This window comes from Taudactylus pleione, unplaced genomic scaffold, assembly GCF_031769625.1.
Source record: "Taudactylus pleione unplaced genomic scaffold, aTauple2 ptg000140l, whole genome shotgun sequence".
NCBI lineage: Eukaryota > Metazoa > Chordata > Amphibia > Anura > Myobatrachidae > Taudactylus > Taudactylus pleione.
In genome coordinates this window covers 1,133,644-1,272,572 of record NW_028284542.1, presented here as the reverse complement: position 1 = coordinate 1,272,572, position 138,929 = coordinate 1,133,644, and the positions used below count along the sequence as shown (strand labels likewise).

The window sequence follows — 138,929 nt, the reverse complement described above, 5'->3', positions numbered from 1 at the left end:
CTCCCCACAGCACTCACCTCTCCTCACACCTCCCCTCCCCACAGCACTCACTTCTCTTCAATCCTCCCCTCCCCACAGCACTCACCTTTCCTCACACCTCCCCTCCCCATAGCACACACCTCTCCTCACACCTCCCCTCCCCACAGCACTCACTTCTCCGCACACCTCTCCTCCCCACAGCACTCATCTCTCTTCCCATCTCCCCTCCCCACAGCACTCACTTCTCTTCACAACTCCCCTCCAAATAGCACTCACCTCTCCTCACACCTCCCCTGCCCACAGCACTCACCTCTCCTCACACCTCCCCTCCCCGCAGCACTCACCTCTCCCCACACCTCCCCTCTCCGCAGCACTTACTTCTCCTCACACCTCTACTCACTGCAGCACTCACCTCTCCTCACACCTCCCCTCCCCACAGCACTCACTTCTCTTCACACCTCCCCTCCCCACAGCACTCACCTATCCTCATACCTCCCTTCCCCACAGCGCTCACCTCTCCTCACACCTCCCTTCCCCACAGCACTCACCTCTCCTCACAACTCCCCTCCCCACAGGACTCACCTTTCCTCACACCTCTGCTCTCCACAGCAATTACTTCTCCTCACACCTCCCCTCCCCACAGCACTCACCCCTCCTCACACCTCCCTTCCCCACAGCACTCACCTCTCCTCACACCTCCCCTCCCCACAGCACTCACCTCTCCTCACACCTTCCCTCCCCACAGCACTCACCTCTCCTCACACCTCCCCTCCCCACAGCATTCACCTCTCCTCACACCTCCCCCCCTCACAGCACTCACCTCTCCTCACACCTCCCCTCCCCACAGCCCTCACCTCTCCACACACCACCCCTCCCCACAGCACTCACATCTCCTCACACCTCCCCTCCCCACAGCACTCACCTCTCCTCACACCTCCCCTACACACAGCACTCACCTCTCCTCACACCTCCCCTCCCCACAGCACTCACCTCTCCTCACACCTCCCCTCCCCACAGCACTCACTTCTCCTCACACCTCCCCTTCCCACGGCACTCACCTGTCCTCACACCTCCCATCCCCACAGCACTCACCTCTCCTCACACCTTCCCTCCCCACTGCACTCACTTCCCTTCAATCCTCCCCTCCCCACAGCACACACCTCTCCTCACACCTCCCCTCCCCACAGCACTCACTTTTCCGCACACCTCTCCTCCCCACAGCACTCACCTCTCTTCACATCTCCCCTCCCCACAGCACTCACTTCTCTTCACAACTCCCCTCCACACAGCACTCACCTCTCCCCACACCTCTCCTCCCCGCAGCACCCACCTCTCTTCACACCTCCCCTCCCCACAGCACTCACCTCTCCTCACACCTCCCCTCCCCACAGCACTCACTTCTCTTCACAACTCCCCTCCACACAGCACTCACCTCTCCCCACACCTCTCCTCCCCACAGCACTCACCTCTCTTCACACCTCCCCTCCCCACAGCACTCACCTCTCCTCACATCTCCCCTCCCCGCAGCACTCACCTCTCCCCACACCTCCCCTCCCCACAGCACTCACCTCTCCTCACATCTCCCCTCCCCACAGCACTCACTTCTCCTCACACCTCCCCTCCCCACAGCACTCACTTCTCCTCACACCACCCCTCCCCACAGCACACACTTCTCTTCACACCTCCCCTCCCCACAGCACTCACCTCTCCTCACACCTCCCCTCCCCACAGCACTCACTTCTCCGCACACCTCTCCTCCCCACAGCACTCACCTCTCCTCACATCTCCCCTCCTCACAGCACTCACTTCTCTTCACACCTCCCCTCCCCACAGCACTCACCTCTCCTCACACCTCCCCTCCCCACAGCACTCACTTCTCCGCACACCTCTCCTCCCCACAGCACTCACCTCTCCTCACATCTCCGCTCCCCACAGCACTCACTTCTCCTCACACCTCCCCTCCCCACAGCACTCACCTCTCCTCACATCTCCCCTCCCCACAGCACTCACTTCTCCTCACACCTCACCTCCCCACAGCACTCACCTCTCCTCACATCTCCCCTCCCCACAGCACTCACTTCTCCTCACACCTCACCTCCCCACAGCACTCACCTCTCCTCACACCTCCCCTCACACAGCACTCACTTCTCCTCACACCTCCCCTCCCCACAGCACTCACTTCTCTTCACACCTCCCCTCCCCACAGCACTCACCTCTCCTCACTCCTCCCCTCCCCACAGCACTCACTTCTCCGCACACCTCTCCTCCCCACAGCACTCACCTCTCCTCACATCTCCCCTCCCCACAGCACTCACTTCTCTTCACACCTACCTTCCCTTCACAGCAACACACCTCTCCTCACACCACTCACCTCACTGCAGCACTCACTTCTCCCCTTACCTCACGCCACTCCTTCCCACAGCAATCGCCACAGCTCTCTTTTCCCCTTATCTATACACACACAGCCCATCATCTGTACACAGACCCTCACCATATGTACACACACAGCCCCTCACAATTTGTACATACAGCCCCTCACCATCTGCCTACACAGTGCACGCAGCCGCTCACTTTCTGATCTGCATACACACAGCACCTTACATCTGCTCTGTGTGTATGCAGATCTGATAATGAGGGGCTGTGTGTACTGTGTGTATGCGGATGATGAAGGAGCTGTGTGTACTGTGTGTGCAGATGATGAAGGGGCTGTGTGTACTGTGTGTATGCAGATGATGAAGGGGCTGTGTGTACTGTGTGTATGCAGATGATGAAGGGGCTGTGTGTATAGTGTGTATGCAGATGATGAAGGGGCTGTGTGTACTGTGTGTATGCAGATGATGAAGGGGCTGTGTGTACTGTGTGTATGCAGATGATGAAGGGGCTGTGTGTACTGTGTGTATGCAGATGATGAAGGAGCTGTGTGTACTGTGTGTATGCAGATGATGAAGGGGCTGTGTGTACTGTGTGTATGCAGATGATGAAGGAGCTGTGTGTATTGTGTATATGCAGATGATGAACGGGCTGTGTGTACTGTGTGTATGCAGATGATGAAGGGGCTGTGTGTACTGTGTATATGCAGATGATGAAGGGGCTGTGTGTACTGTGTATATGTGGATGTTGAAGGGGCTGTGTGTATGTGGATGATGAAGGGGCTGTGTGTACTGTGTATGCGGATGATGAAGGGGCTGTGTGTACTGTGTGTATGCAGATGATGAAGGGGCTGTGTGTACTGTGTGTATGCAGACGATGAAGGGGCTGTGTGTACTGTGTATGCAGACGATGAAGGGGCTGTGTGTACTGTGTGTATGCAGACGATGAAGGGGCTGTGTGTACTGTGTGTATGCGGATGATGAAGGGGCTGTGTGTACTGTGTATGCAGATGATGAAGGGGCTGTGTGTACTGTGTGTATGCGGATGATGAAGAGGCTGTGTGTACTGTGTGTATGCGGATGATGAAGAGGCTATGTGTACTGTGTGTATGCGGATGATGAAGGGGCTGTGTGTACTGTGTGTATGCAGAAGATGAAGGGGCTGTGTGTACTGTGTATGCAGATGATGAAGGGGCTGTGTGTACTGTGTATGCAGATGATGAAGGGGCTGTGTGTACTGTGTGTATGCAGATGATGAAGAGGCTGTGTGTACTGTGTGTATGCAGATGATGAAGGGGCTGTGTGTACAGTGTATGCACATGATGAAGGGGCTGTGTGTACTGTGTGTATGCAGATGATGAAGGGACTGTGTGTACCCAGTGTATGCAGATGATGAAGGGGCTGTGTGTACCCAGTGTATGCAGATGATGAAGGGGCTGTGTGTACAGTGTATGCAGATGATGAAGGGGCTGTGTGTACAGTGTATGCAGATGATGAAGGGGCTGTGTGTACTGTGTGTATGCAGATGATGAAGGGGCTGTGTGTACTGTGTGTATGCAGATGATGATGAAGGGGCTGTGTGTACTGTGTGTATGCAGATGATGATGAAGGGGCTGTGTGTACTGTGTGTATGCAGATGATGAGGAGGCTGTGTGTACTGTGTGTATGCAGATGATGAGGAGGCTGTGTGTACTGTGTGAATGCAGAGGATGAAGGGCTTGTGTGTACTGTGTGTATGCAGATGATGAAGGGGCTGTGTGTACTGTGTGTATGCAGATGATGAAGGGGCTGTGTGTACTGTGTGTATGCAGATGATGAAGGGGCTGTGTGTACTGTGTATACAGATGATGAGGAGGCTGTGTGTACTGTGTGTATGCAGATGATGAGGAGGCTGTGTGTACTGTGTGAATGCAGAGGATGAAGGGCTTGTGTGTACTGTGTGTATGCAGATGATGAAGGGGCTGTGTGTACTGTGTGTATGCAGATGATGAAGGGGCTGTGTGTACTGTGTGTATGCAGATGATGAAGGGGCTGTGTGTACTGTGTATACAGATGATAAAGGGGCTGTGTGTACTGTGTGTATGCAGATGATGAAGGGTCTGTGTGTACAGTGTATGCAGATGATGAAGGGGCTGTGTGTACTGTGTATATGCAGATGATGAAAGGGCTGTGTGTACTGTGTGTACAGTGTATGCAGATCAGATTTGGAGGGGCTGTGTAATACTTTGTATGCAGATGGTGAAGGGGCTGTGTAATACAGCCCCTACACCATCTTCTTACACAGTACACACAGCCCCTTCATCATCTGCATACAGAGAGTACACACAGCCTCTTCATCATATGCATACACTGTACACACAGTACACACAGCCCCTTCATCATCTGCATTCACTGGTTACACACAGCCCCTTCATCATCTGCATACACACAGGGCCTATTTCAGAGCCGGACGCTATTTGCGGACGCTCGTTCAGAAAAAGGGGCTGGCTATTTAAATTGATCGCTCGCTCTTTGCGGTCTGTTGACGCCTCTATGTCTGAGCGAGCGTCCGAAACATGCGCTCGCTATTTTGTAAAGACTCCCCTTGGCCGCTCTCATCATACGTCATCTCCACTATTCATTAGATTAATCGAGTACATCAAAAGGCGTATGAACTGCTCGCTATTCTTGTGGTAGAATTTTCCTACCGCAATCATTCGAGCAGTTCAGGCTAAAAGACAGCCAAGTGACGTGGTCGATGACGCTGCTTTGTTAATTATGCACACCCTTAAAACACCCGTTTTGACCGTTTGGCATGCCTGCGTTCGGATCTCCACTCCCCGTTTTCAAGCACCTTCCCCTGTTACCACCCACAAACGCCTCATTCTGTCACTCAAATTAGCAGGCATTCGCTATTTTGCGAAAACACGATTTCCGACCGCACTGACTGGTTCGTGTATGCGCATTTCAAACCATACGCATGCGCAGATGTGCGAGCATCGCTCGGAGCGAACGAGAGGCCACTTACGTGCGGCTCTAAATCAGGCCCACAGTACACACAGCCCCTTCATACACACAGTACACACAGCCCCTTCATCATCTGCATACACACAGTACACACAGCCCCTTCGTCATCTGCATACACACAGTACACACAGCCTCTTCATCATCTGCATACAGAGAGTACACACTGGCCCTCATTCAGAGCCGCTCGTAAGCGGCGGCTCGTTCGTAGTCAGCCGATGTTGTACAAACACGCATGCTTTGGTGTAACAGTGCGCATGTGCGTACGTCTGATTGCGGTCATTTTTCAGTCGAACGTAGAACAGCGAACAGGAAGTGACATGTCAAATGTGATTGACAGAACTGTCCGTTTTGGGGCGGTGATGGGGGTGGAGATGGGAAAACGCAGGCGTGTCGAGGCGTTTTTTGGGCGTACATAAATTATCTAATGCGAGCGCCAAATGTGAATGGACCAAGTGATACGTCACTGTCTGATCCAATTTCCCTTAAGACTGCTCGCTCAGCTCGTGGTCTGGTATAGTCTACCGCAATGACGATGGTCTCTTCGTCCTAACCTGGGCTCATCGATGGTGTTTCGATTTATCAATTGTGGCCACAAAAACAATCATCTTTTAATTGCTAAACTGCTTGTAAGCTGTTTCGCAAATAGACCTTGTTTAGTAGCTAAAAACCGTACGCAGGTGAAGTACTCAGCTGCTAATTTCTGGGTAATACAATCAATTAGCTAACATTTTTTGGTTTATTTTGTGGGCTTTCGAAATATTTGTAAATGTTTTTTTTTAGGGAAACAATATTGTACGCATGTTTGTATTTTTTGCTATTTTTTTTTGGCCGAAGAAACCAATCGTCCTTTTTTTTGTTTGATAAGTGTTAATTAAAACTCAGAAATTATTTTTAACCCTTGTTTTTAAAAAAAAAAAATTTATGTTTATATTTCCGTTTTTAATTTTGTTTGAGGGATTACCTTTTTTTTTGCATATTTGCAACATAATTTTATTAAATGTTTTTTTTTTGTTTTGTTTTCAGAAACAAATTTTTGGTAATGTAAATTAGGGGTGAGCGGGTTCGGATTTCTGAAATCCGAACCCCCCCGAACCCCCCCGATCCGAGTCTGATCCGAGTCAGGCTCGACTTTTCCCGCCTGACTCGGATCTGAAATCGAGGCAAAACGTCATCATCCCGCCTTCCGAGTCTCGCGGGTTTTGGATCCTATATAAGGTACCCGCGTCGGCGCCATTTTCTCACTCGGCTGTGGACAGTGAAGAGGGAGGGTGGGAGTTAGGGCTGTGTAGTGTAGTGTAGTGTAGTGCTGCTGTTGTCCACTACTTCAAAGTCCATAGGGGCTGGCTGTGTTGTGCTGTGCTGCTGTTGTTAATAGGGGCTGTGTCCACTACTTCAAAGTCCATAGGGGCTGGCTGGACTGTGTTGTGCAGTCAGTTCTCCATAGGGGCTGTGTCCACTCCAAAGTCCTGTGCAGTGTCCCAGTCCTAAAGGAGTGCTGTAGTGTTGTCCAGGGGGTGCTCTGTCCATCAGGGGTGCTCCCCCCAAGTGCTAAAAAAATAATATATTTTCTGTGTTTGTGAATTGTGTGCGCAGTAGCCGCACGTGCATCAACAAAGTAGTGCCAAGCGTGCGCCTGTGTCATAAGTAAAGGGCCGGCTGGCTTGACCGTTAAAGGGTGCTGTAACCCCCGAAAGTACACTCCAGTCCAAACCAAAAAGAAATTATTTTCTGTGTTTGTGAATTGTGTGCGCAGTAGCCGCACGTGCATCAACAAAGTAGTGCCCAGCGTGCGCCTGTGTCATAAGTAAAGGGCCGGCTGGCTTGACCGTTAAGGGTGCTGTAACCCCCGAAAGTACACTCCAGTCCAAACCAAAAAAAAAATTATTTTCTGTGTTTGGGAATTGTGTGCGCAGTAGCCGCACGTGCATCAACAAAGTAGTGCCAAGCGTGCGTCTGTGTCATAAGTAAAGGGCCGGCTGGCTTGACCGTTAAGGGTGCTGTAACCCCCGAAAGTACACTCCAGTCCAAACCAAAAAAAAAATTATTTTCTGTGTTTGTGAATTGTGTGCGCAGTAGCCGCACGTGCATCAACAAAGTAGTGCCAAGCGTGCGCCTGTGTCATAAGTAAAGGGCCGGCTGGCTTGACCGTTAAGGGTGCTGTAACCCCCGAAAGTACACTCCAGTCCAAACCAAAAAAAAAATTATTTTCTGTGTTTGTGAATTGTGTGCGCAGTAGCCGCACGTGCATCAACAAAGTAGTGCCAAGCGTGCGCCTGTGTCATAAGTAAAGGGCCGGCTGGCTTGACCGTTAAGGGTGCTGTAACCCCCGAAAGTACACTCCAGTCCAAACCAAAAAAAAAATTATTTTCTGTGTTTGTGAATTGTGTGCGCAGTAGCCGCACGTGCATCAACAAAGTAGTGCCAAGCGTGCGCCTGTGTCATAAGTAAAGGGCCGGCTGGCTTGACCGTTAAGGGTGCTGTAACCCCCGAAAGTACACTCCAGTCCAAACCAAAAAAAAAATTATTTTCTGTGTTTGTGAATTGTGTGCGCAGTAGCCGCACGTGCATCAACAAAGTAGTGCCAAGCGTGCGCCTGTGTCATAAGTAAAGGGCCGGCTGGCTTGACCGTTAAGGGTGCTGTAACCCCCGAAAGTACACTCCAGTCCAAACCAAAAAAAAAATTATTTTCTGTGTTTGTGAATTGTGTGCGCAGTAGCCGCACGTGCATCAACAAAGTAGTGCCAAGCGTGCGCCTGTGTCATAAGTAAAGGGCCGGCTGGCTTGACCGTTAAGGGTGCTGTAACCCCCGAAAGTACACTCCAGTCCAAACCAAAAAAAAAATTATTTTCTGTGTTTGTGAATTGTGTGCGCAGTAGCCGCACGTGCATCAACAAAGTAGTGCCAAGCGTGCGCCTGTGTCATAAGTAAAGGGCCGGCTGGCTTGACCGTTAAGGGTGCTGTAACCCCCGAAAGTACACTCCAGTCCAAACCAAAAAAAAAATTATTTTCTGTGTTTGTGAATTGTGTGCGCAGTAGCCGCACGTGCATCAACAAAGTAGTGCCAAGCGTGCGCCTGTGTCATAAGTAAAGGGCCGGCTGGCTTGACCGTTAAGGGTGCTGTAACCCCCGAAAGTACACTCCAGTCCAAACCAAAAAAAAAATTATTTTCTGTGTTTGTGAATTGTGTGCGCAGTAGCCGCACGTGCATCAACAAAGTAGTGCCAAGCGTGCGCCTGTGTCATAAGTAAAGGGCCGGCTGGCTTGACCGTTAAGGGTGCTGTAACCCCCGAAAGTACACTCCAGTCCAAACCAAAAAAAAAATTATTTTCTGTGTTTGTGAATTGTGTGCGCAGTAGCCGCACGTGCATCAACAAAGTAGTGCCAAGCGTGCGCCTGTGTCATAAGTAAAGGGCCGGCTGGCTTGACCGTTAAGGGTGCTGTAACCCCCGAAAGTACACTCCAGTCCAAACCAAAAAAAAAAATATTTTCTGTGTTTGTGAATTGTGTGCGCAGTAGCCGCACGTGCATCAACAAAGTAGTGCCAAGCGTGCGCCTGTGTCATAAGTAAAGGGCCGGCTGGCTTGACCGTTAAGGGTGCTGTAACCCCCGAAAGTACACTCCAGTCCAAACCAAAAAAAAAATTATTTTCTGTGTTTGTGAATTGTGTGCGCAGTAGCCGCACGTGCATCAACAAAGTAGTGCCAAGCGTGCGCCTGTGTCATAAGTAAAGGGCCGGCTGGCTTGACCGTTAAAGGGTGCTGTAACCCCCAAAGTACACTCCAGTCCAAACCAAAAAAAAAATTATTTTCTGTGTTTGTGAATTGTGTGCGCAGTAGCCGCACGTGCATCAACAAAGTAGTGCCAAGCGTGCGCCTGTGTCATAAGTAAAGGGCCGGCTGGCTTGACCGTTAAAGGGTGCTGTAACCCCCGAAAGTACACTCCAGTCCAAACCAAAAAAAAATTATTTTCTGTGTTTGTGAATTGTGTGCGCAGTAGCCGCACGTGCATCAACAAAGTAGTGCCAAGCGTGCGCCTGTGTCATAAGTAAAGGGCCGGCTGGCTTGACCGTTAAGGGTGCTGTAACCCCCGAAAGTACACTCCAGTCCAAACCAAAAAAAAAATTATTTTCTGTGTTTGTGAATTGTGTGCGCAGTAGCCGCACGTGCATCAACAAAGTAGTGCCAAGCGTGCGCCTGTGTCATAAGTAAAGGGCCGGCTGGCTTGACCGTTAAAGGGTGCTGTAACCCCCGAAAGTACACTCCAGTCCAAACCAAAAAAAAAATTATTTTCTGTGTTTGTGAATTGTGTGCGCAGTAGCCGCACGTGCATCAACAAAGTAGTGCCAAGCGTGCGCCTGTGTCATAAGTAAAGGGCCGGCTGGCTTGACCGTTAAGGGTGCTGTAACCCCCGAAAGTACACTCCAGTCCAAACCAAAAAAAAAATTATTTTCTGTGTTTGTGAATTGTGTGCGCAGTAGCCGCACGTGCATCAACAAAGTAGTGCCAAGCGTGCGCCTGTGTCATAAGTAAAGGGCCGGCTGGCTTGACCGTTAAGGGTGCTGTAACCCCCGAAAGTACACTCCAGTCCAAACCAAAAAAAAAATTATTTTCTGTGTTTGTGAATTGTGTGCGCAGTAGCCGCACGTGCATCAACAAAGTAGTGCCAAGCGTGCGCCTGTGTCATAAGTAAAGGGCCGGCTGGCTTGACCGTTAAGGGTGCTGTAACCCCCGAAAGTACACTCCAGTCCAAACCAAAAAAAAAATTATTTTCTGTGTTTGTGAATTGTGTGCGCAGTAGCCGCACGTGCATCAACAAAGTAGTGCCAAGCGTGCGCCTGTGTCATAAGTAAAGGGCCGGCTGGCTTGACCGTTAAAGGGTGCTGTAACCCCCAAACTACACTCCAGTCCAAACCAAAAAAAAAATTATTTTCTGTGTTTGTGAATTGTGTGCGCAGTAGCCGCACGTGCATCAACAAAGTAGTGCCAAGCGTGCGCCTGTGTCATAAGTAAAGGGCCGGCTGGCTTGACCGTTAAAGGGTGCTGTAACCCCCGAAAGTACACTCCAGTCCAAACCAAAAAAAAATTATTTTCTGTGTTTGTGAATTGTGTGCGCAGTAGCCGCACGTGCATCAACAAAGTAGTGCCAAGCGTGCGCCTGTGTCATAAGTAAAGGGCCGGCTGGCTTGACCGTTAAGGGTGCTGTAACCCCCGAAAGTACACTCCAGTCCAAACCAAAAAAAAAATTATTTTCTGTGTTTGTGAATTGTGTGCGCAGTAGCCGCACGTGCATCAACAAAGTAGTGCCAAGCGTGCGCCTGTGTCATAAGTAAAGGGCCGGCTGGCTTGACCGTTAAAGGGTGCTGTAACCCCCAAAGTACACTCCAGTCCAAACCAAAAAAAAAATTATTTTCTGTGTTTGTGAATTGTGTGCGCAGTAGCCGCACGTGCATCAACAAAGTAGTGCCAAGCGTGCGCCTGTGTCATAAGTAAAGGGCCGGCTGGCTTGACCGTTAAAGGGTGCTGTAACCCCCGAAAGTACACTCCAGTCCAAACCAAAAAAAAATTATTTTCTGTGTTTGTGAATTGTGTGCGCAGTAGCCGCACGTGCATCAACAAAGTAGTGCCAAGAGTGCGCCTGTGTCATAAGTAAAGGGCCGGCTGGCTTGACCGTTAAAGGGTGCTGTAACCCCCAAAGTACACTCCAGTCCAAACCAAAAAAAAAATTATTTTCTGTGTTTGTGAATTGTGTGCGCAGTAGCCGCACGTGCATCAACAAAGTAGTGCCAAGCTTGCGCCTGTGTCATAAGTAAAGGGCCGGCTGGCTTGACCGTTAAAGCGTGCTGTAACCCCCGAAAGTACACTCCAGTCCAAACCAAAAAAAAAATTATTTTCTGTGTTTGTGAATTGTGTGCGCAGTAGCCGCACGTGCATCAACAAAGTAGTGCCAAGCGTGCGCCTGTGTCATAAGTAAAGGGCCGGCTGGCTTGACCGTTAAGGGTGCTGTAACCCCCGAAAGTACACTCCAGTCCAAACCAAAAAAAAAATTATTTTCTGTGTTTGTGAATTGTGTGCGCAGTAGCCGCACGTGCATCAACAAAGTAGTGCCAAGCGTGCGCCTGTGTCATAAGTAAAGGGCCGGCTGGCTTGACCGTTAAAGCGTGCTGTAACCCCCGAAAGTACACTCCAGTCCAAACCAAAAAAAAAATTATTTTCTGTGTTTGTGAATTGTGTGCGCAGTAGCCGCACGTGCATCAACAAAGTAGTGCCAAGCGTGCGCCTGTGTCATAAGTAAAGGGCCGGCTGGCTTGACCGTTAAAGGGTGCTGTAACCCCTGAAAGTACACTCCAGTCCAAACCAAAAAAAAAATTATTTTCTGTGTTTAGCCGCACGTATATATCAAATCGATATAACATAAATGGAGGACCAAACTTTCTCCGATAAAAATAAAATAGAGAAAGATCAAGAACCACTTCCTCCTAGTGCTGAAGCTGCTGCCACTAGTCATGACATAGACGATAACATGCCATCAACGTCGTCTGCCAAGGCCGATGCCCAATGTCATAGTAGAGGGCACATACAATCCCAAATGGCAAAGTTCAGGAAAATGACCTTGAAAAAGACATTTAAATCAGCTGAAGAGAAACGTAAACTTGCCAATATGCCATTTACGACACGGAGTGGCAAGGAACGGTTAAGGTCGATCCCTAGTATGTTCATGACTAGTGGTTCAGCTTCACATGACGATGGAAGCCCTCCTCCCACTAAAAAAATCAAAAGAGTTAAGCTGGCAAAAGCACAGCGAAGAACTGTGCTTTCTAAGAAGATATCACAAATCCCCAAGGAGAGTCCGTGTGGTGGTGGTTGCGATGCCTGACCTTCCCAGCACTGGACGGGAAGAGGTGGCTCTTTCCACCATTTGCACGCCCCCTGCAAGTGCTGAAAGGAGCACCCACAGTCCACTTGCTGATATGCAAATTGAAGATGTCACTGTTGAAGTACAACAGGATGAGGATACTGGTGTAGCTGGCGCTGAGGAGGAAGTTGGCGAGGAGGATTCCGATGGTGATGTGGTTTGTTTAAATCAGGCTCCGGGGGAGACAGTTGTTGTCCGTGGGATGAAAAAGCCCATCACGGTCATGCCTGGGCAGAAGACCAAACATTCCACCTCTTTGGTCTGGCAATATTTCTATCCAAATCCGGACAACAACTGTCTTGCCATATGTACCATATGTAAAGGTGAAATAAGTAGGGGTAGGGACATCCTCCCTTATACGGCACCTGCAGCGCGTTCATAAAAAGTTACTGTCAAGTTCAGAAACTTTGGCTAAGACCGTAAGCAGTCCAGGGACACCTAAATCCCGTTGTCCTGTTGTATCCAAGCGCCTGCAAACCACACCGTCAACTCCCTCCTCGTCAATTTCCTCCTTAGTCAGGATCGGAAGTAGTCCTGCAGGCCATGTCACTGGCATGACTGACTCTCCTATCCGGGATTCCTCTGGAGGATCCTGCATTGCTACGCCTACTGCTGCCGCTGCTGCTGTTGCTGCTGCTGGGAGTCGTTCATCATCCCAGAGAGGAAGTAGGAACACCACTACTTTTACTAAACAATTGACCCTCCAACAGTCCTTAGCGAGGAGGATGAAGTACGACAGCAGTCATCCTGAAGCAAAACGTATAACTGAGGCCTTGACTGCTATGTTGGTGTTAGACGTGCGTCCGGTATCCGCCATTAGTGCAGTGGGATTTAGACAATTGATGGAGGTAGTGTGTCCCCGGTTCCAAATCCCGTCTAGATTCCACTTCACTAGGCAGGCGATACCGAGACTGTACAGAAACGTCAGAAAAAGTGTCCTCAGTGTCCTGAAAAATGCCGTTGTACACAATGTCCACTTAACCACGGACATGTGGACAAGTGGAACAGGGCAGACTAAGGACTATATGACTGTGACAGCCCACTGGATAGATGTATCACCTTACGCAGCAACAGCAGCAGCGTCACCAGTAGCAGCATCTCAGAAACGCCAGCTCGTTACAAGGCAGGCTACGCTGTGTATCACCGGTTTCAGTAAGAGGCACACCGCCGACAACCTCTTAGAGAAACTGAGGGAAATCATCGCCCAGTGGCTTACCCCACTTAGACTCTCCTGGGGATTTGTGATATCTGACAACGCCACCAATATTGTGCGGGCATTACATCTGGGCAAATTCCAGCACGTCCCATGTTTTGCTCACACAATAAACTTGGTGGTGCAGAATTTTCTGAAAAGCGACAGGGGCGTGCAGGAGACACTTTGGGTGGCCCGAAAAATTTCTGGCCACTTTCGCCATTCAGCGACTGCGTGCCGAAGACTGGAGCGCCAGCAAACACTCTTGAACCTACCCCGCCATCACCTGAAGCAAGAGGTTGTGACGCGGTGGAACTCAACCCTCTATATGCTTCAGAGGATGGAGGAGCAGCAAAAGGCCATACAAGCCTATACATCCACCTATGACATAGGCAAAGGAGGGGGTATGCACCTGACTCAAGCGCAGTGGAGAATGATTTCCGTGTTGTGCAAGGTTCTCCAGCCCTTCGAACTTGCCACACGTGAAGTCAGTTCAGACACAGCCAGCTTGAGTCAGGTCATTCCCCTCATCAGGCTTTTGCAGAAGCAGTTGGAGAAAGTGAAGGAGGAGCTAAGACGGAGCGATTCCGCTCGGCATGTGGGACTTGTGGATGAAGCCCTTCATTCGCTTTGCCAGGATTCCAGGGTGGTCAATCTGTTGAAATCAGACCACTACATTTTGGCCACCGTGCTTGATCCTAGGTTTAAAGCCTATGTGGTGTCTCTCTTTCCGGCCGACACAAGCCTGCAGAGGTGCAAAGACCTGCTGGTGAACACACTGTCAGCTGAAGCGGAACGTGACACGTCAACGGCTCCTTCTTCATTTTCTCCCGCAACTGGGGCTGCCAGGAAAAAACTTAGGTATCCTAAGCAACCCGCTGGCGGTGATGCAGGGCAGGCAGGACCAAGTTTGGACATCTGGTCCGGACTGAAGGACCTGGCAACAATTTCTGACATGTCTACTGTCACTGCATATGATACTGTCACCATTGACAGAATGGTGGAGGATTACATCGGTGACAGCATCCAAGTAGGCATGTCAGACAGTCCATACCTGTACTGGCAGGAAAAAGAGGCAATTTGGAGGCCCCTGTACAAGCTGGCTCTATTTTACCTGAGTTGCCCCCCCTCCAGTGTGTACTCCGAAAGAGTGTTTAGTGCAGCCGGGAACCTTGTCAGCGAAAGGCGTAGGAGGTTGCTTCCACAGAATGTGGAGAAGATGATGTTCATCAAAATGAATTATCAGCTCTTCCAGGGAGACCAGCCTCCAGAAGGTACAGAGGGACCTGTGGTGGTGGATTCAAGTGGGGACGAGTTAATACTTTGTGAGGATGAGGATGTACACACTGAAGAGGGTGAGGAATCGGTGGATGAGGAGGATGAGGATGACATCTTGCCTCCGTAGAGCCAGTTTGTGCAGGGACACATTAATTGCCAGCTTGTTTTGTGGGGGCCCAAACGAACCAATCATTTCAGCCACAGTTGTGTGGCAGACCCTGGCGCTGAAATGATTGATTTGTTAAAGTGTGCATGTCCAGTTTATACAACATAAGGGTGGGTGGGAGGGCCCAAGGACAATTCCATCTTGCACTTCTTTTTTTTCTTTGCATTATGTACAGTTTGGGGCCTAGTTTTTCTAACTGCCATCCTGTCTGCCACTGCAGTGTCACTCCTAGATGGGTCACGTGTTTGTGCCGCCCACTCGTGTCGCTTAGCATAGTCATCCAGCTACCTCGGTGCAACCTTTTGGACATGAAAACACTATTGTGAGGTGTGAGGTGTTCAGAATAGACTGGAAATGAGTGGAAATTAAGGTTATTGAGGTTAATAATAGCATAGGAGCAGAGAAACCAACAAATTCTGTGATTTTAGCTGTTTTTATGCTTTTTTTAAAAAAAATACAGATCCAAAACACAAAACCCAGAACCCAAAACACGGAAGGGTGGTTTTGGCAAAACCAATCCAGATCCAAAACACGAAGAAAGATCCAGATCCAAAACCAAAACACAAAACACGAAAAGTGGCCGGTGCACACCCCTAATGTAAATACAAATAAATGATTTGGGCCACAAAAACAAAATAAGTGGCACTTGCAATCAAAATAATATACAAAATTAAAAACAATTCACAAGAAAGGAGAGGGAGGTTTTGGGCATTAAGGAATATGGGGCAAACACAGAGATGGATTGTGGGGAAATTAGCCAGTGCTGTCATCGCCTTTTAGGCTGTTTGGCTGGGGGTTGGAGTGAGCCTGAACGGGTCCTGGAGGTCCTTCGGCTGGCCTGTCCAGTGGCAGATGTTGTGGCCTCTGGACTAGGCATAGGGCTATGCACATTTGGAGGGATGGCTGTTGTTGTGCCAGAGATGGAGGGTCCTGATGTTCCGGCAGGAAGGGAGGCCAGCTCCAACATGTGCTGGCGAATGAGCTGCTCCAGGGCATTTGCAATTCTTACGTTGGCCGCAGCATTTTCCTCCAGGGCATCCGCCACCCGTAACAAATTGGCGTCCATCCTCAGCAGAATCTCGGTGTGCTGATCCATTTTAACATTGAGATCAGTGAGGAGGGCCACTGCCTGCAAGGGGGAAGGCCTTGGACTGTCTTCCACAGGGTCCCCAGCCGGATCTACTGCTTCCTCCCCTGCAGAGCCAGAAGAAATTCTGCGGCCAAAGCTCACCTCTGGAGCAGACTCATCCGCCTGTGTCTCTGAGAGAAAAAAGAGAAAAGATTAAAATTAAAATATAGATATTTTCCAAAACACATTTCAGAGTTGTTAACATTACAATATTTACCTGGGTCATCATGAGGAGCCACAAAGTCTGGCATTTCGGTATCCATGTTCGACACGCCAAACACCTCCTCATCTTGCACATACCCCTGTGCCAGCTCCTCCAAATCCGTGAGCTCAAGTGACAGAGGGGTGGGACCCCCACTGTCTCCCTTGCATGCCTAGCCCTATCAGCAAGTTTTTGTTTCAGCCGATATTTGAAGTCGCTCCATCTGTTGGTTAAAAAGTTGGTATTATTACTGCAGTATTTTGACCTGTAAACACTTTTTAGTCAAATGTAGTTTTTACGTACCGGCGTTTGACCTCCCTGGTTGAATGTTCCAACTCACTCACCCCATTGACAGCACTGGCTATGTCGTCCCACATTTTCCATCTCTGGCTTGCACCCATATTCCTTGGTGCCTGTGGCAGGGTGTCATTGCACATTTGCACCAAAACCTCCATCTCCTTCCTTGTGAATTGTGGCTGCCTTTTTTTGTTGTTGCTTAGTTGGCCTACTAGGCCCAGCAGCCTCTTCCATGGCATCCTCAACACCTTTTTTTAAAATGAAAATAACATTTTTAATGTAAAATGTTTACAAAATTATTGTTAAACATAATCATTTTCCACAAAAAACACAAATACTTACCTGGCGCCTCTTGGCCAGTGTTTTGCTGCTCTGTAGTCATTTTGGACTTCTCAGTTCTCACTACAGTAGACCGATTTGGGATTTCAGTGACGTTTTTATACATGCGTAAGCATTATTCGGCCGCATCATTCATTGTGCGCTCCTATTGTCCATCTTTAATTTGAGTGGGAAAATAAAGACTATTTATGGCTTGGTGTGACTCCATTCGAGGTGGTATTTTTGGATTGTTGGAGGTATTTTGGTGTGGTTTGTTCTTTGGTTGGTGGATCGTGAAGGAGTTGTTTGTATTTTTTTGAAGGAGCGTTTTTTTATTACTTTCTTTGTTTAAGTTAGCATTTTTGTGTTTTTTTTATCATATTTTGATTTATATTTTTGAGTTAGTATTTCAATAATTCCCATAAACATTTATTATAAAATTTTTGTAAAATTTTTATAATTTTTTTTTAAACAGTTATTTTGGCTGGAACCCAAGTGACCTTTTCAAACTTTGGGATATTTGTCTGTTTTTGGTAAGTGTTTTTGGTTTTATTAACAAATTAGATGTGTTGGTCTTAGCATATGTTTCGCTAAGTAATATGTGCTTCTTCTGTGTAAAATCATGTGTTAACTCTAAATGTAGCGTACTATTTTGCGAACTAATATGTGCTTCTTCTGTGTAAAATCATGTGTTAACTCTAAATGTAGCGTACTATTTTGCGAACTAATATGTGCTTCTTCTGTGTAAAATCATGTGTTAACTCTAAATGTAGCATACTATTTTGCGAACTTCTCTAAATTTTAGACAACTATATTTGGTTTAATTCCTAGTTTATTAAATTAATCTTAAAAATATTTTCTATTTTTGCAATGTAGGTGGATTTTCACATGACACGACCCAGACCTGTAAGAATTTTTGGTTATCTTGGAAAAGATAAGTATATTTTTCTTAACACATTTGTCTAAAACAATAACTACCTGGCTTAACATTTCAGGTTGATGTTGGTCATATTATATTGGCCATGGTTCCAGAACCCGACCAACCTCAACTTCGTCCCAGGCGTAGGCCTCGTAGGCATGCAAGGCCCCAGATATATAGAACACGTGTCACCCTTTTGGAATGCTAGATGATGAGGTGTTAAGGCGCTACCGTCTTCCGCCACAAATCATCATAGACACTCTCTCATTAATATAGAGTGATCTTGAACGGCAAATTGACAGTCCTACAGCAATACCACCACTTACGCAATTAATGTCGGTGTTACATTTTTGTGCCTCAGGATCCTTTCAAACCACGGTGGGAATAGTGGCAGGAATATCCCAATCCTCCTTTTCAAGGATCCTGAGGGCAGTGATGGATGCACTTTTTAAACACCTCCATTATTTTATTAAAATGCCATTGGATATGGGTTCCCTTAATGTGTTGAAGGCTAATTTTTACCAAATTGCTGGCTTCCCACACATCATAGGGGTTGTGGATGGTGCTCACATACCACTTCAGCCTCCAGCAAGTCTGGAGGCAATATATCGGAACAGCAAGCATTTTCATTCGATGAATGTAATGGTGGAATGTGATGCCTCCCTCCAGATCCTGTCCCTGAATGCCAAATTCCCAGGCAGTGCACATGATTCCTTCGTCATCTGGCAATCAGGGATTTGGCACAAATTAACCAACCTACAAGCTGGTGATGCGTGGCTTCTGGGTAAGTTGACCTCTTCTGTTGAAACCAATGCAAAGCTTGGTACCCAATGGTCCTGATGTTGTTTTTTATATTTTCACAGGAGACAGTGATTACACTTGCATGCCCTGGCTGCTCACTCCTTATTTGGTTCCCACACCAGGGCCACAAAGTCAGCATAATTCTGTACTTACAGCCACCAGGCAGGTGGTGGAGTGCTGTATCGGCCTTTTAAAAGGCCGATTCAGATGCCTCCACCGCTCTGGTGGTGACCTCATGTATTTGCCGGCTATGGTTTAAAAAATTGTGGTCCTGTGTGGGATATTTCACAACATCACCATAAGGAGTGGTGTCCCAATGCAGCCAGAGAATGCCTTGCCTGAGGACGGCCCCCCCGAGGTTGGTCAGAGGTCAGTATGTGGGGGGGCCATACGCAATGACGTTGTTGCAAGATTTTTTAGGTAATTATTTCCACAAATGAATTTAATTGACACAATGTAGACATGTAATATTTTAATGTACACTTTTAACTTTTTTTTTTTGTTTTGTTCCCTAAAATGACCATAAAAAAACATGCATACTACCTGATCAACACAAATGACTTTATGTGGACACATTGGATATAACTTCGTGAACAATGATATCTTCTCCTCAATTGTGGATTGATGATGGCATGCTACATCTTCAAACAGTTCCTGATTTTTTTTTTTGGTGGGGAATTTGTTGTTGTTTGGACTTTTGTGTGTGATTACAATGTGTGAATTTATTGTGTCAATTCACTTGGTGTTTATTATTTGTGTGCATTAAATTTATTTGTTATGTTACACAACCATTTCCTTCATAAATTACAACCAAGTGTAACCTGTTCTAAAAAATGCAAAGTTGCTCAATGCCTAATACTGTAATTTCTTACTTTGTAAACTTTAGTACCCTGCTTTGTGGCTAAAAACAAATCCCAAAGGTATTATGGTGAATCAGTATGTTTTCAATTCGAGGCCTAAGCAGGTAGCTTTAATTTTTAGTTTACCCCATTAAAAAATTATTTAATTTTTAACGTTAATTGTACAAACCTATTGGTATTGTTATGTGTTTAATGTGCAAGCTTACATACTTACTTGAGTTTTCTACAATCAAATTTACATTACTTAAAAACTCTGGTAAAAATAGTAGACTTATGTAAGGTTCAACAATCTAAGATTTACAGACAAGGAATGAGACTTAAATAAATCAAAATAAATTTTGTTTTATTAATTTTTTTAAGAAAAAAGAAAAAACTTAGTGGCACAGGAGCGCCATAAGATGGTCCAATGCCACCAGCATGGCAAGGACATGGCCCCTTACAATCACCAATCCAGCAGCAATTGCCTCGTTACGCCTCTGGTCCTCTGTGGGTTCAAAAAATGTGCAGATTACTAAAATGACACCTTAATTTAGATTTTAAAAAACCAATAAAAAATCAGACTATACAAAAAAAAAAAAAACATGACCAAAACAAAAGTAATGCAAAATGAAAAGATTGTAAAAAAATAAGGGCCAAAAAATAAGAAACAAAAGAAAAAAAATAGATTTACAACTACGCAAAACTACAACATTTGTTGGTACCGTAAACAAGAAAGACACAAGTATGAGTGTTTGGACATGTGTCATACTGTATGTGTAAGGGGAAAACATCCTGGACATTGTTTCACAAAGATATATATAAAAAACATTTGAAATACTTTACTATTTTGAACTGCACAGGCAAAAGGACAACATCAACCAAAATTAAATTTTAGAAAAATCAACAATAGTTTAAACAATAGTTTAAAATGGAAACATACCGGTCAAAATGCTGACTGGGCCTGGAGCCCCAAATTCCTCCTCATCTGAGGTGGGCCAGTGGATCATGGAAGGAGGAGGGGTAATTTGGGATGAAGTTGAGGGTGAGGAAAAGAGAGGGGGGGTTGGAGGGGAGGGGGAAGTTGGAGGGATGTGAATGTGAGGAGAGGGAGGGGACTCACGGTCGGCCAGGTCTGGGGTGGAGGGGGATTTGGGGAAGAGTGGTCAGAGGATGTTTGGGTGGGAGTGGGGGATAGGGGACGAGACACACGTCTGCGCCGTCTTAGTCTCCGCTCTGCCCCTAAATGATGGTGAAAAACTTTTTTTATTACAATTTTCCTTTTTTTTTCAAATATTTTATCCAAATTTTTTTTTTAAATAAACAATCAGGGCTATACGGTAAACATGCACACGCAGGTATGTCCAAAATAAACAAACAGGGCTATACGGTAAACATGCACACGCAGGTATGTCCAAAATAAACAAACAGGGCTATACGGTAAACATGCACATGCAGGTATATCCAAAATAAACATACAGGGCTATACGGTAAACATGCACATGCAGGTATGTCCAAAATAAACAAACAGGGCTATACGGTAAACATGCACATGCAGGTATGTCCAAAATAAACAAACAGGGCTATACAGTAAACATGCACAAGCAGGTATGCTAAACTTTAAACAAAATTAAAACACAGAAACACTTACTTTGCTGTATCTGGAGACGCAAATTGGCCAACAGGCGAGGGGATCTGCGCCTCAGATCCGACCACCTGCGTTCCAGTTGGCCGATATTTTGGCGATAGCCGATGGAATGCAGGCAGCGACGCACCTCCGCGTAGGCCATACGCTTGCGGAGGTTGGTGATGGGGGGCAGATGGTCGGTTATTCTCTGGTCCATCGCCTCAGTGAGGAGCAGTAGCTCACGCCTACAAAAAGCTGAGGCTCTCATGATGGCAATGATTTTTTTTACACAAAACAGTTTTAATAAAGGTCCTAGAAAAAATTTGATTGGCTAATGTACTTTGTAAATTAACAGGAACCATTCTATTGGTTATTGTATGAGTCATGTAACCTACACCCTCACAAATATAGTGTGAGTTATGATAGGCTTGATGTAGTGACATGCGTAAGCTAATTTAAATATAAAAAATAAAGTAGTAAAATCTGCCTATAAAAAAAACGCAAAACAATAGTAGCATTCAAACAAACTTTCAATTTTGAACAAACATCCCCTTGGTCAAACCGTACGTATTCTGCGGAAGAAATGACACACACTAACAAGAATAAAGTTTATTGACATTGAAAAAAAAAAGGAATACAAACATGTGAATAACAATTAAGCTAATTAATATAGTGATTGCCATTAATCGATTCAAGTATGTTTGCAGAATGAAATAGCAGGCAATCGAAAACTGACAGGGCCACTTCCGAAATAGACTTGTGCGAGCGTTCACTGCAACCAAAGAGGAGACGGACGGTCGCTATTTTGAACGTTTGCTAGCTAGAGGAGGGGTTGGGAGAATATGGGGCCGAAGGTTAGCTACGAGCGAACATACGAGCGAACGCTTGAATTAAAATTTTTTCGCTCGTACGGCGCACGAGCGAACGGCCACTTGCGTCTGGGTCTGAATCAGGGCCACATCTCCTTCATCATCTGCATACACTGGGTACACACAGCCCCTTCATCATCTGCCTACACACAGTACACACAGCCCCTTCATCATCTGCATACACAGTACACACAGCCCCTTCATCATCTGCATACACACAGTACACACAGCCCCTTTATCATCTGCATATACACAGTACACACAGCCCCTTCATCATCTGCATACACACAGTACACACAGCCCCTTCATCATCTGCATAAACAGTACACACAGCCCCTTCATCATCTGGATACACACAACACAGTACACACAGCCCCTTCATCATCTGCATACACAGTACACACAGCCCCTTCATCATCTGCATACACACAGTACACACAGCCCCTTCATCATCTGCATACACACTGTACACACAGCCCCTTCATCATCTGCATACACACAGTACACACAGCCCCTTCATCATCTGCATACACACAGTACACACAGTCCCTTCATTATCTGCATACACACAGTACACACAGCCCCTTCATCATCTGCATACACACAGCACACACAGCCCCTTCATCATCTGCATACACACAGTACACACAGCCCCTTCATCATCTGCATACACACTGTACACACAGCCCCTTCATCATCTGCATACACACAGTACACACAGCTCCTTCATCATCTGCATACACACTGTACACACAGCCCCTTCATCATCTGCATACACAGTACACACAGCCCCTTCATCATCTGCATACACACAGTACACACAGCCCCTTCATCATCTGCATACACAGTACACACAGCCTCTTCATCATCTGCATACACAGTACACACAGCCCCTTCATCATCTGCATACACACAGTACACACAGCCCCTTCATCATCTGCATACACACAGTACACACAGCCCCTTCATCATCTGCATACACACAGTACACACAGCCCCTTCATCATCTGCATACACACAGTACACACAGCCCCTTCATCATCTGCATACACTGTACACACAGCCCCTTCATCATCTGCATACACACAGTACACACAGCCCCTTCATCATCTGCATACACACAGTACACACAGCTCCTTCATCATCTGCATACACAGTACACACAGCCCCTTCATCATCTGCATACACAGTACACACAGCCCCTTCATCATCTGCATACACACAGTACACACAGCCCCTTCATCATCTGCATACACACTGTACACACAGCCCTTTCATCATCTGCATACATACAGTACACACAGCCCCTTCATCATCTGCATATACACAGTACACACAGCCCCTTCATCATCTGCATACACACAGTACACACAGCCTCTTCATCATCTGCATACACTGTACACACAGCCCCTTCATCATTTGCATACACACAGTACACACAGCCAAACAATATCCAGGAGGCACTCGGAGACTGGTGAAAAAGTACCCTTAATGGAGGGAGTTTATTGGTGCTTTGTTCGCTCGTTCAGACATAGAGGCGTCAACAGACCGCAATGAGCGAGCGCTTAATTTAAATATCCGGCCCCTTTTTAAGAACGACCGTCCGCAAATAGCGTTCGGCTCTGAATCAGGCCCACAGCCCCTTCATCATCTGCATACACACAGTACACACAGCCCCTCCATCATCTGCATATACACAGTACACACAGCCCCTCCATCATCTGCATAGACACAGTACACACAGCCCCTCCATCATCTGCATACACACAGTACACACAGCTCCTTCATCATCTGCATACACACAGTACACACAGCCCCTTCATCATCTGCATACACACAGTACACACAGCCCCTTCATACACACAGTACACACAGCCCCTTCATCATCTGCATACACAGTACACACAGCCCCTTCATCATCTGCATACACACAGTACACACAGCCCCTTCATCATCTGCATATACACAGTACACACAGCCCCTTCATCATCTGCATACACACAGTACACACAGCCCCTTCATCATCTTCATACACAGTACACACAGCCCCTTCATCATCTGCATACACACAGTACACAAAGCCTCTTCATCATCTGCATACACACTGTACACACAGCCCCTTCATCATCTGCATACACAGTACACACAGCCCCTTCATCATCTGCATACACTGGGTACACGCAGCCCCTTCATCATCTGCATACAGACAGTACACGCAGCCCCTTCATCTTCTGCATACACACAGTACACGCAGCCCCTTCATCATCTGCATACACACAGTACACACAGCCCCTTCATCATCTGCATATACACACAGTACACACAGCCCCTTCATCATCTGCATACACACAGTACACACAGCCCCTTCATCATCTGCATACACACAGTACACACAGCCCCTTCATCATCTGCATACACACAGTACACACAGCCCCTTCATCATCTGCATACACACAGTACACACAGCCCCTTCATCATCTGTATACACTGTACACACAGCCCCTTCATCATCTGCATACACACTGTACACACAGCCCCTTCATCATCTGCATACACACAGTACACACAGCCCCTTCATCATCTGCATACACAGTACACACAGCCCCTTCATCATCTGCATACACACAGTACACACAGCCCCTTCTTCATCTGCATACACACTGTACACGCAGCCCCTTCATCATCGGCATACACAAAGTACACGCAGCCCCTTTATCATCGGCATACACACAGTACACGCAGCCCCTTCATCATCGGCATACACACAGTATACGCAGCCCCTTCATCATCTGCATACACTGTACACGCAGCCCCTTCATCATCTGCATACACAGTAGACGCAGCCCCTTCATCATCTGCATACACACAGTACACACAGCCCCTTCATCATCTGCATACACACAGCTGCTTCATCATCTGCATAGACACAGTACACACAGCTCCTTCATCATCTGCATACACAGTACACACAGCCCCTTTATCATCCGCATATACATAGTACACACAGCCCCTTCCTCATCTGCATACACACAATACACACAGCCCCTTCATCATCTCCATACACACTGTACACATAGCCCCTTCATCATCTGCATACAAACTGTACACACAGCCCCTTCATCATCTGCATACACACAGTATACACAGCCTCTTCATCATCTGCATACACACAGTATACACAGCCCCTTCATCATCTGCATACACTGGGTACACACAGCCCCTTCATCATCTGCATACACACAGCCCCTTCATCATCTGCATACACTGTACACACAGCCCCTTCATCATCTGCATACACAGTACACACAGCCCCTTCATCATCTGCATACACACAGTACACACAGCCCCTTCTTCATCTGCATACACACAGTACACACAGCCCCTCCATCATCTGCATACACACAGTACACACAGCCCCTTCATCATCTGCATACACAGTACACACAGCCCCTTCATCATCTGCATACACACAGTACACACAGCCCCTTCATCATCTGCATACACACTGTACACACAGTCCCTCATTATCTGTTCTGCATACACGGAGCCCCTTCATCATCTGCATACACTGTGCACACAACTCCTTCATCATCTGCATACACAGTACACACAGCCCCTTCATCATCTGCATACACACAGTACACACAGCCCCTTCATCATCTGCATACATACAGTACACACAGCCCCTTCCTCATCTGCATGCACAGTACACACAGCCCCTTCCTCATCCGCATATACACAGTACACACAGTCCCTTCATCATCTGCATACACAGTACACACAGCCCCTTCATCATCCGCATACACACAGTACACACAGCCCCTTCATCATCTGCATACACACAGTACACACAGCCCCTTCATCCTCTGCATACACACAGTACACACAGCCCCTCCATCCTCTGCATACACACAGTACACACAGCCCCTTCATCATCTGCATACACAGTACACACAGCCCCTTCATCATCTGCATACACAGTACACACAGCCCCTTCATCATCTGCATACACACAGTACACACTGCCCCTTCATCATCTGCATACACACAGTACACACAGCCCCTTCATCATCTGCATACACACTGTACACACAGCCCCTTCATCATCTGCATACGCAGTACACACAGCCCCTTCATCATCCGCATATACACAGTACACACAGCCGCTTCATCATCTGCATACACACAGTACACACAGCCCCTTCATCATCTGCATACACACTGTACACACAGTCCCTCATTATCTGATCTGCATACACGGAGCCCCTTCATCATCTGCATACACTGTGCACACAGCCCCTTCATCATCTGCATACATAGTACACACAGCCCCTTCATCATCTGCATACACACAGTACACACAGCCCCTTCATCATCTGCATACACACAGTACACACAGCCCCTTCATCATCTGCATACACAGTACACACAGCCCCTTCATCTTCCGCATATACACAGTACACACAGTCCCATCATCATCTGCATACACAGTACACACAGCCCCTTCATCATCCGCATATACACAGTACACACAGCCCCTTCATCATCTGCATACACTGTACACACAAGCTCTTCATCATCTGCATACACTGTACACACAGCCCCTTCATCATCTGCATACACAGCACACACAACTCCTTCATCATCTGCATACACACAGTACACACAGCCCCTTCATCATCTGCATACACACAGTACACACAGCCCCTTCATCATCTGCATACACAGTACACACAGCCCCTTCATCATCTGCATACACACAGTACACACAGCCCCTTCATCATCCGCATACACACAGTACACACAGCCCCTTCATCATCCGCATATACACAGTACACACAGCCCCTTCATCATCTGCATACACACAGTACACACAGCAACTTCATCATCTGCATACACAGTAGTATTATTATTATTATTATCCTTTATTTATATGGCGCCACAAGTGTTCTGCAGCACCTTACAAAGTTCATAAACAAATAATTTGACAACTGACTTACAGTACAAAATAGGACAAGGACATGGATAATATACATTGATACATAAGTGACCATAACACCTAGATATGCAACAGAGCATAAGCAAACAAGTGTTAGGTGCCCTGGAGGGGGGTAAGAAGTAGGCAAAAGTAAAGTTAGGAGAAGCACAAGAGGGTAGAGGCCCTGCTCGTAAGAGCTTATATTCTAAAGGGTAGGGGCAGACAAACAGGGGTGACACAGGTGGGTTAAACGGAGGAAGGAGCATGTTGCAGCAAGTTAGGATGGGAGCTGGAAGGCTTTGATGAAGTAGTGGATCTTGAGAGCCCGTTTGAAGGATTGTAAAGAGGAGGAGAGTCTGATAGGGAGATGGTGAGAGCTCCAAAGGTCGGGAGCAGCACTTGCAAAATCTTGGAGGCGGGAGTGGGAGGAAGTAATCAGTTGGCATGAGAGGCAGTGTGCATTGGTTGATCGAAGAGGGCGGCCAGGAGAGTGGAGGGAGATGAGGTCAGAGATGTAAATGGGAGAGGAATGGGTGAGGGCTTTGTAAGTGTGAGAACCTTGAATTGGGTTCTAAAAGGGAAGGGGAGCCAGTGGAGGACTTGTAGGAGAGGGCAGATCTAGAGCGTTTGGAGAGGAAGATGAGTCGAGCAGCAGCATTGAGGATAGACTGGAGAGGTGAGAGATGGGAGTTGGGGAGGCCAGATAGGAGAAGGTTACAGTAGTCCAATCTGGATATGACCAGTGAGTGTATGAGGGTTTTGGTGGCATCCTGGGTGAGAAAGGGTCTAATCTTGGAAATATTTTTGAGATGGAAGCGACAGGACTGTGAGAGTCTCTGGATATGAGGTTTGTAGGAGAGGGAGGAGTCCAGGATAACTCCAAGACAGCGCACTTTGGGGCTAGAAGAGATAGTTGTGCCATCAATTGTTAAAGAAATAGTGGGAAGTGAGGTTATGTTGGAGGGTGGAAAAATGATCAGCTCAGTCTTAGACATATTAAGTTTAAGAAATCGCTGGGACATCCAGGAAGAAATAGCAGAGAGACAGTTGGAGATACAAGTGAGGAGAGAGGGGGACAGGTCAGGGGAGGAAAGGTAGATCTGAGTATCATCAGCATAGAGATGATAATGGAGGTCAAATGAGCTGATGAGTTCACCTAGGAGGACATATAGAGGGAGAATAGTAGAGGTCCAAGAACGGAACCTTGGGAAACACCTACTGTAAGAGGCTGTGGTGGGGAAGAGACAGAGAAGGACCGGTCTGAGAGGTAGGACGACAGCCAGGAGAGAGCAGTGTCATGGAAACCAAGGGAGTAAAGGATTTGCAACAGGAGAGGGTGGTCAACAGTGTCGAAGGCAGCAGAGAGGTCAAGGAGAATAAGCAGAGAGTAGTGGCCCTTGGATTTGGCAGCAAGGAGGTCGTCGCTGACTTTTGTGAGGGCAGTTTCAGTGGAGTGGAGAGAATGGAAGCCAGACTGAAAAGGATCAAGGAGGGAGTGGGAGGAAAGAAAAGCGGTAAGGCCTTTGTAAACAACACGCTCAAGGATCTTGGAGGCAAAAGGGAGGAGAGAGATGGGACGGTAGTTGGAGAGAGTGTTGGGATCAAGGGTAGGTTTTTTAAGAATGGGGGAGACTATCACATGTTTGAATGCAGAAGAGACAGTGCCAGATGAGAGGGAGAGATTGAAGAGGTGGGCAAGATGGGAACAGGCACAAGGAGAGAGGTAGCGGAGGAGACGTGAAGGGATAGGGTCAAGGGGGAGGTAGAAAGGGGGGAGGACCAGATGAGAGCCATGATTTCCTCTCCAGATACAGGGGAGAAGGTTGTCAGAGTCGGTAAAATGGATGTTGATGGGTGATCAGGGAAAGAAGAAGGTGTAGAGCAGGGGGACTGGTGGGATGTGATGTCCTGATGTATGGAATCGATTTTGGATGTAAAGTAGGTAGCAAAGTCAATGGCAGTGAGTGAGGAGGGGAGGCGGGGAGGGGGTGGACAGAGGAGGGAGTTGAAGGTGGTGAAGAGACGCTGGGGATTTGAGGACTGGGAGGAAATGAGGTTTTTGAAATAGGACTGTTTAGATAGGGAAAGGGCAACACTGTAGGATGAGAGCATAAATTTGAAGTGGAGAAAAACTGCCTTAGAGCGTGATCTTCTCCACTGTCGCTCGGCAGTTCTTGAACACTTTTGCAGATATCTGGTGCATTTGGAATGCCAGGGTTGTAGTGTGGATCTGCGAGGATGAGTAGTGATTGTCGGTGCAACAGAGTCCAGAGCAGAAGTAAGGGAGGCATGGTATAGGGAAGCAGCTTGTTCAGGGCAGGAGAGAGAGAGGATAGATGAGAGAAGAGAGTCAAGCAGGGAAGATAGACAAACAGCATTGATAGCCTCAATGTTACGCTTAGTGATGGTGGCCTTCGGAGGTAGGGGAGAGGAGGGAGAGAGAGAGAGGTTAAAAGAGAGAAGGTGATGATCAGAGAGAGGGAATGGGGAGTTGGAAAAATTAGAAATATTACAGCAGTGAGTGAAGACTAAATCAAATGAGTGCCCACTCACATGTGAGGGTGAGGAGGTCCATTGTGAGAGACCAAATGAAGATGTGAGGGTAAGGAGTTTGGAGGCAGAGGATTCTGTGGGGATATCAATTGGAATATTGAAGTCACCAAGGATAATGGAGGGGAGGTCAGAGGAGAGAAAGTGAGGGAGCCAGGAAGCAAAGTTGTCAAGGAACTTAGAGGGAGGGCCAGGGGGATGGTAAATGACAGCTACTCACAGGTGAATAGCATGAACCTCAAATGTAGAGAATGTAAGAGATGGTTCAGTGGGTAGGAGTTGGTAGGAGTAACCTGGGGATAGAAGGACCCCCACACCACCACCATGGCGACCCCCGGGGCGATGGGTGTGAGAGAAGATGAGGCCCCCAGAAGAGAGAGCTGCAGGGGAAGTGGTGTCAGAGGGTGAAATCCAGGTTTTAGTAATAGCTAGGAGATGCAAGTTTTTGGAAATGAAATGGTCATGGGTGGGAACCAGTTTATTACAGACTAATCTGGCATTCCAGAGGGCACAAGATAGAGGGACAGTGTTTATGGGAGAGATGTGAATAAGATTATCAGGGTTGCTGTGACGAGAAGGTGAGATTAATTTGGGTGATCGAAATGAATGTAGTGGAGAGATTGTGTGTGTTGGGAAGAGAACCTGCAGGAGGTGGGCAGTGAGGGAGTTTAATGAGATGTGGGTGGAGGTGGGGTGGCATGGCATGGAGAGGAGGCTTGGAAGAGGGATTAGCGGTGGGGTAGTAGGACCCAGGTGGGGTAGAAGAGAACAAATGTGGAGTAATGGAAGAGGAGAGGGAGGAAGGCAGACAGAGGAGGGGAGATAAAGGAAGGAGGAGGTGGAGGATATAAGTGGGAAATTATAAAGGTGGAAGAAGGGGGCAAAGCAGTGGGTCGGGTATACACTGAGTGGAGGAGGAATTGGATGAAAACATGGTCATGGTGTGGCTGGGTAGAGTTTGGGGGGGCTATGTAGATGTAGGAATAGAGTATATATGTAAGAGAAAGTGCAGGAGATTTGCAGAGAATCAAGTAAAAGTACAGTGGAAGAAGGTGTATTTTTGTATTGAAAAAAGGATATAATTGAGGGAAGGAAAAATGGAGATTTAGCAGGGAAACAATGGATTATTAAAGTAAACTGTGTTAGAAGACAGATGACAGGCTTGGCAAATAATTAAGGTAGAGATAAGCTGAATTGGCACAGATACAGTACATTATGCTGTAAAATATTTGTGAAATCAGAGAGCCAGCCCAAATATTAGCAAGTAAAGTTCTTAGACTGAGCAAACAGAGTCCAGTGATTATTGTCCAGGTTGAGCAGACAGCAGTTGCTTGTAGAGAAGAGATTGTGAAGTTACATATCTTGTTTATACTTTGTCCAGATGGTCAGGTTTTTTGGTTGGGTTCAGGTTAGAGAAGTCTCCTTCTGTTTGACTTCGGTTTAACGCTGGTCTAGTAATCAGTAGATAACTGCAAACATCAGTATATACTTCCAGCAATGTTTGGTTTTAGATATACCTGCAGATGGAGGAGAAAGGCGGGGTCAGTTCACAATCGATAACAGCAGAAGATAAAATCTAATAAATTCCAGTCTAACGCCAAAATATGGATACAGTGCACTTGTAAAATTATGCACTTATTAATATTATGCACCAGCAGCCTGCGACCTGCAGCCTCTCAAACAGTACACACAGCCCCTTCATCATCCGCATACACACAGTACACACAGCCTCTTCATCATCCGCATACACACAGTACACACAGCCTCTTCATCATCTGCATACACACAGTACACACAGCCCCTTCATCATCTGCATACACACAGTACACACAGCCCCTTCATCATCCGCATACACAGTACACACAGCCCCTTCATCATCCGCATACACACAGTACACACAGCCCCTTCAACATCCGCATATACACAGTACACACAGCCCCTTCATCATCCGCATACACAGTACACACAGCCCCTTCATCATCCGCATACACAGTACACACAGCCCCTTCATCATCCGCATACACAGTACACACAGCCCCTTCATCATCCGCATACACACAGTACACACAGCCCCTTCATCATCCGCATACACACAGCACACACAGCCCCTTCATCATCGGCATACACACAGTACACACAGCCCCTTCATCATCCGCATATACACAGTACACACAGCCCCTTCATCATCCGCATACACAGTACACACAGCCCCTTCATCATCCGCATACACACAGTACACACAGCCCCTTCAACATCCGCATACACACAGTACACACAGGCCCTTCATCATCTGCATACACACAGTACACACAGCCTCTTCATCATCTGCATACACAGTACACACAGCTCCTTCATCATCTGCATACACAGTACACACAGCCCCTTCATCATCTGCATACACACAGTACACACAGCCTCTTCATCATCTGCATACACACTGTACACACAGCCCCTTCATCATCTGCATACACACAGTACGCACAGCCTCTTCATCATCTGCATACACAGTACGCACAGCCCCTTCATCATCTGCATACACACAGTACACACAGCCACTTCATCATCTGCATACACAGTACACACAGCTCCTTCATCATCTGCATACACACAGTAAACACAGCCTCTTCATCATCTGCATACACAGTACACACAGCCCCTTCATCATCTGCATACACACAGTACACACAGCCCCTTCATCATCTGCATACACAGTACACACAGCCCCTTCATCATCTGCATACACACAGTACACACAGCCTCTTCATCATCCGCATACACAGTACACACAGCTCCTTCATCATCCGCATACACAGTACACACAGCTCCTTCATCATCCGCATACACAGTACACACAGCCCCTTCATCATCCGCATACACACAGTACACACAGCCCCTTCAACATCCGCATACACACAGTACACACAGCCCCTTCATCATCCGCATACACAGTACACACAGCCCCTCCATCATCCGCATGCACACAGACCCTTCATCATACGCATACACACAGTACGCACAGCCCCTTCATCATCTGCATACACACAGTACGCACAGCCTCTTCATCATCTGCATACACAGTACACACAGCCCCTTCATCATCTGCATACACACAGTACACACAGCCTCTTCATCATCTGCATACACACTACACACAGCTCCTTCATCATCTGCATACACACAGTACACACAGCCTCTTCATCATCTGCATACACAGTACACACAGCTCCTTCATCATCTGCATACACAGTACACACAGCCCCTTCATCATCTGCATACACAGTACACACAGCCCCTTCATCATCTGCATACACACAGTACACACAGCATCTTCATCATCTGCATACACAGGGCCTGATTCAGAACCGGACGCAATTAGCGCTCGCTCGTCCAGAAAAAAGGGGTGGCTATTCAAATGAACCGTTCGCTGTTTGCGGTCTGTTCACGCCTCTAGGTCTGAATGAGCGTACAAAACTTGCGGTTGTTTTTTAGGAAACTACACCCCCTGGCCACTCGCATCCTACATCATGTCCGCTATTTATTAGATTAATCGAGTACATCGAACAGGGTATGAACTGCTCGCTATTCTTGTGGTTGGTTTTTGCTACCACAATTTTGCGAGCAGGTCTGGCTATAAAATAACCCAGTGACGTGGTCAATGACGCTGCTGTTTTAATTATGCACACCCATAAAACGCCCGTTTTGACCTTTAAGCACGCCTGCGATCGGATCTCCACTCCCCATTTTCAAGCACCTTCCCCTGTTACCACCCACATACGCCTCTTTCTATCACTCAAATTAGCAGGCATTCCCTATTTTGCAAGTACATGAATTTCGGCCACACTGACTGGTTCGCGCATGCGTATAACGATCCGTACGCATGCGCAGTTGGGCAAACATCGCTCAGAGCGAACGAGCTGCAGCTTACGAGTGGCTCTGAATCAGGCCCACAGTACACACAGCTCCTTCATCATCTGCATACACAGTACACACAGCCCCTTCATCATCTGCATACACAGTACACACAGCCCCTTTATCATCTGCATACACACAGTACACACAGCCCCTTCATCATCTGCATACACACAGTACACACAGCCCCTCCATCATCTGCATACACAGTACACACAGCTCTTTCATCATCTGCATACACACAGTACACACAGCCCCTTCATCATCTGCATACATATATATATATATATATATATATATATATATATATATATACAGTCAGGTGCATAAATATTGGGACATTGACAGAACTTTCATATTTTGGCCTCTATTCACCACCACAATGGCTTTGAAATGAAACAAACAAAATGTGCTTTAACTGCAGACTTTCAGATTTAATTTGAGGGTGATTACATCCAAATCAGGTGAACGGTGTAGGAATTACAACGGTTTCTATATGTGCCTCCCAATTTTTAAGGGGCCAAAAGTATTTCATGGACAGGTGTGGGCTATTCCCTCATTATTTCATTATCAATTAAGCAGGTAAAAGGTCTTGAGTTGATTCTAGGTGTGACATTTGCATTTGGAATCAGTTGCTGTCAACTCTTAATATGAGATCCAAAGAGCTGTCACTATTAGTGAAGCAAGCCATCATTAGGCTGAAAAGTCAAAACAAACCCATCAGAGAGATAGCAAAAACATTAGGTGTGGCCAAATCAAGTGTTTGGAACATTCTTAAAAAGAAAGAACGCACAGGAGAGCTCAGCAACACCAAAAGACCAGGAAGACCACAACTGTGGTGGATGACAGAAGAATTATTTCCCTGGTGAAGAAAAACCCCTTCACAACAGTTGGCCAAATCAAGAACACTCTCCAGGAGGTAGGTGTATATGTGTTAAAGTCAACAATCAAGAGAAGACTTCACAAGAGTGAATATAGAGGCTTCACCGCAAGATGTAAACCATTGGTGAGCCACAAAAACAGGAAGACCAGATTAGAGTTTGCCAAACAACATCTAAAAAAGCCATTACAGTTCTGGAACAACATCCTATGGACAGATGAGACAAAGATCAACTTGTACCAGAGTGATGGGAAGAGAAGAGTATGGAGAAGGAAAGGAACTGCTCATGATCCAAAACATACCACCTCATCAGTAAAAGCATGGTGGTGGTAGTGTCATGGCGTGGGCATGTATGGCTGCCAATGGAACTGGTTCCCTTGTATTTATTGATGATGTGACTGCTGACAAAAGCAGCAGAATGAATTCTGAAGTGTTTCGGGCAATATTATATGCTCATATTCAGTCATGCTTCAGAACTCATTGGACGGCGCTTCACAGTGCAGATTGACAATGACCCGAAGCATACTGCAAAATCAACCAAAGAGTTTTTTAAGGCTAAAAAGTGGAATGTTATGCAATGGCCAAGTCAATCCCCTGACCTGAATCTGATTGAGCATGCATTTAACTTGATGAAGACAAAACTGAAGGGAAAATGCCCCAAGAACAAGCAGGAACTGAAGGCATTTGCAGTAGAGGCCTGGCAGAGCATCACCAGGGATGAAACCCAGCGTCTGGTGATGTCTATGCATTCCAGACTTCAGGCTGTAATTGCCTGCCAACAATTTGCAACAAAGTATTAAAAAGTGAAAGTTAGATTTAGGATTGTTTAGTTTGTCCCATTACTTTTGGCCCCTTAAAAAGTGGGAGGCACATATAGAAACCATTGTAATTCCTACACCGTTCACCTGATTTGGATGTAATTACCCACAAATTAAATCTGAAAGTCTGCAGTTAAAGCACATTTTGTTTGTTTCATTTCAAAGCCATTGTGGTGGTGAATAGAGGCCAAAATATGAAAATTCTGTAATTGTCCCAATATTTATGCACCTGACTGTATATATTGTCTCCCTATTTTTACAGGCGTGTAAGTTGAATTACCCCCAGTGTAAGTACTAATAAGTTTATTTTTTTCTCAGTATGGGGAATTGACCATGATCTTTATAGGTTGTGGATACTCTGGTGTCAGGATTAAGACATGATCCCTATGGACTGTTTTTATCATTGTGTGTGAGATTGCAATGGACCCATGTGGGCTGCTTTACCAGTGAATAATTATATGGCAGAGTTAAAAAGCATAATGCAGTGTAGACAGTCCAATTTAAATATATGTAAATGATTTTACCCATAGTGCATGTTTGTTTTTGATGCTATGTTTTCAAGCTTTTCCTGTGTATTTTGGCATTAATAAATAGTGGTTTGCAAAAGAGTAAGTTCTGTAAAAGATATATATATACATATATATATATATATATATATATATATATTAAAAATAGAAATTAAAAAAAATATTCTCCCTATTTCTACAGGTGTCTGAATTAAACTACCCCCAGTGTATGGTATTTTATTTTTTCAAGTAGAAGCAGTCATTGGAGGGGGCGCCAGTCCCTTAGTTTGCCAGGGGCGCTCGGACCCCAAGATACACCCCTGAGTTAGGGTTAGGCTACGGGAGGGGAGGGTTAGGGTTGGGCTGCGGGAGGGGAGGTTAGGGTTGGGCTGCAGGAGGGGAGGGCTAGGGTTAGGCTGTGGGAGGAGAGGTTGGGGTTGGGCTGCGGGAGGGGAGGGTTAGGCTTCGAGAGGGGAGGTTAGGGTTTGGCACCAGTGGGAGGGTTCGGAGTTAGGCAAATTCACAGCTGCATGTCAATATCAGCTGATCGCCGGACCTGAAAGACATCGCTGCAGCCACCGGACCCACCGTACCAGCTAAGTCACAGCTAGACAATCAGGGACATTTTTTTGGCCTTCATCAGTATCGACATGGTGAATGTTGACATGGTCATGAACATTGCAAGCATATCGACATTATGACCAAGTCGACATTCTCATGTCGACATTATGAAGGTTGACAAAATAAACCACATCCACTAAACAGGGAGGAATAGAGAGAGCTGAATACTGTCAAGTATTGTTTTTTAATAACCGTATATCACAAAGAAGATTAGTCTTGACATAGGTAATAAAAGGAAGGTCTAAATTAAATTCTACCTAACCAATCATGTGTTGTCTCATTTCCATACTAAAAGTTTATCCATTGTTTTACTGTCTATTCTGTGCAGGATGATCCTTCGTATCAGCACTGATGATAAGGAATCAATTAGTTGTCTCAGCAAAAAGTTTGGTGCCCCCATAGAGATGTGTGAGCGCCTCCTGAAGGTCGCAAAGAGCCTAAATCTGCTGGTCACTGGAGTCAGGTAATATGTAACAGATTGCTTGTGCGCCATTGTTTTGATTGTTGCGAGGCGAGCAATGGGATTATCTGATGCCATGAGAAGAGCTACATGAATATTCTGAATGTCTTCATGTTGATAAGAGACTGATTTAGGGTAGAGCAAAATACATTATTCCTGCCATAGGGCCTGATTCAGCTTGGATCACAGTTGCAAATATACACGCAATTTCCCGATTGTTGTGTACTGTGCATACATATGCATTGTAGTGCGAGTGCGCAAACCGACCACTGCGATCGGGACTGAGATCGCAGTGACTACGCAGACCCATCGCAGAGTGATTGACAGGAAGTGCCATTTGGGGTGGTGAAGAAGGGATGGTCGGCGAAATGCATCAAGTCCTTTGTTCGCTTCCTCAGGATCCAAGGGTTGCCAATATCTTGAAATCGGATCACTACATTTTGGCGACTGTGCTTGATCCTATATTTAAGTCATACATTGTGTCTTTCTTTCCAACTGACCCGGATCTTAAGTGATGCAAAGAGCTCCAGGTGGGCAAGTTGGCAGCTCAAGTGGTACACGACACAACAACATCTCCTTCGTCAGTTTCAATAACAGCAGCCAGGAAAAAAATCAGCTTTCCCAAAAGACCCAGTGGTGATGCAGAGGAATCAACACACCATCGTGACAACTGGTTGGATCTAAAAGAATTGCCAAAAATGAGTGGCACCGCTACCACGACTCCATCTGATACGGTCACCATTCAAAGAATGGTGGAGGATTATTATAATGACACCGTACACATAGGCATGTCACAGAATCCCTTTGACTATTGGAAAGACAAAAAGGCAAATGCTTTGCATTACTTAAGCTGCCCACTCTCCAGTTTGTACTCAGAAAGAGTTTCTAGCACAACCGGGAACCTTATCGGTGATCGGCGTAGGAGGCTACTTCCTCAAAATGTGGAAAAGATGATGTTCATTAAAATGAACGGGAAATTCCATGAGGAAGAGCTTTACTGCTAATTACATAAACAAGATACAGAGGTACCTGTAATAGTGTATACAGCGGGGATGAATTAATATTATGTGAGGATAATATGCACACTGATGAGGGTGAGAAATCAGATGAGGAGAATGAACTGCCTTATGCCCATTGGTAGCTTGTTTTGTGGGGGTCCAAACTAACCAATCACTTCAGCCATAAGTGGCAGTCCCTGTCGATGAAGTGATTGGTTTGTTAAACTGTGCATGTCCTGTTTAATATATACAACAGAAGGGTTGGTGGAAGGGCCCAAGGACACCTCTTTTCTTTGCATTATGCACTGATTGGGGGATTGCTGTCTTTTTGCGTAGATGACAAACATTTTTATAGTTTATTAAACTGCCATCCTGTCTGCAGTGCCACTCATGTTTCCTAGATGTGCCATGTTGGAAGTTGAACTGCCACAGCCGATGAAATCTTTGACATGCGGTTGTAAATGCCAAAAGTGTCCAGAAATGTTTATTGCCACAGACAACATCACCTGCATGCCCCTTTCATTTTTAAAACAAATTCTGAACCACCAAGTTTATTGGGTGGGCAAAACATGGGACATCTTCACCCAGTTGTAATTATTTATTCATTTCTGCCCTGGTATTTTAGTGTGAGCTCTCCTTCTGGTGGTCCTGTGTGAAATTGTGCCCAAATCACTGCAAAAGAGACTTCATATCAAATATAAAACCCATGAAATTTAATGCAGGGTTGATGACATTTTGCCTCCATTTTGAATCCAAGCCTGGCGGGAAAACCCCAGTCGGGGCACGGGTCTCATCAGATACCCCTCGTCCCTCATAAATTTTCTTCAGAATCAAAATATTCAATTAAATTTACCAACGAATCAATCCCTTCTTTCCCTGCCTTCCACTACATATATACTATACCTCCCTCTGGCCACTGATCTAGTTCTTTATTAATGAAAATGTACTGCCACTCTGTTTCCTAGAGTACCATGTTGGCAGTTGAACTACCACAGCCACTGAAATCTTCTACATGTGGTTGATGAATGGCAAAAATGTTCAGAATATTTTATAAGCACAGACTGCATCTCCTGCATGCCTCTTTGATTTTTTTTTTTAAATTCTGAACCACCGAAGAGCTCCACTGGTGAAAGGACTGATGTGAATGGATACATTTTCTTTGTAAATGCCTCCCCGCCTCCCTCATAAATTTGCATTGGGATCCAAAACTTAAATTGACTACAAATCAACCCTTCCTTTTCCTGCCTTCAACTACATACACGCTCCAACTATCTCAGGCCTCTTGATTAATAAAAATATTTGTTTCCTGATGTGCCATGTTGTAAGTTGGACTGCCACAGCCACTGAAATCTTCAACTTGCAGTTGCTGAGTGCCGAATATGTCCAGAAATGTTTATGGCCACAGACATCATCTCCTGCATGCCCCTTTAATTTAAGAAAAAAATTCTGAACCACCCAGTTGATGGGACATATTGTTCACCCATGCTCTCCCCTCCTCTCACATAAAATGGCTTCGGAATCAAAATTTTTAATTAAATTTACAAACTAATCAATCCTTCCTTCCTTTCCCTGCCTTCAACTACATAAATTCCATCTCCCTCAGGCCTCTTGATTGATGAAAACATTTGTTTCCTGATGTGCCATATTGGAAGTTGAACTGCCACGAGTTTGTGCCACCCACTGCTGTCACTTAACTTAGTCAGCCAGCTAGCTCGGTGCAAACTTTTTTGGCTAAATTGGATTATAAAAATATTGTGAGGTGGTCAAAATTGACTGGAAATGAGTGGAAATTAATGTTATTGAAGATAATAATACTCTAGGAACAAAAAAAGGCTCAAATTATGTGATTCTATATTTTTTTTTGCCAATTTTGGGGAAAAAAATCCAAAACCAGTCACGACAGTTTGGCAAAACCAAAACTATCTGATGAATTAGAACCAAAAACAAAGCCAGCAAAAAATGGTCCGGCACACATCTCTAGTTTCCAGTGACCAAATCCGTGACCTTGCGTATAATACTCAACATGGCAACTAGTAGGCATTTATCAGACTACTGTACATCCATCTTCTTTCCTCAGCTTCCATATTGGTTCTGGCTCCAGTAACCCCCAGAGTTTTCACCAGGCTATTGCAGACGCCAGACATCTGTTTGAAATTGGAAATAAACTGGGACACCAGATGAGAGTCTTGGATATTGGAGGGGGGTTTCCTGGTTACCCTGATTTCCAGCCAAAATTTGAGGAGGTGAGATTAGAAGAGATTTTAATCACCGTAAACTGACGGAAAAGAGATGGGGGGCAAATAAAGCTTCTTCATTCGACACGTGCAGGATATTTTGTTTTTAATGGCGCCTTCTGTAACTAATTTGTGCCTTTACCGCAGTGATTTATGCTTTCCTATTCCAAAATGTTTCTCAGGCCTCAGATGGGCATTTTTGATAATAAAATGTAAAACTTTTCAAAATGTATCTTTTTAAAGTTATAACTTTTCAGGAAGTTTCCTTCGATTTTTCTATTTCAGAATTGCCCCCTGACCACCTATGCTTGAGCCCTAACACTATAAATATATATTTAATGGTATGTACTGTACATCAAAATAGGCATTGCCATGCTACAAATACATGTTACACATATGATTATACATTACATATACTATGCAGGAATAATGTATATGGCGGCTTAGTAGCACACTGTTACGGTCACACTACCTTTCTTGTTCCCAGTTTGCTGCTGTGATAGTTGAATCCCTGAATCAGTATTTTCCTAGTACGGAGGATGTAGAAGTCATCGCAGAGCCCGGGAGATATTATGTCTCCTCTGCTTTTGTCCTTGCTACCAATATTATAGCCAAGAAAAAGAATTACGTGAAAGGTGAGTAATTAGAATTACTGTATATATACATAGGAGTTTTCTCGGAAGCGATACCGTTATCCTTCACCTAAAATGCACTTTGGTATTTGTTTTTTCGTTTTTTTAATTGTCCTGATTTCTTGGAACAAGAGTAATTTCTGGCAAATAAATTAATTTCCAGCATAAAACGTACTTGATCATGGGCATAAATGGTTTCTGTACATTAAAATATTTACATTGCAATTTCAGAATACTTATTTTATTTAGTGTACCAACTTTAAAGTTTAAATGTATCAAGAACAGAGAAACTACATAAAGGGGCATATACAATTGGGCGCGTCCCTCGCACCCAATTTTGGATGACCGCGGGTATGCGCGCTCCCGATACCCGTGGTATCCAATAAAGAAAAAGTGGTCGTGGGGTTTTCAGCTCTGAAAAACCCGCGGCGCGAGAAAAAAAAAAATACTTCACTTACCTGGCCGGGGGTCTCCAGTGGTCTCCGCGGCTCCCGGTGGCCTCCTCTCCATTTTCTCACTGGAGAGGGGGCTGCTGGGAGCCCCGGGGGTTGCTGGTAGGCTCCAGGAGCTGGTGGGAGGAGCAAGGGCTGCTGGGAGATGTAGTTCTCCCAGCAACCATTCCCGGGGGGGGGGCACACAGACACTGGGGGGGGGGAAAAACACATAACAATAATATACATTTTTTTTTTAAAAAAAATGGACAGGCGATATATCGGAAAATAGATAATCGCGACATTGCGATTCTCTGCAGCTGCTGGGTATACACTGGGGCCCTGAGAACTGCTGGATTTACCATTTCCCGGTAGCCGCTTCTCTCTTCAGCCGCTGGGTGGTCCTGGCAGGCTGACCGATCAGCAGTAGTTGGCTGTACGGCAGACAATGGGGGGGGGGCAAGGAAGCGGTGACGTGCGGTGAGGTCAATTGGCTGGGGAGGCACACATGTACTGTATAAAACACAGTTTTTATATCAAAACTCTGAAGCATGACAGGGAGGATGATAGGGGAGGGAGGATGATAGGGGAGGGAGTATGATAGGGGAGGGAGGATGATAGGGGAGGGAGTATGATAAGGGAGGGAGTATGATAGGGGAGGGAGTATGACAGGGAGTATGATAGGGGAGGGAGTATGATAGGGGAGGATGAAAGGGGAGGGAGTATGATAAGGGAGGGAGTATGACAGGGGAGGGAGTATGATAGGGGAGGGAATATGACAGGGGAGGGAGTATGACAGGGGAGGGAGTATGAAAGGGGAGGGAGTATGACAGGGGAGGGAGTATGACAGGCAGTATGATAGGGGAGGGAGTATGACAGGGGAGGGAGTATGATAGGGGACGGAGTATGACAGGGGAGGGAGTATGATAGGGGAGAGAGTATGATAGGGGAGGGAGTATGACGGGACGGAGTATGATAGGGGAGGGAGTATGATAGGGGAGGGAGTATGACAGGGGAGGGAGTATGACAGGGGAGGGAGTATGATAGGGGAGGGAGTATGACAGGGGACGGAGTATGACAGGGGAGGGAGTATGACAGGGGAGGGAGTATGACGGGGAGTATGATAGGGGAGGGAGTATGACAGGGGAGGGAGTATGACGGGAGGGAGTATGATAGGGGAGGGAATATGACAGGGGAGGGAGTATGACAGGGGAGGGAGTATGATAGGGGAGGGAGTATGACAGGGGACGGAGTATGATAGGGAAGGGAATATGACAGGGGAGGGAGTATGACAGGGGAGGGAGTATGAAAGGGGAGGGAGTATGACAGGGGAGGGAGTATGATGGGGAGGGAGTATGATAGGGGAGGCTCTGCCTCACCTGACTGCACATCCCTGCAAGGAAGCAGAGAGGCCGGGAGGTCCCCCTGAGATTAGCGGCTGATGGAAGATTCTCTTCCAGCAGCCGCCCCATTGGGCATTTCTGACTGGTCACATTGTTTGTGACTATGTCAGGGAACTGGCAGCCTGCCTGGGTCGCAAATGATGCCAGGCAAGCGGTTAGGGCTGGACCTCAGCTGTTAATCTGCTAGGACATTCTAGAAGCCTGTGAGCCAGACTGGAAAGAAGGAACCCGCGACCAAGGCAGGAGATCCTCACGGACACCCAAGGGCCAAATGACATAAGAGCAGGTGCTGGCAGGGGAAGTCAGTCATGCCTGAGGTGGCTGTCAGCAGAGGGGCTTGCTGGCGAGAGCGGAGACCAGCATCAGAGGGGAGGAGCAGGAACTGCAGCAGCGCTTGGCAGGTGCAGCGTCGGAATGGAGCCAAGGCTGTAGGAAAAAGAGGCGGAGAGAAGACCAGCATCACAGCAGATGAGTGACAAAGGGTCTGATCTCATCACAGCGGGAGGAGTCGGGACAGTCATCCGCCCTCTTGCTGTAGCCTGCGCTGAGGAGTCGTCCTGAAGCCTGTCACACTTGTAGGTGCAGGGCTGAGGTGATCACTGCATGGATGAGAGGTTGGTGCTGACTTACTGTACTGTACTTACACAGCCCCACATCTTACCTCCAGGCTCCACTTTATTTGGGAAAATTATATAACTGATTTGTCTAAACCTGCAAGAATCACTTTTAAAGTGCCCCATTCACAAGGAGAATTACAGGTCAGTTGAGCTCAGCAAAACAAAACAAATAAAGGGGCAATAATACAACTAACTGATAGCTGTGGCAATTAACAGCCCAATTAGGGAGAGGTCTGTCTATACGGAGTGGATTACCTAATCTGGTTTTAGGTAGAGATGTGCGGGTCCGGTTCTCTGAGAATTTCGGGGATCCTTGTGATCCCGTTGTCAGATTGCGAGATTTTGCATTGAGCGTGCTTAACGCTTAGTGGCTGAGAGAGCCGTCTGTCACGGCTCTCAGCCAATCAGCATTAAGCCCACAGGTAGTTAGGTTTTAGCAAGATGCCGCCCTTGCCTGACACCGCTGGCACCCGCGCTGCCGACACAGCCAGCACCCCCGCTGCCCACCCCTTACTGGCAGCAACCCCCGCAGGCTGACACCCCCGCTGCTGACACTGCTGACACCCTGCATTGAGGACACCACTGACACCCATGCACTGCCAACACCATCAGGACCCACACACTGAGGACACCGTTGGCACCCCCACTGGAACCCCCGCTCTGCTGACGCAGCCGGCAATCTGCACTGAGGACACTGCCAGCACCCCTGCACTGCTGCCCCACATATTGAGGATGCCATCGGCGACCCCGCACTGCCGCTACTCCCACACCGAGGGCATCCCCGCACAGCCGACACTGTCAGCACTCCTGCACTGAGGACAAGGTTGGCACCCCTGCTCTGCCGACACTGCTGTTACAGTAAGTGCACTACCGGTGTATCCAGCCCACACTGTATAACTCACTGTATCAGTGTTGGAACTTGGAAGCTGAACTGTCACATGTTAGTGCCGCTCACTGTGTCACTTATCTTAGGGCCTGATTCAGAGCCGTTCGCAGTTTGCGGACGTTCGTTCAGGAAAAGGGGGTGACTATTCAAATGAACCGTTCGCTCTTTGCGGTCTGTTGACGCCTCTAGGTCTGAACGAGCGAACAAAACCTGCGGCCGCTATTTTGTAAAAAACACCCCCTGGCCGCTCACATCCTACGTCATGTCCGCTATTTAATAGATTAATCGAGTACATCGAACAGCATATGAACTGCTCGCTATTCTTGTGGCTGGTTTTTGCTACCACAATATTGCGAGCAGTTCTGGCTATAAAATAACCCAGTGACGTGGTCGATGACGCTGCTGTTTTAATTATGCACACCCATAAAACGCCCGTTTTTACCTTTAAGCACGCCTGCGTTCGGATCTCCACTCCCCGTTTTCAAGCACCTTCCCCTGTTACCACCCACATACGCCTCATCCTGTCACTCAAAATAGCAGGCATTCGCTATATAGCGAACAAATGATTTCTGGCCGCACTGACTGGTTCGCGCATGCATATTAAAACCCGTACGCATGCGCAGATGTGAAAACATCGCTCCGAATGAGCGAACGGCCGCTTACGAGCGGCTCTGAATCAGGCCTTTAGTCAGCCAGCTAGCTGGATGCAACCTTTTGGCCCTAGACTAGAGGAAAAAAAATCAATATTGCGAGGTGGTCAAAATTGATTGTAAATGACTGGAGAGAAATGTTATTGAGGTTAACAATACTGTAGGAACAAAAACAGGCCTAAAATTATGTGATTATGTGATTTTAGCTGTTTTTATAACTTTTTTTTTAGAAAAAATACAGATTTAAAAACAAATAAAGAAAACACTCAAGGGCTGTTTTGGCAAAACCAATCCAGATCCAAAACCAAAACCAAAACACGGGGGTCGGCGCACATCTCTAGTTTTAGGTAGGTGTGAGCGGGTTCGGATTTCTGAAATCCGAACCCCCCCGAGCCGAGGCCGATCCGAGTCAGGCTCGACTTTTTCCGCCTGACTCGGATCTGAAATCGAGGCAAAACGTCATCATCCCGCCTTCCGGGTCTCGCAGGTTTTGGATCCTATATAAGGTACCCGCGTCGGCGCTATTTTCTCACTCGGCTGTGGACAGTGAAGAGGGAGGGTGGGAGTTAGGGCTGGCTGGGCTGTGTAGTGTAGAGTTGTAGTGTACTGTAGTGCAGTGCAGTGTAGTGTTGTGCTGTGCTGCGCTGTGCTGCTGTTGTCCATAGGGGCTGTGTCCACTACTTCAAAGTCCATAGGGGCTGGCTGGACTGTGTTGTGCAGTCAGTTGTCCATAGGGGCTGTGTCCACTCCAAAGTCCTGTGCAGTGTCCCAGTCCTAAAGGGGTGCTGTAGTGTTGTCCAGGGGGTGCTCTGTCCGTCAGGGGTGCACCCCCCAAGTGCTAAAAAAAAAAAAATGTTTTCTGTGTTTGTGAGTTGTGTGCGCAGTAGCCGCACGTGCATCAACAAAGGAGCAGCGCCAAGCGTGCGCCTGTGTCCCATAAGTAAAAGGCCGGCTGGCTTGTCCATTAAAGGGTGCTGTAACCCCCAAAGGGCACTCCAAACAAAATAAAAAAATATATTTTTTTGTGTTTGTGAATTGTGTGCGCAGTAGCCGCACGTGCATCAACAAAGTAGTGCCAAGCGTGCGCCTGTGACCCATAAATAAAGGGCCAGCTGGATTGACCGCTAAAGGGTGCTGTAACCCCCAAAGGACACTCCAAACAAAATAAAAAAATATATATTTTTGTGTTTGTGAATTGTGTGCACAGTAGCCGCACGTGCATCAACAAAGTAGTGCCAAGCGTGCGCCTGTGTCCCATAAGTAAAAGGCCGGCTGGCTTGTCCATTAAAGGGTGCTGTAACCCCCAAAGGGCACTCCAAACAAAATAAAATAAAAAATTCTGTGTTTGTGAATTGTGTGCACTGTGGCTGCATGTGCATCAACGAAGGAGCAGCGCCAAGCGTGCGCCTGTGTCCCATAAGTAAAAGACCAGCTGGCTTGTCCATTACAGGGTGCTGTAACCCCCAAAGGGCACTCCAAACAAAATAAAAAAATATTTTTTTGTGTTTGTGAATTGTGTGCGCAGTAGCACGTGCATCAACAAAGTAGTGCCAAGCGTGCGCCTGTGTCCCATAAATAAAGGGCCGGCTGGATTGACCGCTAAAGGGTGCTGTAACCCCCAAAGGGCACTCCAAACAAAATAAAAAAAAAATTTCTGTGTTTGTGAATTGTGTGCACTGTGGCTGCACGTGCATCAACAAAGGAGCAGCGCCAAGCGTGCACCTGTGTCCCATAAGTAAAGGGCCGGCTGGCTCATTTCTTAAAGGGTGGTGTAACCCACAAAGTGCACTAGTCTCCAACAAAAATAAAAAATTATTTTCTGTGTTTGTGTGCGCCTTAGCCGCATGTATATATCAATATAACATAAATGGAGGACCAAACTTTCTCCGATAAAAATAAAATAGGGAAAGATCAAGAACCACTTCCTCCTAGTGCTGAAGCTGCTGCCACTAGTCATGACATAGACGATAACATGCCTTCAACGATGCCGATGCCCAATGTCATAGTAGAGGGCACATACAATCCCAAATGACAAAGTTCAGGAAAATTACCTTGAAAAAAACATTTAAATCATCTGAAGAGAAACGTAAACTTGCCAATATGCCATTTATGACACGGAGTGGCAAGGAATGGCTAAGGTCTTTCCCTATGTTCATGACTAGTGGTTCAGCTTCACATGACGATGGAAGCCCTCCTCCCACTAAAAAGATCAAACGAGTTAAGCTGGCAAAAGCACAGCGAAGAATTGTGCGTTCTAAGAAGATATCACAAATCCCCAAGGAGAGTCCAAGTGTGGTGGTGGTTGTGATGCCTGACCTTCCCAGCACTGGACGGGAAGAGGTGGCTCTTTCCACCATTTGCACGCCCCCTGCAAGTGCTGAAAGGAGCACCCACAGTCCACTTGCTGATATGCAAATTGAAGATGTCACTGTTGAAGTACAACAGGATGAGGATACTGGTGTAGCTGGCACTGAGGAGGAAGTTGGCGAGGAGGATTCTGATAGTGATGTGGTTTGTTTAAATCAGGCTCCGGGGGAGACAGTTGTTGTCCGTGGGATGAAAAAGCCCATCACGGTCATGCCTGGGCAGAAGACCAAACATTCCACCTCTTTGGTCTGGCAATATTTCTATCCAAATCCGGACAACACCTGTCTTGCCATATGTACCATATGTAAAGGTGAAATAAGTAGGGGTAGGTACGTTAACCACCTAGGAACATCCTCCCTTATACGGCACCTGCAGCGCATTCATAAAAAGTTACTGTCAAGTTCAGAAACTTTGGCTAAGACCGTAAGCAGTCCAGGGACACCTAAATCCCGTTGTCCACACCGTCAACTCCCTCCTCGTCAATTTCCTCCTTAGTCAGGATCGGAAGTAGTCCTGCAGGCCATGTCACTATCATGACTGACTCTCCTATCCGGGTTTCCTCCAGAGGATCCTGCATTGCTACGCCTCCTGCTGCCGCTACTGCTGTTGCTGCTGCTGGGAGTCATTCATCATCCCAGAGAGGAAGTAGGAATACCACTACTTTTACTAAACAATTGACCCTCCAACAGTCCTTAGCGAGGAGGATGAAGTACGACAGCAGTCATCCTGAAGCAAAACGTATAACTGAGGCCTTGACAGCTATGTTGGTGTTAGACGTGCGTCCGGTATCCGCCATTAGTGCAGTGGGATTTAGACAATTGATGGAGGTAGTGTGTCCCCGGTTCCAAATCCCGTCTAGATTCCACTTCACTAGGCAGTCGATACCGAGACTGTACAGAAACGTCAGAAAAAGTGTCCTCAGTGTCCTGAAAAATGCCGTTGTACCCAATGTCCACTTAACCACGGACATGTGGACAAGTGGGACAGGGCAGACTAAGGACTATATGACTGTGACAGCCCACTGGGTAGATGTATCACCTTACGCAGCAACAGCAGCAGTGTCACCAGTAGCAGCATCTCAGAAACGCCAGCTCGTTCCAAGGCAGGCTACACTGTGTATCACCGGTTTCAGTAAGAGGCACACCGCCGACAACCTCTTAGAGAAACTGAGGGAAATCATCGCCCAGTGGCTTACCCCACTTAGACTCTCCTGGGGATTTGTGATATCTGACAATGCCACCAATATTGTGTGGGCATTACATCTGGGCAAATTCCAGCACATCCCATGTTTTGCTCACACAATAAACTTGGTGGTGCAGAATTTTCTGAAAAGCGACAGGGGTGTGCAGGAGACGCTTTGGGTGGCCCGAAAAATTTCTGTCCACTTTCGCCATTCAGCGACTGCGTGCCGAAGACTGGAGCGCCAGCAAACACTCTTGAACCTGCCCCGCCATCACCTGAAGCAAGAGGTTGTGACGCGGTGGAACAACCCTCTATATGCTTCAGAGGATGGAGGAGCAGCAAAAGGCCATTCAAACCTATACATCCACCTATGACATAGGCACAGGTGGATGTAAGGTGGATGACTCAAGCGCAGTGGAGAATGATTTCCGTGTTGTGCAAGGTTCTCCAGCCCTTCGAACTTGCCACATGTGAAGTCAGTTCAGACACTGCCAGCTTGAGTCAGGTCATTCCCCTCATCAGGCTTTTGCAGAAGCAGCTGGAGAAAGTGAAGGAGGAGCTAAGATGGAGCGATTCCGCTCGGCATGTGGGACATGTGGATGAAGCCCTTCATTCGCTTTGCCAGGATTCCAGGGTGGTCAATCTGTTGAAATCAGACCACTACATTTTGGCCACCGTGCTCGATCCTAGGTTTAAAGCCTATGTGGTGTCTCTCTTTCCGGCCGACACAAGCCTGCAGAGGTGCAAAGACCTGCTGGTGAACACACTGTCAGCTGAAGCGGAACGTGACACGTCAACAGCTCCTTCTTCATTTTCTCCGGCAACTGGGGCTGCCAGGAAAAAACTTAGGTATCCTAAGCAACCCGCTGGCGGTGATACAGGGCAGGCAGGACCAAGTTTGGACATCTGGTCCGGACTGAAGGACCTGGCAACAATTTCTGACATGTCTACTGTCACTACATATGATACTGTCACCATTGACAGAATGATGGAGGATTACATCGGTGACAGCATCCAAGTAGGCATGTCAGACAGTCCATACCTATACTGGCAGGAAAAAGAGGCAATTTGGAGGCCCCTGTACAAACTGGCTCTATTTTACCTGAGTTGCCCCCCCTCCAGTGTGTACTCCGAAAGAGTGTTTAGTGCAGCCGGGAACCTTGTCAGCGAAAGGCGTAGGAGGTTGCTTCCACAAAATGTGGAGAAGATGATGTTCATAAAAATGAATTATCAACTCTTCCAGGGAGACCAGCCTCCAGAACGTACAGAGGGACCTGTGGTGGTGGATTCCAGTGGGGACGAGTTAATACTCTGTGAGGATGAGGATGTACACAACACTGAAGAGGGTGAGGAATCGGTGGATGAGGAGGATGAGGACGACATCTTGCCGCCGTAGAGCCAGTTTGTGCAGGGACAGATTAATTTCCAGCTTGTTTTGTGGGGGCCCAAACGAACCAATCATTTCAGCCACAGTTGTGTGGCAGACCCTGGCGCTGAAATGATTGCTTTGTTAAAGTGTGCATGTCCTGTTTATACAACATAAGGGTGGGTGGGAGGGCCCAAAGACAATTCCATCTTGCACCTCTTTTTTTTCTTTGCATTATGTACAGTTTGGGGCCTAGTTTTTCAAACTGCCATCCTGTCTGCCACTGCAGTATCACTCCTAGATGGGTCACGTGTTTGTGCCGCCCACTCGTGTCGCTTAGCATAGTCATCCAGCTACCTCGGTGCAACCTTTTGGACATAAAAACACTATTGTGAGGTGTGGGGTGTTCAGAATAGACTGGAAATTAGTGGAAATTAAGGTTATTGAGGTTAATAATAGCATAGGAGCAGAAAAACCAACACATTCTGTGATTTTAGCTGTTTTTATGCTTTTTTAAAAAAAAAATACAAATCCAAAACACAAAACCCAGAACCCAAAACACGGAAGTGTGGTTTTGGCAAAACCAATCCAGATCCAAAACACGAAGAAAGATCCAGATCCAAAACCAAAACACAAAACACAAAAAGTGGCCGGTGCACACCCCTAGTTTTAGGACAACCTAAAGACTTAGGGGCTGATTCAGAGCCGCTCGTAAGCGGCAGTACGCTCGTTCCGAGCGATGTTCGCACATCTGCGCATGTGTACGGTTTTTAGTACGCATGCGCGAACCAGTCAGTGTGGCCGAAAATCGTTTGTTCGCTATATAGCGAATTCCTGCAACTTTGACTGACAGAATGAGGCGTATGTGGGTGGTAACAGGGGAAGGTGCTTGAAAACAGGGAGTGGAGATCAGAACGCAGGCGTGCTTAAAGGTCAAAGCGGGCGTTTTATGGGTGTGCATAATTACAACAGCAGCGTCATTGACCACGTCACTTGGTTGATTTATAGTCAGAACTGCTCGTAAAACTGTGGTAGCAAAAACCAACCCCAAGAATAGCGAGCAGTTCATACGCTGTTCGATGAACTTGATTAATCTAATAAATAGCGGACATGACGTATGATGCGAACGGCCAGGGGACGTTTTTATCAAAATTTCGAGCGCAAGTTTTGCTCGCTCGTTCAGACTTAGAGGCGTGAACAGACCGCAAAGAGCGAACGGTTCATTTGAATAGCCACCCCTTTTTTTAAAACGAACGACCGCAAATAGCGAGCGCCTCTGAATGAGGTCCTTAATTTAATGTCCATGTGGAACTAAAGTAAAGCTAACCTATTGTTCTCCATACGTCTTGAGGGAGCATAGATTCAATAACAAATAAACTAAAAAAGTATATTACCAGGACCTGAACCGTGAAGCTATAATTCAGCCATTGCTAAACTTCCCAACATTATTGAAAAACAAAGGGCTCCATTTACCAACGATGCATAACCAGTTTAGCGCTCGCTAAAGGGGTTATGTCACCCTTTCTTTATTCAACAAAACAGTGGTAATCTAAGATTACCGCTGTTTTTCACAGCATCACTGTCGCCATCTTTAGATGATGAGAGCGATGTGGTCTCCATTGCCCATTATCATTCTATACCACAGTGCCTTATTGTACATGTTATACTGTATGTACAGAGCAGTAAGCCAAACTAATACTCTTCTCTTTACAGGAGCAGACGGGAAAGTCAGCAGACAACTGGCCTATTATCTCAATGAGGGGCTGTTTGGGTCATTCATGAATTTTAAATTATGCAAAGAAGATAAAAGCCTAAAACTAACATTGGAAAAGGTAAGTGCCCATAGGTGTTCCTGATCAATGTGGGAAGAAGAGGGGACAGCACACACATAAATGGAATAACATTATTATACAAGGAGCATCCTGTTCAAATATAATGTGTATTTTTACTAGGGGTGTGCACCGGCCACTTTTCGTGTTTTGGTTTTGGATCTGGATCTTTCTTCGTGTTTTGGATCTGGATTGGTTTTGCCAAAACCACCCTTCCGTGTTTTGGGTTCTGGGTTTTGTGTTTTGGATCTGTATTTTTTTTTAAAAAAGCATAAAAACAGCTAAAATCACAGAATTTGTAGGTTTTTCTGCTCCTATGCTATTATTAACCTCAATAACCTTAATTTCCACTCATTTCCAGTCTATTCTGAACACCTCACACCTCACAATAGTGTTTTTATGTCCAAAACGTTGCACCGAGGTAGCTGGATGACTATGCTAAGCGACACGAGTGGGCGGCACAAACACGTGACCCATCTAGGCGTGAAACTGCAGTGGCAGACAGGATGGCAGTTTGAAAAACTAGGCCCCAAACTGTACATAATGCAAAGAAAAAAAAGAGGTGCAAGATGGAATTGTCCTTGGGCCCTCCCACCCACCCTTATGTTGTATAAACAGGACATGCACACTTTAACAAACCAATCATTTCAGCGCCAGGGTCTGCCACACAACTGTGGCTGAAATGATTGGTTCGTTTGGGCCCCCACAAAACAAGCTGGCAATTAATGTGTCCCTGCACAAACTGGCTCTATGGAGGCAAGATGTCATCCTCATCCTCCTCATCCACCGATTCCTCACCCTCTTCAGTGTGTACATCCTCATCCTCACAAAGTATTAACTCGTCCCCACTTGAATCCACCACCACAGGTCCCTCTGTACCTTCTGGAGGCTGGTCTCCCTGGAAGAGCTGATAATTCATTTTGATGAACATCATCTTCTCCACATTCTGTGGAAGCAACCTCCTACGCCTTTCGCTGACAAGGTTCCCGGCTGCACTAAACACTCTTTCGGAGTACACACTGGAGGGGGGGCAACTCAGGTAAAATAGAGCCAGTTTGTACAGGGGCCTCCAAATTGCCTCTTTTTCCTGCCAGTACAGGTATGGACTGTCTGCCATGCCTACTTGGATGCTGTCACCGATGTAATCCTCCACCATTCTGTCAATGGTGACAGTATCATATGCAGTGACAGTAGACATGTCAGAAATTGTTGCCAGGTCCTTCAGTCCGGACCAGATGTCCAAACTTGGTCCTGCCTGCCCTGCATCACCGCCAGCGGGTTGCTTAGGATACCTAAGTTTTTTCCTGGCAGCCCCAGTTGCAGGAGAAAATGAAGAAGGAGCCGTTGACGTGTCACGTTCCGCTTCAGCTGATAGTGTGTTCACCAGCAGGTCTTTGCACCTCTGCAGGCTTGTGTCGGCCGGAAAGAGAGACACCACATAGGCTTTAAACCTAGGATCGAGCACGGTGGCCAAAACGTAGTGGTCTGATTTCAACAGATTGACCACCCTGGAATCCTGGCAAAGCGAATGAAGGGCTTCATCCACAAGTCCCACATGCCGAGCGGAATCGCTCCGTCTTAGCTCCTCCTTCACTTTCTCCAGCTGCTTCTGCAAAAGCCTGATGAGGGGAATGACCTGACTCAAGCTGGCAGTGTCTGAACTGACTTCACGTGTGGCAAGTTCGAAGGGCTGGAGAACCTTGCACAACACGGAAATCATTCTCCACTGCACTTGAGTCAGGTGCATACCCCCTCCTTTGCCTATGTCATAGGTGGATGTATAGGCTTGTATGGCCTTTTGCTGCTCCTCCATCCTCTGAAGCATATAGAGGGTTGAGTTCCACCGCGTCACAACCTCTTGCTTCAGGTGATGGCGGGGCAGGTTCAAGAGTGTTTGCTGGCGCTCCAGTCTTCGGCACGCAGTCGCTGAATGGCGAAAGTGGCCAGAAATTTTTCGGGCCACCCAAAGCGTCTCCTGCACGCCCCTGTCGCTTTTCAGAAAATTCTGCACCACCAAGTTTATTGTGTGAGCAAAACATGGGACGTGCTGGAATTTGCCCAGATGTAATGCCCGCACAATATTGGTGGCGTTGTCAGATATCACAAATCCCCAGGAGAGTCTAAGTGGGGTAAGCCACTGGGCGATGATTTCCCTCAGTTTCTCTAAGAGGTTGTCGGCGGTGTGCCTCTTACTGAAACCGGTGATACACAGCGTAGCCTGCCTTGTAACGAGCTGGCATTTCTGAGATGCTGCTACTGGTGACGCTGCTGCTGTTGCTGCGTAAGGTGATACATCTACCCAGTGGGCTGTCACAGTCATATAGTCCTTAGTCTGCCCTGTTCCACTTGTCCACATGTCCGTGGTTAAGTGGACATTGTGTACAACGGCATTTTTCAGGACACTGAGGACACTTTTTCTGACGTTTCTGTACAGTCTCGGTATCGCCTGCCTAGTGAAGTGGAATCTAGACGGGATTTGGAACCGGGGACACACTACCTCCATCAATTGTCTAAATCCCACTGCACTAATGGCGGATACCGGACGCACGTCTAACACCAACATAGCAGTCAAGGCCTCAGTTATACGTTTTGCTTCAGGATGACTGCTGTCGTACTTCATCCTCCTCGCTAAGGACTGTTGGAGGGTCAATTGTTTAGTAAAAGTAGTGGTGTTCCTACTTCCTCTCTGGGATGATGAACGACTCCCAGCAGCAGCAACAGCAGCAGCGGCAGCAGTAGGCGTAGCAATGCAGGATCCTCCAGAGGAATCCCGGATAGGAGAGTCAGTCATGCCAGTGACATGGCCTGCAGGACTACTTCCGATCCTGACTAAGGAGGAAATTGACGAGGAGGGAGTTGACGGTGTGGTTTGCAGGCGCTTGGATACAACAGGACAACGGGATTTAGGTGTCCCTGGACTGCTTACGGTCTTAGCCAAAGTTTCTGAACTTGACAGTAACTTTTTATGAACGCGCTGCAGGTGCCGTATAAGGGAGGATGTTCCTAGGTGGTTGACGTCCCTACCCCTACTTATTTCACCTTTACATATGGTACATATGGCAAGACAGTTGTTGTCCGGATTTGGATAGAAATATTGCCAGACCAAAGAGGTGGAATGTTTGGTCTTCTGCCCAGGCATGACCGTGATGGGCTTTTTCATCCCACGGACAACAACTGTCTCCCCCGGAGCCTGATTTAAACAAACCACATCACCATCAGAATCCTCCTCGCCAACTTCCTCCTCAGCGCCAGCTACACCAGTATCCTCATCCTGTTGTACTTCAACAGTGACATCTTCAATTTGCATATCAGCAAGTGGACTGTGGGTGCTCCTTTCAGCACTTGCAGGGGGCGTGCAAATGGTGGAAAGAGCCACCTCTTCCCGTCCAGTGCTGGGAAGGTCAGGCATCGCAACCACCACCACACTTGGACTCTCCTTGGGGATTTGTGATATCTTCTTAGAAAGCACAGTTCTTCGCTGTGCTTTTGCCAGCTTAACTCTTTTGATTTTTTTAGTGGGAGGAGGGCTTCCATCGTCATGTGAAGCTGAACCACTAGTCATGAACATACTAGGGATCGACCTTAGCCGTTCCTTGCCACTCCGTGTCGTAAATGGCATATTGGCAAGTTTACGTTTCTCTTCAGCTGATTTAAATGTCTTTTTCAAGGTCATTTTCCTGAACTTTGCCATTTGGGATTGTATGTGCCCTCTACTATGACATTGGGCATCGGCCTTGGCAGACGACGTTGATGGCATGTTATCGTCTATGTCATGACTAGTGGCAGCAGCTTCAGCACTAGGAGGAAGTGGTTCTTGATCTTTCTCTATTTTATTTTTATCGGAGAAAGTTTGGTCCTCCATTTATGTTATATCGATTTGATATATACGTGCGGCTAAACACAGAAAATAATTTTTTTTTTGGTTTGGACTGGAGTGTACTTTGTGGGTTACAGCACCCTTTAACGGTCAAGCCAGCCGGCCCTTTACTTATGACACAGGCGCACGCTTGGCACTACTTTGTTGATGCACGTGCGGCTACTGCGCACACAATTCACAAACACAGAAAATAATTTTTTTTTGGTTTGGACTGGAGTGTACTTTCGGGGGTTACAGCACCCTTTAACGGTCAAGCCAGCCGGCCCTTTACTTATGACACAGGCGCACGCTTGGCACTACTTTGTTGATGCACGTGCGGCTACTGCGCACACAATTCACAAACACAGAAAATAATTTTTTTTTGGTTTGGACTGGAGTGTACTTTCGGGGGTTACAGCACCCTTTAACGGTCAAGCCAGCCGGCCCTTTACTTATGACACAGGCGCACGCTTGGCACTACTTTGTTGATGCACGTGCGGCTACTGCGCACACAATTCACAAACACAGAAAATAATTTTTTTTTTGGTTTGGACTGGAGTGTACTTTCGGGGGTTACAGCACCCTTAACGGTCAAGCCAGCTGGCCCTTTACTTATGACACAGGTGCACGCTTGGCACTACTTTGTTGATGCACGTGCGGCTACTGCGCACACAATTCACAAACACAGAAAATAATTTTTTTTTTGGTTTGGACTGGAGTGTACTTTCGGGGGTTACAGCACCCTTAACGGTCAAGCCAGCCGGCCCTTTACTTATGACACAGGCGCACGCTTGGCACTACTTTGTTGATGCACGTGCGGCTACTGCGCACACAATTCACAAACACAGAAAATAATTTTTTTTTGGGTTTGGACTGGAGTGTACTTTCGGGGGTTACAGCACCCTTAACGGTCAAGCCAGCCGGCCCTTTACTTATGACACAGGCGCACGCTTGGCACTACTTTGTTGATGCACGTGCGGCTACTGCGCACACAATTCACAAACACAGAAAATAATTTTTTTTTTGGTTTGGACTGGAGTGTACTTTCGGGGGTTACAGCACCCTTAACGGTCAAGCCAGCCGGCTCTTTACTTATGACACAGGCGCACGCTTGGCACTACTTTGTTGATGCACGTGCGGCTACTGCGCACACAATTCACAAACACAGAAAATAATTTTTTTTTGGCTTGGACTGGAGTGTACTTTCGGGGGTTACAGCACCCTTTAACGGTCAAGCCAGCTGGCCCTTTACTTATGACACAGGCGCACGCTTGGCACTACTTTGTTGATGCACGTGCGGCTACTGCGCACACAATTCACAAACACAGAAAAAATTTTTTTTTTTGCTTTGGACTGGAGTGTACTTTCGGGGGTTACAGCACCCTTAACGGTCAAGCCAGCCGGCCCTTTACTTATGACACAGGCGCACGCTTGGCACTACTTTGTTGATGCACGTGCGGCTACTGCGCACACAATTCACAAACACAGAAAATAATTTTTTTTTGGTTTGGACTGGAGTGTACTTTCGGGGGTTACAGCACCCTTAACGGTCAAGCCAGCCGGCCCTTTACTTATGACACAGGCGCACGCTTGGCACTACTTTGTTGATGCACGTGCGGCTACTGCGCACACAATTCACAAACACAGAAAATATTTTTTTTTTTGGTTTGGACTGGAGTGTACTTTCGGGGGTTACAGCACCCTTAACGGTCAAGCCAGCCGGCCCTTTACTTATGACACAGGCGCACGCTTGGCACTACTTTGTTGATGCACGTGCCGCTACTGCGCACACAATTCACAAACACAGAAAATAATTTTTTTTTTGGTTTGGACTGGAGTGTACTTTCGGGGGTTACAGCACCCTTAACGGTCAAGCCAGCCGGCCCTTTACTTATGACACAGGCGCACGCTTGGCACTACTTTGTTGATGCACGTGCGGCTACTGCGCACACAATTCACAAACACAGAAAATAATTTTTTTTTTGGTTTGGACTGGAGTGTACTTTCGGGGGTTACAGCACCCTTAACGGTCAAGCCAGCCGGCCCTTTACTTATGACACAGGCGCACGCTTGGCACTACTTTGTTGATGCACGTGCGGCTACTGCGCACACAATTCACAAACACAGAAAATAATTTTTTTTTTGGTTTGGACTGGAGTGTACTTTCGGGGGTTACAGCACCCTTAACGGTCAAGCCAGCCGGCCCTTTACTTATGACACAGGCGCACGCTTGGCACTACTTTGTTGATGCACGTGCGGCTACTGCGCACACAATTCACAAACACAGAAAATAATTTTTTTTTTGGTTTGGACTGGAGTGTACTTTCGGGGGTTACAGCACCCTTAACGGTCAAGCCAGCCGGCCCTTTACTTATGACACAGGCGCACGCTTGGCACTACTTTGTTGATGCACGTGCGGCTACTGCGCACACAATTCACAAACACAGAAAATAATTTTTTTTTTGGTTTGGACTGGAGTGTACTTTCGGGGGTTACAGCACCCTTAACGGTCAAGCCAGCCGGCCATTTACTTATGACACAGGCGCACGCTTGGCACTACTTTGTTGATGCACGTGCGGCTACTGCGCACACAATTCACAAACACAGAAAATAATTTTTTTTTTGGTTTGGACTGGAGTGTACTTTCAGGGGTTACAGCACCCTTAACGGTCAAGCCAGCCGGCCCTTTACTTATGACACAGGCGCACGCTTGGCACTACTTTGTTGATGCACGTGCGGCTACTGCGCACACAATTCACAAACACAGAAAATAATTTTTTTTTGGTTTGGACTGGAGTGTACTTTCGGGGGTTACAGCACCCTTTAACGGTCAAGCCAGCCGGCCCTTTACTTATGACACAGGCGCACGCTTGGCACTACTTTGTTGATGCACGTGCGGCTACTGCGCACACAATTCACAAACACAGAAAATATATTATTTTTTTAGCACTTGGGGGGAGCACCCCTGATGGACAGAGCACCCCCTGGACAACACTACAGCACCCCTTTAGGTCTGGGACACTGCACAGGACTTTGGAGTGGACACAGCCCCTATGGAGAACTGACTGCACAACACAGTCCAGCCAGCCCCTATGGACTTTGAAGTAGTGGACACAGCCCCTATTAACAACAGCAGCACAGCACAACACAGCCAGCCCCTATGGACTTTGAAGTAGTGGACAACAGCAGCACTACACTACACTACACTACACTACACAGCCCTAACTCCCACCCTCCCTCTTCACTGTCCACAGCCGAGTGAGAAAATGGCGCCGACGCGGGTACCTTATATAGGATCCAAAACCCGCGAGACTCGGAAGGCGGGATGATGACGTTTTGCCTCGATTTCAGATCCGAGTCAGGCGGGAAAAGTCGAGCCTGACTCGGATCGGACTCGGATCGGGGGGGCTCGGGGGGGTTCGGATTTCAGAAATCCGAACCCGCTCACCCCTAATACACACAGTACACACAGCCCCTTCATCATCCTCATACACAGTACACACAGCCCCTTCATCATCTGTATATCCACAGTACACACAGCTCCTTCATCATCTGCATACACAGTACACACAGCCCCTCCATCATCTGCATACACACTATACACACAGCCCCTTCATCATCTGCATACACTATACACACAGCCCCTTCATCATCTGCATACACACAGTACACACAGCCCCTTCATCATCTGCATACACACAGTACACACAGCCCCTTCATCATCTGCATACACACAGTACACAGCTCCTTCATCATCTGCATACACACAGTACACACAGCCCCTTCATCATCTGCATACACACAGTACACACAGCTCCTTCATCATCTGCATACACACAGTACACACAGCCCCTTCATCATCTGCATACACAGTACACACAGCTCCTTCATCATCTGCATACACAGTACACACAGCCCCTTCATCATCCGCATACACAGTACACACAGCCCCTTCATCATCCGCATACACACAGTATACACAGCTCCTTCATCATCCGCATACACAGTACACACAGCCCCTTCATCATCCGCATACACACAGTACACACAGCCCCTTCATCATCTGCATACACACAGTACACACAGCCCCTTCATCATCTGCATACACACAGTACACAAAGCCCCTTCATCATCTGCATACACACTGTACACACAGCCCCTTCATCATCTGCATACACACAGCCCCTTCATCATCTGCATACACTGTACACACAGCCCCTTCATCTTCTGCATACACACAGTACACACAGCCCCTCCTTCATCTGCATACACACAGTACACACAGCCCCTTCATCATCTGCATACACAGTACACACAGCCCCTTCATCATCTGCATACACACAGTACACACAGCCCCTTCATCATCTGCATACACACAGTACACACAGCCCCTTCATCATCTGCATACACACAGTACACACAGACCCTTCATCATCTGCATACACACAGTACACACAGCCCCTTCATCATCTTCATACACACAGTACACACAGCCCCTTCACATAGCTCCGCCCTCTCAGCACTCGCTTCGCCGCAGTGGGTGGAGTGCACCTTTCCCTTCAGGATCCCCGGTGGCACTTCATAATAATGCGCCGGCAGTGCGGACCAACAGCCAATTAGGAGCAGCCTCATGGTCGCTCATGATTGGTTACTGGCTGCGCGGACCGACTGCCAATTAGGAGCGGGTACGTAGCCGCTCATGATTGGTTACCGGCCGCGCGGACCAACAGCCAATTAGGAGCGGCCACGTGGCTTCTCCTGATAGGATGCCGGTCCGCGAGCCATGATTGGCTCGAGTGACCGGCGTTAGTGGCCAATTTTGCTGCCAGGTGCCCTATTAATTAAGCTGCTGTCACGCCCTTGCCCACATGACACTGGAGGGGCTTGCCCAGCACTCAGGGAGTTGCTGGGATGACCCCTGCTTCCCTCAACACAGTGTGATTGACGCACGTATCATTCATCACCGGTGCGGCACTGCTTGGTGACACCATCCAAGGGGGTGACAACATAATAGCAGAGCAGCTATGCTATTTTGGTGTCATCCTCTTTAATGGTATCATCCGGTGCTGCCTGCACCCCCCTAGTGACGCCATTGGCTATATGATTTTAATGCACTTGTGTTAATAAATAGTCTAAGTGTGTCAATAAGAAACTTGAACAAATATTAGAAATCACACCTGACCAGATCGGAGATATTGCATGGTTTATAGCCTCCAGCATTATCCCTGCCTCCTTCTGTGATTGGCTGACTCTCTCCAGATATGAATTATTATTCTGTCTATTGCCTCCAGCATTATCGCCGCCTCCTCCTGTGATTGGCTGACACTGTCCAGAGATGACATATTATTCTATCTATTGCCTCCAGCATTTGCCCCGTCTCCTCCTTTGAGGCTGATTTATATTTAAACTTTATACGCCTCAAAAACTCAATTCCAGTCCTGATCACTTGCAAACAACGCACTTCGTATAAAGATGTTGATGACTGAGATGTGTAAGTACTGTATGCTAATATCTTTACATACTATATAGCATTATAGGATGATTACAGATAGCAATATTTACTTACTATGTGCTTGCAATTCTATCATTGATGTGGACTTTTCTTATTATTCTAATATTTATAGAGAAGCTGTACAGATCTGTGGGGTACATAGAGATTATGGGGGATATGTATCAACAGTATTTTGCATGAAAAAAAGTGATAAAAATGGTTTTCCAGTGTTTTTCGCTAGAGATAAGTTTCGAGGAAATGTATCAATGTTTTTTGCATATTTTTTAAAAGTTTTTTTCGCCAAAATATGCTTTTCATTTTTTTATGTTATCGTTATTTTTGTTGTAATTGAAATCAATGAGAGCCTTATGTATCATCATTTTATCGTTTTTTTTAAGTGAAAATTATCGTGTTTTATCCTGTGCTGTATCCTGTGTTGCTGCCATCTACCCAGACTGTGGGAAGGTATTGCTCAAATAGGGGGAGCAGATAATTTACCCCTATGTGCTTAAAACTGTGCCTTTCTGAAAAGGTTTTGGATGGTACGCGACCATTTTTATCAATTTTGTTGTTGAATAAATGTTTTATGGTTTTACACTATGTATTCTCCCCTCTTTTTGTCTTATATGGCCTTTTGATGCTGAGGGGTATTAGTGTGAAAAACCAAGTGGAGAAACCAGGTTGCTGACTCTAAAGAAAATAAGGATGTACAACAGTTGAACTATAAACGAGTGACTATTTGTGTCAATTGGACAACATTATAATTTTCACCGTACTTGCACCTTTACTTGAGCGCTTTTAACGTCCTTTATTTTTGACTATATATACATCTGTGATTGGTGAAAATCACATTGTAATTAGCTGCCAGGTGCAGCGTGGAGCGCGAACATCTATTTCTCTGTTTTGAGTGGACACAGCCCCTATGGACAACAGCAGCACAACACAGCCCAGCCAGCGCTAGCTCCCACCCTCCGTCGTCACTGTCCACAGCCGGAGTGAGAAATGGCTCCGACGCGGGGACCTATTATAGAATCCAAAACCTGCGAGATCCGGAAGGCGGGATGATGACGTTTTGCCTCGATTTCAGTTCCGAGTCAGGCGGGAAAACCCGAGCCGGACTCGGTTCCCGGCTCGGATCGGGGGGGGCTCGGGGGGGGGTTCGGATTTCAGAAATCAGAACCCGCTCATCCCTACTATCTATCTATCTATCTATCTATCTATCTATCTATCTATCTATCTATCTCATATCTATCTATCTGTCTATCTCATATCTATCTATCTCATATCTATCTATCTATCTATCTCATATCTATCTATCTATCTATCTATCTATCTATCTCATATCTATCTATCTGTCTATCTCATATCTATCTATCTCATATCTATCTATCTATCTCATATCTATCTATCTATCTAGCAATCAATCTATTCATCTGAAGTAAAAAATGTGATGGGTTGCAACAAGACTGCGAAACACAAAACAGCCACACAGGATCTCCTAGTCCTAGAAAGGATATCACCACATCCCTACGCATAAATCAAATCACACAAAAAATTGGAACAGGAGATGCACCAATAGGCGCTCTATCATGAGAGAATACTTATATATATGGTAAAGGCACGTTCCTTGAATCGGAAAAGAATCCTCATGTACTTCTTTCTTAGGGACTCCTTGGGTAAAAGTTCATAGTAGTCTCCCTCCATGTATATTGGAAATGAAAAAGACAAAGATAACATGTGTTGTATCACTGTTTTTCAATCATCCCTTGATTTATCATACATGGCAGGGAAATTTCGACTATAGGGTTTCAATGGAGCGTACCCTACTCGCAAAGAAAAACACAGTGGTAATCGCACAAAGGTATCTTTAACATAGACCATCCCACACCACACTTGTTCTGAACAATATGAGGTACAGCGTACCATTCACTCACTCTAGCACAGAATTTTGAAGTCACATCAAGGTATCTTTAATTCTGTGAATATATCAATACAGGTTGAGTCTCCCATATCCAAATATTCTGAAATACGGAATATTCCGAAATACAGAATTTTTTTAGCATGACTGAGATAATGAAACCTTTGTTTTTTGATGGTGCAATGTACACAAACTTTGTTTAAAGCACAAAATTATTAAAACTATTGTATAAAATTACCTTTAGGCTTTGTGTATAAGGTGTACTGTATATGAAACATAAATGAACATAAATGAATTTCATGTATGTACACAAACTGTGTTTGAGCCACAAAATTATTGAAAAAATTGTATAAAATTAACTGCAGGCTGTGTATATAAGGTGTATATAGAACATAAATGCATTCTGTGTTTAGATTTGGGTCCCATTCCCAAGATATCTCATTATGGTATGCAAATATTCCAAAATACGGAATATTCCGATATCCAAAATACCCCTGGTCCCAAGCATTTTGGATATGGGAGACTCAACCTGTATGCGTACCGAACTTACAGTTTCAATGTTGTAAATTCCACACATCAAGGTATCTTTTGAACTGTTTCTTCAATCATTATCATTCCAGTCCGAGAGATACACCAAAAAGTTGATTTATTGTTACAAAATACATCCAGCGGTTTTTTTTTAAATACAAAAAGTGTATTAAAATGTTTCAAATAATAAAAGAATCCAAATCCAAAAGGCAGTCCAAACAAACAATATAGGACATGTATTGCATATAAATTCAAAAACCATCCAATGTCATCAAATAGAAATAAAGTTCAAAATAATGCAGGGCATACCTCTGGAAATAATAAAAGCAGCACACTTCCATAGAATCGGATCAACGCGTTTCAGCTCTCTAGGGAGCCTCTATCAGCTATCTATCTATATCCTATCTAGCTATCTCATATCTATCAATCTATTTATCTATCTAGCAATCAATCTATTCATCTATCAGCTATCTATATATATATCAATCTATCTCCAATATATCTATCTATTTATTATTTTTATATTTATCTATCTCATGTATATCTATCTGTCACTTATCTATCTTTAAATAAATCAATCTATTTATCTATCAGTTATCTATCTATCTGTCTATCTATCGATCTATCTGCTTTCTATCTAATTATCTATCTATCATATCTATCTATCTATTTGCTTTCTATCTAATTATCTATCTATCTATCTATCTATCTATCTACCTGTATATCTATCTCATGTTTATCTATCTGTCATCTATCTATCTCATCTATCTGTCGTATCTATATATTAGCTATCCTTTTATTTCATATCTATCAATCATTCAATCAATATATATATTGTTCTATCTGTCAGCTATCTATCTATCTCATATCTATCTATCTATCTATCTATCTATCTATCTATCTATCTATCTATCTATCTATCTATCTATCTGCCTTCTATCTCATATCTATCTATCTATCTATCTCATATCTATCTATCTATCTCATATCTATCTATCTATCTATCTATCTATCTATCTATCTATCTATCTATCTATCTATCTATCTATCTCATATCTATCTATCTATCTCATATCTATCTATCTATCTATCTATCTATCTCATATCTATCTATCTATCTATCTATCTATCTATCTATCTATCTCATATCTATCTATCTATCTCATATCTATCTCATATCTATCTATCTATCTATCTATCTATCTCATATCTATCTATCTATCTATCTATCTATCTATCTATCTCATATCTATCTCTAATATATCTATCTATCTCATATCTAATATCTATCTATCTATCTCATATCTATCTATCTATCTATCTATCTATCTATCTCATATCTATCTATCTATCTATCTATCTCATATCTATCTATCTATCTATCTATCTATCTATCTAATATCTATCTATCTCTAATCTATCTATCTATCTCATATCTATCTATCTATCTATCTATCTATCTATCTAACTATCTATCTATCTCATATCTATCTATCTCATATCTATCTATCTATCTATCTATCCATCCATCCATCCATGCCCCCAGTAGTCATGCCCCCTGTGGTAGTGGCCCAGTAATAATGCCCCACCTCCAAGTAGTAGAGCCTCCAATAGTAATGCCCCCTGAGTAATGCTCCCAGAAGTGGTGCCCCAATAGTAATGCCCCCCGAGTAATGCCCCCCCCCCGAGTAATGCCCCCAGTAGTAATCCCCTCTGAGTAATGCCCCCAGTAGTAATCCCCCCTGAGTAATGCCCCCCCCGAGTAATGCCCCCAGTAGTAATCCCCTCTGAGTAATGCCCCCAGTAGTAATCCCCCCTGAGTAATGCCCCCAGTAGTAATCCCCTCTGAGTAATGCCCCCAGTAGTAATCCCCCCTGAGTAATGCCCCCAGTAGAAAAGCCGCTTGCACTAAAAAAGAAAAAGCTAATACTTACCTTAAGCCCCGTTCCCGCTCACGTCCATTCCGCCCGGCTGCTCCTCTGTACTATGTGCACTGTGTGAGCCAGAAGCTGAGGCTCACAAATGAGCTCCAGTCTCCGGCTGCCACTGCGGGGAGGGAGCCGGGTGCTCGCTGGTTACAATCTCAGCGGGCGCCTGGCAAATGGTGCCTCCCTGCGGCGCCGGGGTTAGGTTGGCCGGAGGAGGCGGAACTGGTTCCATCTCCTACGGTTCACGTTAACCCCGATGGATGTGGGGGCCCTTCAGGTGTGGGGGCCCAGGGATGATCACCCCTGTTGCCCCCCCCTATTAATACGGATCTGTATATACTTCTGTACTAACCGTACCATGTGTCACCTGGTGGAGAGAGGCCACTGATTACACCCTTCCACTAAATCGTATTTCCTACTTGTCTGTTATCCATCAGCATCTTTTTTGTTTCTTATCTTTTATTTTTACCAACCTACTTTTTTATTCATCAGCCACCTTCTTAATGTTCTTTATTTGTGCATATTCATATGAATATGCCTTCCATTTATTTCTTTTTTAATGGTTTGTAATTATATGTGTATTATGTAACAATATGGTTTGATTGTATCATTGATTGATACATTTTGTGAATGTGACCTTGAAACTTGTAACACTGATTGAGCAATTGCTCAAAGTGAAGATCACAGCTGTGCTGTGTTACCAATGGATTAAATCAGTAGATATCCTATTTAAACGGACTACTGAGAATACCAAGCCAGCCCTCTGACAAAGTCGAGACGCATAGGGCCGTGGCTTGACTTACGGACTACCCGATGTGTAGTAGCTGCCTGCCGGTGGTGATTGATTTCGTGCTTCACAAACTGGTGGTAGTCGGCCCTCAGACTTAGATCCCTAATACGGTTGCTGGTGTGCTCAGGATTGGAGCAGACGTAAAACGTAGTCGACAAGCCAGGTCAGAACCAAACGGACTATTCGGAACCAGGGAGCAGATGTATGCAGGTAAGCAGGTCACGGAGGATAGCCAAAGGTCAAAACCGGAATACCAAATGCAGTACCAGGGAGGAGATGGAATCAGGTCACAAAAAAAAACAATGTCAAGAACGAGCAGTCGATTACAGGTCAGAATGTTGGAGTAATGCTTGGGAGCCTATACTCCTTATATAGGAAGAGACTTGTATTTGGCGCTCATGTGACGTCACCTAGGGTTCGCCAGGTCCTTTAAAACTATTGCTGAGCAACCCTATCGGAGCCGCAGCCGCTGTCAGGAGGTGGAGAGACCAGCCTCTGGGACTGCACCATAGCATGCCCGAGCGACTGCAGAGAGGGAGAGTCAGCCGGACCCTGAAGCAGTGGCCGCCGGGGACCTTCTGCTCGCTGAGTCGCAGAACACCTGCATTGCCGGACCAGGTAAGTCAATGCCAGGATCTGGCATACTGTGACATTAACCATCCTCTAGGGGTGGGCACCCAACACCCCAGAAATGGTTTTTTAGGAAATTTCTGTCGATAGGAGGAGTTGTGATGCATGAATATCCGAGGCCTTAACCCAACAACGTTCCTAAGGACCATACCCCTTCCAATCTACCAGGAACTGAACTGTGCTTAGTGCTTTTCTGGAATCCAAATTTGTTTTACTTCGTATTCCTCTTGGTGGTTTACTGAAACAGCCAAAGATAATGTAACGGGTGTCGAAAACTGGTTGATTACCAGAGGTATAAGGAGGGAAGTGTGAAACACATTTGGTATCCTGAGTGTTCCAGGAAGTTTCAGTTGATATGCCACCGGATTCATTATTTGGATAATTTGGAAGGGACCAATTAATCTACTGTAGGTGCGAACTTCATTGTAGATACCTTCAAGCGTAGATGTCTGGTTGATAACCAGACTATTACCATGGTTCACGAAGGAACCCTTTTCCGCTTTTTATCGGCAAACAGCTTATAGTGTGGTGAAGCTTTACAAAAGTTATTTTTTTACCTCCTTCGGGATCTTTAGAAAATCATCCACAGTACCACGGAGGGCTGGAAGTGATACTGACCAGTAGACTGGAAATTCAGTAGACTGGAAATTCTGGCCATACAGAATGGAGACCGTATTGAATGAACAATAGAGAGTGACCAGATGCCTCATGAAACGGGTTATTGTGAGTGAATTCAGCCCATGATAATAGCGAGATCCAGTCGTCTTGATTGGCAGATAAGTAAATCCGAATAAATTCCTCCAAATCTTGAATCATTCGTTCTGTCTGATCATTACTTTGAAGATGATATGCTGAGGAGTAACTCAAATTGATATCAAAACACTTACACAGTGCTCTCCATAACTTGGAAGTGAATTGTACCCCTCGATCAGAGACTATGGGTTAACTTTACTAAGAATCATGTCCTGTCTTGTCTGTCCATTTTTAAACACGGGTAGGAACAATCAGAATCTGGATTTTCAAAGCATAATCAGCCTCGGGCCTGAGCCAGTCCTGGTTCTAAAAATACGGGGGGGGGGGAAATGTGTAGGGTTCCCCCGTATTTTAGGATCCAGCACTGGGCTTTGTAAACCAGTCCTGGTTTTAAAAAGATGGAAAATGGTGTGGGGTTCCCCCTATTTTGAAAACCAGTACTGGACTCAAACCTAGCTGGGGTGTAATGCCACAGCCAGGGGACCCTTTCACTGGGTCAACCTGGCCAAAGCATTAACACCCGAAGCTAGACAGCCCAGGCTGGGGATGTCAGGGGAGATGGGGACCCCCAATAAAGGGGTCCCACTCTCCTGAGCACCCCAGGTTTAGGCTGAAGCCTGAGACTTCTGGAGACTCAACTGGAGTTGTAAAATGCGGGGCAAGTTTGAAGCTGAAGCATCAAGACTGCTCCCTCTCTCATGCTCTCTCTCTCTCTCTCTCTCTGTGGCGAAGGTCTACTCAGATACACAAAGATATCAGGTCATCCAGAGATGTTGCCAATTACCTGGACACCAGTACATCCTTGATTTGTTCTGACAGACCATGCATAAATGCAGCAAGCAAGGCTTCGTTTTTCCACCCTAATTCTGAAGCAAGGGTTCGGAATTGAACAGCATATTGTCCTGCAGCTTGGTTGCCTTGCTTTAACTGCAGAATAACCGACCTTGTGGAGGGTACTCGTGCGGGCTCATCGAAAACCTTCTGGAAAGCTGCTAGAAAACTTGTGCTGTTATTTACCAGAGGGTCATTTCTTTCCCATAACGGAGAAGCCCATGCCAACACCTGTCTGGATAGAGTGAGATAACATAACTCACCTTTATTCTCTTGGTACGAAAATTTCTCACCTGGTCCTCAAACTAAATGGAACACTGATTCAGGTATCCTCGACAGCCTTTGGGGTCCCCATCATACTTTGAGGGATTCGGAATCTTGCCCAGGCAGTGGTGATGATTGTACTATGTCTTGGCGTGCAATCGCGGTGTGTATGCAGACGCCCACCAGCCTGTCTTAAGATGCCCACTAATGCATGTAATTTCCAGGATGTGTATGCAACCATCGGTAACATCAAGTACCATCGAAAGCGAACGCAGCACTTGTTGAAACGGCGTTGAAATGCTTAGGCACGCCTGCGTTACCATCACCACTCCCCGTTTCTATCGATCATCCCCTGTTACCACCCACAAACAGCTTCTCCTGTCACTCATGCTAGGGAGCGAACATTTCCCGATCTCATGGACTAGTTCACGCGCGTACACTGCAATGCATGCGTAGATTGCAAACATTGTCAGGCTGCGTGCGAACACAGCCTAGCGAGCGGGTCTGAATCGGGCCCTCTGTGCGGTGAACCCAATGGCTGGTGGGTTATTGTGCAATCCACTCCTTACTGGTCCACGATTGTACATCCAATTCAAGTCCTTGTACATCAAATGTAAGCCCTATTGCAAAGATAAAAACACCTCCATAATGTGTCCTCTTCTGCAAATGAAAATCACTTTTACCATATGGGCATGTAAGTAGGGCTTATTTATGCATCAAATCTGCCCCTGATCCTCCCAACTCTTTACATCAGCAGATGCCACCCACACATCAAAGCTTTTCCCTGTATGTTTGCATATAAATAGCATTTGCACTTTAATAATATCACCTTTCAGTGTCTTGTGGTTACATTGACAGGCAAAGTGGACAGCAACGGAGAACATGAGGACAGCAGGTTGGAGAGACTGAAGGACGGCAGTGTGACCCTAGTGGAAGAGGGGGTCTCTGCTCTACAGTTCATAAAGAAGAGAATCAGAGGTCTTTCTTTAAATGTAGGTGTCACATAGGGCTCTCTGTCTTTGTTATTAAATAGCTGTAACCGCTGGTAGAAAAGGACAGCGGAATAGTGAAATGGAGTTTAGGCCACACAGTGGGCCTGTTTCAGACCCGGTCGCAAGCACAGAGCGCCCGCAAACGGGTCGATGGTGGCCCACAGCGCATGCGCACGATGGAGCTGGCTCCGTTGTGCGCATGCGCGAGACTTGGCTAGCGACGGGCAACCCGTCGCTCTGGGTCTCGCACCAAAGGGGGCGAGCTGTCGATGTTGAGTGACATGAGAACGCCTACCATTTGGGGGCGGCCCCACTGACATCACTAGTGATGTCAGTGGGAGCGCTCTCGGCTCTGTCAGAGCCGAAATCTCTCGGGCTTTCAGCCATGAGACCCTACCACAAGGGTCTCGTCGCAAGCCCGATGATCGCGATGGTCTTGACCATCGCGACTATCATCATGGCCGCTCGCAATAGCTGTGGGTGATCACCCACAGCTATGCGAGTGGCCAGGAGGCCATTCAAAATAAACAAAAGCCCGGCTCTGATTCAGAGCGAGCGCTCTGTCAGAGCGTCCGGCTCTGAATCAGGCCCAGTGACCCTTGACCAGGCTAGCAGGTGTATTAGGGTGTAATAGACATACAGCTGTGGTGATGTTCGTGGCATATATGATGGTACAGCACATATATACTGCATATAGTCTCACCTCTATGGGAGCGCTGCAACACTCAACAAAGTAATAGTGCAGAGTCGCGCATGCGCACTAGTGTACCGGTGGCCATCTTGGTGACGGTGCCCAGTCGGAGTCACTGTAGGGAGAAAGGGAGACAATGCAGGAAAGGAATCCTCTCCAACAAATGAATGTAATTTATAATACCAAACTTGCCAATGTTCTGGCTGAGGGGGCAGCCAGGTCAGCACATTGGGGGGGGCATGGTGGGGACTTGAGCGGGAGGCATGATCGCATAATCATGGCCCTATCCCCGCTACACAATGTAAAGAGTACCGGCATTGTGAAGTTGGTGGACGGTGCCACAATGGCGCGATTCAGTACTAATTGCTTCATCCCCCTCCCCGCTGCAGGGGTATGTGCATGTGTGTGTGGGAAAAGGGGGTGTGCGGGTTGTACAGAGGTTTGCAGGGGGCTGGTAGACTTGCCCACTTTTCTGGGCGGCCAGGGGTGCCATACAATTTTTGAGAGATTCCTTGCCATTCAAGGGGGAGCAGGTAGGTATGTATAATACCAAGGGAAGGGTGGGATTTACCATAGTACATATAATATTTGTTATAAGCCCCACCCACAAAACTGGTGCTTAAATTACTTTGATAATTCCTGACTCAAATAAACTCCTCAGATTTAAAAGTTTAATTATTTTTTTTTTCAGATATAAGTGACCTGTGCTTCTTTCTGTGACAGGGAGACGAGGACGCTTTCTACGTGGCTGATCTAAACGACGTGATACGGAAACATCGGAGATTTCGCCAGCAGCTGCCCCGGGTGAGGCCGTTCTATGCTGTGAAGTGTAACAGTAGTATTGAGGTTCTCCAGGTGCTTGCAGCCCTGGGTACAGGATTTGACTGTGCCAGTAAGGTAATCACCAAGAATTGTAATGAGTAGAACAGATAGAAAAAGTTTGTTGATGTTGCAACACATCCCAATGAGAAGATATTGGCTGATTGGGCAGGAGAGGGAAGGGGTATTCACCAACATCAACTCTGTTATGTAATTGACAGTTTAAATACCTTTCAAAGTACTATGGGCCTCATTCAGAGGCGGTCGGAGGATGCAAGCGGTCGCTCAGAAACTGGGCGGCCACTTGCATCCTGACCGCCCACCTCTGTTGCGGTCGTTAGGCTGTGGGTTAACACCTACAGCTCTAACAACCGCTCCGGTGATGGTCGCGATGGTCAGAGACCATCGCGACCATCGGGGGCTTACGACGAGACCCTAGGGTAGGGTCTCACTTGTCGTAAGCCCCGGAGAGCTTCTGGCTCTGTCACAGCCGGAAGCTCTCCACTGACATCACTAGTGATGTCAGTGGGGCCTCCCCCAAACGGTAGGTGTTCCCATGGGAACACCTCAGTTTGGGCTGCCACCCCCCCCGGCCCACCTTCCAAACGGGGCAAGCTGTCAATCAACATCAACAGCTCGCCCCCTTTGGAAAGAAACCCACTACGACCAGCGCTGTCGGTCGTAGCAGGTCTCACGAATGCGCACTGGCAAAACATCGAGGCGGCCGTGCGGCCGCAGACCGTACGGCCGCCTCTGAATAAGGTCCTATGTCTCTGCTTTTTCCACTAGTTTTCTAACCACTGTAACCTAGGATGAATTTCTTTAACTACCAATAAGCCAATCATTTGCAGGTTATTGCAATAAAGAAAAATGAATCTATTTAAAATAATGTAAATAGATTTGAGCTATTTGGGTTTGCAGAAATCCGAACACACCCAAACTCGGGGTTTCCGAGGACGATAGAGTGACGATTCAGGTCTTCCTGCCAAGCTCGGATCTCTGAACAAAGAAATACATCATTTTCCCGGAAGTGTTTTGTTTTTAAGACAACTGTGGGAGCACGATTCTTCAAACAAACTGTCGTAGATAACTGCTTCTGTCTAATGTGTTTAATGTGCGATTTGCACGCTCACTTACACCATTCTGTTCTGGTGTGTATGCGATGGTCAATTGATGTTCAATGCCATGCTTCTTTAGGAAGATTTCCTCATATTTGTTGAGATATTCTCCTCCATTGTCAGACTTGAAGACTCTTAGTCTGTGACTAGTTTAATTTTATATTTATCTCTTGCAGTCTGCACTTTTCTTCATCACTTCACTCTTTCCTGTAATGAAATGTGTGTCATTCTTGTGAAATCATCTATGAATGTTATGAAGTATATGTATCCACTTATTGATATAACTTCTACTGGACCACACACATCTGTATACGCTCAGTTCTGCTTGCTGATTCTGGAAATGGACAAAAGCTTTGTTTGCCTGTTATACTTTTCTCACACATGGGCCTTTCTGTATCAGTCAACTGATATTCCTGTAACCATCCCATTTTTAAGTTTCTAGGCATTATCATACCTAAGGTGATCAAACCTTCTGTGTCAGAGTTCCATAGATAGTGAGACAAAGGTCATCATCGCATAACACTGTGTGTCAAGGACATACAATTGACAGCACCAGGTACCTGTTGCTATTGCAGTTCCTATTTAATGTACTTTCCTCTTGTGAACTGGAATCTGTAACCTCTTTGCTGTAAGACACTGATGGCTTTGAGGTTTTCCCCATATCTGGTATATAAAGCACATCTTGGATTTGTGTGACTTTGGTTTTAGTCCTTATTTTCTAATAAGTAGTGAATGTCCCAACTTTTGTAGCTGTAAGCACTTAATTTCAAATTCCTTTAATTGTTATTGGATCACATGTATTCAATGTAGTGAACCACTCCTCATTGCAGCTGAAATGTCTAGTGGCACCCATGTCAATACACCAACAATTTTTACTTTGGATGTCTGTGACAATCAAAGCTGACTCATCTTTGCTGTTGCTTTTTTTAAACTGAGTGCACTCCTATACAATCATCGGGCGCGTTCTTTCGATTTCAACCTGTTCTTTCAATATCAAAAAAGTGTGTACACAGCATCAATCATGTTTTGTTGAATGAAAACTGGTCAAAGCGAAGGATTGCATCTTGTATGCAGTTTAATATTCTTCCGATTCGACCACGCCAAATCGGACCAAAAGTGCAGCTGTGTGTACGCACCTTCAACCGTTCTTGTGTTTCTATACCAGCAGCAGGGCTGCCTCTGTGGTTGGTACAATAATTGTTTTTCAATATTTTGCTATAATTTCAAAGGTTGCAAGAATGATTGTATAGGTGTGTACAAACGTGTCGGCACTGTGGTCGGAACTTCCGATCAGGAGTGAAATTGATTGAAACATCGCATCAAAAGTGTGTTTGCAAAGGTTTGTTGCTTTGTGTCCTAGTTTTTTACATACATACCATTTCTATTAGAATTTTAGTGTGTAATGCAGTATTCTCACCATTCAACTCACCTGGCACACGTTCCTGGGACTGTAGCAGACAACAGGTAACCGACTATCACAATATCAGGGGATTAGCTGCTATGGGGCCAAATTCTATAAGATCCTACCTGCCCTTACAAAGCCCCATGTGGTAATTGATGGGGTCTACTTATGCCCCTCATGATTGCATTTTATATCAAAATGCACTTAGCTGTTTCCGCCTCACAGTGAGTGAACATTAGGCCTGATTCAGCAAGGATTGCAGTTGCTAATACACCATTTGCCATTGCCATCGGGATTGCAATCACAGTGACTATGCAGACCCATCGCAGAGTGATTGACAGGAAGTGCCGTTTGTGTGGTGGTGACGGGGGGGGGGGGTGGTCGGGGAAACGCAGGTGTGCCAGTGTGTTTGAACGGCATTGCATGGGTGTGCATAACTTATCCACTGCGATACCATGCGCAGCCTGAGGCCTCATAGCATGCGATGAAGGTAGCAATTAAGTAAGGTGATGGTACTCGATTGTACCGATGGTTCCGCAGTCTTGCTAAACATTACAGATGTGTGTAAGGTAAAGTGGGCGTCCTTATGTAGTGCTGTGGTGGCATTTGCGATTGCAGTGGATTAGCATACTATCGTAGTTGAACTGCATTTGTAATCGCTATTACATTCGTAGTTGGTTGTGTTCTGAGTCCCGGTTCGGTTCTGCAGTCAGTTTAGATCTCGGATTTAAAAACTGAACTCGGGTTTGTGGATTGCATCAGGTCCAAACAGGTCCAAATTACATGATTTTAGCAGTTTTTTTTTTCTTTTTTAATATACAGACCCAAAACCAAAATCTAAAACCTAAACACATAAAGGTGGTTTTGCAAAACCAAACACGAAGATGAATCCGAATCCAAAACCAAAACACGGGGGTCCGTGTACATCTCCAGTAATAATCTAGTTGCTGAGACACGATAAGAGTCTATCCTGTCAATTAGTACGAAGTAAAGTGATCACTTGAGCAATCGCTTTGCTTTTGGGTTCAGACCCCGGCCGGGCAGCTGCGTGATTGGCATAGCAAACATCTCAAGCTCACTGGAGGGAGATGGCAGCTGCCGGTCACAATCCCGACAGCAGAATTCCGGCTGGGCTGGGCTCTGTGTGGCTTGAAGGGGGCCCCCGCAACTTTGTTGCCCTGGGGCCCCCACAAGCCTTAATCTGGCCCTGCTTAGAGCCCCGTTAGATGCAGTCCAGAGCCCACTCAGTCACCCCCCTTTATATGCCTTAGAGCCCCCTCAGTCATGCCCCTTTATATGCCTCAGAGCCCCCTCAGACAAGCCATACCTTTTTTTGTGTCTCAGTCCTCACAGCACCCTCATGCCAGTCCAAAGCTGTCATTCTGCTGTAGCTTGCATTGGCTTGCTTACCCCTCTCTCTGATACCCTTTTCACACTGCAAACCCGGGTCACACCCAGGATTTTGTACATGGGTCCATCCTCAGTGTGACCCGAGACGTAGACCGACCCAGCTTATTGACAAGTCATTGACATCACCGTCGTCGTGTGCTGAGCTGGTGCTTGGAGATGAGATCATTGCCTATCCAGGATGAGCAAGCCTCCGGACAAAGCTTCTAATTTCTAGACTCTCCGGAGAAATCCTGGATTGATTGGCGTGTGTGTGTTGCTCTGCCTGTGTGCATCAATTGTGATATTTCTATACCTGTGCGTAATACTCCTATTCTATAAACACCAAGGGGTATATTTACTAAAGGGAGAGTTTTTAGAAGTGGAGATGTTGCCCATAGCAACCAATCAGATTTTAATTAGCATATAACTAGCACCTTCTAGTAGACAATAACTAGGATCTGATTGGTTGCTATGGACAACATCTCCACTTCTAAAAACTCTCACTTTAGTAAATTTACCCCCACGTTTGGGACTGTTGCCAAACTGCCTCCAGATTCATTGTCGCAATTTATTTATGTAATTGTGAAGCATTTGGTTAACGACTTCTCTTGAGAACACTGGCAGCAATGATATCATTTCATGATATAAAATAAAACTATTTTTATAAAAATGTGATCACTTTTAAAATGAATCTGTGACCTTGTAGTAGAATAAACACTATTGTACTTCCAAATGGTGGTACGTGCAATTTAAATCAATCTTAAGACCTTTTATTTTATCCTCAGGGCGAGATACAGATAATTCTAGGAATGGGAGTACCTGCCGCTGATATTGTCTACGCAAACCCCTGCAAACAGCCGTCTCACATCAGATATGCAGCCAAGCACGGTGTCAACAAAATGACATTTGACTGTGAGAGTGAACTGATGAAAATCTCAGACAATCACCCAACTGCTGAGTAAGTGACGAACAGTCTAGAACCAGCTTTTCTGAGAGATGTTGTAACATTCTCACTCAAGATATTAACACCTTCATGATTATATGCATTGATTAACGTACTGTTCCTCCCTTCCACCAGAATAGCAATAGCGGCATGGATATACCTATCTGCTGCCCTTTCTGTTAATTAGTCTTTACTACTCAGTGTTAACTATTGCTTAGTAATCCCACCAGAACTCCTGTTACAGTGCTTCCTGATCTCAATCCATTAGTAACTATGGACCTGATTCAGACCTGCTCGCTAGATGCGATCGCTCGCTCCCAGCGTATGCAAATCCAGCGCATGCCCGGCAAGGCAGGCGATCGCACGGAAAGCATTAGCACGCCCACTATGTCTTGGCGAGTGATCACTTTGTGTATGGAGACGCCCACCAGCCGTTCATAAGACGCCCACTTGCGCACGTCATCTCCTGGAAGAGCATGAAAACATTGGTACATCGAGCACCATCGGATGTACTCGCAGCGCTTGAGGTTGACTATACCTGGCCGCAAGCACTGCGAGCACTTCAGTGTAAAAATCAGCCAGGTGACGTGTACTATGATGCTGCATCTTAATTATGCACGCCTATGAAACGGCGTTGAAACACGTTCGCACCTCCACTCCCCCGTTTCTAGTGGCCTGCCCCTGTTACCACCCACAAACGGCCTCTTCTGTCACTCAATCAACTGGGCTGTCTATGCTGGGCGAGTGAGCGCTTCCCGATCTGTCGCAGTGGTTCGCGCACGCGCATTGTGATGCATACACATGCGCAGAATGCAAAAATCGTCCAGCTACGAGCGATCGCATCCTAGCGAGCAGGTCTGAAGCAGCTCCTATGTTCCACTTTCATCAATTACTAACTGCACTCCCTTCCTAAGTCTAGTAGTCCCCTGGAACCCTCATTTGTTCTTTGGAGGCCATTGCACATTCATTATGATTTGCATAGTGTGGCAGTATCACCAGAGGTGGCGCTGGTGAGCAGCAGATTCTGTGTGGGGCAGGACAGATCCGCACACACAGAGTAGAAAAGCATTGTGTGCGGATCTGTCCTGCCCCACACAGGAAAATGGGGGTATGCTTACCCCCATTTTCATGTACCCCAAAATCTTAAATGGGATGAAAGGTCATTTTAAAAAAACAGGGATAATTTTTCAATTACCAATAGCAGGTGAAAAAAAGTGCAGATTTGGGGCTTAGGGGTGCAGGCTTAAAAAAAAAATAGAATGCCCCCTTAAAACGAAATGTGTCAAAAAAATAAAAAAAAAATCGGGACACCCCAATAAAATTATTTTAAATTTTGGGGTGAAAAAAAAAAAGTGAAAACAAAATGCTAAACTAACAAAATTCATTGTGGTGGGGTCCCCAAGTATGTGGCAGTTGTTTTTTTAATTACGCAGAGTAGCGGCAGGTGTATTTTTGAAGAATTTTAAAAATGACTTTTAGGGACTTAAAAATATGGTTACCCCCATTTTCATGTACCCCAAATTTGATGGGACCACTTTTAAAACCGAAAAAAAAAACCTGTGCTCTTCTACATCACTTCTTCAATGTCGGGAAAAATAACCACTTGCTGCATCTATTTAAAATGTCGACTTTCTTCTGCAGGCAAAAACGGGGGTACCCATAGTGATCCCCAAGGTCTGGACATCTTTAGGGGGGGTCCTACAATTATTTCCCAAAAAATCCCGTATTTTTTTGTCGATCCAAGTTTCGCCTGTTCCCGATTTCGCCTACTTTGGAATTGAATACGGGGAATAGTGGGCACGTGCGCAATACTTTTCCACCTGGAAAACAGGCGAGGGAGGTGAAAAGTCCAGACTTTTCGCCTCAAAATTAATACAGACCAAAGTGTGATAGTGAAAACAAAAACAAGTTGTTCCTATGTTATTTTGTGCCAAGTATCATGGGAAATAAAAAGAAAAATTCTAAAGGCAGAATTCTTGTTGTAAAGTTTCATTCTCAGTCTAGAGAAATGGAAAACCCGGGCTGGAGTTTACGGTCTGAATGTGAAGAAAGTCGGTTACATGGAAGGGATTTAAAGCTGTTTGAAATCCTCTGTGGTGAATCATTTCAAATTGATGGGGTAAACAGTGTTATTCCATTGTAAGAGACATTTAAAAAGCAGAATAAAGATGTCAGTGTGTGTGGTCAGTGTATGGTGCAAGGTCCACTGGGAGTGGACTATGGGCCTGATTCAGACCAGGACGCTATGCTGCGCATTGAGCGATTTTTTGCAATTTGCGCATGCGTTTGAGTCACAATGTGCGATGCGCAAACCAGTCATTGCGATGGAAAAGTGCTCGCCCGTAGCCCGCAGTCAGGCCGCTATTTTGAGTGACAGATAGTGCCGTTTGTGGGTGGTAACAGGAGAAGGTGCTTGCAAACGGGGGTGTGGTTGTGCGAACGCAGGCGTGCCCGACCGTCAGAACGGCGTTTAATGGGTGTGCATAATTAGCAAAGTAGCGTCGTTACACACGAGACTGGGTTGTATTTTAGCCAGAACTGCTCGCAATGTTGTGGTAGGAAAAGGCTACTACAAGCGCTGCGATCAGCTCCAATGGCTCTCGATGTTCCCGATTAATCCTGCAACTGCCGGAGATGACGTGTGTTGCGAGTGGCAAAGGGGCGTCTTTATACAGGTGTGAGAGCATAGTGCGGCCGCTCGCTATTACTTAGTGGGCGGCTTTACGCGACACAGTGCGAGCACATTATTTAAATAGCCGGCCCCTTTTAGCCAGCGAGCGGACGCAAATAGCGTCCGTGTCTGAATCCGGCCCTATGTCAGCATGGGAAAAGTTGACTCTCTGTGTGAAGTTTGGCGTGAAACACTTATGCACTATTGTGACCAGATAAGTGACTTGGAGGACTAGGCTACAAAAGGGAAGCTTTTGCATGTGCAAATTGAAAAGACGTTACAGAGTGAGTTGTCATCTTTGAAAATAGCATTTGAGCAGGAAGAAATAAAAAAATGTGAAGTTCTTAAAGAGACAGACCTCAAATTAGCGGTTATGTCTGAACGCCTTGAGGAGGCTAAAATGTTCCAGTTTGTTACAAAGTATGAGAATGATGTGCTCCTAGCAAAGTATGATCTATTAGAGCAATTTAGTTGCTGCTAAAGCAGTTTCAGAATGTCTGATGGAAAGAAATGTATTCCTGGAGGGAAGTCTGCATAAAGCTGCAAAGCAAAATTAATCTTTGGAGAGAGAGCTTAATCTTGCCCATGGCAGGGCTTGGAAGTTGCAAGAACAGAGGCCCTGTTTCAGAGCCGGACGCTCTGACAGAGCGCTCGTTCTGAATCAGGGCCGGCCTTCTGGTCTTTTAGAATGGCCTCCTGGCCGCTCACATAGCTGTGGGTGACCACCCACAGCTATAGCGAGCAGTCAGGAAGATGGTCGCGATGGTCTGGACCATTGCGACCATCGGGCTTGCGACGAGACCCTTGTGGTAGGGTCTCATGGCCGCAAGCCCCAGAGAGATTTCGGCTCTAACAGAGCCGAAATCTCTCCCACTGACATCACTCGTGATGTCAGTGGGGCCGCCCCCAAACGGAGGTGTTCGCATGGGAACGCCTCCGTTTGGGCAGCCACTCCTCCGGCCCGCCCACCAAAGGGGGCGAGCTGTCACTCAACATTGACAGCTCTCCCCCTTTGTTGCTAGACCCGGAGCGACGGAGTGCCCGTCGCTATCCGGATCTCGCGCATGCGCACTGGCCCACCATCGACCCAGTTGTGAGCGCACAGCGTTTGCGACCGGGTCTGAATCAGGCCCAGAGTGAGAACCTTGGGAAGTGTCTGCTAAGTACACAGGACCAGTTGCAAAGATTCCAAGTGGAGAGGAATACCAAAGAAATGGAGTTTCAATGTGAATTAAACATGGCAGAGTCTGAAATAATTGTACAAAAGTTGAGAGTTGCTGAATTTGAAGTTGTGTAGTGCTATCTGCTACAAGCTAAGAGCAAGTTGGAAAGTGCCATGGTGAAAATTGCCCAGCTGGAAGAGCAGCTGTCTGTAGCTCAGAAAAAGTTCCACATGATAGTGGGAAAATCTGAAGAGGAAAATAAGTTAAATAACATTCTGAAGTTGGATTCGGGACCCAAAATGGCATCCGATCTCTTCACTGAAACAAGTGTGGCAGAAGTACATAAACATAAGCAGCAATTGTTACAGGTTGATCCTGAAAAGCCTGGAACATAGAGTGTCTTGAGTGATGAGTAGTGGGACCATAGAGATGTCCTCATTAACGATACCAGTGTACAAGAAGGGACAGAAGTGTCGGAGTTAGGAAATTCTCTAAAGGTTCGTCTTGTAAGAGTGGATGAGATTCCTTGCAGTGACTTTTAGCATACAGTAATAGCTAAGGGTGTGAAGTCCTCCCACAGGGACACAGGTCCAGGTGGCAAAACCATGTCTGAAATTGGCAATAGAGAAATAACGTATACAAATGGTGATCGCATAACCTGTGAGGCAAAGGTACAAGATGTACAAAAGTCTACAGATATGTTGATGGCTTCCAAAGATGAGACTCTGATGTCACTATATGAGCACAGTGATGTGAATGTGCCCAAGTCATGCATTTTTGCAGTGGAAAGCAGAACCTTACAAGCAGTTAATGGTAACAGTCTTGTGAAGAGTAATTCTCATGAATGTGAAGTAATGCCGTCATGCAACCAGGATAAAACTTGCAATACAGCTGAATTTATCTGTGAGGAAGTGAAGTGGTCTCAAATTACAAAGCTGGAAGCAAAATGTCCAGCTAAAGTGAATTGGAAAATAAAGAACTCTGTGGAAAGTGAACTTCAACCTGTGCTGGTGGAACATGTGGAAGTTCATTATATTTTCAAGGCTCAAAAATCGGGAGCACAAGACAATCCAAGAGATCTATGCCTTAATGAAGTGGCAGATAGCCATCAAAGCCGTGAGATAAATTCTGTGGATGAATGGAGTAAATACTCAAGTATCTTATGTGGACATGAGTCCGGAGTATGAGGGTGACAGTGCCAGTACATGGTCTGTTGACATAAAGCCAAGGTCTAGAATTTGTGATGCTGATGACTGTCAAGATACTGATAGCTCCTCTTCTTTTAAAGGGCCATAAGTGAAGTATGCCAATAGCCAATACAGGCCTTTAAGGCTGAAGATTAAAGATGTGACAAGTAGAAGTTGGCCAAAAGATGTGCCTTTAATAGGTTTAAGTGGCAAGAGTAAAGATGAAGTATGTCGCTTTGGAAAAAGTAATTTCAAGTTCTTAATGCCTCTTGCAGTACCCAAGGGTGAGCCTCAAGTACTGCATAAAGAAAGCAAGTACCACCATTGGTACCATAAAGTGAGGCAAAAAAGTGAGGAGAAAAATTAACTCCGGAACTTGGAGGATGTGACCTCCAGAAATTACCAGAGTCTGGATGATCTTGGATCCAGTGGATGGTTCTGAGAATAATGAAGAGGGACTTCGCAATGTGAATGCCTTGTCCCATGTAGCTGAACCCACGGGTTTCAAGCTGGGGAGGGGGATATGTGGCAGTATCACCAGAGGTGGTGCTGGTGAGCAGCAGATTCTGTGTGGGGCAGGACAGATCTGTCCACACAGAGTAGAAAAGCATTGTGGGAAGATGCCTAATGGCTGCCTTGTGGAGAAAGCTCAGGTGTGGGCTAACGAGGAGGCAGACCAGTCAGGCTGCTGTTGGAGACAGTCTATGTGGGACTGTGGCAGCCAGAGAGCCCAGTGAAGCTGAGGAAGCCATTGGGAGCCAGGAGGCCTGGGTCTGTACCTGCAGGAGGCAGGGTGGACCCCAAGACTCTCATACTGTGTGACATTGAAGCAGCTGGGCTGCACGCTGAGGAAGCCAGGGCCTACTGTATACCTGGAGGATACAGGGAAGTCATAGAGACTGACTGTGTTTATATAGCTGTAGCAGCCAAGCCAGGCTGGAGCCGGCGATAGACCTGCAGAGAAACAGGCTTTATTGGCAGATTAGCTGCACCCTTATAGAGAGGGTTCAAGAAGTGAGTTAGACGCCCTAAATAGGGGCTAGGTTGTTTATTATTTTCTGTTTGTTTCCTGGCTTTCCATGCTGGAAAGTAAAGCATCATTTATTTACTTGAAAGCTGTGTGTGGACCCTCATTAAGCACCTAAACACTGCACCAATCCTCCCTCTGCCAAGCTAATTACCCCCAAGATATCACAATAGGAACAAACATACAGTATATATCAATGCAATACTCCACATAAACCATATTTGAGTAGATCTCTGTATGCATTCGTATTCTGCAAACCTAGGCACATGACACGTGTCAATCATAGATGCTAACTATGACACCAGCCAAAGTAGTTTCTAATATAATGTCCCAGATTACTTGTCACATCTGAAGTGAGAAGTGGACCCGGACTGGGTGACGGAGAGTCCTTGTGAGAAGTTTCCTGATACTGGAACGCGGCTGGACAGAGGGGATACTTATTTATGAATAACTCTGTCTTTTGCGGGAGAATGCAGTGGATGGAGAACCACAGCAAGCTTGTATCCACCAGGTATTCTGGGCACGACTCTGGAGATGCAGAGAACTGGGAACCTGGTACCGATGCTGACTAGGAATGCTGGTGAGGAGGCTCTGTAACGTGGCATAGGTGACAGCGAGTAGATTCAGAAATCTGGAAACCCAGGTGGCAGAGAAACCACTACAATACTGCACTCCAAAACCTCCAGCAGGGGGAAGACTACTAACAGATGCAGTGAAACATCTCCCACCCCAGTTGACAAGATACTTCCTATATCCTTTGGAGTGATTTGGGTGTGCCATCCCTTAATAAGAGAAGACAAAAGAGAATCAAGCAATAACTGTTCACTTTTATCCTTGGAAATGGAACATTGATAGGTGGAACATTTAATCAAGTGAATTTGGTATAAACATCTATACCCTGACCTTTTGGCACAAGGACTATACTTATTTTTTATATATTTGTTCACTTAGAGACCACTCCTGTATAGGATTTGCTTCCTGTTTTTTTTTAAGTGCTGGTGAATTCTAGGGTTAGGGTTAGGCTGCGGGAGGCAAGATTAGGGTTAGGCTGTGGGAGGGAGGTTAGGGTCAGGCTGTGGGAAGGGAGGGTTAGGGTCAAGCAGTGGATGGTTAGGGTCAGGCTGCGGGAGAGGATGGTAGAGTCAGGCTGCGGGAGTGGATGTTAGGGTCAGGCTGTGGGAGGGGAGGGTTAGGGTTGGGCTGCAGGAGGGGAGGGTTAGAGTTGGGCTGTGGGAGGAGAGGTTAGGGTTGGGCTGTGGGAGGGGAGGTTAGGGTTAAGCTGCGGGAGGGGAGGGTTAGGGTTAGGCTGTGGGAGGGGAGGTTAGGGTTAGGCTGTGGGAGGGGAGGTTATGGTTAGACTGAGGGAGGGTTAGGGTTGGGCTACAGGAGGGGAGGGTTAGGGTTGGGCTATGGGAGGGGAGGTTAGGGTTAGGCTGCGGGAGAGGAGGGTTAGGGTTAGGCTGTGGGAGGGGAGGTTAGGGTTAGGCTATGGGAGGGGAGGTTAGGGTTGGGCTGCAGGAGGGGAGGTTAGGGTTAGGCTGCGGGAGGGGAGGTTAGAGTTGGGCCTGTGGGAGGGGAGGTTAGTGTTAAGCTGTGGGAGGGAAGGTTAGGGTTAGGCTGCGGGAGGAGAGGTTAGGGTTAGGCTGCGGGAGGGGAGGTTAGGGTTAAGCTGCGGGAGGGGAGGTTAGGGTTAGGCTGTGGGAGGGGAGGGTTAGGGTTGGGCTGCAGGAGGGGAGGGTTAGAGTTGGGCTGTGGGAGGAGAGGTTAGGGTTGGGCTGTGGGAGGGGAGGTTAGGGTTAAGCTGCGGGAGGGGAGGGTTAGGGTTAGGCTGTGGGAGGGGAGGTTAGGGTTAGGCTGTGGGAGGGGAGGTTAGGGTTAGACTGCGGGAGGGTTAGGGTTGGGCTACGGGAGGAGAGGGTTAGGGTTGGGCTATGGGAGAGGAGGTTAGGGTTGGGCTCTGGGAGGGGAGGTTAGGGTTAGACTGCGAGAGGGTTAGGGTTGGGCTACGGGAGGGGAGTTTAGGGTTAGGCTATGGGAGCGGAGGTTAGGGTTGGGCTGCAGGAGGGGAAGTTAGGGTTAGGCTGCGGGAGGAGAGGTTAGGGTTAGGCTGCGGGAGGGGAGGTTAGGGTTAAGCTGCGGGAGGGGAGGTTAGGGTTAGGCTGTGGGAGGAGAGGTTAGGGTTGGGCTGCGTGAGGGGAGGGTTAGGGTTAGGCTGCGAGAGGGGAGGTTAGGGTTTGGCACCAGAGGGAGGGTTCGGAGTTAGGCAAATTCACAGCCGCATGTCAATATCAGCTGATCGCTGGACCTGGAAGACATCGCTGCAGCCACCAGACCCACCGTACCAGCTAAGTCACAGCTAGACCATCAGGAACATTTTGTTGACCTTCATCAGTAGCAACATGGTGAATGTTGACATGGTCAATATGAACATTGCAAGCATATCGACATTATGACCAAGTCGACATTCTCATGTCGACATTATGATGGTTGACAAAATACACCACATCCACTAAACAGGGAGGAATAGAGAGAGCTGAATACTGTCAAGTATTGTTTTTTAATAACCATATATCACAAAGAAGATTAGTCTTGACATAGGTGATAAAGGGTACGTCTAAATTAAATTCTACCTAACCAATCATGTGTTGTCTCTTTTCCATACCAAAAGTTTATCCAGTGTTTTACTGTCTCTTCTGTGCAGGATGATCCTTCGTATCAGCACTGATGATAAGGAATCAATTAGTTGTCTCAGCAAAAAGTTTGGTGCCCCCATAGAGATGTCTGAGCACCTCCTGAAGGTCGCAAAGAGCCTAAATCTGCTGGTCACTGGAGTCAGGTAATATGTAACAGATTGCTTGTGCACCATTGTTTTGATTGCAGTGAGGACAGTGACGGGATTACCTGATGCAGTAAAAAGAGCTAGATGAATATTCTGAATGTCTTCATGTTGATAAGAGACTGATTTAGGGTACAGCAAATTACATTATTCCTGCCATAGGGCCTGATTCATCTTGGATGGCAGTTGCTAATATGCACGCAATCGCCAGATTGTTGTGTACTGTGCATACATATGCATTGCAGTGCGCAAACCGACCACTGCAATCGGGACTGAGATCGCAGTGACTACGCAGACCCATCGCAGAGTGATTGACAGGAAGTGTCGTTTGGGGGTGGTGAAGAGGGGATGGTCGGTGAAACACATCAAGTCCTTTGTTCGGTTCGTCGGGATCCAAGGGTTGCCAATATCTTGAAATCGGATTACTACATTTTGGCGACTGTGCTTGATCCTACGTTTAAGTCATACATTGTGTCTTTCTTTCCAACTGACCCGGATCTTAAGTGATGCAAAGAGCTCCAGGTGGGCAAGTTGGCAGCTCAAGTGGTACACGACACAACGACATCTCCTCCTTCAGTTTCAATGACAGCAGCCAGGAAAAAATTCAGCTTTCCCAAAAGATCCAGTGGTGACGCAGAGGAATCAACACAACATCGTGACATCTGGTTGGATCTAAAAGAATTGCCAAAAATTAGTGGCACCGCTACCACGACTCCATCCGATACGGAATTATTTTAATGACACCGTACACATAGGCATGTCACAGAATCTCTTAGACTATTGGAAAGGCAAATGCTTTGCATTACTTAAGCTGCCCACTCTCCAATGTGTACTCGGAAAGAAATTTTAGCACAACAGGGAACCTTATCGGTGATCGGCGTAGGAGGCTACTTCCCCAAAATGTGGAAAAGATGATGTCCATCAAAATGAACGGGAAATTCCATGAGGAAGAGCTTTACCGCTAATTACGTAAGCTAGATACAGAGGTACCTGTAATAGTGTATGCCAGCGGGGATGAATTAATATTGTGTGAGGATGATATGCACACTGATGAGGGTGAGAAATCAGATGAGGAGAATGAACTGCCTTATGCCCATTGGTAGCTTGTTTTGTGGGGGTCCAAACTAACCAATCACTTCAGCCATAAGTGGCAGTCCCTGTCGATGAAGTGATTGGTTTGTTAATCTGTGCATGTCCTGTTTAATATATACAACAGAAGGGTTGGTGGAAGGGCCCAAGGACACCTCTTTTCTTTGCAATATGCACTGATTGGGGGATTGCTGTCTTTTTGCGTAGATGACAAACATTTTTATAGTTTACTAAACTGCCATCCTGTCTGCAGTGCCACTGTTGTTTCCTAGATGTGCCATGTTGGAAGTTGAACTACCACAGCCACTGAAATCTATGACATGCGGTTGTAAATACCAAAAGTGTCCAGAAATGTTTATTGCCACAGACAGCATCTCCTGCATGCCCCTTTCATTTTTAAAAGAAATTCTGAACCACCAAGTTTATTGGGTGGGCAAAACATGGGACATCTTCACCCAGTTGTAATTATTTATTCATTTCTGCCCTGGTATTTTAGTGTGAGCTCTCCTTCTGGTGGTCCTGTGTGAAATTGTGCCCAAATCACTGCAAAGAGACTTTATATCAAATATAAAACCCGTGAAATTTAATGCAGGATTGATGACGTTTTGCCTCCATTTTGAATCCAAGCCTGGTGGGAAAACCCCAGTCGGGGCACGGGTCTCATCGGATACCCCTCCTCCCTCATAAATTTTCTTCAGAATCACAATATTCAATTAAATTTACCAACATATCAATCCCTCCTTTCCCTTCCTTCCACTACATATATACTATACCTCCCTCTGGCCACTGATCTAGTTCTTTTTTAATGAAAATGTACTGCCACTCTGTTTCCTATAGTACCATGTTGGAAGTTGAACTACCACAGCCACTGAAATCTTCTACATGCAGTTGATGAATGGCAAAAATTTTCAGAATATTTTACAACCACAGACTGCATCTCCTGCATGCCTCTGATTTTTTTTTTTTTACATTCTGAACCACCGAAGAGCTCCACTGGGGAAAGGACTGATGTGAATGAATACATTTTCTTTGTAAATGCCTCCCCGCCTCCCTCATAAATTTGCTTTGGAATCCAAAACTTAGATTAAATTGACTACAAATCAACCCTTACTTTCCCTGCCTTCAACTACATACACACTCCAACTTCCTCAGGCCTCTTGATTAATAAAAACATTTGTTTCCTGATGTGCCATGTTGGAAGTTGAACTGCAACAGCCACTGAAATCTTCAACATGCGGTTGCTGAATGCCGAATATGTCCAGTAATGTTTATGGCCACAAACATCATCTCCTGCATGCCCCTTTAATTTAAGAAAAAAAATTCTGAACCACCCAGTTGATGGGACTTAATGTTCACCAATGCCCTCACCTCCTCTCACATAAAATTGCTTCGGAATCAAAATTTTTAATTAAATTTACAAACTAATCAATCCTTCCTTCCTTTCCCTGCCTTCAACTACATACATATTCCCTCTCCCACAGGCCTCTTGATTAATGAAAACAGTTGTTTCCTGATGTGCCATATTGGAAGATGAACTGCCACGAGTTTGTGCCACCCACTGCTGTCGCTTAACTTAGTCAGCCAGCTAGCTCGGTGCAAACTTTTTTGGCTAAATTGGATTATAAAAATATTGTGAGGTGGTCAAAATTGACTGGAAATGAGTGGAAATTAATGTTATTGAAGATTATACTACTCTAGGAACAAAAAAAGGCTCAAATTATGTGATTATATAGTTTTTTGCCAATTTTGGGGAAAAAAATCCCAAACCAGTCACGGCAGTTTGGCAAAACCAAAACTGTCTGACGAATTAGAACCAAAAACAAAGCCAGCAAAAATGGTTCGGCACACATCTTTAGTTTTCAGAGACTAAATCCGTGACCTTGCGTATAATATTCAACATGGCAACTAGTCGGCAATTATCAGACTGCTGTACATCCATCTTCTTTCCTCAGCTTCCATATTGGTTCTGGCTCCAGTAACCCCCAGAGTTTTCACCAGGCTATTGCAGACGCCAGACATCTGTTTGAAATTGGAAATAAACTGGGACACCAGATGAGAGTCTTGGATATTGGAGGGGGGTTTCCTGGTCACCAGGATTTCCAGCCAAAATTTGAGGAGGTGAGATTAGAAGAGATTTTAATCACCGTAAACTGCCGGAAAAGAGATGGGGGGCAAATAAAGCTTCTTCATTCGACAGGTGCAGGATCTTTTGTTTTTAATGGCGCCTTCTGTAACTAATCTGTGCCTTTACCGCAGTGATTTATGCTTTCCTGTTCCAAAATGTTTCTCAGGCCTCAGATGGGCATTTTTAATAATAAAATGTAAAACTTTTCAAAATGTATCTATTTAAAGTTATAACTTTTCAGGAAGTTTCCTTCGATTTTTCTATTTCATAATTGCCCCCGACCACCTATGCTTGAGCCCTAACACTATAAATATATATTTAATGGTATGTACTGTACATCAAAATAGGCATTGCCATGCTACAAATACAAGTTACACATATGATTATACATTACATATACTATGCAGGAATAATGTATATGGCAACTTAGTAGCACACTGTTACGGTCACACTACCTTTCTTGTTCCCAGTTTGCTGCTGTGATAGTTGAATCCCTGAATCAGTATTTTCCTAGTACGGAGGATGTAGAAGTCATCGCAGAGCCCGGGAGATATTATGTCTGCTCTGCTTTTGCCCTTGCTGCCAATATTATAACCAAAAAAGAGAATTACGTGAAAGGTGAGAAATTAGAATTACTGTATGTATACATAGAAGTTTTCTCGGAAGCGATACCGTTATCCTTCACCTAAAATGCACTTTTCTGGCAAATAAATTAATTTCCAGCATAAAACGTACTTGATCATGGGTATAAATGGTTTCTGTAAATTTAAATATTTACATCGTAATTTCAGAATTCTTATTTTATTTAGTGTACCAACTTTAAATGTATCAAGAACAGAGAAACTACATAAAGGGGCATATTCAATTGGGCGCGTCCCTCGCACCCAATTTTGGAATACCGTGGGTATGCTCGCTCCCGATACCCACGGTATCCAATAAAGAAAAAGTGGTTGTGGGGTTTTCAGCTCTGAAAAGCTGCAGCGCAAGAAAAAAAAAAACCTGGCTGGGGATCTCCAGTGGTCTCCACGGCTCCCGGTGGCCTCCTCTCCATCTTCTCACTGGAGAGGGGGCTGCTGGGAGCCCTGGGGGCTGCACATAGGCTCCAGGGGCTGGTGGGAGGGGCAAGGGCTGCTGGGAGATGTAGTTCTCCCAGCACCCATTCCAGGGGGGGGCACACAGACACTGGGGGGGCACACACACCAGGGGACACACACAACACTTATACACACTTACAAACACTCACACACACTGCCATACTCACCCAGCAGCAGGGGACCCGGCTTCCGACGCTGGATGAAGAAGAATATGCAGAAGACAACGCTGCCAAAGGTAAGTAATTAAGGACTAATTAAGCAAATTGGAAACTTCCATTTGCATAATTAGTCCTCAGGGGAGTTACCGCCGGGGTCCCAGAGCAAGTCCCAGTGATTTTCCCCAAAAATAAAAATTTTGGGAAAAATCACAGTTGCTCTGGAGGTGCGTGAAAAAAAACCTTCCGGGGCACAAAAATGAAAAAAACAAGCGCCTAATTGAAAAGCAAAAATCCCGCACCTGCAGGTAAAACCTCGCAGGTGCAGGATTTTTGCTATTCATGCACCCAACTGAATATGCCCCAAAGTCTTCAAAAATAACAAGTCTTTCATTTTCAAATGACTCATATATATGTAACCCCTCATAAAGCGGAGTTTAACTTTACAGTATGTTTATTAAATATTAATTTTGTGTGTGTGTGTTAGTAATATAGGCCCTCATTCAGACCCACTCGCAAGCGGGCGCACGTACGTTAGGCGTACGTACAAAATTATTTAAATTCAATGGCTCGCTCGTATTTTCGTTCGCATCTAAAATTCCTCCCTAAACTCAGGCGACCCCTCCTCTAACTAACGAGCGTGCGAAATAGCGAGCGTACATCCCCGAAATGGCTTGAAGGGAACGCACGCACAAGTGAAACCGGAAGTGGCCTTGTCAGATGTCGATTACCTGCTCCTTTATTCTGCCTACCTCCCTCAATCGTATCATGCCAATCAATGTATCAATTAGCTCATTTTTTTTTTTTTCAACACAATGCAAGAAACTTTACTCTTGTCCGTGTTTGTGTTTACCCGCAGAATACGTACGGATGGAACATTCACTTTTATTGTTCAAAAAACATGTGAACCACAATTAAACAATTGTTCTATTGCTGTGGATCCCCGCATATTTTCCGTGGTTCATTTCTTTATTTAAATTTGCAAACGCATGTCACTGCATCAAGCCTATCATAACTCTCCAGAGATTTCTGGCCCTGTTGAACACATGACTCATACACTAACCAATAAAATTGCTCCTGTTAATTTCCAAAATACATTAGCCAATCAGAAATTTGGGCCACACTTTATCAAAAATGTTTTGTATGAAAAACTCCATTGCCATCATGAGAGCCTCCGCATTCACCAGGCGCGAGCTGCTGGTGCTTACGGAGGTGATGGATAGGCGGATCACCAGCCAGCCTCCACCCATCACCAACCGGCAGAAGCGCTCCGCGTATGCGGAGGCACGGTCCCGCCTGCGGTCGATGGGTTCACGCCGCAACATCGGGCAGCTTGAGCGCAGGTGGTCAGACCTGCAACGGCGAACGCCCCGCTTGCTGGCATGCTTTCGCATGCAGATCCTTGAAAGTAAGTGTTATGTATTGTGGTTTTCATGTTTGTGTTTGTGGGGCAAACTGCGTGTGCATGTTTTCCTGTCTGTCCTATTAATTATTTGTCCTCATATCTGCGTGTGCATGTTTTCCTGTCTGTCCTATTAATTATTTGTCCTCATATCTGCGTGTGCATGTTTTCCTGTCTGTCCTATTAATTATTTGTCCTCATATCTGCGTGTGCATGTTTTCCTGTCTGTCCTATTAATTATTTGTCCTCATATCTGCGTGTGCATGTTTTCCTGTCTGTCCTATTAATTATTTGTCCTCATATCTGCGTGTGCATGTTTTCCCTCTATTTCTGTTTTTTTCATTCTACTTCTTTTTGCATGTTTTTTGTTGCTGGTTTTTTTTTTTTAATTTGGGCCCCAGATTTGCCCAGAAACTAACCTCAATTTGTTTTACATATTTTAGGAGGACAGCCAAGACTACGCCGTCACCGTCCGGCCAGACGGCGTTCCCGGCCACTATCCCCAACCCCCAGCCAACACTCCACCCCAAATATTTCCCCTATACCCCACTCCTCCCCAGCCTTCCCAGACCCTCTCCCGGAACTGTCGGGCCTCCTTCCCCTCCGTCCCACTTCCCCCTCTCCTCCACCCACCCCTCTTCCAATTACCCCCTCCCCGGAGTCCATCATTACCCCTCCCCGTTCTTTGGGGAATGAAGGCTCCTCCGAGGAGGAACATGGATGGACTTCCGGAGCTCCCGTTTTGGCTCCCGGTATGTTTTTCTTTCTCATTTTTTTTAACCACAAACTGTTTGTATGTAATCATGTGTCGTGCCTTTATTCGTGCTTGTTTGGTTTACTTTTGTTGATTTAGCAGTTTGCCTTTACCTCTTCCTGCTGATTTCAACATACACATATCACACCTGTGTGAATTTGTACATAGGCCTTGTATTTTTGCCAGCACCCCCTTTTTGTTTTTTTTTTTGTTTTTTCGGTTTAGGAGTGATTTCGTTGTGTTTTTGTTTTTTTAATGTGGATTCCCTATTGTTTTATTAATCCACACACTTTTCTCACCCACAGAGGAACAGAGGCGTCGTCAAGAGGTGGAGGATTGTGTTGGCCAGATGCGGCAACATGTAATTGGCCTTCTTGTGGCCCTTGACTGGCTGTCTGGCATCCTTCGCCAGTAGTTTTTTTTTTTTTGATTCGTTTTGTAAATAAATTTTGTAGTTCTAATATATGTTCTGGCTCATTCTTTTTTTCTAAAACACAAATAGTTTTCCCTGACATAAGTAGACTGTTCCTGCATGGATTTCCATTTTTTAAAAGTTAGATTGTATTTTGTATTTGTATGTTAAACAGCCACAAGAAACACATAACAGTAACAATGTCATTTCCCTTTTTGGGTGTAGTGTCAATTAGATATTTCGCCGGTTTACAGGTTCCTAGTTGGTGCGCAAGCTGCTTAGGCCAATCTTCAAAATCCAAAGGTTTGGACAGGCTTCCTTTTGGTGTGGGTTGGGAACCTGCAAACATATTTCAGTTTACATCAACTGGTGTCAGTACTGGATTACCCCTTAGTCAATTGTAAGGTGTGTTAACCTGGTTACACTTGCTGTTAACGTCCAAAAAAAGGAAGACCATTTCACTCTCCAAACATTTATTCACAACTTAAATGAGAAATCAAAGTGGTCAGTCCCAAAACCAAAAAACACTGATAATCTCAAATCCAACACATACAAATAAAATATTTAATTTAAAAAAACAATCAAGAACTGGTTGACGAAGGACCATGCCAACATGATTCCACAAACATGGCGTTGCGATATGGGTTCCAGAATATATGGCCAAAATCACCAGATCCAGGTTTGGTAAGGGTAGCAGGAAGTAGTGAGCGTTGGAGTGGCAAAGATTATGTGAACAAACAGAAGATGGTGAAAAAATAAAAATAAATTAGATGTTCGCAAACAAACACATTAGGTATAAACACTGTAGTTTGGGTCAAACTTACCTAAAAAATCTGGCCACCACATCATCGCGTATGGCCCCCCCACATACTGACCTCCGACCAACCTCGGGGGGGCCATCCTCAGGTAAGGCATCCTCTGGCTGCATTGGGACACCACTCCTTATGGCGATGTTGTGAAATATCCCACACAGGACCACAATTTTCGACACCATATCCGGCAAATACATGAGCTCGCCACCAGAGCGGTGGAGGCATCTGAATCGGCCTTTTAAAAGGCCGATACAGCGCTCCACCACTTGCCTGGTGGCTGTAAGTGCGGAATTATACTCACTTTGTGGGCCTGGTGTGGGAGCCAAATAAGGAGTGAGCAGCCAGGACATGCAAGGGTATCCACTGTCTCCTGTGAAAAATAAGAGACAACATCAGGAACACTGTGTATCAAGCTTAACATTGTTATGTACTAAAGGTCTCCACTTACCCAGAAGCCACGCATCACCAGCTTGTAGGTTGGTTAATTTCTGCCATATCCCTGATTGCCGGATGACGAAGGAGTCATGTGCACTTCCTGGTAACTTAGCATTCAGGGACAGGATCTGGAGGGAGGCATCACATACCACCATTACATTCAGGGAGTGATAGTGTTTCCTGTTTCTAAATATTGCCTCCAGCCGTGCTGGAGGCTGAAGTGGTATGTGAGTACCATCCACAACCCCTATGATGTGTGGGAAGCCAGCTATTTGGTAAAAATTGGCCTTGGCCACACTAAGGGCACCCATATCCAAAGGCATTTGAATAAAATGATGGAGGTGCTTGAAAAGTGCCTCCATCACTGCCCTCAGGATCCGGGAAAAGGAGGATTGGGAGATGCCCGCCACTATTCCAACCGTTGTTTGAAACGATCCTGAGGCACAGAAATGTAACACCGCCATAAATTGCGTCAGTGGTGGTATTGCTGTTGGACTGTCAATTTGCCGCTCAAGATCACTTTCTATTAATGAGAGAGTGTCTATGATGATTTTGGGAGGTAGACGGTAGCGTCTGAAAACCTCATCATCGGGCATTCCAAAAAGGGGGACACGTGTTAGAAATATCTGGGGCCTTGCATGCCTACGATGCCTACGCCTGGGATGAGATTGAGGTTGGTCGGCTTCCGGGAGCATGGCCAGAACAATCCTCCCCAGATCAACCTGAAAATCCAAAATTTTAAAGTAAGGCTTTTGACCCACCACAAAACTATATTAAAACAACTTAGCTTGATGATAGCATCCATTGCTGCTTACATGCCGGGGTATTGTCATGATACGTCCAAACTGAAAATAAACAACAAAATTACTTGACACATTTCACTCTGTGCATTTTTGTGGATACATTTTGTGCTAGACCAAAGTTCAAATATGCCAAACACCCATTTAGCAAAACCGCAAAGCGACATTTAACACAGTACATCAAAACGGGTCGAAATGTTGGCTTAAAAATGCGAAAGCTAAACCATCAAAAAGTTAGAATGATTATTAAGCTGTTTAAAATGTGCTAATTAGTTCGCTAATACAAGTCACAAGAGTAACTACTAAAAATGCGCTAATTAGTTCGCTAATACAAGTCACAAGAGTAACTACTAAAAATGCGCTAATTAGTTCGCTAATACAAGTCCCAAGAGTAACTACTAAAAATGCGCTAATTAGTTCGCTAATACAAGTCACAAGAGTAACTACTAAAAATGCGCTAATTAGTTCGCTAATACAAGACACAAGAGTAACTACTAAAAATGCGCTAATTAGTTCGCTAATACAAGTCCCAAGAGTAACTACTAAAAATGCGCTAATTAGTTCGCTAATACAAGTCACAAGAGTAACTACTAAAAATGCGCTAATTAGTTCGCTAATACAAGTCACAAGAGTAACTACTAAAAATGCGCTAATTAGTTCGCTAATACAAGATAAAAAATGGACTTACCAAGAGCAAATATCTAAGATGCAAAATCAAAAGGTCTTTGGGGTCGAAAAAAACCAAAATCTAAAATAGAATAAATTAGGTATCCAAAAATTACAAAATATACGAAACACAATGAAACAACAATTGAACAAAAGTTAGACTTCACAAAACTTACCAAATCAACAAACGAGGTCCCAAAAATATAAACCAACAAAGATAACGGAAAAAAAAACGCAAATCTAACCAACAAACGATTCTCCAACCTCCAACTCCTTTCTACACAATCAATACACTCCAGCCAAGATAACCTCCAACAATCCAAAAACGCCACCTCGACTTGAGACACACCAAGCCATAAATAGTGTTTCGTTTCCCGCACAAATTAAGGAGGGATCATAGGGCCGCACAATCAATGATGCGGCCGCAAAATAAGGACGCATGTATAAATACGTCACGAAAACACATTCAAATTCTGGTGTATTTCTTGTTTGGACCGCAGACATGGCGACAGACCAGGGAAAAAATGCCCAAGAGTCAGGCGGTAAGTCTTTCATGCATTTTCTATCAACGATTAATTTGAACCATAAGATGAGGCAAGTTGTGATTTTGTGAATTCTGTAATTTTACACAAATAGGTGAGGAGGATGACATGGAAGAGGCTGCTGGGCCCAGTATTCCGGCCAAAGCGGCCAAAAAAAAAAGGCAGCCACATTTCACAAGAAAGGAGATGGAGGTTTTGATCCAGAAGTGTGTGGACATCCTGCCACAGGCAGACAGGAATATGAGTCTAAACCAGAAGTGGAGAATGTGGGAAGAGGTAGCCGTTGCTGTCAATACGGTGGGTGATTATGTCCGTCTAGCCCGGGATGTCAAACGGCGGTAAGTAAACCCTTGCCCCCCCCTAAAAACAAACCCCATTTTAAACCAAAGGATAATGGCTTCCATTTTTCCCCACAGATGGGGCGATTTCAAATATCGCCTAAAGCAAAAACTCGCGGACAGGGCTAGGCATGCAAGGGGGACAGGTGGGGGTCCCACCCCTGTGTCATTGGAGTTGACCGATTTAGAAGAGCTGGCACAGGGGTGTGTGCAGCCTGTGGAGGTGTTTGGCGTGTCCAGCATGGATACGGACATGCCAGACTTTGCGGCTCCTCATGTTGGCCCAGGTAAGTATTGTGATGTCACCAACTCTGAAATGCTATTGTGCCAATATGTAGATTCTAAGGTGACTCTTTTCTCATTTTTCAAACAGAGACACAGGCGGATGAGTCTGCTCCAGAGGGAAGCCTTGGCCGCAGAATTTCTGCTGGCTCTGCAGGGGAGGAACCAGTACATCCGGCTGAGGACCCTGCAGAAGCCAGTCCAGGGCGTGCCCCCTCGCAGGCAGTGGGCCTCCTCACAGAACTCAATTTCAAATCGGATTTCCATATGGAGATTCTGCAGAGGATGGACGCCAGTCTGCTACGGGTGGCTGAGGCCCTGGAGCAAAATGCTGCGGCCAACGTGACCATTGGTCAGGCCCTGGCGGAAAATACCAGGGCCAACATCCGCATCGCCGATGCCCTGGAGCAGCTCGTTCGCCAGCACATGGTGGAGCCGACTTCCCTTCCTGCCGGAACATCAGGATCCTCCACCTCTGGCACAACATCAGCCAATCCTCCAAATGTGCCTAGCCCTGTGCCTAGTCCAGAGGCCACAACATCTGCCTCTGGACAGGCCAGCCCGATGGCATCCCGGACCCGGTCTGGCGCCCACCCTCCCCCATCCAAACGGGCGAGAAAACGGTGACAGCAATGGCGACTTTTCCCACACTCCTTCTGTGCTTGGCTCATATTCCTTTCTGGTCAAAACTTCCCTCTCCTTTCTTGTGAAATGTTTTTAAGTTATTTTTGTACGTTTATGTTATCAGTTATTGTTTTTTTTTTTTGGATAAAAAGTATCTTTAGCAGAAAAACTAAAAAAAAATATTATGCCAATTGGTTTGTGTTTAAACAATAAATTTATGACAAAAATCTGACATTGTATTGTGACATTATTGGACAAATGGGTTACATTTAATCCTGGCCCTAAAGGCAAAAAAGGACACCAAAAACCATTTCATTTGTCTAAAAAAAAGGCCTCTTGAAGGAACGTTTAAAAAAACACATAACGATGCAAATTGCACATTAAAAAAAAAAAGGGGGAGCTAATTAAAACATGATGACATTATTGTCACAATAGGCCATAAACAACAAATTGAGGCCAAAAAAATCCCCAAAAAATGTACGCCAATTGATTGTGTAATCCTGACATTAGCAGGTATGATTTCCACCTGCGTACGGTTTTGTGCTATCCCAATAAACTGCTTTCCAAACACATACCAAGCCGGTTTTCAATACAACACTAATTGCTTTTGTGACCACCCGCGATTAATCGCTGCAACATCGTGGAGTCCCGGGACAGAGGAGAAGGCCATCGCCAATGTGGTCGAGTAATCCAGACCCTAAACTGTGCGAGCATTTTGAAGGGAAAGAGGATGTTCCAGTGACGTATGTGACGGTCCGAACACATTTTACGCTCGCATCTGCTAATGTATGTACGCCCCAAAAACGCCTCGCCACGCCTGCGTTTTTCCATCTCCACCCCCGTCAACACCCAAAAACGCCCTGTTCTGTCAATCACATTTGACATGTCACTTCCTGTACGCTATTTTAGGAACGACAGATACAAAGCTCGCAATCTGCCGTACGCACATGCGCAGTGTAACACCGACGCATGCGTGGTTAGTCAACATCGGAACGCAACGAGCGTACTGCTGTTTGCGAGTGGCTCTGAATGAGGGCCATAGTGTTAAGTTGTTTCAAATTAAAGAAAAATGTTTTTTAATGTCTGATAGTTGAAGGCTGATTTGAACTGATTTCCAAAAACTGCTCAGGAATTATCAGGCATTTGTTTATGATAGTATTAAGTCAAGAACATCTACTTAAAACTTATTCAACATGATTTTATCAAAAGATTTTTTTTTTTAAACACATACCATTAATATAAATTTTTCAAAAAACAATAATGGACTGGCGATATATCGGAAAATAGATAATCATGACATTGAGATTCTCTGCAGCTGCTGGATGAATTCAGAGCTATACCTGACGTGATTATCAAGCAGTCAGACAAGGGTGGCAATATTGTCTTATGGCCCCTCAATATGTATATTAAAGAAGCTAATAAACAACTTAAAAATACTGATTGTTACATCAAATTACTCTTTAATCCATTGGAGAATTATAAGGATAACTATGGAAGAATGATCAACAGAGCAGCCCATGAAGGTACGATTACAAAACAAGAACTTGCATTCTTAACCATAGAAAATCCTAGGATTCCAACACTTTATGTTCTTCCAAAGGTTCATAAGAACCTGTGTGAACCCCCAGGTAGTCCAATTGTATCGGGGGATTGGAAGTATCACCGAAAAGGCTAGTATCTTCATTGACACTCATCTCCGACATCATGTGATAGAACTACCATTTTATGTGCAAGATACCACTGATGTTCTGAAAAAATCCATGACATTCATCTTCATGAAAGTAATCTATTGGTCAGTATCAACGTGGAGTCTTTATATGCAAGTATAGGACATGAACAAGGTATTGAAGCAATTAGATTTTTTCTAAGGATGGAAGGACTCAATAGCTTCCACATATTTCTTCTTAAACTTCTACGCTTTGTTCTATACAAAAATTTCTTTACATTTGATGACCAGTTCTTTTTACAGATAAGAGGACTGCGATGGGGGCCGCTTGTGCCCCCATGTATGCAAATCTTTATTTAGGTTGGTGGGAGCATGAAATAATTTTTGAAGATAATAATGAACATCATACGCAACACATCAAAACCTGGCTACGCTAAATCGACGATATATTGTTGATATGGGATGGCACTATGAAACAACTTGAAGATTTCATATGTATCCTCAACGAGAACAATATCAACTTAAAATTTACATATGAGGCAAGCCAAACAGAGATTTTATTTCTAGACCTTAAGATATATAGGGACGAAAATAACATTTTGGCAATGGAACTTTTTAGGAAAGAGACGGCCACGAATAGTTTCTTGCACCATTCCAGCTCTCATTTTACCCCCACTCTAGACAATATTCCCAAAGGAGAATTTTTGAGACTCAGGAGAAATTGCTCCGATGATACTATCTACAAAATCCAAAGCCGGGAATTGACAGATCGTCTGAAAGAACGAGGATACAGCACAAAAAATATAAAAAGAGCGTCCAATCTAGTTTCAAAAACCACGAGAGAATCTCTGATTTTCAGAAATAAAACCATTAGAAAATCTGATGATATCAGATTTGTGGGGAATTTCTGCCATAACTGGAGGGACATCAAACAGAGAATTCAAAAACATTGGCACATCTTATTATCAGATTCAGATCTTGCAGAGAAACTGGATAACAATGTCTCCATGAGCTGGAGGAGATCCCCAAATTTAAGGGACAAATTGGTAAAAAGTCATTATACCAAACACCCCCCAAAAAAAACATTGACGGTTGGAACATATCATTTTGGGTCTTGTAAAATTTGTAGCCATTTTAGGAATACTACCAAAATAAAAGATAATATGGCAAGATAATAACTTTGAAAAATTATGTAAATTGCCATACTAAGAATGTGATTTACTGTATTGAATGCCCATGCGAAATGAGATACGTGGGAATGACATCACGTTTGATAAAACAAAGACTCCTGGAACACATGGGCACAATCAGGAATGCACAGTTGGATATGTCCAGAATGAAACAACTGGCGACTGTTGCTCGCCATTTTCATCATAAACATAACAACTCCTACAAGGGTATGAAAGTCTATGGTTTGGAAACTCTGAATTTGGGCATAAGAGGAGGAGATATAACTAAGGAACTCCTTAAAAAAGAAAGCAGTTGGACCTTTAGGCTGAACAGCATTGCACCATATGGTATGAATGAACACATTAACTTTAGTGTTTTCTTATAGGACATGCTAATATCAATTATCAATTTTCACTACTTTGGCAGATGGGGTTTTCCCTCCCCCTCTTTCTCTTCTTCTTAATTTGTAACTAAGTAATAATATATATACCCTGTTGTTTCTTTATCACTATTTAATTAATAGAAACAGATATCCTAGTCTGCGCGCTCCTGCACCACAACTGAGCACCTCATCACATTGGAGATTTTTTTCACTATTTAAAACATTAATATCACTATTTATTTTTCACATTTCATATCAGAGAAGATATTCTCTATACTACACATAGGCTTTCTTCATACACATCAAAACTATCACATACTTATCTTTTTTAATTCACAATTTTAAACATTATTATTTATTATTTTTTATTATTTTTATTCACACAATCCAACTTCTTCACCATGCACACATATTTCATTATCAGATCTCATATATCATTTTTACATTTAATCACTGTACAATTCACACTGTACACATCATTTTACTAAGGGCTATACTTTTTAATATTTTTTATAATATATTTTATATTATTATATACACAATTTGTATACCAACGTGAATTTTTACAAATTTTGAATCCTCTCTTCCATCTATACCCATGATCCATTTGCATGTATAATTAGACATCTAACTTGTTGAACCCAAATGAATCATGTGTTGTGCTCAAAACACTGTAGATCTGTATATTTAATAAATATGAGAAACAGTTGCTGTCTATTTTGAGCCAATTATTATGTAATCCAGCTAGATTGATGATTGGCTGGTATACTGTCAGTCAGGATATGGCCCTATATGATTGGCCACTCCAGCGCTTACTAATATGGATCAGATTAGCTAACTTTATACGTTTATAATGGTGCTTTGAGCACCTGTCATTTTGAGACAAGTGCTCACATACAATATGATTTATTTGTTTGTATATACTATATATTTAAACTATTGAACCCACACAAATCATGTGATGTGTTCAAAATGCTGTAGACTTATATATTTAACAAATATGAGAAACAGTGGTTGTCTATTTTGAGCTAACCACTATAATAATCCAGCTAGGTTAGATAATTGGCTGGTATATCTGTCAGTCATCACATGGCCTCATATGATTGGCCACTCTAGCGCTTACCAATGATTGGTCATAGTATGCATCAATCATACTAACATGGATCTGATTGGCTGACTCTACACATTTATACTGATGCTTTGAGCACCTTACATTCTGGTAGTGATGGAAAATGTAGTTCATTTTGGTGAACAGTTCATTATGATCTAGTTCACTGAAAAGAATAGTTCAAATGATCAGTTCATGTAGTTCATTTAGGTCTTTACATCACTGGCTCTGATACACTGCTGAGAGAAGTGATTGGAAACCTAGAACTAGTCTATTACACAAACAGTAGGGATTTCAACTACTAGCTCATTAGGTGAGTTATAGTCTTGTTCAAATGATCAGCTATGTTTAATATGTCTGATCTTTTAATATTTTAAAAAAGCAATATATAACAAACTACTAGTAGTAGTGCAATGTTAATTTAATTGTTGTTATAATTTTTATTTCCATAATTTACAAGTGAGAGAGACCCAAATTCAGAGTATTGTAACGTGTCACTTTTTTTTTCTTTTAAAATACAGTAATTACAAGGAAAAAAACTTTGCCTCATTTTTTAATTGCACCCATTAATGTAACTTAATGTACACCAGAGCTACTGTAGATTAACAATAGGGCGGGTGGGATTACAGCCTCCACATAAAAATAGGGGATGGTCTCAATATGGGCAAGTTCTTAACCTGTCCTCCTTAGAATGTTTTATACATCACACCTATAAAATTGAGATCAGTACAGTAAAGATAGGATGAAGATGTATCAAACCTTAGAGAGAGAGATAAAGTAAATAAGTTATGCAAAGCATAGTCTATAAAATGACAGAAGCTGATAGGTTCCATTTTATCACTCTTGAAGGTTTGATACATCTCCCCCTGTGTCTTGTAGAGTAAACAGAAGTACAGTATATACAGTAGCATGCAGCAATCAGCACTGCCTTAAACAGATTTGTAGTGTATCTTGTGAATTAATATACTAGGAGAATGAATCCTGACAATATACATCATATCCATACAATGCATATGTCTGATCACAGCAGCGCCACCTGTGGTCGTTTAGCAGTATTGACTCATAACTGTATGTGAGAGAGCTAATGGGGAATGTATCATGTGACTTTTGAACTACTCAATGAGTCATCATGACAATATATTTCAATCAGCTCCACATGAGTCACTGAGTCACTGACCTATTCGATCTAGTGAACTAGAATGCCTGAATCTAGTTCAGTGAGCTGCACAGTCACACACACAGTCTGAGCATAGCAGTGCCACCTGTGGTCGTTTAGCAGTACTGACTCATGCCTAATGGAGCTGCTGTGCTCTCTCTGTCACTGTGTCTAACTCCTCCCACTTGTTTTAGATCCTGATGAACTGATCTTTGCCAGAGCTGTGAACTGAGTGAACTAGTTCATTTTGAAGATCAGTTCATTTTGAACTGATCATTCGTGAACTACCCATCACTACATTCTGCGCATTCCTTGTGAACAAGTCTCTGGGTGAAACGCGCGTCATTCCTCCAGTTCCTGTAAGCTGATCATGAACACGTGCAGCCACTGTGCGGCACATCTCCGGCTCACATTTTCTTCAGCTGGACCAGTCGGTATGTTCATGCAGTGCGGATACACAGCACTACCCAGCAGACAGGGCTAATTATATTAGCACAGCACAGACTTCTCTCCTCTCTCTCCAGCACAGAGACCATGGTTATACAGGTACCTTTTCTCTATCCTTTCAGATGGTAGTTTGACTGCTCCAGGGCGTATTTGAACTCTGCAATGCCTTATTGGTAATAGGGTCACCTAACACCCGGTGGAGCTTTAACGAACTCCTATAATTTCTGTTGTTTCACTAGACACCTGTCTCCCCACTCTCTCATTACATGGCTTGCACAATTTCCATGTAAAAACAGAAGTGGAGAGATACTTATACCCCTTTCAGACATACAACCCGGGAAATTTCCTGCTCAGATCCGGGAATTTGCACAGGAGAAATTTGGTCGAGACCCCCCTTTCACACTACAGTGTCTACCCAGGAAATTCCCAGGTAGACCCCTTTCAGACAAGAGCAGGGTTTTTCTGCTTACCTGCCTCTTCTCTGCCGTCTGCTGCTCCTAGCCTATCCACCCTCTGGCTGATGATGATGATGTCATCATTCAGCTGCCAAAAGCTGGCCAATCGTAATGCAGTTTTTTTTTATATTATCATTTTTTTAACATTTATTTTAATTCCCTGGTGGTCCAGCGGGAGTGCGGACGGCCCGCTGTGGCACAGCCGGCCGGTGCTGGGGGTGGTGAGCAGCAGGACTGAGCGTCCTATAGGACGCTCTGTGCTGTCAGCTACATGCAAAAGCTGCTTGGTGCTGCCCGGGAGTAGTAAATTCCCGGGTAGCACCATTCAGACAGAAGCAGGGTAATTTCCCAGGACTTAAGTCCCGGGGAAAGACCCTGGTCGATTGCAGGGGCGGCTAGGTACCTTTCACACAGACATGAGACCCGGGAATTTTGGCCGAGGCAGGCCAAAATCCCAGGAATCTCAGTATGTTGAAAGGGGTATAAATTGGTGTCTTACTTTACCTTATTTTCCATTTAGTACCCAACCAGGCTTATATGTCAATTTATGCTTTTATTTCTAAAATTGTAAACAGATACAACAGCAGCCTATTATTATTGTAGTACGTATGTGACACTAATGATGATTGATACCGCAAATAGGCTAATTAAATTGAAAAATTTAATCTTTGCTGAACATTTATCTAATTGAATAATTGGATCCACTATCTGATTATATCTGGTGGATATTATTATATTACATGTGTGACACCTGGTGATTATAGGATACACAGCATATGTATCCTCTTTTTTATGCATGGTCTTGTTTACATTGTATATACAGTATTTTGATAATTGACTCATATGGTCAAACTTTTTTTTGGAGATGATACACTATACAGTATGTTTTGAGTATTGTTTTATATCTGTCTGTTCTTGCAGGTAACTGTCTTTCCTTTGTTCAATATGAGACAGAAGGATTGCTTTATAATATCTTCACCCTTCTTATCCTGTCAAGGAAAATACATTTTGATCTTTCTCACACAGGATTTACGAAATAATTGTCATTGTTTGTTTTTCCGTGCCTTGTGCACCAATTTTTTAATGAGTATTTATCAAATTGATGTTTTATTATTAATTAATCATTTACAGTCAGGTGCATAAATATTGGGACATTGACAGAATTTTCATATTTTGGCCTCTATTCACCACCACAATGGCTGTGAAATGAAACAAACAAATGTGCTTTAACTGCAGACTTTCAGATATAATTTGAGGGTAATTACATCCAAATCAGGTGAACGGTGTAGGAATTACAAAGGTTTCTATATGTGCCTCCCACTTTTTAAGGGACCAAAAGTAATGGGACAAACTTAAACAATCCTAAATCTAACTTTCACTTTTTAATACTTTGTTGCAAATCCTTTGCAGGCAATTACAGCCTGAAGTCTGGAACGCATAGACATCGCCAGACGCTGGGTTTCATCCCTGGTGATGCTCTGCCAGGCCTCTACTGCAAATGTCTTCAGTTCCTGCTTGTTCTTGGGGCATTTTCCCTTCAGTTTTGTCTTCATCAAGTGAAATGCATGCTCAATCGGATTCAGGTCAGGGGATTGACTTGGCCATTGAATAACATTCCACTTTTTAGCCTTAAACTCTTTAGTTGCTTTTGCAGTATGCTTCGGGTCATTGTCCATTTGCACTGGGAAGCGCCGTCCAACGAGTTCTGAAGCATTTGCCTGAATATGAGCAAATAATATTGCCCGAAACACTTCAGAATTCATTCTGCTGCTTTTGTCAGCAGTCACATCATCAATAAATACAAGGGAACCAGTTCCATTGGAAACCATACATGCCCACGCCATGACACTACTACCACCATGCTTCACTGATGAGGTGGTATGTTTTGGGTCATGAGCAGTTCCTTTCCTTCTCCATACTCTTCTCTTCCCATCACTCTGGTACAAGTTGATCTTTGTCTCATCTGTCCATAGGATGTTGTTCCAGAACTGTAATTGCTTTTTTAGATGTTGTTTGGCAAACTCTAATCTGGTCTTCCTGTTTTTGAGGCTCACCAAGGGTTTACATCTTGTGGTAAACCCTCTATATTCACTCTTGTGAAGTCTTCTCTTGATTGTTGACTTTGACACATATACACCTACCTCCCGGAGAGTGTTCTTGATTTGGCCAATTATTGTGAAGGGGTTTTTCTTCACCAGGGAAATAATTCTTCTGTCATCTACCACAGTTGTTTTCCGTGGTCTTCCAGGTCTTTTGGTGTTGCTGAGCTCTCCGGTGCGTTCTTTCTTTTTAAGAATGTTCCAAACAGTTGATTTGGCAACACCTAATGTTTTTGCTATCTCTCTGATGGGTTTGTTTTGATTTTTCAGCCTAATGATGGCTTGCTTCACTGATAGTGACAGCTCTTTGGATCTCATATTGAGAGTCGACAGCAACTGATTCCAAATGCAAATGTCACACCTAGAATCAACTCCAGACCTTTTACCTGCTTAATTGATAATGAAATAATGAGGGAATAGCCCACACCTGTCCATGAAATAGCTTTTGAGTTGATAGTCCCATTACTTTTGGCCCCTTAAAAAGTGGGAGGCACATATAGAAACTGTTGTAATTCCTACACCGTCACCTGATTTGGATGTAATTACCCTCAAATTAAATCTGAAAGTCTGCAGTTAAAGCACATCTTGCTTGTTTCATTTCAAAGCCATTGTGGTGGTGAATAGAGGCCAAAATATGAAAATTCTGTCAATGTCCAAATATTTATGCACCTGACTGTACATTTTTCTACATATACTGATTTAAGAGTGCCCCATAACATAGTCTACTAGGCCTATCTGTGCAGGATTTTTTGTTTATATACACTGGGGCCCTTAGAGCTGCTGGATTTACCATTTCCCGGTAGCTGCTTCTCTCTTCAGCCGCTGGGTGGGTGGTCCTGGCAGGCTGACTGATCAGCAGTGGTTGGCTGTACGGCAGACACTGGGGGAGGGTGCAAGGAAGCAGTGACGTGCGGTGAGGTCAATGGCTGGGAGGCACACATGTAACACTTTTTATATCAAAACTCTGGAGCATGACAGGGAGTATGATAGGGGAGGGAGTATGACAGGAGAGGCTCTGCCTCCCCTGACTGCACATCCCTGCAAGGAAGCAGAGAGGCCGGGAGGTCCCCCTGAGATTAGCGGCTGCTGGAAGATTATCTTCCGTGAGCCGCCCCATTGGGCATTTCTGACTGGTCACATTGTTTGTGACTATGTCAAGGAACTGACAGCCTGCCTGGGTCGCAAATGATGCCAGGCAAGCGGTTAGGGCTGGACCTCAGCTGTTAATCTGCTAGGACATTCTAGAAGCCTGTGAGCCAGACTGTCAGACAGGAATGAAGGAACCAACGACCAAGGAAGGAGATCCTCACGGACACCCAAGGGCCAAGTGACATAAGAGCAGGTGCTGGCAGGGGGTCTGTCATGCCTGAGGTGGCTGTAAGCAGAGGGGCTTGCTGGTGAGAGCGGAGACCAGCATCAGAGGGGAGGAGCAGGAACTGCAGCAGCGCTTGGCAGGTGCAGCGTCGGAATGGAGCCAAGGCTGTAGGAAAAAGAGGCGGAGAGAAGACCAGCATCACAGCAGATGAGTGACAAAGGGTCTGATCTCATCACAGCGGGAGGAGTCGGGACAGTCATCCGCCCTCCTACTGTAGCCTGCGCTGAGGAGTCGTCCTGAAGCCTGTCACACTCGTAGGTGCAGGGCTGAGGTGATCACTGCATGGATGAGAGGTTGGTGCTGACTAAAGGTGCCCACATACATACCGACTTGCTCCCAATCAGCCGATGTACACGATTTCCCCTGAACTCTCCCTGAACTCTCCCCAGGCAGTCGTGGTCACGATTTGGAGTTAAAAATGTCCAATCTAATTTTAGATCTATCGTGCAGCCATTGTATCCCAGATTGGTTAAATCTGCCCTACAGCACGGCAGATCTGAAGATGCGAGGTACGACGAGCGGGGACGCGCATCGGCATCGTAATCAAGAGTAGAAAAACTCACAATTTGGCCATTTTTTACATGATCTGTTGTCACAATTTGTCGAAATTGTCCAAATTGGATGAAAAGTCGGTATGTGTATGGGCACCTTTACTGTACTCACACAGCCCCACATCTTACCTCCAAGCTCCACTTTATTTGGGAAAATTATATAACTGATTAGTCTAAAACTGCAAGAATCACTTTGAAAGTGCCCCATTCACAAGGAGAATTACAGGTCAGTTGAGCTCAGCAAAACAAATAATGGGGCAATAATACAGAAACTAACAGATAGCTGAGACAATTAACAGCCCAATTAGGGAGAGGTCTGTCTATATGGAGTGGATTACCTAATCTGGTTTTAGGTAGAGATGAGCGGCTCCGGTTCTCAGAGAACCGGACCAACCCGAATTTCGGGGATCCGGGACGGATCTAGCTGCCTGCCCCGGATCTCTATCCGAGGCAAAACCTTGCGATCCCACTTTCTGATTGTGAGATTTTGCACTGAACCCTTATTGGCTGGGAGAGATGTCTGTCACAGCTCTCAGCCAATCAGCATTAAGCCCACAGGAAGTTAGGTTTTAGGAAGATGCCGACACAGCCGGCACCCCTGCTGCCGACCACTACTGGTGCCCAACCCCTGCTGCCGACACCCCCACTGCGGACACTGCTGGCACCCTGCACTGAGAACACCACCAGCACCCATGCACTGCCGACACCATCAGGACCCCCACACTGAGGGCACTATTGGCACCCCCACTCTGCCGACACCGCCGGCAATCTGCACTGAGGACACTGCCAGCATTCCTGCACTGCTGCCCCACTTACCGAGGACACCGTCAGCGACCCCACACTGCCGGCACTCCCACACTGAGACACCATCGGCACCCCTGCACTGCCGACACTGTCAGCACGTGTGCACAGAGGACACCACTGGCATCCCTGCTTTGCCGACACCACTGACACCCTGCACTAAGGACACTGTGAGCACCCCCACACTACTGCCCCACGTATTGAGGATGCCATCAGCGACCCCGCACTGCCGCTACTCCCACACCGAGGACATCCCCAAACAGCTGACACTGTCAGCAGTCCTGCACTGAGGACAAGGTTGGCACCACCGTTCTGCCGACACTGCTGTCACAGTAAGTGCACTACTGGTGCATACTTGCCAACAATCAGCTCCCTCCTTCCGGGAGGGAGCTGATTGTTGGCTAACAGCAGGAGGGGGTGACCTGACAGTTATGACACATTGGGGGCGGAGCTGCACGATCGCGTTATCGTGACCCCACCCCCTCTTCACAATGCCGTTATTTTCGGCATTGTAAAGCAGAAATAGCGTCACTGCCACCCCCCCCCCCCCCGCTGCGGGGATTTCTAGCTTATTCTGGGGGGAGGTCGGGAGGGTTGGTGGATGCCGGGAGGCTTGCCTGCCTCTCCGGGGGGGCCTGGAGCGGCACCCAATATTCGGGAGGCTCCCGGCCAAATCAGGGGGGTGGGCAAGCCTGCTGGTGTATCCAACCCAAACTGTATAATGAATCGGTATGAAATACCGGCTGACGCATGGCTGGCAGTTCGATTCCCGGCAGTTTCAGTCCGACAGATGCAGAGATCCCAGCAGCGGCAGCCCGACAGCTAACCTAACCCTAACCCTACTTAGGGGTGCCTAACCCTAAGCTCCCCCCTGTGCCTAAACCTAACCCCCCCTTCCACGCTGCCTAAACCTTAGTCCCCCGGGAGGGTGCCTAACCCTCCCCTCCCCCCGGGGGTGCCTAACCCCCCTTCCCCTAGCCTAACCCTAACCCTCCCAGGGGGGTGCCTAACCCTAAGTCCCCCCCGGGTGCCCTAAACCTAACCCTCCCCCCCCACGGCTGTCCGCTCGCGGCACCCGGCATCCCTTTGATCGGGATGCCGGGCGCCAGTCTCGCGGCGTCGGAAAAATGACAGGCGTCTAGATTTAGATGCCTGTCATTTAACCCTCGCCGGGATAAAGCAATCGGGAAGCCGACTGTCGGGCTTATGTCAGCCGGTTTCCTGATTGTATACCCTGTATAATACACTGTATCCGTGTTGGAACTTGGAAGCTGAACTGCCACATGTTAGTGCCGCCCACTGCTGTCACTTAGCTTAGTCAGCCAGCTAGCTGGATGCAACCTTTTGGCCCTAGATTAGATGAGGTGGTCAAAATTGATTGGAAATGACTGGAAATAAATGCTGTTGAGGTTAATAATACTGTAGGAACAAAAACAGGCCTACAATGATGTGATTTTTATCATTTAAAAAAAATTAAAATCCAAAACCAAAAGACTTTGGGCCTGATTCAGACCCACTCGCAAGCGGCTGTCCGCTCGCAAGTGGGTCAATGTTGTGCACTGCGCATGCGCACGACGGCGGGAGCTCCGTCGTGCGCATGCGCCAGACGCGACGAGCGAAGGACCTTCCTTCGCTCGTTGTGTCTGATCAAAGGGGGCGTGCTGTCGATGTTGATTGACAGCACGCCCCCTTTGGTGGGCGTGCCGGGGACGTGCCTCCCTGACGGAGGCGTTCCCAAGGGAACACCTACCGTCAGAAGCCGGCCCACTGACATCACTAGTGATGTCAGTGGGAGCGATTTTGGCTCTGATAGAGCCAAAATCACTCCGGGCCTTGCGGTTGAAAACCTCAACCGCAGGCTCCGGCTCGCAGTGGCGATGGTCGCGATGGTCAAGACCATCGCGGCCATCAAACTGCATGCTCGTATAGGCTGTGGGTGGTGACCCACAGCTATACGAGCGTCCAGGAGGACACTCCATAATTATGGAGGGCGGCCCTCATTCAGAGCGTGCGCTCTGCTCAGAGTGTACGGCTCTGAATGAGGGCCTTAATTTAGTGTCCATGTGGAACTAAAGTAAAGCTAACCTATTGTTCTCCATACGTCTTGGGTGCATAGATTCAGTAACAAATAAACTAAAAAAAGTTTATTACCAGGACCTGAACCGTGAAGCTATAATTCAGCCATTGCTAAACTTCCCAACATTATTGACAAACAAAGGGCCCCATTTACCAACGATGCTAAAGGGGTTATGTCATCCTTTCCTTATTCAACTAAACAGTGGTAATCTAAGATTACCGCTGTTTTTCACAGCATCGCTCTCGCCATCTTTAGATAACGAGAGTGATGTGGTCACTATTGCCGGCAATGGGGGTCCCAGCGCTGCCTTTCTGCCTTCCCAGCGCTGTCTTCCAGGCACTGCCGGGTCCCCGTATCATGCACATGCGCAGATGTCGTGCATGGTCATTACACTAGAGCCCATCGCTTTAGCTTTAGGCTGCCAGCAGGTGAGCGGAGGACCTCGTCGGAGGGGTTAGTATTGATAAATAATAGTGGCATTTTCATTTTTATCACTGTGATACTAATGAAAAATGCAGCTGGTGTTAACCTTCAATCTTAAATGGAGCCCAAAGTCAGAGCAAGACAGCAGCCCCAGCTGACACAGGACAGCAGCCCCAGCCGACACAGGACAGCAGCCCCAGCCGACACAGGACAGCAGCCCCTGCCGACACTCTTTAGACTCTTTAAAGATAATTGCTCATCTCAAATAAAACCCAGGTTAATTAACTGAAACAGAACAAATGTGCACGACCAAAAGAATGGCCATGGATAGTGGGTGGTTAAACCAATAATCCTTATAATGTTTATTTCAACTGTGAATTGTAGAAGTAGGTGTTATAAGTGTGGGGAGGGCTGTTGTGGTAAATGCACTCACTGAAAAGAGTATTACTCTGGTTATCTACTGTATATAGTAAGTATTCTGATATTTGTACATTTCCTAACAGACACTAGACAGCAGAATGTCTTCCCTCGCTTATCTGATACACATAGAGGGGTATTCAATATGAAACGTAAACTTCGCTGTCAAAAGTGTACGTTGCATATCGGAGATTTTCCTTGGATAAAGTATCGTGCGCGCGCCCGCTTTATCCCCATATTCAATATAAAACGTACCAAAACGGGAGCCTGCGAAGTGGGATTTGCGATAAAAAACGAAATTTACCTGAAAAAAATTGTAGGACCCCCCCAAAGCTGTAAAAACATGGGGGATCACTATGGGTACCCCCGTTTTAGCCTGCAAATGAAAGTCGGGGATTTAAATAGTTGCGGCAGGTGCTTTTTTTCCGACATTGAAGAAGTGATGCAGAGGAGCACTTAGGTTATTTTTTTCATTTTTTTAAGTGGTCCCATCAAATTTGGGGTACATGAAAATGGGTACTAGCATATTTTGATGTCCCTAAAGTAATTTTTTAAAAATTCTTCAACTGTGCACCTGCCGCTATAAATCTATTCTAGAATACACCTGCCGCTATAAATCTATTCTAGAATACACCTGCCGCTATAAATCTATTCTAGAAAACACCTGCCGCTATAAATCTATTCTAGAATACACCTGCCGCTATAAATCTATTCTAGAATACACCTGCCGCTATAAATCTATTCTAGAAAACACCTGCCGCTATAAATCTATTCTAGAATACACCTGCCGCTATAAATCTATTCTAGAATACACCTGCCGCATATTTGCAGAATAGCCCTGAACCTATTTCCCTAGTTTTAAACAATTTTTTCCCATTTTTTTTTTTCACCCCAATTTTTCATTTAATTTTTTGGGGTGTCCCTATTTTTTTTTAAAAAAACTTTTTTTGACACAGTTAATTTTAAAATATCATTCCCAGGGGTGCAGGCTATTTTTTTTAAGCCTGCACCCCTAAAACCTAATTCCCAATTTTTCAAAAACTTTTCGAACCTGCGAAAAGTCTTTGAGATTGAATACGATGTAAAACCAAAACCTGCGATAATGATGTCATAGGTGCGAAAACATCGCAAAAACTGAGTTTTCGCTCCATATTGAATACCCCTATAAGCATCAATAGAATGGTGGAGGATTGTTTTAATGACGATAAATAAATAAATTAGCATGTCGCACAGTCCCTTTAAATGGAATCGTTATGTAATGCCGCCGGATGTGTTCCCTGCGGATGTAATACCGATGCCGGAATCCCGAACAGTGGAGATCCAGACTGGGGCTGGTAAAGTACCCTAAGCGTCCCCTCTCCCCCCTAACCCTCCCTTAGTGGTGCCTAACCTTAACCTCCCCCCAGTAGTGCCTAACCCCCCTTTCTCGCACCCTAAACCTAACACTCCCGGGGGTGCCGAACCCTAACCTCCCCCCAGTGGTGCCTAACCCTAACCCAGCTTCCCCTAGCCTAACCCTAACCCCGCCTCTCTCAGCCAATGAACGGCTCCCACCATTGAAGTCAATGGTGGGAACCACAGAATCAACTTTAGTCACCCTGCAGCTCTCCATTGACTTCAATCTCAATTTACCTGTACTGGCCTGAGGCCTGTGATTTGCAGCTTGGAGAAGTGTATTTGTAATATATTATATTCTGTGCTGTATCAGGGCTTTTATGTGCCCTCTGCCGGCCCTGCCCGCATTGTGCATAACGTTGTGCATAGGGGGTGGGGCCAGCCAGCTCCCGGAAGCGCATTAGTGCACAGAGCATCTAGAAGATGCTTGTGCAGTTGTATACATGGCAGGGTGATTACCTGTAGTGTCTGATGTTCAAATGCCGGTTCTCCAATAAGTATGTTATATGTAAGGAGTCTGCATTAGTACATACAGTTCTGATACAATGCTTATACTACTGCCAGCTTCATAGGAAATTCCTATCTGTATAGTCTAAAGGGGCTGATCCAAACGGGAAACAATTCAACTTTCTTTTATAGTGCACTCGCTTATACAGTATATGGCCGATATCCTTCACTTTGGTGAGCACAGAGCTTATCAGATAAGCATATTACATTTTAGGACACATCTCCCCCACACATTAGAGTGACAAAGATACAGTAACCTCACATTTGTTTATTCATTTCTTTTATACAATAACTATAACCTCTATGTTTCATCCTTCTCTTCCTATATTATATTACATTAGCCACAGACTACACAACGTATATCCAATGGTACACAAAGCATCCGAGCACCAATAAACCGCTGTGTGTTGTGTAGGATTATGTCTAATGGCTTTCACTTCTCTCATTAAAACAACTAACATTATTAAACAAAGTTAAGTATTCCAAAGGTTATTTTAATAACTATAATAGAAATATAATTATGTATTTTATTCATATGTATCATGGAATAATGCCCCTGTACTATGACATATATATGGAGAGTTACCATAGAGTTCTGTGCCAGTATAAAAGGACTGGGCTCTCTCCATTTTTGAGCTTTTAGAAGACTAGGTAATGTCTAATATCCTTCTATTGCACAGTGCATTAGAGCAGTAAGTCAAACTAACACTCTTCTCTTTACAGGAGCAGACGGGAAAGTCAGCAGACAACTGGCCTATTATCTCAATGAGGGGCTGTTTGGGTCATTTATGATTTTTACACTATTCAAAGAAGATAAAAGCCTAAAACTAACATTGGAAAAGGTAAGTGCCCATAGGTGTTCCTGATCAATGTGGGAAGAAGAGGGGACAGCACACACATAAATGGAATAACATTATTATGCAAGGAGCATCCTGTTCATTCATAATGTGTATATTTACATAGTAAGTAAGAAAGTGTATCTGTCTGTTTGACCTTTATGCACGGCCAGAGTTATGGACCCAGCTCCACCAAATTTGGCCTGGTGGTGTAGTTTGATCAGGATTTGGTTTTTGCCTAGGTTTGAACTTTGTCAGGGCCACACACTGTCACACAATCCCTAAAAATGGGAACACACTTAAATTATGCAGGTTAAATTGGCAGTCTGACAAAAACAACCTGTGTGAAAGCTACAAAAGTATAATTTTAACCTCACAGTCTGAGCAAGTGTCAAACTTTATGATTCATGAAAGTTCACATTAAATCCAGAGTTAGTCCTTTTTAAAGTGACCATATTTGTTAGTCAGCCCTCTGAGTTTGCATACAAGGGCGTAACTAGAACTTTGTGGGCCACATAGCAAGTTCTTAAAAGGGCCCCACACCCCAGAGGTGAAAAAACACATACATTAGCCCCCACATAGATCCAATTCATGTTATTCCACACAGAGCCCATTCAGGTTATGCCACAGAAAGCCCATTCAGGTTATGCCACAGAGAGCCCATTCAGGTTATGCCACATAGAGCCCATTCAGGTTATGCCACAGAGAGCCCATTCAGGTTATGCCACAGAGAGCCCATTCAGGTTATGCTACAGAGAGCCCATTCAGGTTATGCTACAGTAATACCCCTTATACACATTATGCCATGCAGTAGTAATGTCCCTTATATATTATGCCACATGGTAATGTCCCTTACATTACACAGTAATGCCCCTTACACATTATACCACACAGTAATGCCCTTTACAGATTATGCCACATAGTAGTAGTGCCCCATATAACACATTATTCACACAATAGTAGTGCACCTTACATATTCTGCCACACAGTAATGCCCCTTACACATTATTCCCCCCACCCCAGCAGCCTCTCACCATCCCCTATGTGCCATTAGCAGCCAGCAGGTGAGGATTTTGTGTCTGGCCTCCAGCGACCAGCCCAAAAGTGCTACAGCTAGCGCACCGGCAGGCAGTGGCAGACATGGACAGACAGCATCAGCACAATTTGAATCTATTGCCAGACGCAAGCCAATCTGAGCTTGTGGACTGGCAGCCAATCAGGAGCCACCACTTTTGATTGGTTGACGGTCCACGAGCTCTGATTGCCTCGTGACCAGTGATGCTGTCTCTCCTTGTCTGCCTGCTGGGCTGGCACCAAATCAAAATCACTGACACCCAGGCCCTCCTCGGGCAGCCATGACTGGACTGGACTACCTTGTGTGCGATACTGGGTGCAGGGGGAGCGGTGGGCCACAGAGGCAGCTCGGGCACCATAGTAGCAATACCCCTTGCACCCACGGTTGTTACACCACTGTTTGCATGCATGTTAGCAAATAGTGGGTCCATTTCAGGATTAATTGAATGGGGTTATAGACAAGGACAATATAAACAAATAAAGGCTGCAGGTGTACTTCAGGGTCTAGTCTTCTAAGTGGGCGATGCCAGGTATCCCAACTAGTATATAATAGGGGATGCAGAATTCCGGCCAGGGATTTATGATAGGCGTCGAAATACTGACGCCTATCATAATCCCGATGCCGGAATCCAAGATGGCGCGTGCCCAAACGAGGTAACTCCGGGACACCTGCCCTGTTAGCCGCGGGTGGGGGGTTATGTTTAGTGCAGTTAGCAGGGTTAGTGTCGGGTTTTGGGGGGTGGTTAGGGTTATACACCCCCAGGGAGAGGTTAGGGTTAGGTAACCCCCGGGAGGGTTAGGTTTAGGGAGCGGTAAGGGGGGGGTTAGGCACTGGGGGGGAGGTTAGGGTTAGGCACCACTAAGGAAGGGTTAGGGAGGGACAGGGGAGGTTACTATACTTACCTGCTTCTGTCGCGCAGCCACTGTTGGGATTTCAATCCCATTCTTATAATAGATATATTACAATTTTTTGCTTACTTTAAAATATCAGTATTACAAGCTCATTCCCACCTGAGATGCTTGAGGTTCGTATTATTAATACTATCCTCAAACCTGGCAAGGACCCCACACATGCCCAAAATGAAAGGCCCATAGCCCTACTGAACACTGTTATTAAATTATATGCAAAAATGGTAGCCAATAGATTGAATCCGTTGCTCCCTAATTTAATCAACCCGGATCAGGTGGGCTTCGTATTGGGCCGACAAGCTCCAGACAACACACGAAGAGCCCTGAATATTATTGAGCATTTCACATAGGTAAGGGACCTGCTCCTGGCACTTTCATTAGATGCCGAGAAGGCCTTCGATAGGTTACATTGGGGATATATGAAGGCTGTACTCTCCAAATTTGTTTTTTCAGGACGGTTCCTAGATGCCATTCTTGCACTCTATAGTTCACCTGGAGCACGTGTATATTGCAATGGTTTCCTGTCTTCTTTGTTCCCTATAAGCAATGGCACCAGACAGGGTTGCCCCTTATCTCCCTTAATTTTTGTTTTAGCAATAGAACCTTTAGCGGAACATATCCGCACCACCCCCCTACTTCATGGTCCTCTCATAAATGGGTCACAACATAGAATTTGCCTTTTTGCGGACGACATCCTTCCGTTTGTTACGCTTCCAGAAACCTCTCTCCCAAATTTACAACAGTTGCTTCATGATTATTCTGCGGCCTCATTATAAATTAAACACATCTAGAACGGAGGTATTAGCATTAAATGTTCCACCCCAGCTCCTGTATTCCCTAAAATCTCACTATAATTATAATTGGCAATCACCGTCTCTCCGTTATTTGGGTATCTCTTTGATAGCTAAAGATGACACTCTTCTTGGATATAATAATGGCCCCCTTTTGAATCAATTTATTGCCTTTACAAAGGATTGGATAAACTATGAGGTTTCCTGGATGGGCAGAATGGCGGACGTCAAGATGACACTTCTTCCTAAACTTATGTATTTATTTAGGTCAATTCCTAGGACCCTCCCTCATGGTTAAATAGATTTTATGCAGTGCTGAATAAATATATTTGGAATAATAAGAGAGCCAAGCTCGCTAAGAAATATTTAATGATGTCTAGATCATCTGGGGGCTTGGCTTACCCCAATCTAGCACTCTATCAAGCTGCGTGCTTGGTCGATCAGCTTAGTGATTGGTCGAATGTTCTTAACCCTAAACCCTGGGGTAGGCTGGAAAGTGATATGTTAGACAAATTCCCCCTTTGCGACTTACTCTGGATTCCATCCAGTTCTAGAGTCTCTTTAATATCTATGTCCAGGGCGACACTAGCTTCTCTCAAAGCGTGGGATAGCCTATCTGCCCTTCTACAATTTAACCTGCCATCTCTCCACCTTTCTATGCAAGGTTTATCGTATTTAATCCCAAATTTAAACCTGCTCCTCTGGCACCTCAATGGTATCCGTACCCTCCGTGACCTCTTTGTAAATAATGCCTTCCTTTCTTTCGCCCAATTACAGTCTAGCTTCTCCATTCCCTCTAGTGATTTCTATAAATTCCTTCAAGTCAGGCACTGGATTCAATCCTTTCCGCACTTAGTAGGCTCGGCGGGTATGATTCCTCCCCATGTTTTTTCACGTATATATCTTCAATCTCTCGCAAAAGGGGGTATATCTTTTTGGTACTCTCTCATGCTTACAGCGGAAGAACCAGATAAGTCACCAGCCATTATTAAATGGGAATACCACCTAAATATATGTTTAGACTCGCATGTATGGTCCCAACTTTTCTTTTCTGTATTTAAAATGTCTAGATGTATTTCACATATTGAAATGTATATGAAAATGCTCTATCGCATTTATTTGACCCCAGATAGATTACACAAAATTTGGCCTTCCCAATCTAATTTGTGTTGGCGTGCATGTGGCCTAATTGGTAAGATTTTTCATATTTTCTGGCATTGCCCTACTATAAGCCCCCTTTGGCTGGAGGTAGAGGATTTGATTTTGAAGGTTACCAGTCTGCGGCTGTCTTTGTCCCACTCCACTGCTCTCTTACATATATTCCAGGATGATGTCCCAGTTCACCACAGGTATTTTATATGTCATGTACTTATTGCTACCAGTGCAGCCATTGCTCAGTTCTGGAAGCAGGATAAACCTCCCCCCTTTCTTTGATAGTCCAAAATAAATTATACTTTCCGGATGGAAACTTTGAACTGCCCCTATTCTTCTTCCGCTAACTCACCAATGATAAAGTGGTTCAGCTGGCATGAATTTATCACGATGGGTCCATGCCTTCCAATAACCACACTCTGATAGTTCAAGGTTTTGATATGCTCTGTATTTTGGTTTGTCTTTTGAAGTTGTAGAGTGTTCTCTACTATTTGTGTATGTCGTACACTGATTTTGATTTGTTTTCTGGTTTAATGTGATATTTTGATTTTTTTTTACTGATATTTGCCTGTATTCCCCCCCCCCATGTTTTTTCGTTCCATTCATTTTTTTCTGTACCCCTTCTATTTTGTTTGATTAAAAAAAATAACAAAAATTCAATAAAAATGATTGTTTAAAAAATATATATCATTATTAGAATGTTATATCGGTGCTGGAAGTGTGCCAGTATACAATGGTATGATATAAAGACACTTAGGATGGAGACGTGGCTTGAGAGTGCAGAGTGACAGTCTCACTCCGGCACACTCCAGAGCCCTGCTGTGCCGCCAGTCCCCAACTACCCTGACAGCCTCTCAGCCCAGAGGCCAGTCCCATTTTCAGCACTTCATCTTGGCTCTCCTCTAATACCCAGCAACCCTCCTTCTGTATCAGCCAACTCCTCATTCCCCGGCTCCCGCCTCCACCTGTTAACCAGTTCACCTCCTCCTCCTTTTCCTATCCCCGCAGTGGCATAATTTGTATAGGGTATTACTGTGTGGCATCATTTGTAAAGGGTATTACTGTGTGGCATAATGTGTTATAAGGGGCATTATTGTGTGTAGCATAATGTGTATGGGGCATTACTGTATGGCATAATGTATAAAGGGCATTACTACTGCATGGCATAATGTGTTATAAGGGGCACTACTATTGTGTGGCATAATATGTATAAGGGGTACTATGGTGTGGTACACTACACTGTTGAAAAGAGGGTGTATCTTAAGGACGTGCCCCCTTTTGAGTGACCGCTCCCCCTTTTCTGACGTGCACGCAGCTTTGTAGCATGCATAAGTACAACTGTAGATTTTACATTTAGTGCCTGCTGTAAATCGAGCAACCCTCAGTTCCCCAGTGTATACCCTGTGGATGCAGACAGCAGTATCTGCCAGGGAAATGTAGAGTCATGATGTCCTGATTATAGATAGTCCTGTTGAAATGGGAGAGTGCTACTATGCAGACTGCAGTCTTCCTGTTCCCCAGGGAAGCTTCATGCCCTGTCAGGGCCGGATTAGCAATGGGGCGGATGGAGCTATAGCTCCAGGCCAACCATCAAAATAGGCCCACAGCACCGGATAGGTGTGCTGCTGCAGACACAGGAAAATTTATTTTCCTGTCTTTTTAGGAGCATAACAATCGGCCCCTGAAGCTCTGCCCATTACAACCCCCGCCAGGCTGTCGCCACACAAACAAATCCCGGCCACCGGTCCAGGCTGGGTGTCACACAGATGGCGGCTCAGTGGGAGGTTTCAAAAGCCCTCCCTGCGCCTGTGCACAGTGATCCAGCCTCTCCCCTGCGGCCTGCGCACAGTGCCCCGGTGACAGGAGTGGGGAGCCGGCCGGTGAGTAGATGCAGCTGGGGCACTGCACATTTAAAATGAAGGGTGATGATTGATGATCGATCATCATCACCCTTCATCGGGGCCGCAGGACGCGAACCGCGGCTCTTGTCTTCTGCCTCGGCTCACCTATACAGCGCAGCCGAGTGCTCAGTCAGTCAGTGTGTCTGTGTTGTTGACACACTGACGGCGGCGCGCACCATTCTCTGCAGTCTTTATAAAGGCATTAAAGGGAGCCAGGAGGAGGTAGGCAGGAGACGGAGATGTCCTGTTTAATCAGGCATTCTTTTGGTGAACAGCCTGACTGGAACCAGGGCTCCCTAAATACCAATGGAGTGTGAGGTATGTGAATGAATTTGATTGATACTAACATAAACTACCTGTTAAATTTGTAAAAATTGTAATTAAATAATGACCTCCACTAATTGAGCACTGTTTATCTATCTATCTATCTATCTATCTATCTATCTATCTATCTATCTATCTATCTATCTATCTATCTCTCTCATATCTCTGTATCTCATATCTTTCTTTCTATCTCATATCTATCTATCTATCTATCTATCTATCTATCTATCTATCTATCTATCTATCTATCTATCTACATAGGTGCTCCTGTCCCTCCCTCCCACCACGACATAGAGTATTAAACAATAATACCACTTCCATATATATGTATATATATATATATATATATATATATATATATATTAGGGGTGTGGACCGGCCACTTTTCGTGTTTTGGTTTTGGATCTGGATCTTTCTTCGTGTTTTGGATCTTGATTGGTTTTGCCAAAACCACCCTTCCGTGTTTTGGGTTCTGGGTTTTGTGTTTTGGATCTGTATTTTTTTTTAAAAAAAGCATAAAAACAGCTAAAATCACAGAATTTGTGGGTTTTTCTGCTCCTATGCTATTATTATCCTCAATAACCTTAATTTCCACTAATTTCCAGTCTATTCTGAACACCTCACACCTCACAATAGTGTTTTTATGTCCAAAAGGTTGCACCGAGGTAGCTGGATGACTATGCTAAGCGACACGAGTGGGCGGCACAAACACGTGGCCCATCTAGGAGTGACACTGCAGTGGCAGACAGGATGGCATTGAAAAACTAGGCCCCAAACAGTACATAATGCAAAGAAAAAAAAGAGGTGCAAGATGGAATTGTCCTTGGGCCCTCCCACCCACCCTTATATTGTATAAACAGGACATGCACACTTTAACAAATCAATCATTTCAGCGCCAGGGTCTGCCACACAACTGTGGCTGAAATGATTGGTTCGTTTGGGCCCCCACAAAACAAGCTGGCAATTAATGTGTCCCTGCACAAACTGGCTCTACGGAGGCAAGATGTCATCCTCATCCTCCTCATCCACCGATTCCTCACCCTCCAGTGTTGTGTACATCCTAAGTGCTCACTAAGGCTGCATAGACGTAGGCTGTGTTAGATGAAAAGTGTGAGATTATAAGTGTAATTACAATATGATAACTAAGTCGGAGTTACGCCGGAGTTAAACTGGAGGAAAACAAACTGAAAACCAGAACACTTTCTGAACGACAACAAGCAACTTATTAATGTGAATTACCAAAATCAACATCTTCTGCTTCATGATTATCCAGGAAACTCCTTACTACACTCACTGCTTGGACATAACACCTCTGACTGGATCGGCTCGGGTACATTGTAATTTTGCCCTCATACTACATAAATTCTTGTATGTATTGCCTTTTCCCATTGTGTCACATCTATCCACTTTAATCATTTATTTAATAACTAATTCCTGCACCCACTACTCACATACCTCTCTTTATATATCACTTTCGGAGCTGCACTCATACATTAGCAGCACTGTTCTTTTATCTCTATTTTTGAATATTTAACAACTTTAATCCACACTGTCTCTGTATCACACAGCCTCCACTCCAGTTTTCATCTCACTTATTACCTCGTCCATAGCATGAACACTCTTACTTCACACCCCCCCTTAATCAGTGCCCACATAATCCTCTACTTTATCCATCCCTATCCTCTCCCTCTTGTCTCCTATGCTTCTTGTTCCCCCTTTTTTCTCTCATCAGTCTGCTTTCCAACCCTCTGCTTCTTTCCCCTGCCATTACTGTTCCTCCATTCTCAACCACCTCCCTCCATGGCCTTGCTACCCCACCACTATGCCCACCTGGTTCTGCCTCCAGGGCTACCAAAAGAAATTATGGGCCCAGGTACTGCAACATCCTGTGGGACCACAGCATGTTGGGCATGGCTGCACCCATTTGTGGGTGGGTCTAGCATGTGAGACGCACCCACTCACTGGAGCATGGCATAGTATCCAGCAGCTGGGATTAAAGTAGTCACTACTGTCCTAGGATGGCAGGACAGTCCCATAATATATCCATTTTTTATCAGAATGTATGTAGATGCTAAAATGTAACACACAATAATTAAAGTGCTACAACTTTATTTTGGACATCTCTCATGTAAATAACACATAAACAAAATCTATTTTCTGTCATAGAGATAGGTATGAAGGACTTAATCTTGACATAACATCAGGTTATCTTAAACACACACATACCGCAGCACATATCCTAACCCACTGCTCCATGCTCCTTCCTCACTATCTACCCCATCTGTGTCGTCCCTGTCTGTCTGCCCTTCCCCTTTAGAATGTAAGCTCTAACGAGCAGGGCCCTCATCCCTCACGTGCTTCTCCTCCAGTAGTTATAGTATAATTTACTCGTAACTCCACACAATGACACCTAACACCTGGTTGCTCATGTCCTGCTGCTTGTTATGCAGCTATGTTTATAAACCATGTCCTTGTCCTACATTGTTTTGTATTACTATTAACTGTTTTTCTTGTGTGCTCATTTATGTACTGTGTAAGGCGCTGCGGAACCTTTGTGGCGCCATATAAATAAAGGATAATAATAATAATAATCCTCATCCTCACAGAGTATTAACTCGTCCCCACTGGAATCAACCACCACAGGTCGCTCTGTACGTTCTGGAGGCTGGTCTCCCTGGAAGAGTTGATAATTCATTTTTATGAACATCATCTTCTCCACATTTTGTGGAAGCAACCTCCTACGCCTTTCGCTGACAAGGTTGCCGGCTGCACTAAACACTCTTTCGGAGTACACACTGGAGGGGGGGCAACTCAGGTAAAATAGAGCCAGTTTGTACAGGGGCCTCCAAATTGCCACTTTTTCCTGCCAGTACAGGTATGGACTGTCTGACATGCCTACTTGGATGCTGTCACCGATGTAATCCTCCACCATTCTGTCAATGGTGACAGTATCATATGTAGTGACAGTAGACATGTCAGAAATTGTTGCCAGGTCCTTCAGTCCGGACCAGATGTCCAAACTCGGTCCTGCCTGCCCTGCATCACCGCCAGTGGGTTGCTTAGGATACCTAATTTTTTTCCTGGCAGCCCCAGTTGCGGGAGAAAATGAAGAAGGAGCTGTTGACGTGTCACGTTCCGCTTCAGCTGACAGTGTGTTCACCAGCAGGTCTTTGCACCTCTGCAGGCTTCTGTCGGCCGGAAAGAGAGACACCACATAGGCTTTAAACCTAGGATCGAGCACGGTGGCCAAAATGTAGTGGTCTGATTTCAACAGATTGACCACCCTGGAATCCTGGCAAAGCGAATGAAGGGCTTCATCCACAAGTCCCACATGCCGAGCGGAATCGCTCCATCTTAGCTCCTCCTTCACTTTCTCCAGCTGCTTCTGCAAAAGCCTGATGAGGGGAATGACCTGACTCAAGCTGGCAGTGTCTGAACTGACTTCACGTGTGGCAAGTTCGAAGGGCTGGAGAACCTTGCACAACACGGAAATCATTCTCCACTGCGCTTGAGTCAGGTGCATACCCCCTCCTTTGCCTATGTCATAGGTGAATATATAGGCTTGAATGGCCTTTTGCTGCTCCTCCATCCTCTGAAGCATATAGAGGGTTGAGTTCCACCGCGTCACAACCTCTTGCTTCAGGTGATGGCGGGGCAGGTTCAAGAGTGTTTGCTGGCGCTCCAGTCTTCGGCACGCATTCGCTGAATGGCGAAAGTGGCCAGAAATTTTTCGGGCCACCCAAAGCGTCTCCTGCACGCCCCTGTCGCTTTCAGAAAATTCTGCACCACCAAGTTTATTGTGTGAGCAAAACATGGGACGTGCTGGAATTTGCCCAGATGTAATGCCCGCACAATATTGGTGGCATTGTCAGATATCACAAATCCCCAGGAGAGTCTAAGTGGGGTAAGCCACTGGGCGATGATTTCCCTCAGTTTCTCTAAGAGGTTGTCGGCGGTGTGCCTCTTACTGAAACTGGTGATACACAGCGTAGCCTGCCTTGGAACGAGCTGGCGTTTCTGAGATGCTGCTACTGGTGACGCTGCTGCTGTTGCTGCGTAAGGTGATACATCTACCCAGTGGGCTGTCACAGTCATATAGTCCTTAGTCTGCCCTGTTTCACTTGTCCACATGTCCGTGGTTAAGTGGACATTGGGTACAACGGCATTTTTCAGGACACTGAGGACACTTTTTCTGATGTTTCTGTACAGTCTCGGTATCGCCTGCCTAGTGAAGTGGAATCTAGATGGGATTTGGAACCGGGGACACACTACCTCCATCAATTGTCTAAATCCCACTGCACTAATGGCGGATACCGGACGCACGTCTAACACCAACATAGCAGTCAAGGCCTCAGTTATACGTTTTGCTTCAGGATGACTGCTGTTGTACTTCATCCTCCTTGCTAAGGACTGTTGGAGGGTCAATTGTTTAGTAAAAGTAGTGGTGTTCCTACTTCCTCTCTGGGATGATGAACGACTCCCAGCAGCAGCAACAGCAGCAGCGGCAGCAGGAGGCGTAGCAATGCAGGATCCTCCGGAGGAATCCCGGATAGGAGAGTCAGTCATGCCAGTGACATGGCCTGCAGGACTACTTCCAATCCTGACTAAGGAGGAAATTGACGAGGAGGGAGTTGACGGTGTGGTTTGCAGGCGCTTGGATACAACAGGACAACGGGATTTAGGTATCCCTGGACTGCTTACGGTCTTTCTGAACTTGACAGTAACTTTTTATGAACGCGCTGCAGGTGCCGTATAAGGGAGGATGTTCCTAGGTGGTTAACGTCCCTACCCCTACTTATTTCACCTTTACATATGGTATATATGGAAAGACAGTTGTTGTCCGGATTTGGATTGAAATATTGCCAGACCAAAGAGGTGGAATGTTTGGTCTTCTGCCCAGGCACGACCGTGATGGGCTTTTTCATTCCACGGACAACTGTCTCGCCCGGAGCCTGATTTAAACAAACCACATCACCATCAGAATCCTCCTCGCCAACTTCCTCCTCAGCGCCAGCTACACCAGTATCCTCATTCTGTTGTACTTCAACAGTGACATCTTCAATTTGCATATCAGCAAGTGGACTGTGGGTGCTCCTTTCAGCACTTGCAGGGGGCGTGCAAATGGTGGAAAGAGCCACCTCTTCCCATCCAGTGCTGGGAAGGTCAGGCATCTCAACCACCACCACACTTGGACTCTCCTTGGGGATTTGTGATATCTTCTTAGAACGCACAGTTCTTCGCTGTGCTTTTGCCAGCTTAACTCTTTTGATTTTTTTAGTGGGAGGAGGGCTTCCATCGTCATGTGAAGCTGAACCACTAGTCATGAACATAGGGAAAGACCTTAGCCATTCCTTGCCACTCCGTGTCGTAAATGGCATATTGGCAAGTTTACGTTTCTCTTCAGATGATTTAAATGTTTTTTTCAAGGTCATTTTCCTGAACTTTGCCATTTGGGATTGTATGTGCCCTCTAATATGACATTGGGCATCGGCCTTGGCAGACGACGTTGATGGCATGTTATTGTCTATGTCATGACTAGTGGCAGAAGCTTCAGCACTAGGAGGAAGTGGTTCTTGATCTTTCTCTATTTTATTTTTATCGGAGAAAGTTTGGTCCTCCATTTATGTTATATCGATTTGATATATACGTGCGGCTAAGGCACATGCAAACACAGAAAATATTTTTTTATTTTTGCTGGAAAGTAGTGCACTTTGTGGGTTACACCATCCTTTAAGAAATGAGCCAGCCGGCTCTTTACTTACTGATGTGCCCAGCTATAACGTGGCATCACAGCGCTATCTCTCACGCCACGTATGGCGCGCCACACACCACGCCATGAGTCGCGCCACAAAGAAAGTTTATTAGTGAAAAAAGTCATTACGTGTAATACAACATTTTCACTTTTCCTAAACTACATAGCGCATGCGTCAGATTTCATTAAGTGTAATACAACTTTTTGCCCACCAGGTGTCACTTTTCCTAAACTACATAGCGCATGCGTGTGATTTCATGATGTGTAATACAACATTTTGCCCACCAGGTGTCACTTTCCAATGTACCGTACGGTATGTTCTGTATCACCGGCCGATGATTGTTTGACAGAAGCTTAGACATTAGACTTTACAAACTACAGGACTCTATTAATGGGTGAAGCGTGTGGCCTAGCGTTCTAATGCCTAGTCTCACTGCTTCTCCTCTCTTCTTGTTCCGTGGGTTCGAGACCTTGAAAATACAGTATGTTTTTTTAATTTATTTTTAAAATCTTCACTTAAAATATTCAGTATTCAATACAGTACATGTGGAGCGCATGTCAGCTCAGTGCTTCGGGAGTCAAACAGCGAAACTAGGATTTTTATTTTTGTACATACAGTACTGTACCTTAGAGCGCAAACTTGCGTCAATGCCGGCGCTGACATGAACGCGGACATTATAGTTATTTATTATGACCATCAAGTGGCAATGGGCCCTGTTAAAGAAACTGGTTTCTGTATATCAAACTGACTGCGCGTTTAAACTGCAAAATTGCGTCAATGTCTGCGCGTGCCCAGTGGTCGGATTTTAATCACAATGGAATGTGTGATCCATGTCCAGTGGAGCCAAGCCATACATTAAGTTGCGCTATTTTATGGCGCATACCCAGTTGTCTGTATTGCCAACAGTACTGTTGAATTTTCACACTAGTGCCATTCTGCACTGTCCGAGACTTACAGTACCGCACAGTATACACAATAGTAAATTCATTACTACAGTACATACAGTAAGGTGCTACAGTAGTGGACTAACAGCAGTTTGTAGGGCAGATGCAGAGCGCAAACTTGCGTCAATGAAAATGCTGTCTTAGACTTGGTAACATTATTAATTTAATATGTTTAGTAACTGATAGTTGACTGTGTATAAGAGAGGGGTCTCTATAGTACAAACTGACTCGGCGTTTAAACCGCAAAATTGCGTCAATGTCTGCGCGTGCCCAGTGGTCGGATTTTAATCACAATGGAATGTGTGCCCCATGTCCAGTGGAGCCAAGCCATACATTAAGTTGCGCTATTTTATGGCGCATACCCAGTTGTCTGTATTGCCAACAGTACTGTTGAATTTTCACACTAGTGCCATTCTGCACTGTCCGAGACTTAAAGTACCGCCCAGTATACACAATAGTAAATTCATTACTACAGTACATAAGGTGCTACAGTAGAGGACTAACAGCAGTTTGTAGGGCAGATGCAGAGCGCAAACTTGCGTCAATGAAAATGCTGTCTTAGACTTGGTAACATTATTAATTTAATATGTTTAGTAACTGATAGTTGACTGTGTATATGAGAGGGGTCTCTCTAGTACAAACTGACTCGGCGTTTAAACCGCAAAATTGCGTCAACTGTCAGCACAGTTTGCGTTGTGGTAACTTATAGCCAGTTCTGATGGGTTACGGTACAAATAGGATCTCTGGCTTGTGCCCAGTGGCGGGGTTGCAATGCATTGCCAGTGGTGCTGCGCCATAGCCATACCCTTGTAGCGCTATGGCTACAGTATGTACTGTACGCCATGGCATACAGTATGGAATATCATACTGTACAGTACCAGGTCATGATTCACACACAGTGAAAGTGTGTTATTATTACACTGACTGTGTAATAATAATATTAAAAATAAAAAGTGTAACCTTGACTGTCTAATAATAATGAAAAGCTTCATTATTAAGCTTCCTGGTTTCGAACCCGGGTTGTACAGACGTCTGCAATGTAGAAGTACGATTTCTTACCTCTACGCTACAGACGCCTGAGTACTGTACGTCATCGTATGGTACTGTAGATGTCACATAAAGTACTGTAGAGGACTAGGAGAGACTTGTGAGCAAGGTATATACGTGCGGCTAAACACAGAAAATATTTTTTTATTTTTGCTGGAGAGTAGTGCACTTTGTGGGTTACACCAGCCTTTAAGAAATGAGCCAGCCGGCTCTTTACTTATGGGACACAGGCGCACGCTTGGCGCTGCTCCTTTGTTGATGCACGTGTGGCTACTGCGCACACAATTCACAAACACAGAAAAAAATGTTTTATTTGGTTTGGAGTGTACTTTGGGGGTTACAGCACCCTTTAACAGTCAAGCCAGCTGGACCTTTACTTATGACACAGGCGCACGCTTGGCACTACTTTGTTGATGCACGTGCGGCTACTGCGCACACAATTCACAAACACAGAAAATATTTTTTTATTTGGTTTGGAGTGTACTTTGGGGGTTACAGCACCCTTTAACGGTCAAGCCAGCCGGCCTTTTACTTATGACACAGGCGCACGCTTGGCACTACTTTGTTGATGCACGTGCGGCTACTGCGCACACAATTCACAAACACAGAAAATATTTTTTTATTTGGTTTGGAGTGGACTTTGGGGGTTACAGCACCCTTTAACGGTCAAGCCAGCCGGCCCTTTACTTACGACACAGGCGCACGCTTGGCACTACTTTGTTGATGCACGTGTGGCTACTGCGCACACAATTCACAAACACAGAAAATATTTTTTTATTTGGTTTGGAGTGTACTTTGGGGGTTACAGCACCCTTTAACGGTCAAGCCAGCCGGCCCTTTACTTATGACACAGGCGCACGCTTGGCACTACTTTGTTGATGCACGTGCGGCTACTGCGCACACAATTCACAAACACAGAAAATATTTTTTTATTTGGTTTGGACTGGAGTGTACTTTGGTGGTTACAGCACTCTTTAACGGTCAAGCCAGCCGGCCCTTAACTTATGACACAGGCGCACGCTTGGCACTACTTTGTTGATGCATGTGCGGCTACTGCGCACACAATTCACAAACACAGAAAATATTTTTTTATTTGGTTTGGAGTGTACTTTGGGGGTTACAGCACCCTTTAATGGTCAAGCCAGCCGGCCCTTTACTTATGACACAGGCGCACGCTTGGCACTACTTTGTTGATGCACGTGCGGCTACTGCGCACACAATTCACAAACACAGAAAATATTTTGTTATTTGCTTTGGAGTGTACTTTGGGGGTTACAGAACCCTTTAACGGTCAAGCCAGTCAGCCCTTTACTTATGACACAGGCGCACGCTTGGCACTACTTTGTTGATGCACGTGTGGCTACTGCGCACACAATTCACAAACACAGAAAATATTATTTTATTTTGTTTGGAGTGTACTTTGGGGGTTACAGCACCCTTTAACGGTCAAGCCAGCCGGCCCTTTACTTATGACACAGGCGCACGCTTGGCACTACTTTGTTGATGCACGTGCGGCTACTGCACACACAATTCACAAACTCAGAAAATATTTTTTTATTTGGTTTGGAGTGTACTTTGGGGGTTACAGCACCCTTTAACGATCAAGTCAGCCGGCCCTTTACTTATGACACAGGCGCACGCTTGGCACTACTTTGTTGATGCACGTGCGGCTACTGCGCACACAATTCACAAACACAGAAAATATTTTTTTATTTGGTTTGGAGTGTACTTTGGGGGTTACAGCACCCTTTAACAGTCAAGCCAGCCGGCCCTTTACTTCTGACACAGGCGCACGCTTGGCACTACTTTGTTGATGCACGTGCGGCTACTGCGCACACAATTCACAAACACAGAAAATATTTTTTTATTTGGTTTGGACTGGAGTGTACTTTGGGGGTTACAGCACTCTTTAACGGTCAAGCCAGCCGGCCCTTTACTTATGACACAGGCGCACGCTTGGCACTACTTTGTTGATGCACGTGCGGCTACTGCGCACACAATTCACAAACACAGAAAATATTTTTTTATTTGGTTTGGAGTGTACTTTGGGGGTTACAGAACCCTTTAACGGTCAAGCCAGCCGGCCCTTTACTTATGACACAGGCGCACGCTTGGCACTACTTTGTTGATGCACGTGTGGCTACTGCGCACACAATTCACAAACACAGAAAATATTTTTTTATTTGGTTTGGAGTGTACTTTGGGGGTTACAGCACCCTTTAAAGATCAAGCCAGCCGGCCCTTTACTTATGACACAGGCGCACGCTTGGCACTACTTTGTTGATACACGTGCGGCTACTGCGCACACAATTCACAAACACAGAAAAAATATATTTTTTTTAGCACTTGGCGGGAGCACCCCTGATGGACAGAGCACCCCCTGGACAACACTACAGCACCCCTTTAGGACTGGGACACTGCACAGGACTTTGGAGTGGACACAGCCCCTATTAACAACAGCAGCACAGCACAACACAGCCAGCGCCTATGGACTTTGAAGTAGTGGACACAGCCCCTATGGACAACAGCAGCACAGCGCAGCACAGCACAGCACAGCACAACACTACTCTGCATTACACTACACTACACAGCCCAGCCAGCCCTAACTCCCACCCTCCCTCTTCACTGTCCACAGCCGAGTGAGAAAATGGCGCCGACGCGGGTACCTTATATAGGATTCAAAACCCGCGAGACCCGGAGGCGGGATGATGACGTTTTGCCTCGATTTCAGATCCGAGTCAGGCGGGAAAAGTCGAGCCTGACTCGGATCAGCGATAAAAACCATGTTTTGGCGTTACCCTATAGAAGTCTATGGGCATCTACCCCATCGCACTGGTGTGAGTGATCTTATTGGATCCCTCCCAGCGTGCCCCATGGCCGCCACATCACTCTGCGAATGCGGAGATGGACTCCCGGGTCATAAACCCAGAAGTCCAGGGTGCAGTGCTGATCGCAAAGGACAGCTCTTATCGGAAGAGCTGTCCTCTGCAGTACTGATCACATATGTTAGTGCATCCCGCCCCCTGTATAGACCACACACATACATACTGTAACCAGTCACACTCCTGTGGCATTGGACACCCCCCCCCTGCGGCGGCATACAATAGGCCCTTCATAAATTTAAGTTCCAGGCCCATGCGGACCTTAATCTGGCACTGTGCCCTGTTCCAAGATGGCCACCGAGCCCACTACTGAACATGTGCAGGTGTCATCTTGTCCGTACTACCTAAGAGTGACTCCGCATCCCATATCCCAGTGTGACTCCGCATCCCATATCCCAGTGTGACTCCGCAGCCGATATCCCAGTGTGACTCCGCAGCCCATATCCCAGTTTGACTCCGCAGCCCCTATCCCAGTGTGACTCCGCAGCCCATATCCCAGTGTGACTCCGCAGCCCATATCCCAGTGTGATTCTGCAGCCCATATCCCAGTGTGACTCCGCAGCCCATATCCCACTGTGACTCCGCAGCCCATACCCCAGTGTGACTCCGCAGCACATACCCCACTGCGATATAACCAGTGTGACTCCGCAGCACATACCCCACTGCGATATAAGCAGTGTGACTCCGCAGCACATACCCCACTGCGATATAAGCAGTGTGACTCCGCAGCACATACCCCACTGCGATATAAGCACTGTGACTCCGCAGCACATACCCCACTGCGATATAAGCACTGTGACTCCGCAGCACATACCCCACTGCGATATAACCAGTGTGACTCCGCAGCACATACCCCACTGCGATATGACCAGTGTGACTCCGCAGCACATACCCCACTGCGATATGACCAGTGTGACTCCGCAGCACATACCCCACTGCGATATAAGCACCGTGACTCTGCAGCACATACCCCACTGCGATATAAGCACCGTGACTCTGCAGCACATACCCCACTGCGATATAAGCACTGTGACTCCGCAGCACATACCCCACTGCGATATAAGCACTGTGACTCTGCAGTTGTCATTTGATGAAAAATGTAAAAAAAAACAATTAATAAGTTAAAAAGATTTTTTATTTTTTTACAACCTGTGAGCGCTGTCCCCTAGTGCGTTTTTGTTCACGTACATATAAGCGCTCAGAAGCACGTAGTGTCAGCTGAGCTGCTTATTTTAAAAAGTTGGTAAAAAAAAAAAACTTCTATTTTTGTGTGTTCTCATCTGTGCGCTGTTCCCCAGTGTGTTTTGTTCATGTACATATACTTGCTGTTACTAAAGGTGCCCATACATCTGCAACAGAACGTCGCGATGCAGGGCTGCGATTGGAAATTTCCGATCGCCAACGGAAATTTCCGATCACCATCCATCGATGTTCTGCGATCTGTCGTCGGATCGCAGAGATTTCACATGTTAAATGTCCACGATTTGACAGTTGCGATAATTTCTTTATCGCGATTGTCAAATCACCGAAATCCAACATGTTGGATTTCTGCGATCCTGCGATGGCGGGTTGCAGCATTGCGGGATCGCGGCAATCCATCACAGATGGATGGGATCCATCAGTGGAAAGAAAAACTGTTTCTATTGTTGTGGTAACTACGTCTGTGCGCTGTCCCCTAGTTTTTCTTGTACATGTAAGCGCTGTGAATGCACACAGTGGGCCTGATTCAGAGCCGGACGCTCTGAACCAGGCCGTTTTTTTTTTTTTTAAAGGTGCGGCCTATTGGACGCTCACATAGCTGTGGGTTACCACCCACAGCTTATGCAAGCATCCATGATGATGGTCGCGATGGTCAAGACCATTGCGACCATCGGGCTTGCGACGAGACCCTTGCGGTAGGGTCTCGTGGCCGCAAGCCCTGGAGTGCTTTTGGCTCTATCATAGCCAAAAGCACTCCCACTGACATCACTAGTGATGTCAGTGGGGCCGGCCCCAGACGGTAGGCGTTCCCATGGGAACGCCTCCGTCTGGGCAGACACGCCCCCGGCCCGCCTACCAAAGGGGGCGTGCTGTCACTCACCATCGACAGCACGCCCCCGTTGGTGCGAGAGTAATAGCGACGGCCTGGCCTCCCCCCCTCCGTCATGCGCACAGGGCTAACATCGACCCACTTGCGAGCGTTCAGCGCTCGCGAGCGGGTCTGAATTAGGCCCGGTGTCAGCTGAGCTGCGCATTTAAAAAAGTGGAAAAAAATATTTATTTCTATTGTTGTTTGTACTATGGGCTTGATTCAGACCCGGTCGCTAGATGCGTGCGCACGCAGCGAAAGTATGCAAATCTGCAAACGCATGGCAAGGCAATAGCACACCCACTACGGCTTAGCGTGCGATCGCTCTGTGTATGCAGATGCCCACCAGCCTGTCTTAAGACGCCCACTTTCCCACGTCATGTCCAGGAAGTGTATGCAACCATCAGTAACCATGAGTACCATCGGAAGCAATCGCAGCACTTGTGGCTGACCATACCCTACCGCAAGCACTGCGAGTGCTTCAGTGTGATTTTCAAACATGTGATGTGTACTATGATGCTGCGTCTTAATTATGCATGCCTCTGAAATGGCGTTGAGACGCTCAGGCACGCCTGAGTCCGCACCGACCACTCCCCCGTTTTTATGGACCATCCCCTGTCACCACCCACTAACGGCTTGCCCTGTCACTCTATCTAGCGAGCTGTCAATGCGCAGCGAGCGAATGCATGGACTAGTTTGCGCACTGCGATGCGTACGCATGCGCAGATTGCAAACTTCGGCTTGCTGCGTGCGAACGCAGCCTAGCAAGCGGGATTCTTTGAATCGTTCCCTATGTCTATGCGCTGTCCCCAGGTGTGTTTTGTTCATGTACATATAATTGCTGTGACTGCACGCAGTGCCAACTGAGCTGCACTTTTAAAAAAGTTGAGTGTACCCAGCATAACTGGTTGTGATCTCTGAATTAGATTTGGAAATGAAGACTATTTCTTCCTATGCATTTGTTATTTTTCTTCTTTGAGGTTTTTGTTTGGCATAGTAAGGAGAGAGGTCTTATCTAGATTCCTAGCTTCTATCTGTCACGGCTTGGCGTGGGCTTGGACCCGGAGTGGAGTCGGATGCAGAATGGAGGCTAGTTTGCTGGAACTGAAAGGCAGCCGGTCTTAATGGAGTATGACTCATGAGGTAACTGGGTACACGGAGGGCAGTTCAGCTGAAGGGACGCGGACTGTACTCAGCGACCGGGGTCCGCCGGTCCGCAGCTGGTAGCGGGTACAGGTGGCAAGCTGGTACACAGGGCTGGAGTGGTACAGAGCGATGAGGTGGTTACACTGAGACACTCTGGAACTGCAGCACGTACGGAGCAAGGAAGCACAGGAATTAGCTCACAGGATACGCTGTGAAAGACGTTGCACTGGCAACTAGAGGACCTCTTGACAGCCCTTTAGTACCCTCAGGTAGTGCAGGATTGGTTGCTAGCATTCCCTGGACAGCTGTGACCTGATTGGCTCCAACCAGACACCTGACCAGAATCCAAGATGGCCGCGCCCAGCAGTCTCCAGCACAGAAGTGCTGTCAGTCACACCTGCTCACACCTCTCTCCAGATGGGCCCCATCAGTCTGTGGAGACCCCCTGTGCAAAGTGCCGCTCTCCAGGACCCAGCTCCACCACCAGAGGGACCGTCCTCGAGAACCGATCCACCACTACCCAGATGGTGGTGAACCCATTGGAGATAGGTAAATCGGTTACAAAGTCCATGGATAAGTGTGTCCAGGGATGGAGCGGTACATAGAGAAAAGAAAATTGCCCAACGATCCAGACGAGGACTAAGGCACTGGATATTTTTTAAATACAGGAGGTTTCGATGATCTGTATTGACGGTGATAGGAAACGTAGCCCCTTCGAGGAGATATCGCCATTCCTCAAAGGCCAATTTAATTGCCAACAATTCTTGCTCACCAATGGGGTAATTTCTCTCGGCCAGAGAAAATTTCTTTGAGAAGAATCCACAGGGATGGAATTTATTATCCTCGAATTTCTGGGAGAGTACTGCACCCACAGCTTCGGAGGAAGAGTCTACTTCTATAAAGAAAGGGCTGGTAATGTCCGGTTGCCTCAGCACTGGAGCGGAAATGAATGCTTGTTTCAGGATTTGAAAGGCGGTTTCAGCTTCAGGAGGCCATAAAGATGGGTTCGCCCCTTTGCGAGTTAATGAGGAAATGGGTGCTGTGAGGGTGGAAAATCCCTTGTTGAATTTTCGATAGTAGTTTGCGAACCCTAGAAACCTTTGTACAGCCTTCAGCGAATTGGGACGAGACCAGTCCAAAATAGCCTGCACCTTCTTGGGATCCATCTCAAGGCCAGAGCCCGAGAGAATGTAGCCAAGGAATGGAATGGTCTGTACCTCAAACAAGCATTTCTCTGCTTTACAGTACAGATGATTCTAATGCAGATGAGTCAGGACCTCTCTGACTTGAGCCCGGTGCTTGTCAATACTGGAGGAGAATATCAGGATATCGTCTAAATACACTACCACTGAGACATACAGCAAGTCCCGGAAAATCTCATTCACGAAGTTCTGGAAAACAGCAGGAGCGTTGCAGAGACCGAAGGGCATTACCAAATATTCGAAATGACCGTCTCGGGTATTGAATGCGGTTTTCCATTCGTCTCCGGTTATAGGCCCCTCTTAGGTCTAATTTGGTAAATATCGTGGCACCCTTTACACGATCGAACAGTTCCGAGATGAGAGGTATCATATAACGATTTTTGATAGTTATATCATTTAAACCCCGGTAATCGATGCAGGGACGTAGACCTCCATCTTTTTTGGATACGAAGAAGAACCCTGCACCAACTGGCGAAGAGGATGGTCGGATGAATCCTTTTTGAAGATTCTCCTGAATGTATGCTGACATGGTTTCAGTCTCGGGTAAGGACAGCGGGTATGTACGACCACGTGGAGGATCTTTGCCGGGCACCAAGTCGATAGGACAGTCCCACTCCCGATGCGGAGGTAGAGTATCGGCACCTGCTTTGCAAAAAACATCACTGAAAGAGAGGTACTCAGGGGGTATTTGCGTAGTTGTGGCAACACGGACTTTATTGACAGGTTTAATTTGAGGGAGACAGGATACATGACAAGCATCTCCCCAGGAAAGAATTTGCATGGTACCCCAGTCTATGTTGGGAGTATGCTTGCACAGCCAGGGATAACTGAGAATGACTCCGTGAGAGGCTTTGGGTATAACTAGAAACTGGATTGTCTCCGTGTGAAGGGTACCCACACGGACCTGCACAGGTTGAGTACGGTGTCTGGTTGGAGCCAATCAGGTCACAGCTGTCCAGGGAATGCTAGCAACCAATCCTGCACTACCTGAGGGTACTAAAGGGCTGTCAAGAGGTCCTCTAGTTGCCAGTGCAACGACTTTCACAGTGTATGCTGTGAGCTAGTTCCTGTGCTTCCTTGCTCATCCAGAGACTTCAAGTCCCGGTCTTTCCCCTCGAACATACACTCACCCTGTCTGCCGTGGATGGTACCCAAATTACCAATGGGACCGTATCCCTCGTACTCAACCTGCTCCCGACTTTACCACTGACATCTCTTGTCAGGCAACCCAGCCTCCCACCCTCCCTTTCCTCCTGCCACCCTCCATTCCTTCCTTCCTGCAATGGAGACTGATAGATTCCTCAGCCCAGCCCCCATGATCCTTTCATATCTTATATAACAAAATATAGGTTGTTCGTGAAGACCAAATTGCTAAAAATTAGTAAATTTAACTATATATTTTTTATTTTATTGGATGCCTAGTTTTTTCTACATGGTAATTAGGGCTTAACTGCTAAAAGCCAGCTCTATCTTTGGCTCAGTATCTCAGCTCACCCACACTGCACGAGTGTGCAACACAGTGCGGGATGTAGTCAGAATCCTGACGGTGACCATCCCGGCGATGCCGGCAGCAGACTCCTGATGGTCAAAATACCAACAAATCTCAATTGTGAGTATTAGGGTTAAAGATAGGCACTAGGGGGATGGTTTGGGTTAGACTGCTGAACGGGTTAGGCTGCCAAAGGGCACGGTTAAGGTTAGGCTGCGGAAGGGGTGGGTTAGAGTTAGAACACTCACTAAAATTCATCTGGATTTTGACTGTCGGGATTCCGCTGCTGGTATTGCGGTCACCACCGGGATATTGTACCCAACAGTGCAGTAACATATGGTGGTCCCTGATAATGCAGATTGGGTACGCCTGACTTTGAAGAAGGACTGCAAGGTCGGAAAGTATCAGTTATCGTGACTATATGAGGACTGAAACATTAATAGTGTACTTGTTGGTCGGAATCGGTAAGAAATACCAATAGTCGGGATCCCTCTCCCTACCCTAACCCCCTCCCTCTTTGGTACCTAACCCTAACCTCCCCTCCTAGTGCCTGAACCTAACCTCCCCCTCCCTGCACCCTAAACCTAACCCTCCCCCCCTAGTGCCTAACCCCTAAACCTAACCCTCCCTCCCACCCTGCTACTTACCTTCGGCATCCTGGCGGTCAGGATGGTGGCACTGGGATTCTGACCAGTAATATAAGCATCGGCATCCAGACTGCCGGTATGCCAAACACATCCCTGTTGGTCCTTTAGGCCCAAACTGTACACCTCTTAAACCTTTTCAGGCTGTCGCCAACAGGGCTGCCATTAGAAATTTTGGAGGCTCGGTACTGACAAAATAGGCAGGCCCCCCCGGGGTATAGGGCAGACTTGGGTGGAGTTGTGGATAATGTGGGTGGAGCTATTTCGAGGGTGGCGCATCAATTGGTATGTAAATCAGGGATGGCTAGACATGGTGGATGGAGGGGCACAGGGTAGAGAAGGCTGGATATTAATGGGGGGCACAGGGCAGGGAAGGCTAAAATAGCAGGGGCACTTGGCTGGGAAGAGTGGTCTGGGGTGGCAAAGGGCAGGGAAGGCTGGCTTGGTCTGAGGGGGGCAAAGGGCAGGGAAGGCCGGCTGGACTAGGGGAGAGGCAGGGCAGAGAAGGCAGGCAGGCAGGCTGGCTAGACATAGGGGTGCCGCAAGAAAGACTGGCAGGACTAGGACAGGGAAGACAGGCTGGCTGGACCAGAAGGGGGGTAAAAGGGAGTGCATGGAAGGCTGGCTGAACTGGTGGGGTAGGTAGGGAAGGCTGAACTGGTGGGGTAGGCAGGGAAGGCTGAACTAGTGGGGTAGGCAGGGAAGGATGGCTTGCTAGACTGGGGGGGGCAGGGAAGGAATTCTGGCTGCACTGGTGGGGGTGGGTGGGCAGGGAAGGATAGCTGGCTGCACTGGTGGGGGGTGGGCAGGGAAGGAAGGCTGGCTGCACTGGTGGGGGTGGGGCAGGGAAGGATAGCTTGCTGGACTGGGGGGATAGGCAGGGAAGGATGGCTTGCTGGACTGGGGGGATAGGCAGAGAAGGATGGCTTGCTGGACTGGGGGGATAGGCAGGGAAGGAAGGCTGGCTGGACTGCAGGGAAGGGAAGGATGGCTTGCTGGACTGGAGGGATAGGCAGTGAAGGATGGCTTGCTGGACTGGAGGGATAGGCAGTGAAGGATGGCTTGCTAGACTGGGGGGGTAGGCAGGGAAGGAATGCTGGCTGGACTGGGGGGTGGGTAGAGAAGGAAGGCTGGCTGCACTAGGGGTGTGTGCAGGGAAGGTAGGATGGCTGCACTGGGGTGGGGGGCAAGGAAGGAAGGCTGGCTGCACTGGGGGTTGGGCAGGGAAGGAAGGCTGGCTGAACTTGGGGAGGGGCAGGGAAGGCAGTATGGCTGGCTAAACTGGGGGGGAGGGCAGGCTGGCTGGCCGGGGGGGGCAGTGCAGGGAAGGCTATCTGGCCTCGAGTGGGGGCACAAACAGGGTCAACAGAAGTACCTGAGAAAGGGGCCAGGGTGGCAGCGGCGAGTAGTGCACCAGGCCGCAGGCATAGAAAAAGAGCATCTTCGTTGCGGCATTTGAACTATGGAGCCGGTCCTGAGCCAATCACGGAACAGCTCCTGATTGGCTGCTGTTTCGTGACCTATGATTGGCTTGCGGCCAGCTCAATACTACTATTGAGCTGGCCGCGAGCCAATCACAGTTAGCAGAACAGCAGCCAATCAGGGGCGGCTGTTCCTGATTGTCAGCCATTCCGCGAGCTGTTAATGGATCGCAGGCGGCTCCATAGTAGGGCCACCGATGCTCTTCCTCCCTCGCCGAGTCACCACTGTCACCCGGGCCCCCTCTCTCTCCGGGCCCGGGACAGGAGGCCTGGCAGTCCCCCCCCGATGGCGGCCCTGGTCGCCAAAGAGGAGCACCGGTTGATGGGATCTATCAATTAGAAATGATACCTGGCTACACAGACTGACAAATTTATTTTTAAGTTCCATGCTATGCTTCTAAGCAGTCTAATAAATTATAACCATGACTTATAATTGTCCCCCTACAGGACATTCTCCCGTCAGCAGAACGCTTCCCCAGCAAACTGTGGGGACAGTGCTGCACAGAGAAGGACGTGATCCTGGAAGAGGTTGATCTACCAGAGCTTGAAGTGGGTGATTGGATAATTTTCCAAAATATGGGAGCTTATTGCATGGCTTTGACAACGACTTTCAACGGTTTCCTACCGCCACCTGTGCACTATATTCTCAGAAAAGACAAATGGAAGATATTTGAGAACCAGTTGAACTAGCTGAGCGATCTATATCTTTCTGCGTGTTACTCATTGACGTTTCTTAATGCAGAATATTTTCTTTTTCTTTATTGTCACTCTAGTACTTTTTTTCTGTCACTCTAGTGCTTTTTTTGCTGTTTTAGAATATACTGGGACATGTGGTTCCACTGCTGGTGGTATCAGTTTTCCAGTCTAATGACCTATTGGAATAGTAATTTTAATAGATGATTAAATTATACACAATCAACGTTTTTTTATATATTTAGTTATTACCAAAATAAACCTAGTTTCAAAAGTGTAATGATGTCCTACTTGCCTACGTTTTCTATGCGTTCTCCATGTCGGAAGGGAGGAGCGAATTAGGTCATTGTGGCCCTGTCACATGACCTCCCGCATCCCATCCGTTTCTCAGGTGATCTACCCTGCGGGGGAATTCCTCCTAAGGCCAGTATTCTATTAGAGGCGAATAGCCGCTATCGGAGAAAACTTTCGACGATGCGTGGTTTTCGCCTGTTTTCAAAGTATCGCCGATTTCAATTCCAGGACGTTTTCGCCTAGGTGAAAACTCCATAGGCAAAAACAGGCGAAAAAGTTTCTCCAGAAAAAGGCAG

The 138,929-nt window shown here is 45.9% G+C and overlaps 2 protein-coding genes across 2 annotated transcripts; both read left to right on the top strand.

The window, feature by feature from the left end:
- Positions 1–19,212: 19,212 nt before the first annotated feature.
- Positions 19,213–60,396, top strand: LOC148522738 (antizyme inhibitor 2-like). Its single transcript, XM_088473781.1, has 6 exons — positions 19,213–19,238; positions 36,491–36,625; positions 39,698–39,863; positions 40,342–40,489; positions 51,102–51,220; positions 60,205–60,396. The coding sequence occupies exons 2-6, from the start codon at positions 36,492–36,494 to the stop codon at positions 60,394–60,396; spliced, it is 759 nt and encodes a 252-aa protein (XP_088329907.1). The 5' UTR covers positions 19,213–19,238; position 36,491.
- Positions 60,397–66,241: 5,845 nt separating this feature from the next.
- Positions 66,242–138,336, top strand: LOC148522737 (antizyme inhibitor 2-like). Its single transcript, XM_088473780.1, has 9 exons — positions 66,242–66,346; positions 69,043–69,198; positions 70,613–70,786; positions 75,403–75,575; positions 84,310–84,444; positions 87,486–87,651; positions 88,129–88,276; positions 112,727–112,845; positions 138,094–138,336. Exons 1-9 carry the CDS (start codon positions 66,242–66,244, stop codon positions 138,334–138,336), a joined length of 1,419 nt encoding a protein of 472 aa, XP_088329906.1.
- The last annotated feature ends 593 nt before the right edge of the window (positions 138,337–138,929 follow it).

Bases quoted from the DNA above. Each gene is read 5' to 3' on its own strand.
- LOC148522738 (XM_088473781.1), top strand. From the start codon at position 36,492: ATGATCCTTCGTATCAGCACTGATGATAAGGAATCAATTAGTTGTCTC. The intron at 36,626-39,697 runs GTAATATGTAAC...TTCTTTCCTCAG, and splicing joins CTGCTGGTCACTGGAGTCAG to CTTCCATATTGGTTCTGGCT. The intron at 40,490-51,101 runs GTGAGTAATTAG...TTCTCTTTACAG, and splicing joins GAAAAAGAATTACGTGAAAG to GAGCAGACGGGAAAGTCAGC.
- LOC148522737 (XM_088473780.1), top strand. From the start codon at position 66,242: ATGCCCGAGCGACTGCAGAGAGGGAGAGTCAGCCGGACCCTGAAGCAG. The intron at 69,199-70,612 runs GTAGGTGTCACA...TTTCTGTGACAG, and splicing joins TCAGAGGTCTTTCTTTAAAT to GGAGACGAGGACGCTTTCTA. The intron at 112,846-138,093 runs GTAAGTGCCCAT...GTCCCCCTACAG, and splicing joins TAAAACTAACATTGGAAAAG to GACATTCTCCCGTCAGCAGA.